This window comes from Mytilus trossulus, chromosome 5 (genome assembly GCF_036588685.1).
Source record: "Mytilus trossulus isolate FHL-02 chromosome 5, PNRI_Mtr1.1.1.hap1, whole genome shotgun sequence".
Classification (NCBI taxonomy): domain Eukaryota; kingdom Metazoa; phylum Mollusca; class Bivalvia; order Mytilida; family Mytilidae; genus Mytilus; species Mytilus trossulus.
Window position 1 is genome coordinate 19,189,775 of NC_086377.1, and position 144,179 is coordinate 19,333,953.

General features: G+C 33.0%; 6 protein-coding genes across 11 annotated transcripts in view; 2 read left to right on the forward strand and 4 right to left on the reverse strand.

The window, feature by feature from the left end:
• The first annotated feature begins 25,355 nt into the window (after positions 1–25,355).
• On the forward strand, positions 25,356–56,547 carry LOC134717701 (uncharacterized). The gene is made up of 6 exons (XM_063580194.1): positions 25,356–25,434; positions 37,032–38,142; positions 40,617–40,790; positions 43,036–44,088; positions 55,202–55,681; positions 56,540–56,547. The coding sequence occupies exons 2-6, from the start codon at positions 37,044–37,046 to the stop codon at positions 56,545–56,547; spliced, it is 2,814 nt and encodes a 937-aa protein (XP_063436264.1). The 5' UTR covers positions 25,356–25,434; positions 37,032–37,043.
• Positions 56,548–56,716: 169 nt separating this feature from the next.
• LOC134719484 (perlwapin-like protein) lies at positions 56,717–59,861 on the forward strand. Its single transcript, XM_063582471.1, has 4 exons — positions 56,717–56,891; positions 57,735–57,843; positions 58,453–58,521; positions 59,624–59,861. Exons 1-4 carry the CDS (start codon positions 56,841–56,843, stop codon positions 59,773–59,775), a joined length of 381 nt encoding a protein of 126 aa, XP_063438541.1. The 5' UTR covers positions 56,717–56,840; the 3' UTR covers positions 59,776–59,861.
• Positions 59,862–68,178: 8,317 nt separating this feature from the next.
• LOC134719485 (uncharacterized) lies at positions 68,179–82,743 on the reverse strand. Of its 3 annotated transcripts, none has more exons than XM_063582473.1 (7): positions 82,602–82,743; positions 75,863–76,240; positions 71,439–71,648; positions 70,587–70,661; positions 69,986–70,066; positions 69,305–69,421; positions 68,179–68,387 (listed from the first exon to the last, which is right to left on the reverse strand). In XM_063582473.1, the coding sequence occupies exons 2-7, from the start codon at positions 76,159–76,161 to the stop codon at positions 68,357–68,359; spliced, it is 813 nt and encodes a 270-aa protein (XP_063438543.1). In that variant the 5' UTR covers positions 76,162–76,240; positions 82,602–82,743; the 3' UTR covers positions 68,179–68,356. The 3 variants fall into 3 exon arrangements, with proteins under 3 accessions (XP_063438543.1, XP_063438544.1, XP_063438545.1); XM_063582474.1 differs by lacking the exon at positions 82,602–82,743 and adding an exon at positions 78,855–78,882; XM_063582475.1 differs by lacking the exon at positions 82,602–82,743 and adding an exon at positions 76,930–76,956.
• Positions 82,744–104,771: 22,028 nt separating this feature from the next.
• LOC134719486 (uncharacterized) lies at positions 104,772–110,733 on the reverse strand. The gene is made up of 5 exons (XM_063582476.1): positions 110,610–110,733; positions 109,192–109,339; positions 108,666–108,716; positions 107,825–107,884; positions 104,772–106,462 (listed from the first exon to the last, which is right to left on the reverse strand). The coding sequence occupies exons 1-5, from the start codon at positions 110,611–110,613 to the stop codon at positions 104,815–104,817; spliced, it is 1,911 nt and encodes a 636-aa protein (XP_063438546.1). The 5' UTR covers positions 110,614–110,733; the 3' UTR covers positions 104,772–104,814.
• Positions 110,734–126,844: 16,111 nt separating this feature from the next.
• Positions 126,845–135,153, reverse strand: LOC134717702 (uncharacterized). The gene is made up of 7 exons (XM_063580195.1): positions 135,026–135,153; positions 133,159–133,362; positions 132,315–132,459; positions 131,381–131,428; positions 129,460–130,218; positions 128,773–128,829; positions 126,845–126,890 (listed from the first exon to the last, which is right to left on the reverse strand). Exons 1-7 carry the CDS (start codon positions 135,030–135,032, stop codon positions 126,845–126,847), a joined length of 1,266 nt encoding a protein of 421 aa, XP_063436265.1. The 5' UTR covers positions 135,033–135,153.
• Positions 135,154–136,909: 1,756 nt separating this feature from the next.
• Positions 136,910–144,179, reverse strand: part of LOC134718626 (uncharacterized) — a 15,380-nt gene continuing 8,110 nt past the window's right edge. For 3 of the 4 annotated variants that reach the window (XM_063581269.1, XM_063581272.1, XM_063581271.1), the window contains 5 exons: positions 143,798–144,056; positions 143,118–143,216; positions 142,557–142,598; positions 138,785–139,105; positions 136,910–137,551 (listed from right to left, as the gene is read on the reverse strand). In XM_063581269.1, coding sequence (XP_063437339.1) covers positions 137,458–137,551; positions 138,785–139,105; positions 142,557–142,598; positions 143,118–143,216; positions 143,798–144,056 — 815 coding nt within the window. In that variant the 3' untranslated portion in view covers positions 136,910–137,457. The remainder of the gene's footprint in view (positions 137,552–138,784; positions 139,106–142,556; positions 142,599–143,117; positions 143,217–143,797; positions 144,057–144,179) is intronic. The other variant, XM_063581270.1, reaches the window with a different exon arrangement.

A 144,179-nucleotide genomic window follows, 5' to 3' on the forward strand; every position in this document is an offset into this window, starting at 1 on the left:
GACCAGACTCAAGCTGGCAGCCTCTTTTATCGGCCAATCAAGTTAGCAGCCACTTTTTTCCAGCAGCCAATTTTGACGATATGTCTAAAAAACCCAAAACCGCATGAGACTCAAACGTTCCAAAAATTGCTAAATCTTAGTTAAATAAAGTTTAACAGCGGATTTCGACAATTTCACGGCTTGTACTGCTTCTAAAATCATTTAATTACGTTTTGAATATGTATGTGAAGTTAGCTGCCGGTTTGTTATTTGATATTCGATATTCAATATACAACCGGTTGCTAGCAGTCGGTTCAACATCAAATTTAGTTGAAAATCAAAAGTATGATTTCATAGTTAACAGGAGTGAAAAATTACGTCGCAAATAGTTTTATGACCCCTTCAAGCTGTCGTAAATTCTCGTTGTCCTCGAATATAAACCCTTATATAAGTTGCATATTTGTCTTTATGTAATAAAGATTTTTATCAATAAAACGAGAGATTCAACAAAGATTTAATTCAACATATAATATATAAAACTAAAACTAAAGCCGGCCACTCTAAAAACATTCCAAAATATAAAAAGAAATATCTATGGAAAGCCAAAAAAGGAATAAATATACTGTGAAAACCTACGGGAGACTGCTCAGATGACAGTTATACCCCTGGTGTTTTAATACACCAAATGCAACGATATTATAGACTCTGTAGTATATAAAATTGGGTGTAGAGATTAACGTGACTATAAGGATCTTGGATTATGGGTATTGAAAATACATAAATGGGCAACTTTGAACCTCTGTGGTGGCCAGACGGGCCCGGATCCCAGAAAAATATTTAAGTGGGGAATAGCTTGGGTTAATACCTTTAAAATGAGCTAGGTCCGGTTCGGAACTTTGCCGTAGGGATATACCGAAGAGTACCGAATGTGTAGTTGATATGAAAAATACGTAAATGGGCAACTTTGAACCTCTGTGGTGGCCAGACAGGCCCGGATCCCGGAAAAATATTTAAGTGGGGAATAGCTTGGGTTAATACCTTTAAAATGAGCTAGGTCCGGTTCGGAACTTTGCCGTAGGGATATACCGAAGAGTACCGAATGTGTAGTTGATATGAAAAATACGTAAATGGGCAACTTTGAACCTCTGTGGTGGCCAGACGGGCCCGGATCCCAGAAAAATATTTAAGTGGGGAATAGCTTGGGTTAATACCTTTAAAATGAGCTAGGTCCGGTTCGGAACTTTGCCGTAGGGATATACCGAAGAGTACCGAATGTGTAGTTGATATGAAAAATACGTAAATGGGCAACTTTGAACCTCTGTGGTGGCCAGACGGGCCCGGATCCCAGAAAAATATTTAAGTGGGGAATAGCTTGGGTTAATACCTTTAAAATGAGCTAGGTCCGGTTCGGAACTTTGCCGTAGGGATATACCGAAGAGTACCGAATGTGTAGTTGATATGAAAAATACGTAAATGGGCAACTTTGAACCTCTGTGGTGGCCAGACGGGCCCGGATCCCAGAAAAATATTTAAGTGGGGAATAGCTTGGGTTAATACCTTTAAAATGAGCTAGGTCCGGTTCGGAACTTTGCCGTAGGGATATACCGAAGAGTACCGAATGTGTAGTTGATATGAAAAATACGTAAATGGGCAACTTTGAACCTCTGTGGTGGCCAGACGGGCCCGGATCCCAGAAAAATATTTAAGTGGGGAATAGCTTGGGTTAATACCTTTAAAATGAGCTAGGTCCGGTTCGGAACTTTGCCGTAGGGATATACCGAAGAGTACCGAATGTGTAGTTGATATGAAAAATACGTAAATGGGCAACTTTGAACCTCTGTGGTGGCCAGACGGGCCCGGATCCCAGAAAAATATTTAAGTGGGGAATAGCTTGGGTTAATACCTTTAAAATGAGCTAGGTCCGGTTCGGAACTTTGCCGTAGGGATATACCGAAGAGTACCGAATGTGTAGTTGATATGAAAAATACGTAAATGGGCAACTTTGAACCTCTGTGGTGGCCAGACGGGCCCGGATCCCAGAAAAATATTTAAGTGGGGAATAGCTTGGGTTAATACCTTTAAAATGAGCTAGGTCCGGTTCGGAACTTTGCCGTAGGGATATACCGAAGAGTACCGAATGTGTAGTTGATATGAAAAATACGTAAATGGGCAACTTTGAACCTCTGTGGTGGCCAGACGGGCCCGGATCCCAGAAAAATATTTAAGTGGGGAATAGCTTGGGTTAATACCTTTAAAATGAGCTAGGTCCGGTTCGGAACTTTGCCGTAGGGATATACCGAAGAGTACCGAATGTGTAGTTGATATGAAAAATACGTAAATGGGCAACTTTGAACCTCTGTGGTGGCCAGACGGGCCCGGATCCCAGAAAAATATTTAAGTGGGGAATAGCTTGGGTTAATACCTTTAAAATGAGCTAGGTCCGGTTCGGAACTTTGCCGTAGGGATATACCGAAGAGTACCGAATGTGTAGTTGATATGAAAAATACGTAAATGGGCAACTTTGAACCTCTGTGGTGGCCAGACGGGCCCGGATCCCAGAAAAATATTTAAGTGGGGAATAGCTTGGGTTAATACCTTTAAAATGAGCTAGGTCCGGTTCGGAACTTTGCCGTAGGGATATACCGAAGAGTACCGAATGTGTAGTTGATATGAAAAATACGTAAATGGGCAACTTTGAACCTCTGTGGTGGCCAGACGGGCCCGGATCCCAGAAAAATATTTAAGTGGGGAATAGCTTGGGTTAATACCTTTAAAATGAGCTAGGTCCGGTTCGGAACTTTGCCGTAGGGATATACCGAAGAGTACCGAATGTGTAGTTGATATGAAAAATACGTAAATGGGCAACTTTGAACCTCTGTGGTGGCCAGACGGGCCCGGATCCCAGAAAAATATTTAAGTGGGGAATAGCTTGGGTTAATACCTTTAAAATGAGCTAGGTCCGGTTCGGAACTTTGCCGTAGGGATATACCGAAGAGTACCGAATGTGTAGTTGATATGAAAAATACGTAAATGGGCAACTTTGAACCTCTGTGGTGGCCAGACGGGCCCGGATCCCAGAAAAATATTTAAGTGGGGAATAGCTTGGGTTAATACCTTTAAAATGAGCTAGGTCCGGTTCGGAACTTTGCCGTAGGGATATACCGAAGAGTACCGAATGTGTAGTTGATATGAAAAATACGTAAATGGGCAACTTTGAACCTCTGTGGTGGCCAGACGGGCCCGGATCCCAGAAAAATATTTAAGTGGGGAATAGCTTGGGTTAATACCTTTAAAATGAGCTAGGTCCGGTTCGGAACTTTGCCGTAGGGATATACCGAAGAGTACCGAATGTGTAGTTGATATGAAAAATACGTAAATGGGCAACTTTGAACCTCTGTGGTGGCCAGACGGGCCCGGATCCCAGAAAAATATTTAAGTGGGGAATAGCTTGGGTTAATACCTTTAAAATGAGCTAGGTCCGGTTCGGAACTTTGCCGTAGGGATATACCGAAGAGTACCGAATGTGTAGTTGATATGAAAAATACGTAAATGGGCAACTTTGAACCTCTGTGGTGGCCAGACGGGCCCGGATCCCAGAAAAATATTTAAGTGGGGAATAGCTTGGGTTAATACCTTTAAAATGAGCTAGGTCCGGTTCGGAACTTTGCCGTAGGGATATACCGAAGAGTACCGAATGTGTAGTTGATATGAAAAATACGTAAATGGGCAACTTTGAACCTCTGTGGTGGCCAGACGGGCCCGGATCCCAGAAAAATATTTAAGTGGGGAATAGCTTGGGTTAATACCTTTAAAATGAGCTAGGTCCGGTTCGGAACTTTGCCGTAGGGATATACCGAAGAGTACCGAATGTGTAGTTGATATGAAAAATACGTAAATGGGCAACTTTGAACCTCTGTGGTGGCCAGACGGGCCCGGATCCCAGAAAAATATTTAAGTGGGGAATAGCTTGGGTTAATACCTTTAAAATGAGCTAGGTCCGGTTCGGAACTTTGCCGTAGGGATATACCGAAGAGTACCGAATGTGTAGTTGATATGAAAAATACGTAAATGGGCAACTTTGAACCTCTGTGGTGGCCAGACGGGCCCGGATCCCAGAAAAATATTTAAGTGGGGAATAGCTTGGGTTAATACCTTTAAAATGAGCTAGGTCCGGTTCGGAACTTTGCCGTAGGGATATACCGAAGAGTACCGAATGTGTAGTTGATATGAAAAATACGTAAATGGGCAACTTTGAACCTCTGTGGTGGCCAGACGGGCCCGGATCCCAGAAAAATATTTAAGTGGGGAATAGCTTGGGTTAATACCTTTAAAATGAGCTAGGTCCGGTTCGGAACTTTGCCGTAGGGATATACCGAAGAGTACCGAATGTGTAGTTGATATGAAAAATACGTAAATGGGCAACTTTGAACCTCTGTGGTGGCCAGACGGGCCCGGATCCCAGAAAAATATTTAAGTGGGGAATAGCTTGGGTTAATACCTTTAAAATGAGCTAGGTCCGGTTCGGAACTTTGCCGTAGGGATATACCGAAGAGTACCGAATGTGTAGTTGATATGAAAAATACGTAAATGGGCAACTTTGAACCTCTGTGGTGGCCAGACGGGCCCGGATCCCAGAAAAATATTTAAGTGGGGAATAGCTTGGGTTAATACCTTTAAAATGAGCTAGGTCCGGTTCGGAACTTTGCCGTAGGGATATACCGAAGAGTACCGAATGTGTAGTTGATATGAAAAATACGTAAATGGGCAACTTTGAACCTCTGTGGTGGCCAGACGGGCCCGGATCCCAGAAAAATATTTAAGTGGGGAATAGCTTGGGTTAATACCTTTAAAATGAGCTAGGTCCGGTTCGGAACTTTGCCGTAGGGATATACCGAAGAGTACCGAATGTGTAGTTGATATGAAAAATACGTAAATGGGCAACTTTGAACCTCTGTGGTGGCCAGACGGGCCCGGATCCCAGAAAAATATTTAAGTGGGGAATAGCTTGGGTTAATACCTTTAAAATGAGCTAGGTCCGGTTCGGAACTTTGCCGTAGGGATATACCGAAGAGTACCGAATGTGTAGTTGATATGAAAAATACGTAAATGGGCAACTTTGAACCTCTGTGGTGGCCAGACGGGCCCGGATCCCAGAAAAATATTTAAGTGGGGAATAGCTTGGGTTAATACCTTTAAAATGAGCTAGGTCCGGTTCGGAACTTTGCCGTAGGGATATACCGAAGAGTACCGAATGTGTAGTTGATATGAAAAATACGTAAATGGGCAACTTTGAACCTCTGTGGTGGCCAGACGGGCCCGGATCCCAGAAAAATATTTAAGTGGGGAATAGCTTGGGTTAATACCTTTAAAATGAGCTAGGTCCGGTTCGGAACTTTGCCGTAGGGATATACCGAAGAGTACCGAATGTGTAGTTGATATGAAAAATACGTAAATGGGCAACTTTGAACCTCTGTGGTGGCCAGACGGGCCCGGATCCCAGAAAAATATTTAAGTGGGGAATAGCTTGGGTTAATACCTTTAAAATGAGCTAGGTCCGGTTCGGAACTTTGCCGTAGGGATATACCGAAGAGTACCGAATGTGTAGTTGATATGAAAAATACGTAAATGGGCAACTTTGAACCTCTGTGGTGGCCAGACGGGCCCGGATCCCAGAAAAATATTTAAGTGGGGAATAGCTTGGGTTAATACCTTTAAAATGAGCTAGGTCCGGTTCGGAACTTTGCCGTAGGGATATACCGAAGAGTACCGAATGTGTAGTTGATATGAAAAATACGTAAATGGGCAACTTTGAACCTCTGTGGTGGCCAGACGGGCCCGGATCCCAGAAAAATATTTAAGTGGGGAATAGCTTGGGTTAATACCTTTAAAATGAGCTAGGTCCGGTTCGGAACTTTGCCGTAGGGATATACCGAAGAGTACCGAATGTGTAGTTGATATGAAAAATACGTAAATGGGCAACTTTGAACCTCTGTGGTGGCCAGACGGGCCCGGATCCCAGAAAAATATTTAAGTGGGGAATAGCTTGGGTTAATACCTTTAAAATGAGCTAGGTCCGGTTCGGAACTTTGCCGTAGGGATATACCGAAGAGTACCGAATGTGTAGTTGATATGAAAAATACGTAAATGGGCAACTTTGAACCTCTGTGGTGGCCAGACGGGCCCGGATCCCAGAAAAATATTTAAGTGGGGAATAGCTTGGGTTAATACCTTTAAAATGAGCTAGGTCCGGTTCGGAACTTTGCCGTAGGGATATACCGAAGAGTACCGAATGTGTAGTTGATATGAAAAATACGTAAATGGGCAACTTTGAACCTCTGTGGTGGCCAGACGGGCCCGGATCCCAGAAAAATATTTAAGTGGGGAATAGCTTGGGTTAATACCTTTAAAATGAGCTAGGTCCGGTTCGGAACTTTGCCGTAGGGATATACCGAAGAGTACCGAATGTGTAGTTGATATGAAAAATACGTAAATGGGCAACTTTGAACCTCTGTGGTGGCCAGACGGGCCCGGATCCCAGAAAAATATTTAAGTGGGGAATAGCTTGGGTTAATACCTTTAAAATGAGCTAGGTCCGGTTCGGAACTTTGCCGTAGGGATATACCGAAGAGTACCGAATGTGTAGTTGATATGAAAAATACGTAAATGGGCAACTTTGAACCTCTGTGGTGGCCAGACGGGCCCGGATCCCAGAAAAATATTTAAGTGGGGAATAGCTTGGGTTAATACCTTTAAAATGAGCTAGGTCCGGTTCGGAACTTTGCCGTAGGGATATACCGAAGAGTACCGAATGTGTAGTTGATATGAAAAATACGTAAATGGGCAACTTTGAACCTCTGTGGTGGCCAGACGGGCCCGGATCCCAGAAAAATATTTAAGTGGGGAATAGCTTGGGTTAATACCTTTAAAATGAGCTAGGTCCGGTTCGGAACTTTGCCGTAGGGATATACCGAAGAGTACCGAATGTGTAGTTGATATGAAAAATACGTAAATGGGCAACTTTGAACCTCTGTGGTGGCCAGACGGGCCCGGATCCCAGAAAAATATTTAAGTGGGGAATAGCTTGGGTTAATACCTTTAAAATGAGCTAGGTCCGGTTCGGAACTTTGCCGTAGGGATATACCGAAGAGTACCGAATGTGTAGTTGATATGAAAAATACGTAAATGGGCAACTTTGAACCTCTGTGGTGGCCAGACGGGCCCGGATCCCAGAAAAATATTTAAGTGGGGAATAGCTTGGGTTAATACCTTTAAAATGAGCTAGGTCCGGTTCGGAACTTTGCCGTAGGGATATACCGAAGAGTACCGAATGTGTAGTTGATATGAAAAATACGTAAATGGGCAACTTTGAACCTCTGTGGTGGCCAGACGGGCCCGGATCCCAGAAAAATATTTAAGTGGGGAATAGCTTGGGTTAATACCTTTAAAATGAGCTAGGTCCGGTTCGGAACTTTGCCGTAGGGATATACCGAAGAGTACCGAATGTGTAGTTGATATGAAAAATACGTAAATGGGCAACTTTGAACCTCTGTGGTGGCCAGACGGGCCCGGATCCCAGAAAAATATTTAAGTGGGGAATAGCTTGGGTTAATACCTTTAAAATGAGCTAGGTCCGGTTCGGAACTTTGCCGTAGGGATATACCGAAGAGTACCGAATGTGTAGTTGATATGAAAAATACGTAAATGGGCAACTTTGAACCTCTGTGGTGGCCAGACGGGCCCGGATCCCAGAAAAATATTTAAGTGGGGAATAGCTTGGGTTAATACCTTTAAAATGAGCTAGGTCCGGTTCGGAACTTTGCCGTAGGGATATACCGAAGAGTACCGAATGTGTAGTTGATATGAAAAATACGTAAATGGGCAACTTTGAACCTCTGTGGTGGCCAGACGGGCCCGGATCCCAGAAAAATATTTAAGTGGGGAATAGCTTGGGTTAATACCTTTAAAATGAGCTAGGTCCGGTTCGGAACTTTGCCGTAGGGATATACCGAAGAGTACCGAATGTGTAGTTGATATGAAAAATACGTAAATGGGCAACTTTGAACCTCTGTGGTGGCCAGACGGGCCCGGATCCCAGAAAAATATTTAAGTGGGGAATAGCTTGGGTTAATACCTTTAAAATGAGCTAGGTCCGGTTCGGAACTTTGCCGTAGGGATATACCGAAGAGTACCGAATGTGTAGTTGATATGAAAAATACGTAAATGGGCAACTTTGAACCTCTGTGGTGGCCAGACGGGCCCGGATCCCAGAAAAATATTTAAGTGGGGAATAGCTTGGGTTAATACCTTTAAAATGAGCTAGGTCCGGTTCGGAACTTTGCCGTAGGGATATACCGAAGAGTACCGAATGTGTAGTTGATATGAAAAATACGTAAATGGGCAACTTTGAACCTCTGTGGTGGCCAGACGGGCCCGGATCCCAGAAAAATATTTAAGTGGGGAATAGCTTGGGTTAATACCTTTAAAATGAGCTAGGTCCGGTTCGGAACTTTGCCGTAGGGATATACCGAAGAGTACCGAATGTGTAGTTGATATGAAAAATACGTAAATGGGCAACTTTGAACCTCTGTGGTGGCCAGACGGGCCCGGATCCCAGAAAAATATTTAAGTGGGGAATAGCTTGGGTTAATACCTTTAAAATGAGCTAGGTCCGGTTCGGAACTTTGCCGTAGGGATATACCGAAGAGTACCGAATGTGTAGTTGATATGAAAAATACGTAAATGGGCAACTTTGAACCTCTGTGGTGGCCAGACGGGCCCGGATCCCAGAAAAATATTTAAGTGGGGAATAGCTTGGGTTAATACCTTTAAAATGAGCTAGGTCCGGTTCGGAACTTTGCCGTAGGGATATACCGAAGAGTACCGAATGTGTAGTTGATATGAAAAATACGTAAATGGGCAACTTTGAACCTCTGTGGTGGCCAGACGGGCCCGGATCCCAGAAAAATATTTAAGTGGGGAATAGCTTGGGTTAATACCTTTAAAATGAGCTAGGTCCGGTTCGGAACTTTGCCGTAGGGATATACCGAAGAGTACCGAATGTGTAGTTGATATGAAAAATACGTAAATGGGCAACTTTGAACCTCTGTGGTGGCCAGACGGGCCCGGATCCCAGAAAAATATTTAAGTGGGGAATAGCTTGGGTTAATACCTTTAAAATGAGCTAGGTCCGGTTCGGAACTTTGCCGTAGGGATATACCGAAGAGTACCGAATGTGTAGTTGATATGAAAAATACGTAAATGGGCAACTTTGAACCTCTGTGGTGGCCAGACGGGCCCGGATCCCAGAAAAATATTTAAGTGGGGAATAGCTTGGGTTAATACCTTTAAAATGAGCTAGGTCCGGTTCGGAACTTTGCCGTAGGGATATACCGAAGAGTACCGAATGTGTAGTTGATATGAAAAATACGTAAATGGGCAACTTTGAACCTCTGTGGTGGCCAGACGGGCCCGGATCCCAGAAAAATATTTAAGTGGGGAATAGCTTGGGTTAATACCTTTAAAATGAGCTAGGTCCGGTTCGGAACTTTGCCGTAGGGATATACCGAAGAGTACCGAATGTGTAGTTGATATGAAAAATACGTAAATGGGCAACTTTGAACCTCTGTGGTGGCCAGACGGGCCCGGATCCCAGAAAAATATTTAAGTGGGGAATAGCTTGGGTTAATACCTTTAAAATGAGCTAGGTCCGGTTCGGAACTTTGCCGTAGGGATATACCGAAGAGTACCGAATGTGTAGTTGATATGAAAAATACGTAAATGGGCAACTTTGAACCTCTGTGGTGGCCAGACGGGCCCGGATCCCAGAAAAATATTTAAGTGGGGAATAGCTTGGGTTAATACCTTTAAAATGAGCTAGGTCCGGTTCGGAACTTTGCCGTAGGGATATACCGAAGAGTACCGAATGTGTAGTTGATATGAAAAATACGTAAATGGGCAACTTTGAACCTCTGTGGTGGCCAGACGGGCCCGGATCCCAGAAAAATATTTAAGTGGGGAATAGCTTGGGTTAATACCTTTAAAATGAGCTAGGTCCGGTTCGGAACTTTGCCGTAGGGATATACCGAAGAGTACCGAATGTGTAGTTGATATGAAAAATACGTAAATGGGCAACTTTGAACCTCTGTGGTGGCCAGACGGGCCCGGATCCCAGAAAAATATTTAAGTGGGGAATAGCTTGGGTTAATACCTTTAAAATGAGCTAGGTCCGGTTCGGAACTTTGCCGTAGGGATATACCGAAGAGTACCGAATGTGTAGTTGATATGAAAAATACGTAAATGGGCAACTTTGAACCTCTGTGGTGGCCAGACGGGCCCGGATCCCAGAAAAATATTTAAGTGGGGAATAGCTTGGGTTAATACCTTTAAAATGAGCTAGGTCCGGTTCGGAACTTTGCCGTAGGGATATACCGAAGAGTACCGAATGTGTAGTTGATATGAAAAATACGTAAATGGGCAACTTTGAACCTCTGTGGTGGCCAGACGGGCCCGGATCCCAGAAAAATATTTAAGTGGGGAATAGCTTGGGTTAATACCTTTAAAATGAGCTAGGTCCGGTTCGGAACTTTGCCGTAGGGATATACCGAAGAGTACCGAATGTGTAGTTGATATGAAAAATACGTAAATGGGCAACTTTGAACCTCTGTGGTGGCCAGACGGGCCCGGATCCCAGAAAAATATTTAAGTGGGGAATAGCTTGGGTTAATACCTTTAAAATGAGCTAGGTCCGGTTCGGAACTTTGCCGTAGGGATATACCGAAGAGTACCGAATGTGTAGTTGATATGAAAAATACGTAAATGGGCAACTTTGAACCTCTGTGGTGGCCAGACGGGCCCGGATCCCAGAAAAATATTTAAGTGGGGAATAGCTTGGGTTAATACCTTTAAAATGAGCTAGGTCCGGTTCGGAACTTTGCCGTAGGGATATACCGAAGAGTACCGAATGTGTAGTTGATATGAAAAATACGTAAATGGGCAACTTTGAACCTCTGTGGTGGCCAGACGGGCCCGGATCCCAGAAAAATATTTAAGTGGGGAATAGCTTGGGTTAATACCTTTAAAATGAGCTAGGTCCGGTTCGGAACTTTGCCGTAGGGATATACCGAAGAGTACCGAATGTGTAGTTGATATGAAAAATACGTAAATGGGCAACTTTGAACCTCTGTGGTGGCCAGACGGGCCCGGATCCCAGAAAAATATTTAAGTGGGGAATAGCTTGGGTTAATACCTTTAAAATGAGCTAGGTCCGGTTCGGAACTTTGCCGTAGGGATATACCGAAGAGTACCGAATGTGTAGTTGATATGAAAAATACGTAAATGGGCAACTTTGAACCTCTGTGGTGGCCAGACGGGCCCGGATCCCAGAAAAATATTTAAGTGGGGAATAGCTTGGGTTAATACCTTTAAAATGAGCTAGGTCCGGTTCGGAACTTTGCCGTAGGGATATACCGAAGAGTACCGAATGTGTAGTTGATATGAAAAATACGTAAATGGGCAACTTTGAACCTCTGTGGTGGCCAGACGGGCCCGGATCCCAGAAAAATATTTAAGTGGGGAATAGCTTGGGTTAATACCTTTAAAATGAGCTAGGTCCGGTTCGGAACTTTGCCGTAGGGATATACCGAAGAGTACCGAATGTGTAGTTGATATGAAAAATACGTAAATGGGCAACTTTGAACCTCTGTGGTGGCCAGACGGGCCCGGATCCCAGAAAAATATTTAAGTGGGGAATAGCTTGGGTTAATACCTTTAAAATGAGCTAGGTCCGGTTCGGAACTTTGCCGTAGGGATATACCGAAGAGTACCGAATGTGTAGTTGATATGAAAAATACGTAAATGGGCAACTTTGAACCTCTGTGGTGGCCAGACGGGCCCGGATCCCAGAAAAATATTTAAGTGGGGAATAGCTTGGGTTAATACCTTTAAAATGAGCTAGGTCCGGTTCGGAACTTTGCCGTAGGGATATACCGAAGAGTACCGAATGTGTAGTTGATATGAAAAATACGTAAATGGGCAACTTTGAACCTCTGTGGTGGCCAGACGGGCCCGGATCCCAGAAAAATATTTAAGTGGGGAATAGCTTGGGTTAATACCTTTAAAATGAGCTAGGTCCGGTTCGGAACTTTGCCGTAGGGATATACCGAAGAGTACCGAATGTGTAGTTGATATGAAAAATACGTAAATGGGCAACTTTGAACCTCTGTGGTGGCCAGACGGGCCCGGATCCCAGAAAAATATTTAAGTGGGGAATAGCTTGGGTTAATACCTTTAAAATGAGCTAGGTCCGGTTCGGAACTTTGCCGTAGGGATATACCGAAGAGTACCGAATGTGTAGTTGATATGAAAAATACGTAAATGGGCAACTTTGAACCTCTGTGGTGGCCAGACGGGCCCGGATCCCAGAAAAATATTTAAGTGGGGAATAGCTTGGGTTAATACCTTTAAAATGAGCTAGGTCCGGTTCGGAACTTTGCCGTAGGGATATACCGAAGAGTACCGAATGTGTAGTTGATATGAAAAATACGTAAATGGGCAACTTTGAACCTCTGTGGTGACTAGACGGGCCCCGATCCCAGAAAAATATTTAAGTTGGGATTAGGCTGGGGCAATACCTTTGAAATGAGCTAGGTCCAGTTCGGAACTTTGCCGTAGGTATATGCCGAAAAGTACCGATTGTGTGGTTGAAATGAAAAGTACACAACTTTGAATCCTTACGATGGCCGACGTGCCCGGATCCCAAAAAAATACTTAAGCAAGGAGTAGTCCAGGTCAATACCATTGAAATGAGCTAGGTTTGGTTCGGAACATTGCCGTAGAAGAAATTTGCCGTGAAGTACCGAATGTGTTGTTAATATGCGAAGTTTGCTGAGATGCTACTTTAAACTTCAGGGTTAATATTAAACGTTACATTCTGACTGCTGTTAATTTACACTAAGTTCTGTAAGTTAATTGTATCAATACAGGATATAAAAAAAAACATAAAATGACAAAAATCCGAGTAAAACTGATGTCATACCTAGCTTATAAAACAGACTCATATTTTCATAGAACCCTTTCAAGATAATTTACAATTGATTTTTTTTTCTGTAAAGAATATTTAAGTGTATGTTGAGTTAAAGAAATAAACAAAGTTTTTAGAAAAATGATGCATTAGATTGGGTATGACAGCGAGTACTTTCCAGAATACCAAGTCAAAAAGGCACAATCATTTAAAAAAAATACAGTTCGAAACATTTCGATATTTGCAGGAATATGTACAAGAGGAACTTTTCAAAAACCACCTTGAGTTGGGTAGACTAGTCACATTTTGCATGAAAATAATATAAAGGAAACAAATATTTTCCGGAGTAGGTACTCACCAGAAAATCATTCCCAACGTCTCATAAGGGCTATGATGCCCTACAGGTATAAGTTTACTTCTTAAAACTGGTACCCTCTTGGCAAAGGATTTTGGGTTAAAAGGATAAAGTAGAAAACCAAAGGAAGTGCTGGTAAAGCTTATTGATGTCAACGCATCATGTGTGAACCCGTACAGAAGTGTTTCCTAAAAATGAATTTATACTACCAGCAAAAAAAAAACGTGAAATACCTTATACATCTAGATTAAGGAAATATGACTTCAACAAGACATAGCAAAGGAATCTGTTATTAAGGCGAAAGATGGTAGAAAATTACCACAGTGACCATTGAACCATTTTTAGGCAAGTCGAAGTGCTTTGCATATGTAGGATTAAATAGTGTCCCCCATGAAATGATGTCCCATGGACAAAATTTCACAGATAAGACCTATGAAATTTGGTCCAGGACATAATTTTATTATAAAATATTGTCCACTTCTATGTAAAAGTGTCCCCTGACAAGAGATTCTATTGTGACCTTCTTTGGACATCTTCTCATAGTGAAATCATGTCCATATTGCATAAAAGTCTTGTCTAATACCAAAAAAAAAATTTAACAAAAAATAATAAGACTAAATTGACATTTGTTTTTAAATATAATAGAAATCTATGAATTGTTTTAACATCTTTGAATTGTCCTTTTTAACAAGATCAATAATGTCACGAATAATATTCATAAATGCTTGATTGCTGTTTCTTCTTGCACATACCTTTCGGTCTTGTTTCAATTTGTCCTTATGAATTTCAAATTTTAATGTTTTCTCTTGTGGTTTTTTTTGTCAACATGTATATAATACATTTCATTGTTTTTAATTTGAAACTGCCTTCCTTCTAAATGATCTCCTATCATTATTTTCAAATTTTTGAGGGTATTGACCATCACACACATAATCATACAGCTGTTTATAATTATCACTTTCCAATTTTGTTGACATCTGTGTTGTCTTTATTTAAATTTCAATTTTGATTTAACTAATTGATTAAAACATTTCAATGATTTCTGAATTATTTCCCTTCTTTAGGGACAGAAAAAAATAGCTACACTATGAAATATTGTCCTTTGTGACATATTTTTATAAAACATCCATGAAATTATGTGCAAGTACTGAGGACAATTTTTCACTAAGGGAGACACTATTTTATAGTTTATAAATGTGATATTCTGTCCCATGAACAAAATTTCACAGACGAACTGTGAAATAATGTTCTAGAGGACACAATTTCATGGGACACTTTTTTGGCTTACACATACACTTGATTAGTAAAATGTCAGAAGCACACAAGTTAAGAAGGCATCGAGGTACAGTAGATGCTTCGAGTCGAGTTGGTAAAAACCAACCCCGTAACAGGTGAAAGTTGTTCCATTTTTTGGTCAACTGAAGTTATTTTTACTGAATCAACCAACTAAGACACTTAACTAACGTTCAAAGTTATGAAAGTATAGCATATTGCATGCGTGATTGAAGGGGGTGACTGTTAAGACATATTGTAGAATTACACCTTCATATGGATAAATTGTACCCCTAAAGGGTAAATCTTACATTCGCCTTTCAGTAAAACTAGCACAAAAGAACGCCATTATTAACGTGAGCTGTGTTATCAAGAGTACACATAAAGAGGTGAATCAGAAAAGTACACACAAAGTGCGCCAATATAAAAAAAACCACGTGAAAATGAGTTGAACCATAAGGGTTTAGTTTCCCCCATGTGTTTGAAACACATTGACCAATTTTAAAGGGTAAATACTAGAACTAGCTTTTCTATCAACGTGTTTGAGTATGATGGTGTTGAAATAAACAACAACGATTGAAAAAATAAAGAACCCGAGAAAAAATTCAAAGAACATCGAAAAGGACAGAACCCACGCAGACATGTTACTAAACAACATTACTGATAGATAAAAAAAAAGTTTATCACATTTGTTCAGAACCAAAGTGTCAACTACAATGTTAAAGTATTTTTATCGAAAGTGTAAGAAGCACTGTTTGAGAGAAGACATTTTAGACGAAAATTCATAGTACTAGTATTTTGATTAGAGGGCTGGAGTGAAAATCAAGATACCTGAAGAAGATACCTTTATAAGATATACTGTAAAAGTAAAATGCGATTTCCTTATGTTAATTATGGTGACGTTTAATGTTACTTATAACATATAGACACATGACAACCTGACAAGTCAAAAGCTCACACGAATGCTTACCAACAAAATACACCTTCAGGTTTTTTACTACCGCGTCAGGTATGATGGTGGAAATTCAAAATACAAAGAAACAAAAGTGTACCCAGGGGGTGACATGGTTATATATGTGTGGCTTGTAAGGAAGAGGAGATGAAGGACATTGCAGACTTGTACATGGATAAAAAGACCTGGTGATGACTGAAGGAGATCCCCAATGTTTTAAAGCGAGTTCACGTTGTCACATGTACGATGATGAATTAGGGGAAGGCAAAGTGTGTGATCGCGACCACTTGATCGTAAGTATCGTGATGCAGCACAGATAATTAATGTAACTTAAACTTACTTACCTATGTTTCCATTATATTTCACAACTTTACAATGTATGACGCCCACTTGTTCGTAAAGGCATCGGGGTATACTGTTTTTGAAGTGAACTGCATTCCAAATACCGATGAAGAGAACATTAGTCTTTCTAAGAAAGTTGATGGGTAAGACATTCTATTCATTGATTAGTGTATGTTTATGTTATTTTATATATTTAGCCATTTAAAGCTGAACCAATGTAAGGTATTGAAGTCTTGTTTTAGGAGCATTATGAATGAATGATAAACAAAGAGTGTGTACCCTTACGATTTCATGAAGGGTCCTCATAAGAAGAAGAAAATACAACTACCATTTGCTGACCAGTTTTACAACCGACTTAACAATGAACACATTAATTTAGTGTGGCTAACTATGATCAAGCAAAACATGTGTTAACTAGATTTAATTGTCAAACATTACAAGACTACCGTGATGTGTACTGGAAAAGAGACGTTGTGTAATTGGATGATATATTTGAAAACTAGTGTCATTTGTTTAAAAGCTTACGGGCCTTGATGTATTTCATTATTACACACACCAGGGATAGCTAACGATTCGGCGTTAAATATAAGCAAAGTTAGATCACAATTGTTACACGACCCAGACATGTTACTTCTGTTTGAATAAGCAACACGAGAGGGGACTGTGCTCAAATAAGCCATGGACATTGGTTGGCCAACAACAAATACATGAGTGAATGCGACCCTCCACAACCTTCCCAATGACTTTTTTTGGAATACGTAACTAGTAGTACTAAGTATGAGTATGTGTTGGCCATGTTAGAACCGTAGCCAACAAGGGTTTTGAATTAGTGGACGACTTTGAAGTCATTGACATGTGGAAAGAGGAGGATGAGGTTGGGTACATACTTGAATGGGATTTGGTTACTCAGTCGACCTTTACGATAAGCTTAACGATGTATAGTTTTCACATGAAAACAGAAATTAATAAGTTTAATAAGTTGGTAGCGTATTCAAATCCGACAAAGGTGTACAGTATGTTCTTTATGATAGAAATTTGAAACAGAGTTATTCAAATGGGTTGGTATTAACAAAAGTGTATCATGTGTTAAAATTTAAACAATCATGTAGGCTTGAAATTTGCATTTACCTGAATATTCACCTTATAACCATAACTACCACTCGCACCCTGTCTGTAAAAAAACATTTTTTTTTCAAACTGATGAACAAAGTTTGGAAATACCATGGTACACAAACTCAAACGGATGAATATAAAATAAGTGACTACCGAAAAACAATCGTACACATGAAGAAAACCGAACTCAAATTTGACAAGCCTGTGTATTTGGGAGCATGCATCTTAGACATTTCAAAGATTTTAATGTACGACATTCATTATGAAACCTTCGGAAACAATGTTCGACTATTGTTTACCGACACTGATAATCTAGTCTATTAAATTCAAACTGACGACTTTCTAAAGACATGGTATCTCAAATTCAAACAAGTTTGACACACTTAACTATTGTACGAACAACCTATCGTTGAATTCCAAATAACGTCAGCAAATAGTGATTGATGTGTTTGAAGATACGTTTGGTGGTCAAATGATTGCTGAGTTTGTAGGGCTTCGTGCAATATGTTTTAATATCGAATGAAAGATGGTTAAAACACAAGGAAAGCTTAAGGAAAAACCAAACAGGTCAATCGACAAAATATTCCGTGTAACCATTACCAGCCGTGTTTTATGACCTACCAAAGTTGTCATAGAAAAATGAACGTCATTCGCAGTTACCTTGAAATCGTGATGACTTAAGAAACTAACACACAAGATGACACACGTTACATTTTAAAAGATGGAATCAGAACACTGGCACATGGACATTTTCAAATTGAAAACGAATACCTAAGAGACGTATGGTGATAGAAGTAACAATGCCTGGATTTATCAAACCTCTAAAACATATTGTTATATAAGGAACAACAACATTTATCATATGTTAAAATAATATGAATGATATTGAAAGATGATTGCAATTTCGCGCCCGTTTGGAGGCTCGAAAACTTTAAATAAGTGTTACGTGTACACAACATTCTAATTCCAAAAAAGCCACTCTCAATGGGAAATTGTAGAGAACAGTTAAAACTTTTCATATTTGAGAAGTTTGTTAATGCGGGTTACCCTACTTTCCAAACCTTTTTTTCCTACCGTTATGGAACATGTAATCCATTGGACGACAACTAGCAAATAAAGTTGAGAATGAAAATGGGGAATGTGTCAAAGAAACAACAACCCGACCATAAAACTTCATTCCCTCCCTACTTAATGGTAAATTTCTTGAAATCAAGATCTGCTACAACACATGACAGACAATTTTGGATTCTATGGAAATTGAGAAATACATTACAATCCCAGTGTAACCTATTGGAGACGGATATAAAACGACTAGAGAAAGATTTAATTACAACCTTTAAAGAACTTGAGAAAAAGGTAGATGAGTTTAAGACCACTCTGCAACAAAAACTTTAGGTACATAAGATTAAAAACTTGACCCATAAAAACATTGATGCACTCTTGGAACGTCCATTGACTATGGAAGCTTAAGAGCAAAACATGGAAGATCGAGAGAGTCTGATGATCTGTGAATTATTGAAACATGCTGGTGTGAGATCAAAAACCCTAGGTGGTTCTTCACCTGGTAAAGATATAACCCAGATGTTTAAGCCTTCACCATATTGCTCGCATAGGGAAAGTAGCCTTTATGATCTTGTGCAAACTGCCAACGACTATACTTGCTAAAAGGTTTTTACTGCAAATCTGATTGTTAAATACAGGACTTAAAGGACTTAAAGTACATTTTCCATTGAATAAAGATATATTTCAAACCACCCTTGGTTCGTTTTTCTGAAGTTCTTAACAGGACCCTTTTACGTAGACTTCATTAAAATCCATGGTACGATACGTTTGGGTTTGAGTGTTCTATACGTGGGACAAAGTTAAGACTTCCTCGGTCCACCTAAGGATGTATTCCTTTTTAAACACGCTTTTCTTAAAAAGTACTTCAAACTGTATCGACTACTTTAAATTTACCCTGTTTTAATGGAAGAAGATTACCATAAAAGTTCCGTACATTTTGTGATCGTGTTTAGTTTAACTGTCATTAAAAGGAGTCATCCTAGTGGATCTATGTTTAATCGATGTGTTGAATAATCTCGTTCATCAGTATAACACCTCCAAACAATCGATGTTAGTACGCGTAGAATAAGCCAAAAGTATTTAAAAAAGATAATTTTCATTGTTCTCATCCAACATTCAAAGAAACTTGTTTTTTCTTCATTCTCGTTAGAGTACAGTTCAATGTTGTGTTTCTGACGAAACTCTTCAGCCTCTTTGCTGCAAAGTTCAGCACCTTTATCTGTTCATAGCTTTGGAACAACCCATGATGGTGAGATGAACGTTTGTAATGCAAATATGACCGTGACACATTTCTTGTTATGAGGGACCAATGCTTCCCCTAGAAATTCTGTCCTTACCAACATCACATTAAGTACATCACGGGATATCACTACGGAAAATTTTCTATCAAGACCCATCCCAATATCAAGGTATTGACCCGGTCTATTACCTGCTTAAATATTTTTTTCTGGGATCCGTGCCTGTCTGGCCACCACAGAGGTTTACAGATGCCCATATTAAGCGTATTTTGAATTATAGTTTTAATGAAAGGGTGTTTTTATAATGGCCTTGTTATATGTCCAAGGTCTGTATTAATGGTCGAGGATGTCTATAATGGCTCGAGGCATAATTACTACACATTCGGTACTTCTCGGTATATACCTACGGCAAAGTTCCGAACAGGACCTACCTCATTTCAAAGGTATCGACCCTGGCTATTCCACACTTAAATATTTTTTCTGGGATCCGGGCCCGTCTAGCCACCACAAAGGTTCAAGTCGCCCATTTACGTTGTTTCCATACCAAACACACATTCGGTACTTTTCGGCATATACCTACGGCAAAGTTCCGAACTGGACCTAGCTCATTTCAAAGGTCTTAACCCATGCTATTCCCCATTTAAATATTTTTCTGGGATCCGGGCCCGTCTAGCCACCACAGAGGTTCAAAGTCGCCCATTTACGTATTTTCCATACCAGACACACATTCGGTACTTTTCGGCATATACCTACGGCAAAGTTCCGAACTGGACCTAGCTCATTTCAACGGTATTGACCTAGGCTATTCCCCACTTTAATATTTTTCTGGGATCCGGGCCCGTCTAGCCACCACAGAGGTTCAAAGTTGCCCTTATGGCAAATTTTCATTATTAATCCCACACTCGGTACATTTCGGAATATCCCTACGGCAAAGTTCCGAACCGGACCTAGCTCATTTTAAAGGTCTTGACCCAGGCTATTCCCCACTTAAATATTTTTCTGGGATCCGGGCCCGTCTAGCCACCACAGAGGTTCAAGTCGCCCATTTACGTTGTTTCCATACCAAACACACATTCGGTACTTTTCGGCATATACCTACGGCAAAGTTCCGATCTGGACCTAGCTCATTTCAAAGGTCTTGACCCATGCTATTCCCCATTTAAATATTTTTCTGGGATCCGGGCCCGTCTAGCCACCACAGAGGTTCAAAGTCGCCCATTTACGTATTTTCCATACCAGACACACATTCGGTACTTTTCGGCATATACCTACGGCAAAGTTCCGAACTGGACCTAGCTCATTTCAAAGGTATTGACCCAGGCTATTCCCCACTTTAATATTTTTCTGGGATCCGGGCCCGTCTAGCCACCACAGAGGTTCAAAGTTGCCCTTATGGCAAATTTTCATTATTAATCCAGTACAAGCCGTGAAATTGTCGATTTCCGGTGTTAGATAGCATTTAACTAATATTTAGCGATTTTTGGAACGTTTGAGTCTCATTCAGTTTTTTGGTTTTTAGACATATCCCCAAAATTGGCTGCTGGAAAAAAGTGGCTGCTATCTTGATTGGCCGATAAAAGTGGCTGCCAGCTTGAGTCTAGTCATTTTTTTTTGTCTAAACGGTTATCAGGTATTATTTTGTTCGAAAGTCCGATAGAACACTAAACAAAAATCACTATTTTATGAAAGGGCAGGCTAGAATATGTCAGAGAATGAAGACGAGATAACCTAGAGAACACTAATAAAATTAAGATTTCTCAGCTATTTTCATTTCAAAATAAATATTTTTGATAAAGAATTACGGGGGAGGAAGTGAACAATGTGTCCTTCTTTTCTATATATAAATATTTTTCATGAATAAAAATAAAATGTGCCTTGATTATAATTGAAAATGAGTAAATGGAAAAAATACCCAACTAAAATACACTTTTATTTTAATATTGGTAATATCACTAAGCTTTTAAGTTTTGTGTGTCAAACACACCATCTCTGTAGTAATGACTCCTTACTAAGATATTTCACTTCATTCATTTTTTTTTCTGCATTTTTTTATATCGTGAATTCATAGAATTATTATATTAAAATGTAGCCTTAATTTATATTTTAAAAAAATGAATCTAAAGCCAGATATAAATCAAACATTTTTGTTTCCATCTATCCGTTTTTAGGACTTTAACAATCAACAATAACACGCCTGAAAAGTAAAATGCGTACTCGGCTGTCTGTAATCGACCATTTTTAGACACCCCAGGCTCCTAAAAAAACCAAACCGGGTGGGGGTTCATAGGTGCAAATCAAGTTTTATCTTTTCGTGTACGGTTTATGACCCCTCCTGTGGCCTGTCAATTCCGAAATGTGCAAACTGCAATAGTATCAAAACAGCACAGACAATAAATAATAGAGATATAATTTTGTACATATATCAAGGGGAAACTTCTTGCAAAGCATTATTATTAATAGTTCATTATTGTATTTAGTAGAAAGAGAATTAAATGAAAATAAAATCACTATTTTTGTAGAAAATTCACAGACCTTTAAACAGAGATTTTTGTTATGTTTAGCATGGGATCAACACAATGGTTCATTACCGACGGTAAAAAAATTCAAAATGTCTATCTACCTTGCACATTTCAGAAAATTCAGATCAGATAACGGAACTAGTTCCAGCAACATTTATAAGCAATTTAAGATTGTAACCCTCACAGTTTCCATTCACCACAAATATTCTCGTTACAACGAATCATTTTAAATACAAAAATACGTGTTGCATGCAGCCTTTTGTTTATCTATTAATATATGTATACGAATAAAGTTATGAAAGGCAGCAGGGTCATCAGGGTGAGGAGTCCATGTCATCTGAAATAAATGCTAAGCATAGATCTAGAAAGCGACATATAATCATGACATTAAAAAAAGTCTCTTCTTTTCGACTTTTTTCGAACAAATTGACACATAAAATGAATTATATAGTATTGTGGAAATTTTAACTTATTTTAGATACTATATATATTAATTGTTATCTGATATTGGACGAAAGATGTTGCCCTTTTATGTTATTATGTAATACAAGTTCAAATCATTTAAAAACACATATTAAACAGCCAAATGGATGCACAAAATCTAAAATAGGAGTCATAGATCCTGTTGGCAACAATTATCTGGCTAATTTTATTGATTTTGTAACATTTGTTTCAAATATGACCAACTTCTTATCCAAAATCACCAGCACCGTATCAGGACCCACCAGCACAATGACAGGACCCACCAGCACAGTATCAGGACATGAATAAATTGAGAAAATGCTAAATTTTAATAAATTGCAATGTTTTTTTCACAAAATTGTTTTGTCGTATGGATTGCGGCATAGAAAGCGGACTCTATGAGCATTTTTGTTTTATTTTTTCAGTTCGAGATTTTCTGAAATTGAGCATTTTTGTGTTACGCTTACTGAAACAGTTTAGAGGGTCATTTTTTTAATGGTTTATATATGAACCCCTAAGAAACGGAATTGAAAAATCTCAACTGTTTTCTTCCATTTTTTATGAGTGAAAACGTCAAAAATCATCATTTTCGTCTTTGTTTACATTTTTTCATTGATCACCAGCACCCGTCAGGACAAAATCACCAGCACAGTACGTTCTCTCGCAGGACAACCATACCCACCGTGTTATCTGTACGTTCAGCATCTGACAGGCGCACCACCAAACGGTGTATTCAGGATTAATATGCTATATACACGGGTTATAACCACAGGATTGACACTACTTTTAAAATTGTCAAATTGTTACCTATTGTAGTATTTTAATCAGTAAGATAACAATACGAATACTAAAAATATGGACTAAAAATAAGGCGTATAGGTACAGTTTTCAGTTTGTTAGCGGGCATGACGTAAAACATCGAATCAAAGAATTCAACTTTATCTATAACTAATATAGGACAATGCTGATGATAAAAAAATACTCTATTCCAGGACCTTTTGTTTTCCAAATAATTAATATTACCAATAATTGATAAGTTCCAGTTCGACGGTTTCCAACAGATATATTTGAAGGCAGAGAAAACTGTATCTTATACTCGGCACGACTATATCAGATGACAATACTAATACTAAAATAAGGCTTGCGCATAGTTATATACTTTAATTAAGTCACGGACCCGCAATATCACGGGTGTGTTCAAGTATATATTAAACATATACTTCTAAAAAGGGGTTCGATCTGCTGATATAAATCTAACTGTTTAGGCTTCACAGAGACATAAAACTGATAAAAGTTCACACCCTGTTTATTTCAGTAGTAAGGCACAACATGAATTTATGCAGTTTGACAATAGTAAATAATTATACTATATAAACTTATATGATATCTATATATAAACAGAAGGAGTCCCCAGAGGATACATAAAACTTCAAATGGTATGAGATTTATCACTCTCATAGCTAACTTGCTATATTTCCGATGAGGTGCATACACACCTGAGGTTCAATTGCACCTAAGTTTTAGGTTACGGTATATAAATGATGTGGTTGCTCCAAGGTTCAATTAAGGTATATAAATGAGGTGCGGTTGCACCAAGGTTCAGTTACACCCAAAGTCCTGTGCATCCGAGGTTCCAGTGACAGTATAAAAACGAGGTGCTGTTTCACCAAGGTTTACAATTTAGTTATATATGGTAATCTCTAATCAAGGTGCATTGCCGTAGCAATGTATATAAATTTTGCCTTATACGGTGCAGACACCGAAAATAGATGTGGTGCGCCAAATCCAAACTTGGAAGCACCGCTAAATTTGACTACCGTTATAAACGGATTAAATGCAGTAACAGAATCAGTTGATTGGTAAAATCATCTAAATAATATACATTATAATATAAAGTAAGTGAAATTCCATACTGAAGTGGTCCGTGTCCCGACAAAAATGGACATTCTGAACGACAAGTTAAAAGTGAAAGTAGACTAAAAAATACAGTATGAGAGCTATTACATGTATAAATAAGTATGCAAACAATATAGAATGAGACAATTCTATGATTCCTACAACATCAAGTCATAATTATTACATAACAAGCGTAAACTACTAATTTTGGGGGTCCCTTCAACATGTATAAACGACATGTAAACAATCAATTTCCGGTGACATTCCTGAAATGTACTTTAACATCAGATGTAAACAAACGGATAACTTACAATGGAACCAGATGGGATTTAACAGGGATGTGAATAACGAAATATTTTAATAACAATAAATAATAACAATATACATTTGAGACCATTTTAACTCATTTATGGATCATAAAAAGGACGTACAAATGATGTACATGTAATAAGGAACCAATTTCTTGCCGGCACAACACTGGTGAGTCGTATGTAGACGAAACGCGCGTCTGGCGTGCTAAAGTATCATCCTGATACCTTTGATAACTGTTATAACCTTTTAAAGCAATATTTTGTTCATTTATGAGGTACTTTTGTACATGTTATGACTTGTTTGTTTTGCATTGTACGAATTATAACTAACACACAATTTTGGACATGTTATAACCTGTACAAAACCGCAACTTGTATACGACATATATTTTATAGGAAAACTAAATGCGCCTAAGTTATAAATATTTTTTTATTATTATTATTAGGACGCTAAATGCACCTCTTTTAATAATACATGTTTATTATTAGAAAGTAAAATGCACCTTTTTTATAAATACATCTATTTCACCTTTGAGAAGCTAACTGTCTAAAATAAAGTAAACATTTCAGTATACTGTATAGACCTTTATGCACTTTAAACACACAATATCATACACATTGATATTTCTAAAAATAAATTTTAAAGTGAAATATTTCTTGAAACAAGAGAACTAATATCCTGCCAATATTTTCGTAATTTCTAGTTTAAGCAAATAATACGACAAATACTCTCAAAATGTTCCTTCAATGAATAATAATATGAAATTCTATGACCCTTATGCAGCAATTTGTTATTTAAATACCGGAAGTAAATATTCTTAACAGGAACATAAACATGATATATGACACGTCAAACGCTGACAGAAAACATGGGAATCCTGGACTCAAATTGATTCTTACTTTGTAAGAAAATAGGTAAATTTAATAAGCATGTTTTCAATTAAGATAATGCTACTTGTGTAATTTTGGATCCATACTTAGAATATTTACCAAATGGCTGTGTATTGGATCATAATCCATTGAACAGTACTAGCAAAATCGATCTATTTTTTACATTTGATAATATAGTTTAAAATAGCTTAAAGTGAAACGTACACTTTTGGTATATTTAAAGTCTCAGAAACTTTAAATAAATACATAGTTTCACACCTTAAACTCTCAAAACATAAAACTGGTACTAAATCTTTACGTCGGAATCCCCTGTGTATATTCATAAAGGGGGGGGGGGGGGGGGGGTATGGGGATTTACTTTCCTATATTCAAGGTGATAGGACGTGCCGCTGGAATAGTCACTGTTGTAAGCTTAAAAATATGTGAATAGGTCAGGAAAACTTTTAGAAATATATTACAAGGTCAATAAATTTCCTATAACTTCGTCTTTCATTATTCTTGGTATATCTGGCTGCATTTTATATACCGATTGTATCTCTTTTGACACTTTCGCATTCCACTACATGTATTTTATTCAACACCAAACAAAACCCAAACAAATGATAAAATGTAACATTTTGTACCTACGATATATATGAAAGGTATTAATTTTTGTAATTCAAATTAAATGACCCCCCCCCCCCCTTTTATGAATGTTTGTTTTCAGGGGCTTAACAATTGGTGATACTATGTACCTGATTCTAGTCATTTTCTACATTTTAAATGAATAAATTGGGTCTTTGACCGTAAATTTTACAAAATAAAATTGAGAATGGAAATGGGGAATGTGTCAAAGAAACAACAAAACGACCATAGAAAGAAACAACAGCAGAAGGTCACCAACAGGTCTTCAATGTAGCGAGAAGTTCCCGCACCCGGAGTCGTCCTTCAGCTGGCCCCTTAACAAATATATACTAGTTCAGTGATATTGAACGCAATACTTAAGACTAACAAAGGCCAGAGGCTCCTGACTTGGGACAGGCGCAAAAATGCGGCGGGGTTAAACATATTTGTGAGATCTCAACCCTCCACCTTTACCTCTAGTCAATGTAGAAAAGTAAACGAATAACGATACGCACATTAAAATTCTGTTCAAGAGAAGTCCGAGTCTGATGTCAGAAGATGTAACCAAAGAAAATAAACAAAATGACAATAATACATACATAACAAAAGACTACTAGCAGTTAACTGACATGCCAGCTCCAGAATTCAATTAAACTGACTGAAAGATTATGGTTACATCATATGAACATCAGGTACAATCCTTCCCGGTAGGGGTTTAGTATCATACCATCATGTATAAAAAAGAAGATGTGGTATGATTGCCAATGAGACAACTATCCACAAAAGACCAAAATAACACAATTAACATATATGAGGAAAACAAAACCCGTGTCATGCCAACAACTGTTTTTTGAATAAATGAGTTTAGTTCCAATGGAAAGACCCTAAAAGTGAATAAATATTAACGCGAAAATATGCAATCTTTAATGACCTGACAACAGTATCGTAACTATATCCCTTCTTAATAAGTCTCTGAGTTGAATACCGACACCTTTGTGCTTTATACAGAATAATTCCATAAAATTTTGTATGTGAAATACCTGAACGTACAAAAGTCTGCATATTGAGGTATATTAACGAATGATGTCCTTATACCGATGATAAAATTGAGTAAATGTGTTGACTAGGTTGTGCTATCGAAAACCCTGGTGTAATAACTTTTTAGTAATACATAAATTTCTCTTTAAAGTTTAAAACATTGGTACATACACGAGTGAATCGTACAAGTTGAGATATATAAACACCGTAAGATGGTGACAAGGGAACGTCACCATCTAAAAATGGATAATTAACGAGAGGAAATGAAAAATCATTTTTTTTATCATAAATTTTAGTATTCAGCTTTCCGTTAGTGATATAGATATCAAGATCGTGGAAAGGGCAGTAGTCATTGCTAGTATTAGCTTTATTTTAAGTAAGTTCAACAGGATAAATTTCTTTAATATACATACTGAAGTCGCCATTACTGAGAGCCAAAATATCATCCAAATATCTAAAAGTATTATTAAATTTGTTTATCAGATGTTGTTTCGATGGGCCTTTGCTTATTTTTGTCATAGCAATACAAAAACAGGTCTGCAATAAGTGGAGCAGAGTTAGTCCCCCTTGGAATTCCGATAACCTGACGATATACGGATTTCCCAAAGCGAACAAAAATGTTATCTAGTAAAAATTCAAGGGCATGTATAGTATCAAAGAATGTCCAATTGACATGGTTTTGTTGTTTATTGCTACTAAAACATGACCTAAAAGAGTTTGAACATATATAATCACATTCTGACGTTTTCAATGCCCATTTAATTAGGTGTGTGACTAATGTTTTCTTAATGAGAATGTGAGGCAATGTGGTATACAGGGTAGACAAATCAAAACTTTGAACAGATTCAAAATCACCAATATAAGCATGCGACAAGTTCCAACGAGTTTTTGACACTCCAACAGTAATTAATTCCATTATTTTCGAAGGCTTTATTTGAACACTTTATTATCAGGTTTTTAATTGTACCAAGTGTGCTAGTAAGGAAAATAGACAATTTAGGAACAATGGCTTGAAGATGAAATAAATCTACATTTGTAAGGTGTTTTGTGTAGCTACATAATTGGGACTTTCATTGTATGTGGCTCTGCTTGTAAAGCGGTAGCTAAAAGTTTATGTTTGTTACAGAGATCGTTATCTGAAAATGGAGTCAGTTGGAATGTTGGTGAATTGGTGATTTCTTTTTTCAGAACCTCAATGTAAAATTTACGTCAAACAATAATAATATTATTAGCAGCTTTATCGGCCGGGACAAAAACAAATTCCTTGGCTAGTTCTTTTAGTTTATGTTTGAAACGAAAAATAGGTTTATCGTGGTTATTTTTAATAGTAAAATGTATTTTAATATGTTGAATACTTATATCAACTATCTTCATTACTGAATTAAAAAAGAGTCCATAGATTTTTTGTCAGCTTTTTCCTGTTTTATTCATTCTAAATAGTAGAATGGGGCTGAATAATAATATCAATTCTCTGTAATTATCAAAACAATGTCAATACTGGCTGGCCACACTAACTTTTTAAATTTCTATAAACTTATTGTGTGTAGTCCCACTACATTACCATAAATGTTTTCAATAAAAAAAAATAACCAAAATGATGGATTGCTATGGAAATGGTATTACCTATTTTTCATACAATGGCCTCCTGAGAAAAAAACACAAAAACTGCAATTCTGACAATTTTAATGGACATAATATAGTATAATATTAACAATTCAGTGGAATATGCTGCTATTTATCTTAAACTACTGTATTTCAAGTTTCTTATATAAAAAAATATCCATAAAAATAGTTCTGCATAATTCAAAACGGCACTTTATTTATACAAATTTTGGCATTTTACTAAATCAAGAAAATTCCCTTTGGGAGCATATTATGAATAGACTTTTTTTTTACCTTTGCACACTGATTTGAAATAAAACTTATGGTAATATATGTAGATGATATATAGTTGGATTTAAACCCCAAAAAAAACTGTGGGAAATTTCAAGACCTTTATGTACATAAATCCTAAAAATGACAAAAAATCGCAAAATATGCATATTTCCATGGAAATGTTAGTTCATTTCAAATTGCAATACATTGTCTCTTGGCAAAATATTTTACTAAACAATAAAACTAATAATGATACTAAGCCACATTTTATAAAGGTTAATTAGTTTTCCGGTTTTCATTAAGAAACTGTTAAAAAAGGGGGGGGGGGTTGCAAAACTTGAAAATAGCATAATTCTCAATTTTTTTGTTTAATTAAGTTGAAAATTGAAGGAGACCTTTTTTTCAGTACTGAAACACTGTGCAAATTTTTAAATGAAAGGTTTGTCTGTTTTCCAGTTGTCATCTGGAAACTTTCAAAAAAAAGGGGGGGGGGGGGGGGGGGTTCAGATGGCATAAACTTGAAAATAGCATAAATCATAAAACTATTTGTTGGATTTAGATGAAAACTGAACTTGCTCTGTTGTTTATAGGATTAAAACACTGTGTAAAGGTTGTTACAAATTTGTTTATTGTTTCTAAAGTTATCATCTGGATTTATCAGGGACTGACAAACAAGCCAGATGTACAACCACACACAAAATAATACCTCACCAATATGTGTAGTGAAGTATTAAAATAGGTGAGGACTGAGGTGTGTACATTTCAGAATTTTAGCAAAACAAATGTATATTTCCTAATATTTTTTTAGAATCATATTGCCATCATCTTGTATGAAACTCCTATAAAATGTTATATGGGAATGTGCCAAAAATTTTGGTAAACTTTTTTAGAAAAAAAGAAAGAGTGTTAATTTTAGAAAGTTTACAAATGATAGTAATATTAAAAATTGGGTCTGGATTTTTGCATTTTCAAGTAAATATATAATATATTTATGTAAAATAACTTCAATTTAAGTTTGTATTTGTCTAAAAACATATGATCTTCTTGCTACATACCATGTTTCCTATACTTTTTTGACAAATTTCTAAGTTCAAAAGGGCATAACTTCACAAATTTAGCTGATCAAAATTTCCTTTTAACATGCATAACTACATATAGTGTCCCTGCTACATGCCAAGTTTCATAATAAAATTCAGTTCTTTAGTTTAAAAGGAGTTGCACTGATATACTTTGTGATGGACAGTGGAATATGCCAAAACAATATGTCTCTCCACCAAATTTGTGGTAGTGGGGAGACATAATATATAAATTTTGGGGTTCAGTTTTTTTTTATCTTTCAGTGCCCTTTCCCTGCCCAAAAATCATGTTAGCCTACCAGGGGAATGTTATGATCAAGGTTTTGTTTTGATGCATAGGTGTTATACAAGGTATACTGAAAATTAAAAAAATATTGGAATGTTTTTATTAAATTAAATATGAAAAATTCGAAAAATGTAAGAATGAGGTTTGCAATAACGGAAATTGGCATTGACATGTTTAGTGGCGATTTTCCTATTCAAAAAAGTTTCAATGGCATAATTAAGAGATCACATATATGTCACTGGTCAGGGATTTGCAATAATAAATACATTCATTACTTTTTGAATAATATTAAAACAAATAAGTATTTTGAAAAGACTTAGAAAATACAGATATTTCACTATAAACATCTTATTCTAAAATTATAGAGAACATTCTTTCCAAACCTTCCTTTTCCAAACAGAACATTTACTGTCTGCAGTTGCAGCTATCAAATCTGTTTCATCTATCTTCTTTTCTTTTTGCACAAGTCTTGAGAAATAGCTAGCTTCTTGTTGTGAGGTTAGATATTGCGATCTAGTGAACCTGTTTTCTCCATTTTTTAAGACATATCGCATCTCCTCTGCTACTTTTGATGGGTCCTCTTTTCTTCCAGTTGTTTTCCCAATCATGAATTTTTCATGTAAGTAAGCCTTTTGGTCTAATGTGAAAATGGTTTTTGGTTTGTTCACTTTTAATGCCCATCCTTTGTTTAGTTTGTCAGTAGCAGCACTGTTGTTGTTGTCAGATTGTTTGGTAAATGACACTCCTAAATTGCCATGTTCCAACTTCTGAGCATATGAAACATTTGTTCTATCTGCCGGGCTAAGTTTTTCTTCCTTTAGATTACAGTTACCCATGATGTGTTGATCTAGTGAGAATAAATGTTTAAAAGAACGTGTACATCCTTCCTCAGGACAAGTAAAGATTTTTGATATTGTCCGTCTCTTCTTAGGAACTGGCTCTGTAGTTGTGTGTTCATCATTACTCTCATTTTGTGCATCCTCATCATCATTATCATCCTCCTCCTCCTCATCACCATCATCATCCTCTACAAAAACATAAATAGAAAATAAGTGTTTTGTTATACTAAACAGAACATAGTTTTCATGGAAAGACATCATGCAAAATATTTAAAAAAAATCCGTCATAATATAACATAAAAGTTTTCTATATGTGACCTTGTTTACAAGTGTTGTGCCATAAAATGATTGTGAAGGTGTGAGCTTTTGCTCCATGTTGAAGGCCTAACTCTATAACAAAAAACAATAATAAAAGCACTTTTTATTTGTTTTTTTGGTCATGTATGTACAAGGATTCTGTATCATGAATTTATATGTTAAATCTTTTAAATTAATTTCACAAAGAAACACAAATTGTTACATGTACACAGTTTTTTTCAATATAATATAATTACCTCTGTCAACAATTACTGAACCCACTGTAGCAAACTTGGAATACGACCTATCATGATGAACAAAAAGCTGTATCACAGGAATTTTCTTATCAATAATGCTGTTCCATGATATCAACTTTCCTAAAATGTAAAATATAAGCAAATAAATATTTTTTTTATAAATTAATTAAAAGGGATCTAGTATGGATGCTAATGTCAATATACTGAAGTACATAGAGACTAGGTGGTCGTGTGGTCAAGCAGGACAGCTACAGTGCAGGGGATTTGGTGTCACAATATCTTCGGAGCATGGGTGCGAATACTGGCGAGGGAAGAACATTGTTTGGTTGATTTTTAGAACTGTGAATTACAACTGAATATTGTATAAAACATGAAGATTCATGTATAGAGCAACATTTTTTTTAGTTGTGAATTTATAACAGATAAATGCTGGATGGTCAAATGACATAACCCTCAGGTTTTTTTTTTATTTCTGGTAACCTGGAGTATCAAAAATAGACATTATTTCTTCCCTTTATTATCTATGCAATACGGTCTGTGGCCTTGTAACGTAGCAAAATAAATTCAGAGTAACATTAAACATATAGACAAATTTTTAAATAACTTCCTATTCCATGTTTTCAATACTATCGATTCAAACATCATTTATCGAAAACGTGATGTCAGTCCATTAATGTAGACACAACCAGCATAAGGCTGTGAGTGGGCCTACTTTATCATATCTAGCTTTAATATTTCAAATTTTGATATGAATGAAATTTTCAATGATACTTACATCATATCCACTATTAAGTCGATGAGGTCTGAGATTATACTGTTCTTAATATTGATAGCTGCTTGTGTCATCAAGGTTGTCACTGTTCATCAAACACTGCATAAAAAAATATATTTACTTATATCAGATGACATGAACTGAGGCTTTAAAAACATAAACCACAGTAAGCTTATCCATTAACAGGCTATCAGGACTATCAGGAATTTTACGTTTGTTTTTGTTCATCATATGTCATGTATGTGTTCAACCCTCATGTGCAAATTCAAAAAAAACCATTTTGATGAGTTTATTTGTACTGAAAAAATGATATAACACAATTTGCATAATGATATATATACAGTATATAGACAACTCGTCTAAACATCAACCCAACAATGTTAGATCTGTAAATTTGCTTTCGCAAATTTTTGGTTCTTCCCTCGCCGGGATTCGAACCCTTGCTACTGTGATATCGTGACACCAAATCGCCTGCACTGCAGCCGTCCCGCTAGACCACACGACCACCTGGGCTCTCAAAATAAGAGCTTTTGGTGGGCATGTGTTACCTTTCCACGTCAGTTTTAATCTAGCGGCGTACTACAGTACATGATATATAAGGCATGAAGATGTTATTGTTACAGATCAGCTATATATATATGACTAGAGGTTTTAAAGTACTGAATGAACCCACATATTCAATAATAATAATGTTAATATTCTGCCCTTGCTTATTGCACTCATATTGATTGTAATTTGTACATAGTTCAAGTTTTAAATAAAACTATGTACTGTAGAAGAAATTAATACTACATGTACTATGCACTTTAAAATAACACACATACATTTGAAGTATCATTTTTTTTCTCAATATATATTAAAAATGCTTAAGTACATGTATACTGAATGTCAATAGAAACACAACACCTACATGTACATGTATTTTGCATTGAAAAAATCACTGTCAGATCTTCTAACGCAATTCATCTGTATCTGTAATTTCTTAGTTCAAAATTGATAAACAAATTTTTGTTTAACTATAATTTAATAATCGATAAATATTTTAATATGTTTTTAATAAAAAATAAATTGGGAGAATCATTATAAACTCTTTTTGTATTCAGACTTTCATTACAGGGGTAAACTATTTTAATGTATCATGATGTTTGATATACCCCTTTATATGATATACATGACAATCGGACTGACAAAAAATTAAGCCCATTAATATATAGAGATACCATACATGTACAATTTGACTCTGAATAAAATAATAGCATGTACTATTAATTTAACTAACATTATTATTTGCCAAATTTTTAGCCAGGCTACATGAAGGGGATTGCCCACAATAAAGGGTCTTTCTTGGTCTTGTATGATTTTAAATTTTAGTTTCTTGTGTATAATTCGGAGTTTAATATGACGTCCATTATCACTGTACTATTATGCATATTTTTAGGGGCCAGCTGAAGGACACCTACGGGTGCGGGAATTCTCGCTACATTGAAGACCCATTGGTTGCCTTCGGCTGTTGTCTGCTCTATTGTCGAGTGGTTGTCGCTTTGACATATTCACCATTTCCTTTCTCAATTTTATCTTGGACATATTGCTGAAACATACAGTTCAAATTATTTTTTTTTATAAATAAAGATACATTTGTAGTATATGCAAATTAAATATATGTTTGCCCCATACGAGAAAAAATGAATTTAGGAGAAATGGATTCTTATAAATTCCTTATTAAGTTTAGAGTACACTACTGATTGTGACAAATTTAAATATTTTGAAATAAAAACCTGTCAGTTTTTACTGAACTTATTCTGCAGTACCTTTGTGGTTGACAGGTTAAGCTACATGTTTTTGAAGTGAAATTCTGTTTCTTGTTTACTTTCTTCAAACATCGGTAATATTTTGGGTAGGGGAAAGAAATGGATAAAATCATGCAATGTAAAGGTGAGGCGTTTTTCCTTCTTTGATGACTGTAGAAACTGAAAGATTTCAGCCATTTAGGCAATAGCCTGACTGTTCCTTGTAAATTTAATAATAGTTGTCTCTTATTTTGGAAATAAATGACATTTTGATATAAATTATAATGTCCAGTATTGCCTAGGAGGTGGGGTGGGATCCACTTCAATACTTTTATTTAGGGGATGCCGCTGGGGTTCTGTTACCCAACCCTGTTCATATAATTTAGAGTCTAGTAATGTCATGAATGTATACATTTTCTTATATTGGGTAAAATTTTACATTTTCCAATATTGTTTACATTTCATGTGGTGTGTAATGTAAAACGTGGAATACCAAAGGGCCAAAAGACAAAAATAGAAGATAAAAAGACGGCAATACAACGAAAAACGACCGACAAAGAGTAATGAGAGCTTTATTGCCCTAACCATATATTTTTGATAGTTTTCACCCACCTAATCACATATTTTCAACCTTAAAGTTCCAGTAGCAAGTCCTATCACCTGGTACACATGTAGTAAGTAGCCCCCCCCCCTTTTCCGAGAGTATTGATGCCCCCTTTCTTAATGCATAGCTGTGGTTCTGTAATGCCCAGTTGTCGAAAATTTTCTGTTTTGAAAAACATGGGATTTTATATTTAAATCAAATACTATTTCAGTTTGGGTTTTTTTTTTTTGGCGGGGGGGAACTTCTGCAAATTGTGTATATTGGGGGTCAGTGAAAAAGATATGTGAATTAAGTTTTTTTTATCCTACATTGAACTTTTGATGTTGTCCCCAAGTTGGTTAATAAATATAAATAACAAATTATGTGATACTAAGTTAAAAAAAAATCAGTTTTATTATTTTACTTACGAGTTCCAACTGGAACTATGATTCCTGTCCTAGCATGAATCTCTTTCACTTTTTCCAAAGATACATTTCTGTCTGCCTTTTCCCCATACCATCCTCAATAATATTTTGTTGTCTTTGTTGTGAGACGAAATTATATCAGGTATCCCACATATCTTTGATTTACAACCTGCTTTGTTTTTATTCAAAAACCTATGAAAATGTTCACTGCACACTTGAAACTTCTGTGTAATATCACTTGGCAGTAGACCGGCCTCAGTAAGAACAATGGACTGCAATTCTGATGACAAAGAAGTCAGTGGGGAATTTTCACCTACACATTCACATATCTGTGAGCTTTTAAAGCTACAGAAGGACATGGTTATTTACAGACCATAACAATTGTTTTAACCCTGACTGTTGATCACTGATATCGTCTGTAAAGTTTCTCCCATTTGTGTATACTTCCTGTGTACACCATGTGTGCTTTAGATCAGAAGAGCTCTATCAGGGGAGATAACTCTATCTTATCAATAATGAATAATGAAGATTTTCTTAATACTTTTTTAAGGACATGCTTGAATATCCCATTCAATTTACAAGTTTATTTGGTTATTTATATAATATAGATTATATTGAGGTCAGAAAGTAATTTGAAATCAGTGTGGAAAGGAATAAAAACATCTGCAGATTTTCAGGATCTATGGAAAACTGTAGATCCACTAAAATCTCTAAAATTTAGAAAACCTTGATAAATGTGCATATTGGCCTATTAAAACTTTTGAAAACATTGAATAATACTGGGAGAAAAATTTTCATAACATTAAGCAGTTTTTTTTTGGAAAATTAAGACATAAAATGTATTGAGGTCAAATTTGTTGGAATTCTGTATCATGTCATGGCCAGCTCATTTTCATATTTACAGAGAATTGATATTAAATACTACTTTTTGATAAATATTCCTAAAGTAATGAACTAGAGCAGTTCTCGGTCGGACACACACTCCATAATCCAGTATATTATAAGAGCATAAACCTGAAGCACGGGGTGGCACTCTACTGCTTCTTTTTTCTTCTTTTTCTTTAACAATACCAATTAGTTTATTCAATCATTTCCAGATATATAAATACCTAAGTAGCCCTTATCGCATACTTAGGGACACCTGTATTTTAACATTCTCGCTTGACCAGGGGAAAAAACAAATGGGTTTATAAAATAGTTTCACATACTTTTATATTTGAATGACAATCAATTTGCAACAACTGGGCCGATGCCACTGCTGGTGGAGTTTAATTCCTCGAGAGTATCACCAGCCCAGTAGTCAAAACTTCTGTGTTGACTTGAGGTATCATTGATATGTTCATAAATATAAACTAACTGTTAACAAAACTTTGAATTTTTGAAATACTAAGTCTTTTTCTACCTCAGGAATATTTAACATTAGCTGTATTTGGCAAACCTTTACGGTCCTCAATGCTCTTCAATTTCGTACTTGTTTTGGTCTTTTAACATTTTTTAGACACAGTGATTCGAACTTAAATAACTGAAATTTCGAGTACGGAATAAATATCAGGATAAAAACAATATATATAGATTGTTGGAAAATATAACATTTATTTGTACTCGGTTCAAAACAGGAAAAAAGCCAGGGAAGCCTCGCACGTTCGTCCTGTTCCTAACGCTCCTACAAATAGATATTATATTTCCCAACAATATACATGCATATATTTTATATTTATCGAAAGTTGCTAATCATACAAACCTGTACATGTATCTATATATGTTTATAAAATTGTCTTTTTAGTTAATCACAAAGATGTCGGAAAACAATGGCCATGCGTTGGTTAAGGAGTTACGACAAAGGTATTTGGAATGTGGAATATGCACAGAGGTTTACGACGAGGGTGTTCATGTCCCAAAACTACTCCCATGTCTGCACACATTTTGCATAAAATGCATTCTCACTATACACAAAGGGAATTCTTTGATGTGTCCATTATGTAATCAGATGCATAAACTTAAAAAAGGAGAACTATCAAATTTACCAAAGGACAACACAAGACGTGATTTAACAGATTTTTTACAAAAACATAAGAAAAATGATGTAGAAAAATGTGCAATATGCAGGAAAAACACACATTTATCTGTCGCATGTGAAACATGTGTTATGCGAATTTGTTCGGATTGCTTTCCAAAGCACCAGCGCATCTACCCAATGCACGATTTCATGACAGAAATGGTTCCATTTCCTAATAAAATAAAAGAAAATGATTTGTGTGACCAAACTGGCCACGATAGAGGGCGTTTACGTTTTTTTTGTAAGGATTCAAAGTGTGAAAAAGTTCTCTGTGCAACGTGTGTTATAATGGAACATAAAAATCATCCAGTAGAAGATATTGATTCAATGATTGCTGATCGAAAAAAATCTTTTCAACAGTTGCTCCACAGTGTGAGAAATAAACATATCACTGTAAAAGATCTTGAAAATAGATCAAAAAAGAGTATTCAATTTCTGAATGATCAGGCAAAAGCATACAGCAAACAAATAAACGATTCGTACGATAAAGGTGTCCAAAAGCTTCGTGAAAAAAGAAAAAGGGTTATTGACTGCTTAGAAAAGGTACACGACAGAAATGAAAAGCGTTTGAATACAACGAATGAAAAATTGACATCATTTCTTATGAATGCAAACGAATGCTGCAAAATATCAGAAGAGCTTCTGGAAAACTCTTCTAACATTTCATTTTTGACGCTTGAACGGACTGTGCGTGAACATCTGCGCAATTTTTTGATTTCTGAGATAGACCAATTAGACGTTCAAGGAAACAGTCTTTCAAATGAAATAGATGAAATTTCAAATAAATTTGAAGCTATAATAAATCACTTAGATAAAGTGGACGGAACAAAACAAGCAGGTAATATTGATTAACTTAACAAATCATTGATGGGAATTTTCTTTGATTGCGATTTTTTTCTACGTCTATGAGAACAATTTTTACGAACAGGTTTAGAAACTATATATATCCGAAATGTTAACAGAATCGGTTCTTCATATATAACCAATTCCCATGCTATTATCATTAAGACCAAGAGAGAAGACTGTCTGTAATGTTTTAATCCAATTTAATTCAATTATTATCCGTGATCGTTTAAACTTTGAATTAAATTCACCAGGCTGCTTATTTACTACTTCTAAAAGTTGACCTGTCAAATATTTAATAGGATAATAGGATGAATGTGGCTCTTAAGATGTTGATAAATGATACTTTTGAATTTACTGTGTCCTACGATACAAATGTTCTTGCGTGCGTTAAGATAAATATCGTCCAGTTTTACCTACGTACTGTATACCGTTTCCCGGTTTGTTTCATGTGAATAAAAATATAATATTGTTTGTTTTTCAAGTAATATCAGTTTTAAAATTTAAACAAAATGTGCGACCATTAAACGTGGACCTTACCGTATTGTTTGTGGAAGGACGGGGACATGTAAGTCATTTTTTGGCATGACACTTATCGATAGATGAGAAACTGGAATAACTGGGGACAGGCTCAAAATTCCGGCGGGGTAAAACATATTGATGATATCTCAACCCTCCCCCTATATCTCTAGTCAATGTAGAAAAGTAAACGCATAACAATACGCACATTAAAATTCAGTTCAAGAGAAGCCAGAGTACAATGTCAGAAGATGTAACAAAAGAAAATAAATAAAATGACAATACATACATAACAACAGACTACCAGCAGGTAACTGACATGCCAGCTCTAGACCTCAATGTCTTCATCATATGAATATCAGGCACAACTTCTCCTGTTAGGGGTTTAGTATCATTCTATCATAAGATATATGAGAAGAACATATTCCTTGTCATGCCAACAACTTTTTTTTAAATAAATGTGTTTAGTTCCGATGCAAAGACCCTATAAGTTAATTAATGTTAAAGTCAAATATGCAATCTTAAATGACCTGACAACAGTATCGTAACTATATCCCTTCTTACTAAGTCTGTTTAAAGGTTTTGTAAGCTATATATTGAGGTGAATACTGACATGTTTGTGCTTTGTAAAGAGTATTACCATAACAGATTGGATGTGAAATACCTGAACGTATAAGATGTCTGCATGTTGAGTTATATTTACGAATTATGTCCTTATACCGATGATAAAATTTAGTAAATGTTTTGACTAGTTTGTGATATCTAAAACCCTGGTGTAACAACTTTTCACTTATACATACATTTCTCTCGCTAAAATCTAATACGGTGTTACATACACGAGCGCATCGTACAAGTTGAGATAGATAAACACCATGCAATGTATAATTAACGATAGGAAATGAAATCATCACTTTTATCATATTTTTTAGTATTCCGTTAATGATTTAGATATCAAGATCGAGGAAAGGGCAGGGGTCATTGTAAGTATTTGCTTTATTCAAAGTAAGCATCAGGATAGATTTCTTCAGTATACATACTGAAGTCGCCATTATTGAGAACAAATATATCATCCAAATATCTAAAAGTATTGTTATTTTTTTGTATCAAATGTTGTTTCGATGGGTCTTGCTAATTTGAGTCATAAATTGTAACTCATAACATTACAAAAACATGTCTGCATAAGTGGTGCATAGTAAGTTCCCATTGGAATACCAATAGTTTGACGATATACGGAATCTTCAAAGCGAACAAGAATGTTATCAATTAAATATCCAAGCGCATATATAGTATCAAAGCATGTCCAATTGACATATAATTCTTTTGTTTATTGCTACTAAAAAATGAACTAAAGAGTTTGAACATATGTACTGGCATTCTGACTGTTAAAATGCCCAGTTAATAAGGAATTAGGGATGTGAAGTTTTTCTAAATAGGAATATATGGCAAAGTGGTATATAGGGTAGAAAAATCAAAACCTTGAACAGATTCAAAATTACCTTTGTGTGTATGCAATTCATCAAGTACTTGTTGACACTCCAAAAGTAATTAATTGCACATGCATATAAATGTTTATAAATTTATACAATATTTATACGTACATGTATATCTGTGTACTGTTATGTCCAATTGGCCCATCAGTTTTCTTCACCATTGCAGCATTGCATTATTAATTTTTACTGTTTTGTCGATTGTATTTTTCTAAATTAACTTTTTACTTTCGTATCCGTAGTGTATTATTTCAGTACTCAAAATTTTAGAGGACATAATTCTAAATATTTTTTTTTCTTCTGTTTATACATACGTTCATGTCACTAACATTTCTACTAAGACAGGGAAATATAATGGACTTATACCGAGCAAAATGAAAAAAAATATTCTGGACCTTAGTTGATAATTACTATTATGTTTGTATCTCTTTTAACTTATATAAAAACTAAATATTTGTATTAGCTATAATGCAGGTGGCTAGATTTTTACCATATGCCAGCATAGCGAATATCCAGAAGATTGGACGATTTCTATACCAGTGTCTTAAACTGATAATTATTTCACTGATCCTACTAGGAATAGTAGGTCCATTCTTTGCTGCGAAAACACCAATGCATGAAATTGATTCAGGATATGGTATGTTGTATTTAACACGTATGGAACATGGATAAAACACTCGTTTACCCATTATTACCAGGCTAGTGTTACAAAAGTCTCAGTGAAACTTTTATCTTTAGTCGTCGTCATTAATAAACTTAGAAATAAGAATAGACTAACTAAAAATATACAAGATCACAAGTATTATATTTTGTGGTTGGCTGGATAATAATAATGATCACTTGAATATACTTGATTATCCATACCTTATTTAAGGAGTATAATTCAAACTACTGTATTTGATGAAAGTCATGCTTGCCAATGTGACAAATTACCAAATCATGAACCAAATTCGATAATGAGAATATTCAAGATCACAATAGTTATCAAAGGTACCTGGATTATAATTTTAATACGCCAGACGCGCGTTTCGTCTACATAAGACTCATCAGTGACGCTCAGATAAAAAAAGTTATAAAGCCAAACAAGTGCAAGGTTGAAGATAAATAAACTCATCATAGATATCAGGACTAGATTTTGTATATACGCTAGACGCGCGTTTCGTCTACAAAGAACTCATCAGTGACGCTCGAATCCAAAAAAACATGTTAAAAAGGCCAAATATAGTACGACATTTGAAGAGCTTTGAGGTTTAAAAGTCTTAAACGTTTTGCCAAATTCAGCTAAGGTGATCTATGCCTGAGGTAACAAAAAAAAGCGTTGAGGACCCAAAATTTCCAAGATATGGTTCCAAATACGGCTTAGGTAATCTTTTTCTGGAATATTCAAATATTCAAAGTTTTGTAACAGGAAATTTATAAAAATGACCATATGATTGATATTCATGTCAACACCGAAGTACTGATTACTGTGCTGGTGATACCCTTGGGGACAAACGGCACAGACGGCCTTCAGTATTCAGCAAAATCCATATAAAATAGTAAGCCCGAAATGAAGTACATGTATATCAAACAGACGGCCTATTGTTTACTACATGTACAAGATTGGAAAAACAAATATAACAAGTTCCTGACTTTGAACAGGCACATAAGAAATGTTACGGTGACAGGTTTATTTTAACGCTAATCGCTACTCCTTATATTGCGTATCAGCCTTAACATATGGTAGCATGATTATCATTTGTCATAAAATTCAGGATATCTAATACTATAAGGAGATTTTATAGCTAACGAGTCCTTATATTTACATTATATTAAAGATACATACATTTGTAGTTGAAAATTCTTTTAAAAAGTAACATCATAAAAATACTGAGAAAATCAAGTTGGAAAGTCCCTTCCCTAATCCCATTTTAACATTTATTCACATACAGAACAAAATGTTTGCTAGCCCCTCTCTGAGATTAAGGTAAGACTCTGGCCCGAATCACCTAATTCTCAAATAAATCGGAATATTTGAGGACCCTCAAATTGGTACGGAAAAGACTCTGGTTGATTGTCCCAATATTTTATCATTATAGAGAGATATTATTATTCGGTTTTCATTTAGTTTTTAAAAAAGTTAAAATTGCTTCCAAAAGGTTCCAATTAAAATGTTTCACTACAGCATTTGGAATAAGTTTAAAGCTTCTGGAATAAACAAGTCGCTGCGGTGTTCATTATTTGAGATGTGCTTATTTGTATCGTCGTTGTGTTTGTGTAAGGGAGTGTAACACCTAATTCACGTATTTGTCCTCAGGGGTGGAGTGAAATATATTTGTTTGAACTTTTTAAAAACTTACTCGGAAAAGTCCTCAAACTACTTGATTTTCATAGTTTATCATTAATGTGTTTACTAATTGATGTTATTTGGTTATTAAACATTATATACCTCTATTAGTATAAGACGCAATACAGATCGTATGTTTGTATAAACCTACCCGAATAAAGATATGTAAAGTTTAAACATTTTAACAATGTTTATTGTTATCCTTGTTGGAATTTTAATGTTGTCACAATTTTCGGTTTAGATTTGACAAAAATACCTCTATTTTTTTCTGCCAAGCCCATGTTTGTTTGGGTTTCGATTTTTTTTATGAATATTTAGCACAATTAATAGCATATTCACAACCGCTTTGAATGCATGAACATTTTAGGCTCATGTGAAGTTTATCATACATTTTAAAATTCGCGATCTTTTTAAAATACAACTAGCATATAATAATTTCAATACTTTCTGTATTAAAATCTAGCTGTATGCACTTAAATGTTTCACCCTAAATTTCGTCTATTTGTTATGTTGATTTCAATTTTGAAATATTAGATTAATAAATGTACGTGCTTAGTTCCAGGTTTACATTTTGATATAGAAGGCAACAATCCATATATGTTTCCATGTAACACGGCTGACAACAAAACAGTGTCGACAAGGATGAGTGAAAGCGGTATGATTTGCAGACAGTCTCAACACAGCAATAGACGGATTTATGGAGAAAAAGGATTCAGTAGAAGGAAAGAATATCACTTGGATATTATACTTTTAATTGAAACTAAAATCAATAAAAAGAAAAAAGAAAAAAACATTCATTTTGAGAGAAGAGACGTAAATGATATCATATTTGAATTTGGTATAACAACTAAAAAGGACGATAGTTCATTATACTTGTATGAGAGGAAACATAATTCATGGGTAATAACAGGATATGCATGCAAAAACGATGTGGGAATTTGTTTGCGAACTAATGAAAAACAACTATTTTCCGAAAAATCAATATTTAAGAGCAGGAAAAATAAAAGCTTCAAAGAAGCTTCTTTTACAGTTAAAATTGAACTACAGAAACGTAGGTGTGAAATATTGTCAAATGATGTCCCTCTGCATACCTTCAAAAACGTATCCAATGAGTTTTTTGTGTGGCCTGTATATGGAATTTATGATGACAAGAAATATATTTCGATTACAATAACATCTGCAGGTCAGCTGTTTGACAAGTCAACACTCTTCCCTAATGTTCCTTTATTTATATCCGGAGAAAAAACAATATTTGCTAACCGAAATTCAACACCTGGTACAAAAACAGCACTGTTTAATGAGTTCCAAAGATTTGTTTCGATTAAACCCTTAGATAACTTTCATCGTTATGAAAACATAATTCACATACTGGATATAGCAATTCCTGAATTTATAAATTTACCAAATAATACTGTACTTCTAGAAATTGGATTCATGATAGAGACTCCTAACAAGGATACTGTGATCATTGAAACAAAGATTCTCATCACTAATAGCTTCACGTATTACACAAGCGTGTTCGGTTTAAAGAAGTCAGTGGCTTACTGCATAGGAGATTCGTTAAACAAATTGAAAGTATGCAGTCTGGCAGGATGGTTTTCCGGTTTGCGTAAACTAAGTTTAATACTTAATTTCGACACATTAAGTTCGTCTATAATATTCTCATTGTTCAATGAAATGCCTTTAACTTTCATGATCTTATCTAAAGAACCTTGGGTCACGATGCCACGACTTTTAATCAGAAGGAAGTGCGAATTGAGTGAACCTGGTATTATTATTTCTATTCGTGCTCCTAGTGTATTGGATCATCTCTTGCATAGTAAAAAAAAGTTGTAACTGATATGTATTTAGAAATTTCCATTTTTAGTCTTTTTTACATAAGAATCGTAAGTCAAATTAGTTCCGCCAGAAAAGATTGCGTCGCGAAATTATAATAATAATAATAATTATACTTAATTGAACACCAAGATTGAAGATTGCAAGTGGTAGATTAAACAACGATCTTATCACCTTTATGAATGTTTTATGAAAACAGTAATCAATTAGATTGCCTCTTGATTTTATGGATGTGACGCTGGTCAAGCAGCTAGCAATAATATACAACGTATATAAAAAAAATAACCTTTGACACAACAATATAACCAATATTGAATAATTTAAATTAAAAGCCAATATCTCGTAAGACCAAAGAAATGTTCACCAACTGATTTCATATTGATAAAAGGTTCTGTATCTCAGACTTCATATATTGCATAAAATATAGTTCAGTAGACCTATTCACAAAAAAAACTTATGCGTAAAAATCTTACGATTAAAATATTTAGTTGAATTGTTTAGGAATATTTTAGACCTACGATTCATCTTATTCTTAAGATTTGTTGTGAAACGGGCTACAGGATATTATGTAAGTTGTTATAAATAAGTGGTGTGTTTATTGTAGTGATTTGAAAACATATATAAATAAATGTAACACAAATACAACTTTTGTCATGGTCAATATTGAATCTAGCCCATTGGATATATTTGTCAGACATTTGAAAAATATTGTTAGTTAATACAGAATCACGCACTGCATGTAAATATTATATATCTCAAAAAAAATCAAAACTAATATGAATGTTCAAATACAATGTTCTTGTATGTTTATAATTACTGCATCAATACTAAAATGTGGTTTAAGGTAAAGAAAAATCAAAACGGAAACTCCCTTCACAAATAGGAAAATCAAAAGCTCAAACATATCAAACGAATAGAAATCAAATGTCATATTCCTGCTTTCAAACAGGCAGTTCCTTGTGTAGAAAATCGTGGATTTAATCGGGTTTTATTGCTAGCTAAACCTCTTAATTGTGTGTCAGTCTATTAATATTCCATTGTACTGACAACAATGTATATACAAAACAAAAGTACATAATTCATTTACTAGTAGTAAAAATGTAAAAGTTGGGATTCAGTCGTGAATAATTCATTAAATTCAAACAAACAGGTGTGTCAATAAAGAAAAAAAACCATTCAGACATTCTACAGACTAAGCCCATTGACAATACACTAAAACAATAACTATGGCATAATTACAAAATGAATGAATGATTGATTCCGAGCCACAACAAAATGATATCCTAGTAACCAAAAGTGGACTTTAAAATAAAACTTAAACATATACCAACAGAAATGAAAAAAAAACTTCCAAGGGGCACTACCTACGAGACATAGAAGAATTATAAAATATCATTTTTTTTGTTTAATCATTAATGAAAACGATAGTTTAATTGATAATGTCTTGATTAAAATACACACGAAACGAAGCTACAAACTAGCGAGCCCATGCCCTGTAAATAATTGTAAATTATTGTTTGTTTTAAACTTTTTTAATATGGATTGATTTTTATACGGTTTGGTTGTATGTAGGTATAACGTCGTCGTCGTCGTCGTCTCCAGCGTTGTCCGAAGACGGATGCTTTCCGGATAATAACTGTAGTGTAAGTGAATGAAAATCGATAAAATTTTAACACAAGATTTGTTTAGGAATTAGAGGCAAAAAGGGCACAAATAAGCGTTTTTCTTGGTTTCTTCACAAAAACTGTAGTATATTAAGTAAATAGAAATCTAAGAAATTTAACCACAAGAAGAAGATAACGGTTGATTTTTTAGATTTTTTGTCTCAACAGTTTAAGGCAGGTGACTTATCTATCTAGTATAATATCTTTTAATGGCTTACTACACGACAAAAAAGGTAGTATTGGTTGTGTCCACTTCTGGGGTATACATTGTTTGAGGCAACTTGAATTTATCACATGGCTTTCAAGCACTGATTTTGCGTAAAGTTCTTAAATCAACTGAAAAGTGCGAATCTTGTTTGCATACTCAGTGTTGTAGGCCATAGGGTTTACGGTCTGCTCGTGTACACTACCCAATCATGATGGTCATCAATGTTGAAGTCATAAAATGAGAGGTTTGGCTACACAATGCTCCATGTTCTACCCCTCATTGTTCTTGAAATGTTCAGTACCATGTCAGGAATTCGGCAGTTGTTATCAAATAGATCGTTTCTATGAGTGTTGGCGTTTGGTTTTGTTGCATTTTAGTGTTCCTGATGTTTCCTAGTTTTCCTTTGTGACTCTGACTTGTATTCTTCTCTCAATCGATTTACGACTTCTCAACACGAGTATACTGCTGTTGCATTTAATTGCTCTTAGAAATAATCCTAGTGTGAAATATGTAAAAGCATTGTACTCGAAAATGAATATAGGTCTAATTTTTCGTACAAAATTTATTTAAAATTTTATTTTGTATTTTGACATGCATTTGCGTTAGCAAAGTAATTTAGTTTAATTTATTGACGGACATTTAACAAATTGATTTCAATTGTCAACTAAAAAGCAATACTATATCTTAGCCTAAAATTAAGTACTTACTGTCTTTCATTGAATAAATATGTTAATAAGGATAATAGATCGGGGTAAGTTTTACTTATATATTACTTTTTTACATACTCTCTCCTAAAACAAATGCTTGAAGCGGACATTTGACACGTATAACTGTATCAGCTAAAAATTTAAATAATATACGAGGCTGATAAATCTATAATACTAAAATTACGAGGTCCAATTTGTCAGCCGTCATCACGTAAAAACGACGAATCAAAGAATTCAACTTTATATATAACTTATATAGTACAAATATGTAGATTAAAAATTACACCACTCCAGGCCCTTTTGTTTTCCACGTAATTAATATTGCCAATAACTAAGAAGTTCCGGGTCGAGTCCGATACCGATACAAATAGTATATTCATCTGTTACCTATTACCTTATCTGTATGTTCCGCATTTGACAGGCGCACCACCAAACGGTGTATTCAGGATATGCAAATACACGGGTCATAATCACAAGGTTGACACTACTAATTTGTCAAATTGTTACCTATTGTAGTATTTTAATCAGTAAGACTTTATAAGATAACAATACGAATACTAAAAATAAGGCGTATAGGGACAGTTTTCAATTTGTTAGCGGGCATGACGTAAAACATCGTATCAAAGAATTCAACTTTATTTATAACTAATATAGGACAATGCTGTTGATTAAAAAAATACTCCATACCAGAAACTTTTGTTTTCCAAATAATTAATATTACCAATAATTGATAAGTTCCAGTTAGACGGGTTCAAACAGAAAGATTTGAAAGCAGAGAAAACTGTGATAACTATCTTATAATCGGCATGACTTTATCAGATGACAATACTAATACAAAAATAAGTCTTGCGCATAGTTATATACTTTAATTCAGTCACGGACCCGCGAAATCACGGGTGTGTTCTAGTAGTATATATGGATACATCTGTTGTAGGGTTGTCACTGACTCAGACGTACTTATGAATATAATTGTTTTCTGTGACTGTATCTTACATTAATTGGTAGGATCCTTTACTATAGATGATTTAGCTGATCTGTAACAATAACATCTTCATGCCTTATATATCATGTACTGTAGTACGCCGCTAGATTAAAACTGACGTGGAAAGGTAACACATGCCCACCGAAAGCTCTTTTTTGAGAGCCCAGGTGGTCGTGTGGTCTAGCGGGACGGCTGCAGTGCAGGCGATTTGGTGTCACGATATCACAGTAGCATGGGTTCGAATCCCGGCGAGGGAAGAACCAAAAATTTGCGAAAGCAAATTTACAGATCTAACATTGTTGGGTTGATGTTTAGAAACTCGTCTAAACATCAACCCAAAAATGTTAGATCTGTAAATTTGCTTTCGCAAATAATATATATATATAAATACGTCTGAGTCAGTGACAACCCTACAACTGATTTATCCATCGGCTCACCAGCAGTAATGGTGATACAAGGATGTGTACATTATGTATATACAAATGGTCTATACAGCAACCCAACAATGTTAGATCTGTAAAAATTAATTTGCTTTCGCAAATATTTTGTTTTTCGTTCGCCGGGATTCGAGCTCATGCTACTGAGATATCGTGACACCAAATCGAATTAAAGGTTCCCTGAATATATAGATATATATAAAACACACGACCACCGAAACCTTTATTATTGTAGAGCACAAATGGTCGTGTGGTCTAGCGGGACGGCTGCAGTGCAGGCGATTTGGTGTCACGATATCACAGTAGCATGAGTTCGAATCCCGGCGAGGGAAGAACAAAAAATTTGCAAAAGCAAATTTACGGATCTAACATTGTTGGGTTGATGTTTAGACGAGTTGTATTTACATTATGTACACATCCATGTATCACTATCATTGATGGCGATCCTATAAATAAATCAATTGTAGAGTTGTCACTGACTCATACGTACTTATATATATATATATATATATATATATATATATAACAAGCCAAAAAGGGTACAACATCACCATTAAATAACTATAAAATTAACAAATATTAGATATTTCGGATAACAGATATCCTTCTTCAATAATAGCACGATGTCAAATGAATGATGTCAATATATTTAAACTGAGATACTTTTTCTAAATCTTGAATTTATACAATTTAAGCGAACACCACAGACGCTGATACAATTTTAAAATTTCCAAACATGTCTACTAAATAAAACCAAACCATAAACTATCGAAATAGTGATGTTGGTTCTCATTTTCTCGGAATGTAGCATGCATTCCTTTTCTGTAGAGTTCCACACAAATTATTTTTTTCTCCCAAAACTGGAAACAAAAACTAAAAAACTAAAAAAATCCATAGCTCCCCCCCCCCCCCCATGAAAATCAGATGGTTGATGCCTTACTGCAATCTAAATACCACATATGTCTGGCATGATATTTCTCTCCTTTTTCTGTTACGATTTAATAACAGTTAGTTAATTGGTATTGTTATCATTTTTGTCGAGCCTTAGTCGAAAAAGCGAGACATAACGATCATACATTCCGTCGGCGTCGGCGGGGTCCATAAATATTCACTCTGTGGTTAAAGTTTTTGAAATTTTAATAACTTTCTTAAACTGTACAGGATTTCTTCCAAACTTATTTATGACCATTAGATAGTATCATAAAGTAAATTTTGTAAAAATAAAATTCTATATTTTCTGTAAGTTTCCTATGAATGGACTTTTTCTGCCGGGAAACATTACATTCACTCTATGGTTAAAGTTTTTTAAATTTTAATAACTTTCTTAAACTATCCTGGATTTGTACCAAACTTGGACAGAAGCTTGTTTTTGATCATAAGATAGTATCCAGAAGTAAATCTTGAAAAAAAATAAGTCCATTTTTTCATGTTTTACTTTTGAATGGATTTAGATTTTCTGCCAGGAAACAACCCATTCACTCTGTGGTTAAAGTTTTCAAAATTTTAAAAACTTTCTTATACTATATTTTTTTTTGTACCAAACTTAGACAGATGCTTGTTTATGATCAAAAGCTAGTATCTAGATGTACATTTTGTTAAGTCTGTGCCCGAGAGTCTGTGTATCTACATTTTACTTATAAATGGACTTAGCTTTTCTTCCAGTTAACATTACATACAATCTGCAGTTAAAGTTTTTTTTACCTTTATTAGATTCATTAACTATCCTGGACGGAAGCTTCTTATTTACAATCAAAAGATAGTATCAAGAGGAATATTTTCATTGATTTGTTTCCTCTTTTTTGTTGAGCCTGCAATTAACAGCCAAAGTAGGCGAGACACTGGGTTCCGCGGAACCCTTACAAAATTACACACTCAAAAGTGATAATGATGTTTGACGCTCAGTTTTATTTGAATGGATGCAGCCTGCATTAGCGGATCTGGTATGCGGGTAGAGGGAGTTTTGGTGGTTGAAACCCTATTTTTCCGATTTTTTTTATATTGTGGACGTTTCATGGTGTTCCGTGGTTTGGTTCCCCTTTTTGCAGAAAGGCGGGATCCGCACTTGGTCTGAAAGCGTCAATGATAGTATGATGATCCGATCATTCATCTGATTTTTTATAGTTTGGTCTTATGCTGTGCTGTGCTAGTTTTGGAGAGAAATGAGCACACACAGACATTTTTAACCCTGCCAAATTCTTTAAGTCAAGAGTCGTTGGTTCATGTCTGTCATATATGTTTTTGGTAAATTGTTTTATTATGAATTAGGCCGTCAGTTAAGTTCGAAATGTATTGATTCTTATGTTTCATGTTGGGACCTTTTATAGCCGACTATAATTGCATCTCCTTATTTTAATATTGAAGATATAAATGTGGTTTGATAAACCAACTGTTTCGTTCATTTGTCGGATGCTATAGTTGGGAATATTGAAAAGTTTCTTAATCGTGACATTGATATAAAACTGGAGGCTCTTTACGCTCACCTTGGTCTATGTGAATATTAAACAAAAGAAGCAGATGGATTCATGAAAAAATTGTGTTTTGGTGGTGGTGATATGTATGTACATCTTACTTTACTGAACATTCTTGCTGCTTACAATTATCACTTTCTATAATGAACTTGGCCCAGTAGTTTCTGTGGAAAATGTTACCGATAGTAAAAATTTACAAATTTTATGAAAATTGTTAAAAATTGGCGATAAAGGACAATAACTCCTTAGGGGGTCAATTGACCATTTTGGTCATGTTTGACTTATTTGTAAATCTTACTTTGCTGAACATTTTTGCTGTTTACAGTTTAACTCTATCTATAATAATATTCAAGATAATAACCAAAAATAGCAAAATGTTCTTAAAATTACAAATTCAGGGACAGCAACCCAACAACAGGTTCTCTGATTCATCTGAAAAGAAGGACCAAGTGAGCTTTTCTCATCACTTGGCGTCCGGCGTCCGTCGTCGTCCGTCGTCGTTAACTTTTAGAAAAATCTTCTCCTCTGAAACTACTGGGCCAAATGAAACCACACTTGGCCACAATCATCATTGGGGTATCTAGTTTAAAAAATGTGTGGCGTGACCCGCCAAACAAAACAAGATGGCTGCCATGGCTAAAAATAGAACATAGGGGTAAAATGCAGTTTTTGGCTTATAACTCAAAAACCAAAGCATTTAGAGCAAATCTGACATGGGGTAATATTGTTTATCAGGTCAAGATCTATCTGCTCTAAAATTTTCAGATGAATCAGACAACCAGTTGTTGGGTTGCTGCCCCTGAATTGGTAATTTTAGGGAAATTTTGCTGTTTTTGGTTATTATCTTGAATATTATTATAGATAGAGAGAAACTGTAAACAGCAATAATGTTCAGCAAAGTAAGATTTACAAATAAGTCATCAGGACCAAAATGGTCAGTTGACCCCTTTAGAAGTTATTGCCCTTTAAAGTCAATTTTTAACCATTTTTCGTAAATTTTATATATCTTTTACAAAAATCTTCTTATCTGAAACTGTTGGGCCAACTTAATCCAAACTTGGCCACAATCATCTTTGGGGTATCTAGTTTAAAAAATGTGTGGCGTGACCCGCCAAACCAACCAAGATGGCCGCCATGGCTAAAAATAGAACATAGGGGTAAAACGCAGTTTTTAGCTTATAACTCAAAAACCAAAGCATTTAGAGCAAATCTGTTAAAGGTTAAATTCTTCATCAGGTCAAGTCCTATCTGCCCTGAAATTTTCAGATGAATCAGAGAACTGGTTGTTGGGTTGCTGTCCCTGAATTGGTAATTTTAAGAGAATTTTGTTGTTTTTGGTTATTATCTTGAATATTATTATAGATAGAGTTAATCTGTAAACAGCAAAAATGTTCAGCATAGTAAGATTTACAAATAAGTCAACATGACCAAAATGGTCAATTGACCCCCTAAGGAGTTATTTTCCTTTACAGTCAATTTTTAACAATTTTCATAAAACTTGTAGATTTTTACTACCGGTTACATTTTCCACAGAAACTACTGGACCAAGTTTATTATAGATAGTGATAATTGTAAGCAGCAAGAATGTTCAGTAAAGTAAGATGTACAAACATATCACCATCACCAAAAACATAATTTTGTCATGAATCCATCTGCTTCCTATGTTTAATATTCACATAGACCAAGGTGAGCGACACAGGCTCTTTAGAGTCTCTAGTTTATATCTATTGTACACATTTTGTTTTTGTCTCTGATATAGTCACAATAAAAGGGTTCCTTGATAGAATCTTAATTGTCAAAATAACTGGTTATATGCTTATTTTCACTTCAAATACCATATATGTATATAATAGGACAGCAATAAACAACCAATGCAATGGATTGTTTATTCTCATAAAACCATGCAAGTACAAAGGTTACAGAGAAGTTGAAAAATAATATACATATAAAACAAATTATGCATTTAAAATGCATAAAATTCAAAAATTTCGGATGAGATAACATATTAAAGAATATATATATAGATTTTGATAGTCAAGTGTAATAGTTAAAATTGTATAAAGAAATACTTCCTATAAGTATAGGTATGGTATATAAATTATGGTTGTTAAGAAGGAGTGAGCTTACTATTAATACATCTTATAAAATTGCAGAGATTTCTAAGTGTCTTTGGTTTTTTTAATTAAACAGTTTGTTTAATGCAATAGTGTTATGTCTTGGTATTAGTTCATTTGGGATGAATCTTCTTCTTTCATCTTGTAAAGCCGGGCAAACAAAAATATAGTGGTATTCGTCTCCGATATCACTTTTCGTACATATTGAACATTTTCTATCGCTTTTGTCAATGTTATACCATCTCCCCTTTTCTATTGGCAGTGAATGATTCGATGTTCGGAATTTACAAAGTGTATATATATCTCGGTCATTTATGATGTTGAAATAATTCTCAAATTCAAAATGTTCCTTAAAGAGCCTATACGTAATGCATTTTGATGTGCTCTGGATAGCTGAATTCCAACTTTGTTTAAACTGGTCAATTAATCTTAGTTTGATACTTTTTGGTAACCATTTGGTGAGGTCTGTATTTTGCACATAAAATAAATTTGAAAATCCGGCATTGTCCAATATATTTTTAATGTTCTTTATCCATAAAATATCATCATTGTGTGTGTGATATCGGGAATATACAAATTTGTATAAGATTGATGATAACTTATTTTCATCTATAAGCAGCCTGCACCAATATGTTATCATTCGACATTTAATGCTTATTTCCAATGGGTATCGCCCAGTTTCACCGTACACAATCATGCTTAGGGTAGATCTCTTGAGGTGTAGTAAATACTTTAAAAATTTAAGATGAACTTGTTCAATAATGTCATTTTTTCCAAATCCTTATACTTCACATCCGTATAGAAGAATTGGTTTCACCAGTTTGTCAAATAACTCTAATTGGCATTCAATTGATAAATTACACTGCCTTCCTTTTTTAATAATGTTGTACATAGCTTTTGTTGCTTTTTCTGATAGTATTTTCTTTGCTGTGTTGAAGGATCCGGATCTTGTTAACAATAGTCCAAGGTAGTTACATTCTTTCACTATTTCAATTTCAATGCATATACAATGAATTTAATAAATTTGGCCAAGCAATCAGTCTACAGGAAAGCTCCGAGTGAGTGTACAGGAAGGCTCCGAGTGATATTACAGTAAACTTGCGAGCGATTGTACAGTCAATAAAAATATCCGACATGGAGAAAATGAATATATTAAGATTTCTACTGAGACAATGGCTTTGAAACTTTCAGACAGGTAAGACTATATATCAGAAAAGGTACATGTGAAAATTCAGGTAGCAAACATTGATTTTTCGATGTTTATTTGACATTTTTGATCGCTGTTGTGTGACAATTTTGATCGTTTAACACGGAGCTCCACCATTCTAAGGAAAACGCTTTGATGCATATTATTAACTTTTGAAGCAGAAACGTTATATAGTAACATAAGAGTTCGTCAAAGTTTCCATCAAGCAACTTGTTATTTTGCGAATGTCGGAGCACCGCTTGACAGTCTCCCGAATGACCAAATTATTAGAAAACCGTACAGTTCCGTTCCCACACTGTGAATATACAAGAAACACCATCAAACGTACAGTTTAAATATTTGTTGCATATATATAAAAAGATTATTTGTTTAACTTTGAAGGTAAAAACTATGAAAATTAATACTAGGTTTTATATTACGAACATTTTTTTAATATGTCATTCAGGTTTAGGATGATTGTGGAATTTCCATTTTTTAAACTAAACATATTATTTATTTAATATGGAATTGTTGTTTCAACTACCGGATAAAGAACTAAGTCGAAAAGCCCGATGTCTATCTAATCTTTATTGCGATATTTGCTAATTATCTGAATATGTCAAAATTAACAATTAAAAGGATAATTAAAAGGAGCAAATGAATGAATCGATTGCAGCTTCTGCAAATAGAGCACTTGGCCTTGTTATAGCCAAGTGCAAAATTTTAGGTGGTGTTACTCATAATGTCTTTTTAAAATTATATGAGAGTTTGGTGCTTCCAATTGTTGAATATGGTGCTGGTATTTGGGGTTGCAAAAATTTTTCTTTTATAAATGCCATCCATAATAGAGCTTGCAGATTTTTTCTTGGAGTGGGTAAATATACTCCAAATACTGCAGTTGCAGGGGATATGGGGTGGATACCTTTCTTTCAAAAACAATGGCAATGCTTAATTCGACTATGGTGCTGTTTGAACAATATGAGTTCTGAGCGTTTAAACAGAAAAATTTTCATATGGGCAGACATTATGAGTAAAAAACATAAGTGTATAAAAAATTGGAATTTTTATGTAAGGAAAACGTTTTCTGAGTATAATGCAGAACATTTGTGTATCATTACAGATTATGTTGATAGTACCTCAGTTGTCAATACTGCTATGTCTAAAATGTTTAGTAAATATGTCGAACAGTGGCAAGGCAATTTACAATCAGAGAAAGCTTTATCTGGTAAAGGGGGTAACAAACTTCGCACATATAATTTGTTTAAGAACAGTTTTGAAACGGAAACTTATTGTAAAATTCCAAAGCCATTTTCGCAAAGGAGTTCTTTTGCCAAATTTCGATGTGGTGTAGCACCACTAAGAATAGAAACGGGGAGATTTGAAAAATTAATTTTAAAAGATCGAGTATGTGATAATTGTACGAATGTTTTAGAAGATGAAGCCCATGTTATTTTATCGTGTCCTTTGTATGATGATTTTAGAAAAACATTATTTGATGAAGCAACACATTTTAATAGTGAGTTTATGTCTTATGATGATAAACAGAAATTAGTGTTTTTATTTACAGATAATAATATGATTCGTAGCTGTGCCAAAGCCTGTAATCTTATTTTAAATAGACGTAGAAATGTTTTATACTGTAAATAATGTTAATGTCAATATGTTTTATAATAGATGCATTCTTTATATAATTTTTAATGTTATAGTCTCTTATAATTCTGTACAGAATGGCTCTCTTTTTATATTTATATATTTTTACATTTAATGTAATGTTGTATTATATATTATTGAGAGATGAGACTTAAATAAAATATTGAATTGAATTGAATGGTTATTTATTTTAAATTGCAACAAAATAATGATTGAGGGGAACTACATGTATGCGTAAAAGAATATTTAACCCCGCCACAATATTTATGTATGTGCCTGTCCCAAGTCAGGAGCCTGTAAATTCAGTGGTTGTCGCTTGTTTATGTGGTACATATTTGTTTTTTGTTGATTTTTTTACTTAAATGAGGCCGTTAGTTTTCTCGTTTGAATTGTTTTACATTGTCCTATCGGGGCATTTTATAGCTGACTACGCGGTATGGACTTTGTTCATTGTTGAAGGCCGTACGGTGACCTACAGTTGTTAATGTTTGTATCATTTTGGTCTTTTGTGGATAGTTGTGTCATTGGCAATCATACCACATCTTTTTTTTTATATATTGATGTTTTCTGTGATACACGTTAATATTGTTAAAAATGAGAAGATATTGAATAGATATACAATGTCAATGATTACAAAATAACAAACAAAACATAACGAATATATAGGTTGATTCGGTACATTGGGTTTAACATTCCTGCGTGATAATTCACATTGCACAGCCCAAATAATATATTAGTGTAAACAATTTTGTTTATAATTACTTTTATTGACAATAATAACATAAACATAACAATATATATATGACAGTTTATTAGGATTGGAAAACAAGTAGATTTTTACTTTTACTTTAACAACCTTTTTGAACCATAAATTAGACCGGACCTTTATCCTGTAATTGATTGTTTTGTTTTCTCCATCATTATTCTGACGTGTTTTTTTGCAATGACGAACATTTATAATTGCAATATAAACGTGTCCTCATATGGTCAACTGTCGTTCGGTGTAGATTTCAATCGGTTTAGTTCACGAGGTGTGCTTATCTTGAATCAAACAAAGATAAGGTGAAACTACGTTCATCATTTCAGACCAGAATTATTTAAGAATAGCAATGGAAGTTGTTCAAATCCTATGTGTATTGAGTGTGATTGCCTTCTCAACCGTAAGTATACAATATAACTGAACATTTATATTGAAGGGGTCAGCTGAAGCAAGACTCCGGGTGCGGGATCTCCTTGCCATTATGAAGACCATTTAGTAATTTAATTAATTATTTATTGATGAATAAACGGTAGACATGCATTTTGCAAGAACAGGCACTGTATATTGTACATAAACAGCATTTTAAAGCAATACTGAACGGATCGTCAAAATTTGGAAATCTCTTTTTACTAGAGCAACCCCGCAATACAATTAATGAAATTGCGGCATGTAGACTTTATACCTAGGACTGGTCGCTCCGAGTCAGAATGTGACCGGGTAGGTTGACATGTCGACTCCTTTGTTAGTCTTGTATTATTTTAATTTTAGTTTCTTGTGTACAATTTGGAAATTAGTATGGCGTTCATTAGCACTGAACTAGTATATATTTGTTTAAGGGCCAGTTGAAGGACGCCTCTGGATGCGGGAATTTCTTGCTACATTGAAGACCTGTTGGTGACCTTCTGCTGTTGTTTTTTTCTTTGGTCGGGTTGTTGTCTCTTTGACACATTCCCCATTTCCATTCTCAATTTTATATAATGTCCCGCGACCTATTTGAAAAAAAGAAGATACAGTATATAAGATTTATAATTGATATGAGACATGATAACGCTACGTTATCGACAAGAACGGTCAAGTTAAAAAATTGGGATCGACATATCACAATAATATTTTCTTGTCATGATATGTATGTACTTTTTGCCACTAGAAGTTAAACACAGATTAGTTTTCTATTATGATCGTGCGGTATTCAGAGAACTAAAATCCAAAGTGTATTTACTTATTGCAAACATATCTATCTTAGGCTTTTAAACTAGCAAGTACAGACACCTGCCCAAATACCGACGGGATCGTTGGAATATGTGTATTTGACCCATCTAGGAACTGTATTAATCAAGACCAGTGTCCATCCGGTATGTTTTGTATATTTTTTAATTACATATTGAAATATATTGTTTATTAAATACTGCTTCCACTGCTTGACTAGTAGAATAAAGAATAGAAACGGGGAATTATTAGGCCAAATAAAAAAAGATGTGATTCCTTTTACCCTACCCTCCTTATTTTTAAGCTAAAAAAAGCATACCCTTACTTTTTTTTGGGGGGAGGGGGGTGATCATTTTTCATTAAGCACTGTTGAAGTCAGAATGTCCCTAACATAGACTCAATGTAAAAATTGATAAAATATTCGAGTTTACTATTTAGGTAAAAAGTGAACATGATAATTGATGATTATTTAGACATTTAAGCAATGGAGAGAGATCGGAAAATTCTGGTTCCAAAACATTTGACGATATGATCCATTTATCATATAATTATAATCTAACCAGAAACTAACGAAGCACCCGTTCTCGAAGTTTTTCGCTGACAATGTCAAAGTCTCACACCTTTCAGTAAGATTACAACAACTTTTAGGGTTGAATTGAGTGATCATTTACTCCGATAGCAGTTTTTTTTTCATCCCATTTGCACTTTTTTCATAATAAAGTGAATTTACACGACAATTTGTATTCTATTTTCAGGATATAAATGTTGTCCGTATGGATGTGGTTCACAATGCTTAGCTGTTACTGTTAATTTCCAGCATCTTGGTACGTTTAATATTTACTCGCAAAGTTGGTAGTTTCAGAATCTACTGCATCCTGGGTAATATATTCAAAAGCGTACACCAAAGCGTTTTGATTGGTTTAAAACGTTATAAACAATGGAAAATCAACCAATGACGTAACGTTATTTTCACTTTAGGGTACGAACAATGAAATTACACATGATGCTTTAGTTTCTGAAACGGCCAATTCTATATGTTAGTTGAGTTCTATTTAGTTTCTTGTAAATTGTATTGCCTGTATTGTATATCAGCATTCGGCAATTCTCGGTAGAACCCGCTACTCTCCTTGATGAGGGTACGGAATCGGCCGAGTTGAGACGAATGGTATATCAGCTGTGGAGTTTTCATCAGACAGTATGAGTTTTGAAAATAAACATAACAACGGTAGTACTGCTGATTTTAAATTTATTATGAAAATGCTGAATGCTCATGCTCTCCTAATTCTGCACCAATTTCAATATATCTTTCGACAAAAACTATTCCATGTATGAATATTATCGATTTGGTTGTTTACCTTTGAACGCATCTGATCTCGCAATCTCTCATTAGCTAATTTTAGCATATATTTAATGCGTGTCTGTTAATTTAACGCATCAATGTAACTACATGTATAACGGAATTTGATGAGACTGTCATTAAAGTGAGAGGGTTAGCGCTATAGAACCAGGTTTAATCCACCATTTTCTACATTTGAAAATGCCTGTACCGTCAGGAATATGACAGTTTTGTCCATTTGTTTTTTGATTTTGCCATGTGATTATGGACTTTCCGAATTGATTTTCCTCTAAGTTCAGTGTTTTTGTGATTTCACTTTCTTCATTCATTGATGGTTAAAGTATTATTAGGTAATCCAGTTTTCAATTTACATAATTGTTGTGGCCAATAGTATTACGCACGTTCGTCTGTCTGTCCGGTAATATGTAACAATCTGAAGATGTAGCCAATGAATGATATATCCACAAAAATTCAAAGAAAGTGAATGTTGTCCAGAAAAAAGTACGACAATAACGTAATCATGCATAATTTGTTGATAGCTTGAAGTAATAGTCGGCAAGTTATAATATTCATTTTCTATTGTTTTATAGGGTCCTGCGATGCCCATATGACAGGCACATTGGGGGCTAAATCATGTGGACACGATCAAGCATGTCAGGTCAACGAGAAATGTTGCAGTGGTCATTGTGTTGCTGTTCGGAAGTTCTCTGTAAACGTTCTGAACCCAATTACGAATCAGTAATAAAAGACCAGCAGCTTTGTCATGTGACTGTTATATAAAAATTCTATACAATTAATTGTGCAAACATCTATATTATAAAAATATTATCAAGAATAAATGTAGTTAACAAAAGTTTTTTACGACGAATATTTATCTATAAAATTGAGAATGGCAATGGGGAATGTGTCAAAGAGACAACAACCCGACCATAGAGCAGACAATTATAGCCGAAGGTCATCGATGTCTTTTCAATGCAGCGAGGGACCCCCGCATCCGGAGCCGTCCTTCAGGTGGCTCCTGAACAAATGTGTATTATTGTATACTAGTTCAGTGATAATGAACGTTATACTAAACTCCGAATTATACACAAGAAATTAAATTTAAAAACATACAAGACTAACAAAGGCAAGAGGCTCTTTCTTGGGGAAAGGCGCAATAATGCGGCGGGGTTAATCATATTTTTTTATATCAACCCTCCCTCCTGCCAATGTAGAAAAAACAATACACACAGTAAAACTCAGTTTAAGAGAAGTCCGAGTCCTATGTCAGAATAGGTAACAAAAGAAAATAAAATCATACCAGTCCTGTCTAAAATATTTATTTTTAAGCAATGCACCTTTAAAAATGAAACTGAAAGGATTCTTTGGAGAATATGGTGCTTAAAATTGTTTACTCTGGTTTTAAATTCATAACAGGAGATTGAGTATTAGTTATCAACATTTACTTATTAAGTGTTTTCCTATACGAACATTTCTGTTCAAGAACAATAAAAAAATATGTTGTATGATTGCCAATGAGACGACTTTCAACACAGAGACCAAATGACAAATAAATTATAGATTAGCTTGATGCCTTCCACAATGACTAAAGCAAAAATGCTCTATAAGGCCCCGAAATAAGAAATACAGAACAATACATAACAGAGAATGAACGCCCAATTTTAAATACAAAGACAACGAACGAAAAACGAATATGTTACACAGCAACATAAGACAACCACTGAACTACATGCTACTTTATTGTGACATGCACTTCGTTTAAAGGCGGGATTAACCGTAAACGAGTTTATTGGCAAAAAAGCCTCCCACGAACCTGAGACAGTGACGTAAAGGCAAAACATAAGAACAAACTATGCAAAATTATAGACTCCTGACTTAGGCCAACCATATATAAAATGTTGCGGGATTAGTTTTATTTGAAAGCAGTCCCCCGTCACCTGGCTCGAGGGGCCAACCAAGCTTTCCTCATCACTTGGCGTCCTTCGTCGTTAACTTTTACAAAAAAATTCTTCTCTAAAACTACTTGTCCAAATTTAACTAAACATGGCCAAAATCATTAGTGGGGTATCAGGTTTGAAAATTGTGTCCGGTGACCCAGCCAACAAACCAAGATGACCGCCATGGCTAAAAATATAGCATGGGGGTAAAATGCAGTTTTTGGGTTTTAACTCAAAAACTAAGGCATTAAGAGCAAATCTGACATGGGGTTAAATTGTTTATTAGGTCAGGATATATCTTCCCTGAAATTTTCAGATGAATCAAACAACCTGTTCTTAGTTTGCTGCCCCTGAATTGGTAATGTTAAGGAAATGTATTATTATAGATAGAGATAAGCTTTAAAGAGCAAATATGTTTAACAAAGTAAGATTGAGAAATAAGTCAACAAGACTAAAATGGTCAGTTGACCCCTGTAGGAGTTATTGCCATTTATAGTCAATTTTTAACAATTTTTCGTAAATCTTAGTTATCTTTTACAAATATTCTCCTCTGTAACTAATGAGCCAAAATAAACAAAACTTGGCCATAATCATCATTGGGGTATTTAGTTCAAAAAATGTGTCCGGTGACCATGCCAACCAACCAAGATTACAGTCATGACCAAACATAGAAGATAGGGGTAAAATGCAGTGTTTGGCTTATAACTCAAAAACCAAAGCATTAAGAGCAAATCTGACAGGGTGTGAAATTGTTTTTAAAATTTTCAGATGAATTGGACAACTGGTTGTTAGGCGGATGCCCCTAAATTGGTAATTTTAAGGAAAATTTGCCGTTTTTTTGTTATTGTCTTGAATATTATTATAGGTAGAGATAATCTTTTTAAAAGCAGCAATCATTTAGAGTAAAGAAAGACCTAAAAATAAGTCAACGTTACCAAAATGTTCAATTGACTCCCTAAGGAGTTATTGTCCTTTATAGTTCATTTTTAACAATTTTCATAAAATTTGTAAATTTTCCCATTGAAACTACTTGGCCAATCATTATAGAAAGAGATAATTGTAAGCAGCAACAATGTTCAGTAAAGTAGGATCTACAAACAAACTAATCACCAAAACACAATTTTGTAATGAATCCATCTGTGTCATTTGTTGAATATTCACATAGACCAAGGTTAGAGACACAGGCTCTATTGGCCTCTAGTTTTCTTTCCTAGATATGTGACAGTAAAACATAAACAGACTGAAAAAAGACTTAACTCTTCAGAAGGATAAAAATAAATTACACCTAAAAGAAACATAGAGGAGAGTACTCGCCTAAGTGTGACGACCTCAAGGCTGTGTTGGATGTAAAATTACGCAGTCACGTCCTGTCATAATGTAGACGTTAAGTCCAACGCTTGTTGTTAAGAAAGCGCCAAGTTCTCTGCACTTCATAAACCTTAGCAGCAACTTTTGGACGGCTATGTATGGGACCTGTTGCAATGCAAAATTTTCTGTACAATCCAATCTATTTTCATTTTTAAGTTACAGTCCAAATATCCACGACTTTTATCCCGGACCTATATTACATGGCATATTTATTGTTTATATTGCTGTTGGTCTCTTCCTGAACATGCATTAATTTTCTCATTTGGCTTTAAGCGAATGAAAATCTATCAGACATTCAATCCCTCCTTTACTTTTTGTAGCAATGACATAAGTTGTAGTTTCAGTTTATTTGACCTGTGATCATCTGCCGTGTCATTTTGTTGATAAAAACGAAGACAGCATACATTATTTGTTTTTTGTTTATATAGAATCTCAGGTATTCACCACTTATGCTTACTTATTTTTTTTTAAATGGCTAAGTTGTAATATATTTCTTTTCTTAAATATGAAAAGAGAACAAAATTGTTATGTTTCAAAATTGAGTTGTCGTTCGTGTACCGAAAGTATCCGACATATTGACATGGAATAGAGTACACATATTATTAAACACACTCAGGGTGTTATTGTTTATTTTACTTTATTATCTACTAAGTATGCTTATATGTTTACTCTCAGATATATACTTAGGGTGGGTTTTTTTGTATGAGGATAATAATGTAAATACCCTTCCACGTCCGATCTCTGTGTTTTAAGATGTCGTTCTGCCTTTTTACCGATCTGATTTTTATTCTATGTTCTTATGTTGTAAAGTAGCACCATACTCCCAGGTTAGGTGGAAGGTTGGCGCCTTCAATTTAGTTTAACCCGACACATTTATGTAAGTGCCTGTCCGACATCAGGAGTGTGTATTCAATGCCAGAGGCGGATTTAGTCGTTATTTTTATTTTCTCGCTTGAATTAACTTACATTTGTCATTTCGTTGGCTTTCATGCGGACTTTCATTGTTGAAAGCCATACGGTGACATATAGTTATTACTAGTAACTTTTATGATAATTAGTTTCTGTTAGAAAGCAACCACAACACATCTTATTTTTTATATTAGTACAGGATTACTAGTTTTGCAAAGGCATCGGTCATTTTATAAGTGAGATGTTGTCTCAAAAGTTCCTGGGTTGGAAATGACTGGATACGCTCCTGCTGTTACCTTGAACCGAGGTCATTTCCTTTTTTCTCTAGTTTTTTACAATGAAATTATCAGATAAAGTACAAAATCTATAATAAAATAGAGAGTATGAAAATTGGAAATATGTCAAAGAGACAACTACCTGACCGAAGAGCAGAAAACAGCCGCAGGCCACCAATGGGTCTTAAATACAGCGAGAAAATCCCGCAACCGTAGGCGTGCCTCATTGCAGCCGGCTCCTTAACAAAACATGTACTAGTTCGGTGAAAATGAATGTCATATTAAAACCCGAAATATTTAAAAGAAACTAAAAGTAATTGTCAATTTACATTCTACATAATAATATTGTGCTTATTTTCTTACATGTATTTCGTTTTGATTAAAGATTTTACCAAATTTAAGCAATGATACGCAACCATTTAAGGTTTATGACCCTTTCTGTAGCCATTTTTTTGTTTGAAATTGGTATGGACGAATACTGTTAAATGTTATGCAGTACAAGCTAATGTTTATTTGTCACATAGTACATATGTTTTTGTTCAATTTCTGTATTGTAACTTTGATATTCGTTAACCTAGATCCATGAAACTAAATCAATACATTTTCTTACAAATCAACGCTTGTACTGCATTATATGTTACCGTATTCGTTCATATCAATTTAAACAAATCAAGTCATCTCGCAACCTCCAGATTTTATGGGAAATTTAGTGTTCAGCCCAAAAACCATCTTGTCCAAATCATAAAAATTTAAAGTGTATTTACAATTTTCAAAGTGTCACCGTGAGTGTGTATATGTTAAGCATGTTTAAATGAAGAAATGTTCCCATATTTAAGAACTTCATTCATTATAGGTTGAAAAATAAAGTCCTTTATAGCTTGTTGTTCGGTGTGAGCTAAGGCTCCGTGTTGAAGGCCGTACATTGACCTATGATGTTTACTTTTTTTTTAATTTGTTATTTGGATTGAGAGTTGTCTCATTGGCACTCACACTTCATCTATCTATATCAATTTATAGATCTTTATAAAATGTCCTATATTTTGACTTGAGAGGAACCTTAGTCCAGTTATTCAACTCGAGCACGGCGTTGTTGCCCTTTGATTTCTAGTATTTGGCGTTTAACGAATTCGAATACAAAAGTTTTATTTTGCTTCGGTTCACATTTGAAAATATAAACATATTAAGCTTTTGAGAGCGTGTTACCAGATACAAATAAGATTTACACACAATAGAAAGCAGTACAGGAAGATAGTTATCAAAGGTACCAGGATTATAATTTAGTACGCCAGACGCGCGTTTCGTCTACATAAGACTCATCAGTGACGCTCATATCAAAATAGTTATAACCCAAACAAATACAAAGTTGACTCTGAGAGCATTGAGGATCCAAAATTCCATTAAGATATATAAGCAGCAATTGACCGTTTCAGAATCTAAAGAATCATGGGTAATTTCATTGTTCGTACCCCAAAATAAAAATTACGTCACGTCATTGGTTAAATTTCCATTGTTTATGACATTTTTAACCAACCAGGACGTTTTGGTGTGCACTTTTGAAAATATTACCAAGGATTCATTAGATTCTGAAACGGCCAAATAATTATTTTTAATGACAGAGGGGGGCAGAGGGCCGCTCCCCTTTATTCTATGAAAAAATGGTTGATTATATAGGGAATCACTGAAGCATGATCGTAGCGGGCTCCACTCTTAGACTGTCAGTGGGCCTTCACTGATGAAAATTTCTTGATCCGCCACTGAATGCATTAATTAATAGAAAACAGTCATATTGAAATACATTCAAAGCATTTCTAAACTACACAAATAAGGGGAGGTGTTTCTTATGAAAAAAATGTTAAGGTACGCAAATAAATCATTAACCACGTGACAGAATTGTACTATAATTGACAAATGGCATTGTGCTTACATTATCCCGACCGTGCAAGGGCTGTATAGCCAATCAAGGTCGTTAAAAATGTGTTGTCTTATATTATCCATCTATAGGGTGTTTGTATTCCCCTCCCCCACTTTGGTATTTGTTTACTATAATATCTACACTTAAGTGGGTGACTTTTCTTGATATGGTTCATCTGTGTTTTTCGATTTTTATGATTAAATCTTTGGTTTTCCTCTGAGTCATTTCTGGGGCCCTTTGTATCTTGCTGTTTTGGTGTGAGCCCAAGTTCTTCAACTTGAATTGAGAGTTGTCTCATTAGCACTCATACCACTTCTTCCTATATCTATATAGAACACGAATTTCAAGGATTGACAGCAAGCCCCAAATTTGTGTAAGTTATTTATCTCCATATCTTACCACATGTTAAGAAAACAAGTCACGTCCGCAGATCGGTATCCATAGAAAAACTAAAAAAAATAGACATAACATGCCATCAGAAATCACTGATGACATTCATTACTTCAGATTGAGACACTCTTATTATATAAAACCTAATTAGATTTGCAAATAATATCAAGTTTTTGTGATTTCTGACAGTCGTATCGAAATCAATAAAAATATAGATTGATAGATATACTAGTTGTACTTTTTAAATAAAAAGTTTGTTTAACGAATTTTTAGATGTTTTATTACGGAAGCGTATTAGCGCCACACATTTTATTTTTTATTTTTCTTCCTATGTTTGCGTTATAACGCAAACCTTTGCGTTATAACGCAAACCTTTGCGATATAACGCAAACCTTTGCGTTATAACGCAAACCTTTGCGATATAACGCAAACCTTTGCGATATAACGCAAACCTTTGCGTTATAACGCAAACCTTTGCGATATAACGCAAACCTTTGCGATATAACGCAAACCTTTGCGTTATAACGCAAACCTTTGCGATATAAAGCAAACATTTGTTTTATCTTATTTCTTATTTAAGATTCAAAGGAAACAGTAGTTATTAATGGAGGAGGCTGGATATAATAAAATGTATCACCTTTGTAGTAATTGCAAAGTAAACTACTTGAATAATTAGATCATTACGGTCTTCAACACGGAGCATTGGCTCACACTAAACAACAAACTATAAGGTCCCCAAAAACGATATCCAAGTTACTACTAGTATATATATTACAAAGAAAATTGAGTAAATTGAGGTTATACCTAAGAAAAAAATCAACCCTGCTAATATAGCTATAACCGAATATAAATATACTTCCAAAGTAAGCTCTCGTTTGAGAACTGTGTAAAGTAGTTTACATTCAAACAAGCTACCCTTTGGCAATAAATGTATAGAATAAAGATGTTTCATTAATAAAATTATGTTCTCTCTATTCAAATTGCTACCCAAGCATCTTAAAAATACTTCATTATATTGAAATGAAAATTCAATGACTTTCTATCAAAGAATCTTGATCATATTTTGAGATTTAAAAAAAATGTTTCCTTATTAATAATTCATTTTAAAGCAGAAAGATCATTTTGTCTATTTGACTTGGAGGTTTCACAATTGTATGACATTATTTTTGATCTTTCAATTTTAATATGACTATATACTATATCTATTTTCTTGTTAAATTATATACTTTTCTGATGCACAAATCAGTCTTAATTTATGTATAATTGCACTTCAATTATTCCATTATTCCTATGCATATTTATTATAATGATTTGGCCTTGTATGTATGTTTCTTTTTTTATCTACTAGTAAATCACATCCGAAATGAATGACAGACGGACATATATACAAAACTTAATGAATAATTGAATAAAGATGTTTGCGTTATAACGCAAAGGTTTGCGTTATATCGCAAAGGTTTGCGTTATAACGCAAAGGTTTGCGTTATAACGCAAACATAGGAAGAAAAATAAAAAAAAAAATGTGTGGCGCTAATACGCTTCCGTATTTTATATATGGATGTTTTAAAAATATTTTGGCCACGAGCATCACTGAAGAGACATGTATTGTCGAAATCCGCATCTGGTGCAAGAAAATTGGTACCGTTAATTTTATTATATATTAATGATGTCGGAGATTAAAAAAAAAGGATACATTTAAAGCGCAGAGAAGTGAGGGAATGATCAGCGTTATATATCACTTTAATATCACAGAATATAAAAAAAATGAGGGTATGATCCATATGGACAGAAATTTTGCTATGAAAAATGCCACTAACGAACCTCTCAAAGTGCTGTCACAATAATGCTTAACATACAGAGCGTGCGACTATCTACAAGAAGCATCGATCGCATTTAACATATAAAAAAGAAGATGTGGTATGATTGCCAATAAGACAACTATCCACAAAAGACCAAAATGACACAAACATTAACAATTATGGGTCACCGTACGGCCTTCAACAATGAGCAAAGCCCATATCGCATATAGTCAGCTATAAAAGGCCCCGATAAGAAAATGTAAAACAATTCAAACGAGAAGACTAACGGCCTTATTTATGTAAAAAAAAAAATGAACGAAAAACAAATATGTAACACATAAACAAACGACAACCACTGATTTACAGGGTCCTGACTTGGGTCAGGCACATACATAAATCACGTGGCGGGGTTAAACATGTTAGCGGTTCTACGCGCTGGCGAGGCTAGCTTCCTACACACCCAGCACGATCAAACAAACGCCCCACTTTTGCATTACAAGGCAAAAGTGACCATTTTTATATTCCTTAGTCATCTTTAAGTAAGAAACTACAATCTATATGTAAAATTATTTTATTATAAAACAATAATTCAAGTTTGAAATGATTTCTCTGATGATATGTACAATGTAAACTATATTCATATAAAAGTTTAATACATTAGCACTTATAGTCTGTTTGTAGTTATTGAACACAAGTAATTTCATAGATCCGATTTCTCAGCACTTCTAGCTTTTCACATCCGATAAGACTGTACTTTCTTTGACCTGCAAAAAAAGGGAATAAAATATAAAAGATCTCTGTGTCAAATTGTTAAAAGCAAAATACACGTATTTGACCCCAGAGTTTTTTTTATAACTTGATCTTATTATATATAATGCTTTTGTGTTTCATTTTCTCGTCAACTCAGTCTCCCCTGCGTTTACTTCATTTTCTATTGTTATTTTTGTTGGCCTGTCTTTAATTAATGTTGATGGTTTGATATGGTCTATCCAATATTTCGGGGAATTTTTTATTTTTTATCTTTCTTATAAATTAGTATATTAAAAGGTAATGGTTTTTTTCAAAATCATCCTTTTAATTTCTTTGAATGTGTGCGTCATTTAGTAAATATACTTTAGAAAATAACTTATAAATGACAACGGTATAAAAGGTGTCTTTGAAATCTTGTGTCATGGACAAGTTTATACATAAATTAGGCCGTTAGTTTTCTCGTTTGAATTATTTTGCATTGTCATATCGGGGCCACTTATAGCTGACTATGCGCTATGGACTTTGCTCATTGTTGAAGGCCGTACGGTGACCTATAATTGTTAGTTTTTGTGTCATTTTGGTCTCTGTTGGAGATTTGTCTCATTGGCAATCATACCACATATTTTTTTTTGTTATATAAGTCCAAAAGAAAAAGATAGGACAAGCAAGCAGAATTGGGTCGTTATATTCCTCTGCTCAATGAGACATACATTGCTAGTTAGTACACAAGTCAAATTCGGAGAGGAACTGAATTATTCGTGTTTAACAGGTAATTGTTCGGTGTAAGCCAAGGCTCCGTGTTGAAGGCCGTACTTTAACCTATAATGGTTTACTTTTTTAATTGTTATTTGGATGGAGAGTTGTCTCATAGGCACTCACACCACAACTTCCTATATCTAATAACACAACACCAATGATGAGAATAACTTACCCTGAATGTACTCTCGCGAGAGATGGATTATGTGGAATTTGTTTATAAGCTGAGAAGTCAGGAACATTGCTTGGAACATTTCTGTCTTCAGAAGGATGTGACAATGAGGCTAACGACCTAGAAAAAATATAAATTCGCATTATTTTATGTCCTGAGTCTTTTTGTAAATTCAATCGTAAAATCGTGTCTTGATAATAATGCGAACTATATTGTTCTTATCTCTGGCGAACTCTTATTTGTTTAAAACAGATACAAATGTAAGTTAGTTGACCGAATGGGTACAATTGAAACAGAGCATGCCACTATGTCAAAGCAGCATGGTTCTTAAACATGTGGAGGGAAGAACAAGCCTTTGGTGACGCAAATTTGCAGAGTAAATTAATACTGTTTGGTTTTTTTTAAGAAAAATATTTTTTTTTCATAAAATTTAGATTTTAGCTGATCTGTTTGGTGTCAAAATTATTGACACTGTAATTTTAAACGATAACTTTTTAAATGAACAATTGACATTGTCTAGACAATAAAACCACGAAACTTATATTTTTTTGACGGCCAATTTCAAACCACAGGAAGAAGGCATCACTCTTAATACAAAGCTTAACGAATATAATACAGAATATGCAAATGACCTATCTATAAACGTGCAAAAATCTTAATTATTTTTATTTTTTGATTACCTACCCTGAGGGTGTGACCTGTAAAGGGTCAAATTCCTCGTCCCACCGGCCTCGATATACATCGTCTAATTTTAAAGGTTCCAATCTAAAAAAGAAAAAGTAATTTATAATTCCTGACAGAATCGATAACTTATAAAACTATTAAAATTAGTCATCAATGTGCATGTGAAAAAATATATTGAATTGAGTGATTGATTGCTTTTTTTACTCATAAAATGGCAAATTCTGCACGTATATTCAGATTGAGAGAAAATATAAAAATTAATCAATATTTAAAATAGGTCAAGATATGAACCAAATGTTTGACATCAACCATGAAAATAACACGATTGGTAAGTGGTAAACTGTTTCAGTTTGGTTTATTCCATTACGGTTTTGGTGATGACCTAGGCTCAAATGAAAGTTAACATTACATGTTTTATTTAGCTTTGTGAAGGTCATTTTAGAAACGTGTCTTCGTACAATGGATGTTGTCATCATTCAAATTGTATGTTATTCTTTGAACTTCAGTATATATGTTGCATGCACAGTGAACTTATGGTACTAAAATGTACAATTTGAACTATCACAAATACACATAAAGAAATGCATAGATTTATACTTACGATTTATTGTTTAAAATATACGTTGGATCTTCATTGATATACTTTAGATAGGATGATGCATTGCTTTGCAATGACCTAAAATACAAAAATATTTATATAAAGTAAAACACAAAAATACTGAACTCAGAGGAAAATCAATTCGGAAAGACCATAATCACATGGCAAAATCAAATTACAAAACGCACCAAAAACGAATGGACAAGAACTGTCATATTCCTGACTTGGTACAGGCATTTTCAAATGTAGAAAATGGTGGATTAAACCTGGTTCTATAGCGCTAACCCTCTCACTTTAATGACAGTCTCGTCAAATTCCGTTATATTTACATTGATGCGTTAAATATACAGACACAATAAATAAAAAAAGTCAAAATATGGGTACATCTGCAATCATCGTATATCAATTTGAAAAGGAACATTAACACAAGGTACATTTTTAAGATTATTACTTTTACCATGTAAGAATTCAAAACTTACATATTACCTATTTTTATCAAATAGGAAAATATATAACAATAGAAACAGTATTTATAAAAATCACTTTTCCGAATGAAATTAATTGCGTGAATTTTAATAGGAACAAGCAGCCCGGATGTGCCGACACGGATAAGCGTATCTTGCTATATGTATGTTGCATCATCGCTATGAGAATCAAACTCAATGGAATTTGGTATTTATAACAGATTCGTTTATAACATTCAGCTCAACTATTATAGTATAAACGGTACCATTGTGCTGCACCAGAAGCGCATTTGGACAATCAATGTCTCGAAACCAAAATATTGAAAAAAATAAATGTATCAGAAACTCTAGGCTGTCAACTTAAGAATATAATTTTTCTTATAATTCTTACCTATTATCGGCGATATACAACGGAAGTGACGACGTCGATCCTCGGAAGTTGTAGTTTGATAATGGACGGGACATATTTTTACTTTCTGATGTGTAGTATGTACTTCTAGTGTTATTACTTGAGGAATCTGACCAATCAAGTTGGCTGTTAGATGACCAGGATGAAGACTGTGATGAACTGGATGATGATAAACCTTTGTATGGCAATTGTCTGAAATAAAAGGTTAGATATGTAAGTTCATAGTACATACAAATAACCTTGGAAATGTATGTGATGACAGTGGCGGATCAAGGAAGGGGTCAGTGGTTGAATCCCTCATAATTGACGACCAATGCTTTTAATTTGTACACCAGCCCCTCTACATAAGACTCGTCAGTTGGAAAACATATGTATGTGCAGTTGGAAAACATCAAATACAAAAGTTGCAAGTGAAACTAAGTGGTTGTTAATAATATTTTCAATATTTAAGTAAATTCCATATTAGTTACTAGTAGTATACATATATTGTTTTGGACCTCAGTATTAAAATAGTGTTTTCCTAGGTGTATTACTACAGTAACTGTAACAATTGTAAATAGGATAAAAGCTTTGGCCCTCCCTCAACTTTGTTTGTATTATTTCTTTACTTTTATCTTCTTATTTTCTACCAATGAGATGCATTAATACTTTTGTTTCATATTTCATTTTTTCAAATTATATACTTTTTAATGGTGAGAATATTCCACTGATTTTTTACACTGTTTTTTTTTTATTTTTCAAGGATAAAAGTCAAAGATATATATTTTATGACAACCCTTTGGCTACTACACATTCGATTAAATTATTGAATTATTAAAACAGCCAGTAGCATTTTTATAGATAAGATCTTTCATTCATGTAAACAATTTTAATAAACAATTACAAAAGCATTAAAAATATGTTTGACATCAAGAAAACAAAACAAACAAAAATGTTACCACAAGAAAATCACACTATTTTACGGCATAAGCACAATATTTGTTTAAATATCCCGAATCTGGGATTTGATTTTACCCCCTTTTTTTCATAAAAAAAACCAAACAAATAGTGCCATACTGCAAATACCATTTTGTGAAATTGTTGAATTAAACAGCTTTAATAGACTATCCCTCAATTATTTATAAGCTAAATAGTTGTGGTGTTTAATAAAGAAAAGTTGAGTTATTGACAATCGAAATTTTAATAGACCGAAGTTAAAAACAGTTTACTATCCTTTAACGTTAATAAAATCATGTTAATTTTGTTGTCCTTGCACTCTTTAATACCCACAGGACGTACCATTTTGCATCTAGTCGAGAAATTAATTTTTAGGGATCGCCCAAATCCCCTCTCATATGAACTGAACACGATCGTTCCAAATCTAGGCCCCTGGTTGGTTTTTCCTATAAGTCATATGACATGTATTTTATGCATATAAAGAACGAGAACAATTTGACAATTAGAAAAATGTAAAGCAAAGGATATGTTGGAGCAATTTAAGACACACAATCGCTACACGTATATTGAAACCCCAACTTTTGATTGTTGTTATTCATATTTAATTTATTGTGAGGACTTCAACACAGGGCAAAAACTTTCACCTCCCTGTAAGTTCAAAAAGGTCTCTAACCTCTTTTTGTGCGGATTTTTTTCTTCATGTCGATCATGGTATAGCTTGACGTTAAGCACAGAGCAATGAATCATTTATAGTAATATTGCAGTCGGTAAAATATTAAACAGAATGAATTTAAAAATTTGAAAAATGTATTTTTTTCGCATTTATCTTTATTTCATGAATGCGAGATGTCACATCGTTCCCATTGATTAATCATATTCTTAAGGAATTTAAGATTTCGTTTTTAATTAGAATAATTTTGAATTAAAATTCCAAATCATTTGTTTAATAAATTATTGGTATGCGTTTTCAAATGTCATCATATTAAAGATGACACCGACATAATGTGACTGTCAGATACCATTAGATAAATTATCAATCAATCAATCAACACCAGATGCGCCCAAAATCATGAATTAAAAATTAGAAAGTTCAATCCCAAAGAGACATCTAGATAGCTTACTACCGGCCTTTAACAATATGCAAGTGGTCCGAGACCACAATTGTCGTCGTCCCTTGATTTAGTCCCTAGTGTTGACAGTGGGTTACTTGCCATTAATTTGTATACCCCTTTCAAATTTATTTCTCCATGTTTAATGCCTCAAATTGCAAGTAGGGGTGGTTGTGGGGGGGGGGGGGGGGGGGGTGGGGTGAAATTACTCTGTAAAAAAATTTTGGGTTCAGAATTTTAAAGGAAAGTAGTGATTTGGTCCAGCTGAAAAAGCTTAATAATTAGCACTTCGGAAGCTGTCAAAAGATTTCAAGACGCCCTTAACATAAAATTGTCCATATTTTGAGTAAGAGCCGATGAAGTTTTCTATAATTTTTATATAATTTGTCCCAAAAGTAGTACAACACACTGAAAATTTCTTTGAGAAAGCGCAGGTGGGAATTTTTTATTGTCATTTATGTTCTTAAAGAAATGGACTACGAAATAATTGTGGTCTCGGACCAAGTGTCCATATGTGCGGTTATAAATAGTTCCCAATCTTTCAAAATTGTGAAAAGAGACCGAAAGAACAAAAGGGTAAAATAACAATTAGTTTTTTTAAAAGAGACTGACAGAAAAATCTGCAAAACACTACAAAGAAAACACAGGAATGAGCAAAATGGTTGATATAGCAAGTACTCAAAAGGGTTAGCAGATTGTGCTCGACATGTGGCACTCGTCGTGTTGCTCCTTGTAAGACTTAATTAAACAGAAACGACAGAAGTTCTGCCATCTCCACCAATTTGTCCAAATGACAGTAACATTATGATTTAACATCATAAAACCTCTGATAAGAATTCTGGCTATGGACAAGCTTTAAACGCACGCTATATCCCAATTTAGTCAGACTGTCAAACTAGTATCTGACAAACAATTAATACGAATGGAGAGAATTCCTCGAAAAGAATGCATACTAAAAAAGCAACAAAATAAAACCATGAGTTTATTTACAACCACTGGGTTGATGCCACTGCTGGTGAAGATTTATTTCCCCGAGGGTATCACAAGCCCAGTAGTCAGCACTTTTTGTGCTGACATGAGTTATCATTGATATTGTTACATTTATAAATTAACTGTTAACCAAATTTTGAATTTTTGAAATACTAACTTAAATGCTTTTCTACCTCAGGCATATATTACCTTAGCTGTATTTGGCAACACTTTTGGAAATATTGGGTCTCAATGCTCTTCAACTTTGTACTTTATTTGGCTTTTTTTTTTTAAACTTTTTGGGATTCGAGCGTCACTGATGAGTCTTTTGTAGATGAAACGCGCGTCTGGCGTATATATAAAATTTAGTCCTGGTATCTATGATGAGTTTATTTTCTCTGTTATTTTTGGGATACGATGTTTTAACAAACAAAACAAATGACACATAGTGAGGTAACTAATAAGAATTTACATACTTTTTAAAGAAAAAATACATTTTAAAAAAGGTCAGCGAATATTGTACTACATGTACCTACTTTTTTACAAGGTACTAAACCAAATTGACCAAGATGTCATAATGGAACTTGTGCGTGCACAATTGATTCCTATATTATATAAATATCCTAATGTTACCAAGATTTAAGGGCGTAGTTGCATAATCGTCATGATTGACAATACACTACATTTTCCTATTATTTATTGAGATAATGACAACCAACTGACTATTTACGTACAATATTAATCATTCAAAATTATGGAATGTTTCACAAAAAGCAATTTTTTAAACATGTTTAATGGCTTTTCTCCAGAATTAATTGAAAATCATAGTAATTAGTTTTTCTGTTCAAAGGCCAGAATTCGATCCTTTTTTGTTATATTTTGCCATTATTCTGCATTTTTGGCAAATCCATTATGTTTTTTTCTCCTCTAATGTTTAACAATTTTCACTTTTTTTAATTTGCTTGCAAATATATTCTATAGAGCTTTTTTGTCTGCTGAATGCAGAATGAGTCTTTTATATTTACTGATGAAAACAGATTCATATGTGTTGACGAATAAACTGTTTACTTAAAATTATCTGATTTTGTTTGTTAAATAATTATATTCGATTTAAAATTACACTTTTTTTTTATGTGTTATTAACGTTAATATATGTTGTATATTAACAAAATGTGAAACGAATTATTTCCAATAGAATGATTCTAATACCCATGTAAAACAATAGAAAACAATGTTTTATTTTAATGTTTAATAGTTCTAAATTAAGGTTCAACTAAATAAAAAAAACGTTTTAGCATTTTTGTAAGGGGAAAAGCCCGAGGATTCCGTTAAGATTCACCCCATAAAAAGGTTAATATAAAGCTGTACGATAAAAGTGCAGATTGTACTTACCCATATCGTTTTTCTTTGCTAACTACTTGTTCTGTATAATTACACTCCGTTTGTATCACTTTGTTTTGTTTACGAATCATTGGCATACAGATTCTAAGAATGACAGCAATAATTGATAGAAACGCTACAGTCGCACATGCCCCTATAATAACTAGTTCTTGGATTGACAACTCAGTTTTTATCATTAAATCATCTTGACCGGTCACTGTTCCGTTTAAAATCCCATTATGGATGTTCGATTCATTCAAGCGTGTCTCTGATGGTGATTCTGTTAGCAAAACAATGTTGTTCGTTCCCATTTTGAACTTTATGTTGTAAATGTATGTTTTTATCAGTGTAATTGGTATTTATTCATGCAATAACATTCCAGAAAGGCACCTGTAAGAGCAGAGATATATAACAATTAACAAACACGCTAAAAACAGAAAATTGGTGAATAAATTAGCCATCAATATTTACTTGTTTATAAAGTCAATGAAGTGGATGATTTATTTATGGCTTGCATACAATAAACACATGAATAACGGAACCGATATGGTGTACATGCTAACGGTCAACACAATACAATGTATTTATTAAGGAATAAGAATAACTATTTTACAGTGGCAAATATTTCAGGTATTTTTATGACATCGCCATGGACGATATGAATAAAAGGTGCCACAAAACGTTCTTTACTCATGTTACAGTGGCGGATCTAAAAATGTTCATAAGTGGGGACCCACTGGCTGCCATACATCATGTTCTACTTGCACTGACTACAGAAAATTTAATGAATATGCTGAGTGTTCGATAAAAAAGCATAAATATTTTTATTCAACTTCAATAAGGGCAGTTGCGGCAAGTTAAACCTTCATAAATCTAGAAAATTATGTAATCCTGAATATGCATTACATAGTTGCCCCTGAATACAAAGCAAACAACAATCAATCCAATTTTATGGTTTCTAAACGAGTTATAGATGCCACACTTTTGTATATAACTGTAAGATGACATTTAAAAGTGTTCGTTGGGTTTCTGACTCGTTGACGTATATCCAACATCCCCTTATATTCATAATTTAGTACCTTATAACTTGACAGGAAATGATTAAAGGTCTAACTAATATGATCGGCGAGACCAAATCCACATTATATACAATTACACTATAGATATATCATTTTAATATTTTTATCTATAAAAGGCGTTTAAAAGAACAATTTGTGACTTGTAAGAAATAACATTTTTATGTAAAACGTTGTGTTAGACTGACATGTTTTTAACATAATTAAGTCGTTTACCTGTACATTCAGGTACAATTTATTGGATCAAAATAAACTGACGTATCCTATGATGCATGAGTTATTATTTGAACATATATAAACTGCATATCTATTATCAGAAAAAAGTGGAAATAATAATTTTGTTACATGACGTTATTATGATTTTAAAAAGTTAGGAATAAAAATTATAATTTTTTTTAAAGTATTGTTTATTTCTCTGCATGTTCAAGTACAATTTATTGGATCAAGATAAATTGACGTATAATATGATGCATGGGATGTTATTTTAGAGTGTAACTGCATAACTGTTATCAGAACAACATGCAAAAGTTATTAATTGACCTGACGTAACTATATCATTTTCAAAATTTTTGAATAAAATTTTAATAATTATTCATTTCCTTGATGAAGTTATTGTTTTAAAAAAATGAGGAATTGAATAAACAATAAGAGATTCGAATTCAACATTTTAAATGCCCCTGATGCAGATGAAGTCTAAGATAGACAAACATCTATAAAACTAAGTTCGAAGTATAACTTATGTACAAAAAGCACATTTCTCTAGCTGAGGTTATTTTACAATGACATGGCAAAATATTGAAAACGACCAAAAGCTAACCAACAGTTTAAATAACACAACATAAAAAACATAAAAATAGATAGATAGTCTTACTGCATGTACGAAATATCGTTGATCACAAATTCCCGTAGTTCAATAAAGTATAATTTGGAGACAATTGAAATTAAATTGCTGATTCCTCTAAAGTTTTCCCTATCAATCACCAATCTAATCCATCTTTGTTACAGGCAAGTACCGCATGTGTACTTAGCAGTTTAATTGATTTAGTTTAGTTGAAAGTTTAAAAAGAGTAATGTACGATTTTAGTTTTCTTTAACTTTTTGACAAATGATAACATATTACACAGGGTTCATCAACTTTTTGAAAATTACGACTTATAAAACATAACAGGTGTACATGCTATAATTCGTCAACATAAATAAGATAGGGCGGTGATTGATTAACTAAAAATGAGGACGTTAAATGTTTGAACAAGAAGACACTGTAACACAATATCGTTTTATAGGTTTTGATTTCAATTCAATTCTGTTTAACTTTGTACAAGTATGTATAGTATGCATTACTATACAATTTACAATTTGGGACTCCATTAGCTCTGTATATAGAATGTACTAGTTGTCGTTCTTGGATAAAAGTGTTACAAGGTGTCTTGGAATCCTATAAAGCTAGTTATTTGTGCCAATTCAAACATTTGTCGCCAATAACTTTCTATTCCATTTACCCTTTGATTTACTAAAAGCACGCATTTACATGTATGGAACTTAATTTAAAAAAATGTTTTTAATGACAAGCATATTCACAGATAGTACAATTTCAATGATTTATATTTTTATTGCCTTGATGTTCAGTGGCAAATATGTCATGCTCTCCCGAGAAGGACAGTGTCAAGTATGACACCTTGATACTTTGATAACCAATTCCAATGTTCCAAGACCGGCACTTTTCTTCATTACAAAGTTTTCAACAATCTTAAAGTTTTCAGACCTGTTAAAATGTTTATATATGTTGATGTTAACGTATGTTTCCAAACAAGTAAAATGTAGTACAGGCCTAGGCTAACTGAATGTATAACCAAAGATGATTGGGCTGTTATTAATCTTAACTACAAAAAAGTTTCTTAACAAACTGGCGAAAAACATTATATTCCTACCTCTATGCTCTAACCTAGTAGACCGGATACTAAATTGAAATCCCTAAGTACAGTTAATTTATAAGTTAAGAGAAGTGAATTAATTTCCGGGAAATAAAAAAAAAGTTGTAGGTGTTAATTTAAAGTACAATATGTTGCTTTACCTCAATCAATAAAAATTTACAACAATTCATTGTTTGACATATAGACGTAACGAATGCTGATATTTCGTTTTGACAGTATCAATTCATACAGGTTTTTTTATAATTGAATGCGGTTACAACCAAATCATTTTTCTTGATAATTTACATAAAGGGATCGGTCATAGTGTGTACTCCATTCTAGTATTGTTTTATACTACAACTGGAATTTTTATATCACTTTAACGAATAGTTAATGACAAAAAAACTGACCACAAAATAATGACATCTCTAGACACTCCGTTCATGTTGATGATCAACTTATTGTCAATGATTTTTTTGTAATCATTAGTATACATGTACCTGCACATTTAAGAATGAAACTGAAAGGTAGAGTAGTATTGTTTTATATGACTGATGTGTACGATGATTTTTTGGGGTTTTTTTTTCGTGTCCGTATTCCTTCATGTGTTTAGTATTTTTTTTTATATTTGATTCTGTTTAGCTCATTATTCTTTATTGTTTGTATAATGTATATTTTTTTCTGGTCTTTAATTTTTTTGTCCTTTTTACCCTTTCTTCTTTTTAGTGCCTATCTTTGTAATACCTAAACAACCACTCGTCTCCTTGATCAAAAACAAACTACACTTATTGTGAGCATAGTTAACAAATTAAAACTGTCCTAAGACTTGCATAGTCTCTCTGTGACATTGTCTATGTGCACTGATACTGCGTTGGAAAGTTGATCTTTCATTAAATCCATTTTCAGGGAAAACTCGAAATCCAAGCTTTGCTGTTGAAACTCCAACTTTTTTTAATCTAAATATACGCTATACATGCTTTTTGTCATTAAGATATAAATCTCATTTTTAATGATTCCACTGGTTAACGATTTGTTGGGGAAAAACAACAAAAACAGCCAAATAAACGAGTAAATTAGCAAAATAATTGTAAACTCAACTGCAAGGTAGTACAGTTGAATCAAGTTAGATGTCGGGCTATTCCCGATAATTGATTACTGATTTTGATGGAGTTCATGTAGGATGGTTTGACAGTAAAGATGTGCGGTTTATTTTAGTTTTGACTTGTCTTGATAGTCCAATCTTAGGTAAGATCATATCATGTTGGAGAATATTTTAGCTCGAAACTTTGCATAAAAAAAGGATAACAGGATTTGCAATAATACTGATACTGCATAGTTGTAAAACAGACCACACCAATTTAAATAACACCGTACTTTTACAACAACCAGACATATGAAGATGGGGTCCTACATTTCATTTCTGTTTTTAAAATTATGTATTTTTTCTCTAATTTCTTAAAAATTTTGGCATATTTCTCTTTTTTTTAATAATAAGCGCATTGTTATTCTCAATTCTCTTTTTTTGGTAAATTTTTTGTTGATGTGGCCCAGTATTCTCTAGTTTGTAAAACTCATTCAGACCTTCGTAAACACAAATAAAACAAGGAACAAAGTATGATCCATATAGCCCGAATAGATTTAGGTACATTTATAGCGATAAGGTGTATTGTTTTTCCTTATAGAAATTTCTTCTTAATTCCGATATAGAATACAAGAAGGAAATTCATTTCATACTTTGACAATTGTCATATTACTGTGGAATGTATTTAACACATCTTCATATACAGACATATTTCGACATTGCTATATTGAGCCCTCGTTATTTATTAATGATAGACTTGTTTACATAATTGTATGTACAGAATATACATTTTATGACCATGTTAGTTGACATTAATAAAGACAACACGTAACAATATTATAATCATAGTAATAATTTATGTCTGAAACGGTGACATAAAAATCTATAGGTTATATACCATGAATAAAGTTACGGTAATACTATGCTACTACATCCAAATTAATAACGTTAAGATATCATTTACCTACAGAGACCAATTGAATAATGTAAACTTTTTAAGGTACTATTATACAACGGTTATCAAATTTAAAAAGTTGAGATACTTTTATCATACAGAAACCACACGAATAAAGTTAAGATACACTACAAAAAACCAATTACCCTATAAAAAACCAACATGACCAAATGAATAAAGTTAAGATACTATTACCAAACAGAAACCAAATTCATATTAACGTTAAGGTACTTGTATTTTACACAAACCAAATGAATAAAGTTCATGTTATATTGGGATATATCTAGTCAGGAAGCAAGTTAGGTCACACTTGTTTGATTTTTTCTCAAGAAGTTTTAAATTAAAGCCACTTTAGCGCATTACCAGTCAAAAAGCTAGTAGTGTTTCACTTTGTTCAATTCACTATTATTTTTGTTTAAGTTAATCCCCTGTAATGTCTTACTAGCTAGTAAACCAATAATGTTTCCTTAGTTTGCAAGTCCCTTGTAGTGTATTGCTACCCCATAATTCAGTGCTGATGCACCTGCATACATTGTATTAAGATTTGAAGCATTTTGAGAAACACAATTAGTTCTGAGCCTTTTTTAACAACGCATGTTCCTAAGCAAATTGTATCGTCTGTTTTTTAGAATAATGCTTATATATATATATTAGCATATAATTTTGAATGTTTTTACATTTCCATACATTTAGTTCTTATTATATTTTTACCAGAGACAATATGCAATGTTTTATAATACGATCCGTTTTTTCTAAAATAACTTGAACCTTTTGAACTTCATCTTGGTCCTTGCTATTGTTGATGGTTTTCAGATATCTGGTTTGAAGTGTTTTTGCACTTGCACGATAGTTTGGCATTAGTTAGATCAATTCCCACGAATCATTATTGGTTTTATTTCTAATACATGAATTTCAATCAAGTTTTTAAATATAGAATTTTAGAATTTTTCACTTTCCTTCTTTATGGTTTACAATTGTTTATGATGTTACCAAAAGAAGCCAACGCCTTGCTTAATTTCTCTTATATACATTGAGAATATGTAAAGTTCTAATTTAATATTAATATATAAACAGCACGTATGAAACATGTCCATGAAGATAGCAGTTAATTCAAATAAAGTTTCCCCTGTTTAGAAATAAAATACCACAATATTTCTTAGTGGCTTTTAAGCATCAATCAAAATCGAAAACTGACTATACAATGGGCCTTGAGTTTTGTTGAAGGCATGAATGTGACCAAAAATTCATAACATTTACATGATGTTTTCTCTGGTTGATAGTTATATTATTGACAAGAATATTTATAGACATTTTGTATTATTTTTTTTTCAATTTGTATGTTGTTGAAGTGTATACAAAAACAATATAAAGTTCACAAACTGAAATCTGAATATCTTCCAATATAACAGACACCAAACGAAAACTAAATGAAATTAAAAAAAAATCATGTGCAATTATGTACGAAAAATAGTTTAAGAAATATGGTTAGGTTGTTTTGTTTAAAATTTTCAAAATATCCAAAACAGAAAAAAACAATTCGTCAAGAAAAAAAAGGAAACATTTGTCGCTGAATTTTTCGCCCTGTTCTTGTATGCAAAATATATACAAAACTATTTACATACAAACATTATCTGGTAATTATCATTACATGCATCCATTAACTTCTAATTATCTTTATATACTAGCATTAACGTCTAATTATCTAATTAGGTGTTAAATAATTTATTACCTGTTATTTCAAAGTAAGTCTATATTCCGTTATGTAATCTCTCGAATAACTTATTGACAATTTAGACACTGTAATTTAAATTAAATATTGATGACATCACGAGCAGTTCCAGTCCGTCACAAACCACAATACGACATATTCCCGCCCTACAAAGCCTTGGAATTTCGTGGGAGGCATTTCAGACTGAGGTTGTCACTATTACACGGAAACATTATTTATTGTCTGATTGAGAGGCGATTAATGTCATCGATAATTTATGAATAAGAAATATATAATAGAAAACAATACAATCTAGGGTTATTTCAGGTAAATATGAAGAATTGTTACGGCCAAAATGATTAAAAATAGAAATACTTTTTGGCTGGAATGATTTGTGAGTTCAAGGCATGTAGACTGGACAATAGGTGATACAAGAATGTCTGGATAAGAATTAACTGATTAGATAATTATATATTGTTAGATTTTGAAATGTAAAAGTTGCAAATACAAAAATCATTTTGAAATTGTGTCTATCACTCCAATAGTCTACGGTTTTTTAAGGATGCTCTGAGGCAGCAGTTTGCAATTGATAAAGACTGGTTATCTGCCATTTAACTGTTTGGTTCCGACAGCCTGATGATAAGCAGACAGTTAGGATAGCTCTAGCTCAGATACCCATGTGTTGCAATTCAGAGAACCCTGCTACGATTGGTTACCATAAAGCTGAGCAAAGTCATTGTTATACCCTTATAAATATGTTTTCTTTTGTTTTTGTTTGTAAGTCAGAAGATCCCTTAACTTTGAATCATTATAATTTTTCATATATTTCATGCCAATTCTAGCTCTCCCTTTAAAATAGAATTACTATATATAATTGGCCTTGTTTTGTCTTAAAAATAAAGAAGTCACAATCAATAAAGATGTTAATTAAGTCATGTCATATAAATTTTAAAAAAAATGATACATGTTTAGTATACTTGTAGTATAAATTCAAAAACTAGGATGAAACTTTAAAACATACCTTTAGAATAGTATTATAATGTCACTTCACTAAATAACACACATAGAAATACAGAGACTTTATGATACTCATTCATCTTGGAGTCACGTGACTTGTATGAATATAAATCTAAGTTCTTTACTTTCAATAAGAAGTCTTATATATTTATGTGTGTTTAAATCTTCGCTTAAATAAATTGAGCTGGCAAAGCAGATTCCGAGGGGATAGATTGAATGGGTGGACGCAACATTAACCTCAATGTATGCACGTATTGTTAGCCTCTGTAAACTGCCAGCCCTTAGTCTGACTCCAGGATTGTGACCATCAATCGCACAGTTATCCGAAAGATGATCATTTGAATGGCTTTAATTAGAATTAAACCGATGACATACTATGAGGAAGACAGTGTGCTAAATATCATTTGAATGGCTTTAAGAAGATTAAACCGATGACATACTATGTGAAAGACAGTGTGCTAAAGATCATTTGAATGGCTTTAAGAAGAATTTAACCGATGACATACTATTAGGAAGACAGTGTGCTAAAGATCATTTGAATGGCTTTAAGAAGAATTTAACCGATGACATACTATTAGGAAGACAGTGTGCTAAAGATCATTTGAATCGCTTAAAGAAGAATTAAATCGATGGCATACTATGGGGAAGACAATGTGCTAAAAATCATTTGAAAGGCTTTAGGAAGAATTTAAAAAAATTAAAACTATGAGGAAAGACAGTGTGCTAAAGAAAGTAATTTTACTCTGCGATATCAATGTGTTAGTCCAAAGTCAGAAACGTCGTCAATGATTGTTTTTAGTTGTATTTAAATGTTATTTTAAATTTTATTAGGGAATTTATTGTTGCATTCCCCTGTTTTCAATGATTTATTCACAAATATGAAATGTTCATACTCTTGGATATGTATGTAGGATTGTTATCCTATTTAGATGGGTGTTGAAGTGACTTCTGTTTTTTATATTATTGGGTTGCTTCCTTATTTCAGGCTAGTTTAAACATGTTTTATTTGCAAAAGTAGCAAAAAGTATTTTACGCAAGTAATAGCAAAATAAGTAACGTACTCTTCTTATACAAACATAAACACAACAATAATGATAATGTTGAAAACAAAAATGATTGTTAGTAATACAAAGAAATAAAAAAAAAAAAGGAAAAAAACAACATATTACGTTACCATGAAATATCAGGAGAGACTGGACTGGATTAAAATGTATATGCTCTGAATCTTTGTGTAATTATGAAAAAGGATGAAAGTCCTAACATATCTATATTTTGCTGAAATGTTAGGTCATCAACATAAGCTATTGAAACCTTTATTGATATTGCATACATCTCTGTTTTTCAAGGAAAATTTGGAATTAGATATCATTTGATATTAGCAAAACCAAGATATATATCATGTGTACAAAATATAATTTCGTACAAATGGTTTTCGTTCAAGGCATCAGTATTTTTTCACCAGGTGATACTAAGTTTATCTTCATTAGCTATCCAATCCTTTTAGCAATTAAGGCAACAGGAGAATACTGTTGTTCGAAAGTTATAAATTGATTGAGATAAAAACAAATCCAGGTTCCAAACTAACACTTAGGGAAACACATCATCTATAAGAGTAAAACAACGAAACAAAAAGACAAACGACAATGCAACACACAAAGAAACGAACCATAAGATAACAACTTCCATTGTCCTGACTTAGTACAAGACAAGTTAGGAAAATAAAATAGTAGTTGGATACTCTAATAGTGAACTTCTTCGAAACGTTCAATTTCTTTTTGAGGCTCGCAAGCTATTAAATAATGTTACTTACAAAATATACATGCAAGTGTTGATATAATGACATTTAAGTACAAACTTTTAAAAATTAAATAATTCTTCCAATAAAGACCAAAAAAAAAACGTTTCGCGTGTCATCTGTAACAAGAAATCATTTTCAGCATTCGCAATTGGCCGTTTCATAATCTAATGCATCCTGGGTAATATTTTTAAAAGCGTACACCAAAGCGTTTTGATTGGTTTAAAACGTTATAAACAATAGAAATTTAACCAATGACGTAACGGTTTTTTTTTCACTTTGGGGTACGAACAATGGAAGTGCCCATGATGCTGTAGATTCTGAATAAGAAAGTCTAAAAGTAATAATATCATCAGAAATACTAATTTTGTTGTAACTTTAATTGTTGAGTTAATTTTGATGGAGCCACAAAACAAGTGCATCGATTTCCTAATTAATATTGAACGTCATTAATTGTGCGCGCACACTCGAATGATATGAAATTTCAATTATGTAAATTAAACATGATTCTATGGTTTTATTTAAATTAAATTAGGAATGTCTTTGACGTATTCAAAGCGTTATGTTTTTATTTGCAAGACTTAAAAATACGCAAAAATAAAAATCCGTATAAAGGCACCAATCATACGCTGGTAGTGAATTTTTTTTTTGCATGTTTTAATTCGCTCGCAAGTCATCAATAATGATAAATAATGTTATTTACAAAATTTACATGCAAGTGTTATTGACATTTAAATACATGTACAAACGTTGACAAATGTATATTATTCTTCCGATAAAGGTCAACATTCAGTGATTCTGTATGTCTATATTACTTTAAGATTACTGCGATATAAGGGATTGTACGTAGGTGGTCCCACGTAGTACCATTCAACAATTGCCTCTGATTAACAGACCTCTTTTTGAGTATAGGAAAAGCTAAACATTTAAAAATGATCTAAAGTCAATAATGATCTATTTCTTATACTGTATTTTTTATCCTGACCCCTTCTATGGCTTTACTAAGTGTTCTTATAATTTCTTTAATAGGTCCGGGACACAGTTATCGTCCTTCTTTCGTTGTCTACGAATTTAGTCCCTAATGCGGACAGTGTTTTACATTTGATTCATACACCTTTCAATTTTATTTCCTTATATTTTATGCATAGTATAGTCATATGGAATGGAAATTACATGTCTAAACAGTTTATACATTTTGTAGTAATTTTATGTTAAGATAAATTAGTGATCTGGTCCAGTTTAAGTTTGAAAAGGTCATAAATTAGGATGTTGTGTCCCTAAATAAATACGCTACACTTTAAAAATATTTTTTGGATCGAGCACGTGCTAGTTTTTGTTAAAAGAATTTTGTTGTTTTCTGTTATAGATAAATTCACTACATCATAACTGTTTTCTCGGACCTATATATGTTTCATGTCTATCTTGTTATATACGCCTTTGTTTGTCGTGCTGTTCAATAGGCCTATAGTTTTTATAAGAATTCTTCGCCTGTTTTATAAATTGTTTATATATATTCCGTTACTGTGACTCTTAATTCAAGGTTATGACTTTCGGCCTCATTTTATCATTATATATGTCTATCTGATGAGTTAATAGTTATCAAAAGTACCAGGATTATAATTTCATACGCCAGACGCGCGTTTCGTCTACATAAGACTCATCAGTGACGCTCAGATCAAAATAGTGAAAAAGCCAAAACATATACAAAGTTGAAGAGCATTGAGGACCAAAAATTCCAAAAAGTTGTGCCAAATACGGCTAAGGTAATCTAAGCCTTTTTCAACTGTTTTTCAACTGTTTTTATAGTTCGTTCTTATGTTGTACTGTTATACCACTGTCCCAGGTTAAGGGGAGGGTTGGGATCCCGCTAACATGTTTAACCCCGCCACATTATTTATGAATGTGCCTGTCCCAAGTCAGGAGCCTGTAATTCAGTGGCTGTCGTTTGTTTTTGTGTTACATATTTGTTTTTCGTTCATTTTTTTACGTAAATAAGGCCGTTAGTTTTCTCGCTTGAATTGTTTTACATTATCTTATCGGGGCCTTTTATAGCTGACTATATGCGATATGGGCTTTGCTCATTGTTGACGGCCGTACGGTGACATATAATTGTTAATGTTTGTGTCATTTTGGTCTTTTGTGAATAGTTGTCTCATTGGCAATCATACCATATCTTCTTTTTTATAAAGTCGAAAAGGTCACAAAATATAAATGAGACGCCAGTTCGAAAAAAAAGCATGTAGGATTTGATGACACTGGATCAACATATTAAAGTTTACCTGCTGCTTTATAAGTCTTGTTTGAACTATATTGCATTTTTAATGTGGCATATACTATTTTGGCAGCAACCATTTGATTTTTATTGGGGCTAGAATGAATATTTTTGTCCTCTTTTTTTTTACTTGTTATCTCTGTCCTGCCTATTTATTTTCCCCACTAATTAGTCCTGCCCTTTTTTAATTAGTTTATCCTGATTTTTTTTCATAAATTGTCATCCTGGTTTTTTTTTTTGCAAAGTTGCTCATCCAGGCATTTGCTTTTAATCAAAACTCTTGTTCCTCCTTTTCCTAAAGAGCAAATGGTAGCTCCCTGAGAAGATAAATCAATATTGATATTGAATTATAAACGTCAACTCCTCAATCTATATTCAAGCCTGAAATTTCTCTAACTATTTGATCATTGACATTTTTTCTTTGAACATTCTGACTTTTAAAAACCTGATAACGTTAGTTTGAGATATAACGACCGTCAATCGCAGAGTTGTCCAAATGAGGATCATTTGAAAGGCTTTCAGAATAAATCAATATCATATCAGAAAAAAATCTGACTACAAAAAAAGCCTATTTAACCCTGCAATATAAGTATGCCTGTCCGAAGTCAAAAACACTGTCAGTGGTTGTCTTTTGTTATATACATATAATTATGTTATTTTTCATTTGGTTATTCGGTGTTGTATGCAGCTCATAGAAAGCCTCATTATTTAATCATAAACTTTCAAGACTCGAGGATATGCAGTGGTTGGTATCATATATAGACACGTGTTGAAAGCGGCACGTTGTTTCCTATATATCTTTTACATCTTATAAACAATAAGCTAAACTCATACAATAATTCTTCCAATAAAGGTAAAACATCGTACAGTGGCTGTATGTCTATATGATTGTAAGGAATGCTGTAACATTAGGAGGCTCTGTAAGGTCTCAATTTCCAATTGCTTCAGATTACCAGACTGCTTTTTAAAAAGCTATACAGTTATCTTGATCTAACGTCGTAAAGGTCACAAGTTCTTTCAAATGAGACGCTGTTTTGTAAGATTACTCTTCAAACCCAATACAAATAGATGTCGAATGTAGGATCTTATCACACTGAAGCGACTGTATGCCTGTCCGAAGTCAGAAACATTGTCAGTTATTGTCTTTTGTAATACTAGTATACATATATGTTATTTTTCATTTCATTTGATTATTCGGTGTTGTATGCAGCTCGTAGAGAGCCTCATTGATAATCATAAACTTTGAAGACTCGAGGATATGCAGTGGTTGGTATCATATGTAGATAAACTCATTATAGATACCAGGACTTAATTTTATATATACCCCAGACGCGCGTTTCGTCTACAAAAGACTCATCAGTGACGTTCGAATCCAAAAAAGTTTAAAAAAGCCAAATTAAGTACAAAGTTGAAGAGCATTGCGAATCAAAATTCCTAAAAGTGTTGCCAAATACAGCCAAGGTAATCTATGCCTGAGGTAGAAAAGCCTTAGTATTTCAAAAAATTCAAAACTTTGTAAACAGTTAATTTATAAATATAACAATATAGACATGTGTTGAAAGCGGCACGCTGTTTCCTATATCTCTTTTACATCTTATAAATAATAAGATAAACTCATACCGTATAGTCAACTAAAGAAAGCCCGAAAATAAAAAAATATAAATATAAAACAAATCAATCTAGAAAACTAACGGCCAGATTTATCAACAAGATAATGAAGGAAAAATAAAATACAGCAACTAAAGACAACCACTAAGTTAAAGGCTCCTGACTTGGGACAGGTACATATAGAAAATGGCGGGGTTAAACTTGTTTGAAGACGCATACAATCACGTTTACCTTGAACAGTGGTGTTATAGGACAACACAAGAGCAAATCACACAAATCATTTTAAAATAAGCTCATCATAGATACCAGGACTAAATTTTGTATATACGCCAGACGCGCATTTCGTCTACAAAAGACTCACCAGTGACGCTCGAATCCCAAAAAGTTAAAAAAGCCAAATGAAGTACGAAGTTGAAGAGCATTGAGGACCAAAATTCCTTAACGTTTTGCCAAATACAGCTAAGGTAATCTAAGGCGTAACTGATAGGACTTATATTAAGCAGAAAGGCATCTAACAAGGCTTCATTTGCAATATCTGGAAGTTACTATACTGTTAGTTTAAGTTACGTTTCGTGTGGCATGCATCTACAAGAAAATTCATCATCAAGGAACTCATTGCATTTGGAATGTCTTAAAGTAATAACAAAATCAGAAATTCTAATGTTGTAACTTTGTTCGAAAGGTTCATTTTGATTTGATGAAGCCACAAAGAGTGCATCGATTTTATCATTAATGTCAAACGTCATAAATTGTGCACACACACGTCACAAAAATGAATTTAGATTATGTAAATTTAATATAATTATACGGTTTTATTCTAAATCGATTAGGGTTGTATTTGACGAATTGAAAGCGTTATGGATTTTTTGAAAGACGCAGATAAACATCCGCAATATGGCAGACGTTGATAGTAAACTAATTTGAAACTTTCAATTTCTTCTTGATGCTCGCAAGCCATTATATAATGTTATTTACATAATGTGCATGCTAGTGTAAATATATTGACATTTGAGTACAAAATTTGAAAAATTTAATAATCCTCCAATAAAGATTAAACATCGTACAGTGACTGTATGTCTTTATGATTTTAAGGAATGCTGTAAATTTTAGGAGGCTATGCAAGGTCTCAATTTCCAATTGCTTCAGTTTACCATACCGCTTTTTGATAAGCATTACAGTTTATCTTGATCTTACGTCGTAAAAGTGACAAATCCTTTCAAATGAGACGCTGTTTTGTAAGATTACTCTTCAAAGCCAATACAAATAAATGTAGAATGTAGGATATAATCACACTGGAGCGACACATCAAACAACTTGAGTTTAAACAAATTTTATGAATGAAAAATTACAAGAATACAGTGTTACTATTTTACATGAGGTTCAAATATGGGATTCGGAAACAAGTTTGGAAAAACTTATATAAATCCGTATCCCAAAACATGAAACTCTATATCTTGCTTTGTTAGTCTTGCCTTTTCTTTTTTAACAATGTTGCATTTTTAATGTTGCATTTAATATTTAAAAAGACACATAAATATAAATATCGAATTATAAACGTCAACTCCTCCATCTAAATGTAAGCCTGATTTTTTTATAATTATAAAATCATTAATATTTTTTCTTTGAACATTCTGACTTTTAAAACTCTGATCACGTTAGTTTGACATCCTGTTAAACGTAGGGCACCACGCCTTATGGTGTATATTTCATACAAAATACATTATTAATCATAACAAATAAAGGTTAAGATAAATATATTTGATTATGATTCATCAAACTAATTGATATATATTGTGTTGTCAAAAATAACACGCCCGTGTAAAAATAGATATACAGATATCTTGATTTACGCTAATTTTATAATTTGTTCAAAATCACATATAATTGTTTTTTAAGCGCACCACGTTTTTCTATGTATCTCTTTAAACTTTTGCTTTTTGGATATGTAAATAACCCTCTCTCTCTCTCTCTCTCTCTCTCTCTCTCTCTCTCTCTCTCTCTCTCTCTCTCTCTCTCTCTCTCTCTCTCTCTCTTCATGCGTGTATATTCTTTCGTTTGGTGTTGCTTGTTCAAATATTTATTTGCTTTTATGCGCCAAACACACACTGATGATTTATCTCTTCAATTTGAAATGTGATCCGGGAAATTTACCTTCAGTGAAACCTATAAAAATCAGGTTGGAGTGAAGAAAACGTTTAGTATAGTCAAAACAAAGTAAGGGCATGCTAGAACAATCAAGACAGCATCCACTTTTTGCCAAAAAGCAGCCAATTTTTATGATACGTTTACAAATAAAACAAGAATGTGTCTATAGTACACGGATGCCGCATATGCACTATCATTTTCTATATTCATTGTACCATGAAAATGGGTTAAAATATCCAAATCGGCATTAAAATGAAAAAGATAAAGAACATGTGCACCAAGTTGAGTGTTGATTGGACTTAAACTTCATCATAACTTCCTCGACCAAAATCTTTAACCTCAAGCGGAACAGACGGACGGACTGACTAAAAGACCAGAAACACAATGCCAATAAATGGGACATAAAAAAATTACGTATTATACAGAACGTTCCTAGAATCTCAATATCTTAGTTAATTCCAAACATTTATTTTTTCTTCATACGGAATGAAAGATTTTTCTTTTTGCGATCTATATTTGGGTATTTCACAGATAACCAAGTAAACCTTCCTATTGATATTACCAAAATCATAAATTGGAGTCTTTACCGATTAAATTTGAATGAGAACTAACATAATAAACATGTGGTTAATTTACTGGTGAGTGGGCCATATGAAAACAAGTATAGGACATAATTAAAAAGTTTTAGTATGTTTTCCTAGTAATTAAAAGTTTTTTAAAAAACAAATCAAGCTGACAGGTTTTCTGTCTTTTAAAGGATAGTAGTCTCTTTAATAAAGTTCTAAAGTTATTTGTTTTATACTGCAGAAAAAAATATGCTCCTTTTTGAAATCTATAAATGCAACAGTAGTATACCGCTGTTCGAAAGTCATAAATCGATAGAGAGAAAACAATTCCTAGTTACAAACTGAAAACGAGGGAAAAACATCAACTGTAAGAGAAAAAAAAACGACAAAACACAAACAATAAAGTGTCTATGTTGAAACATTTTGTTTGAAAGACAACTCAAATAAACTTTTCAGCCATTTTTTCACCATCGTGTACTTTTAACAAAATGAATTTACTTACTTAGAATGTGTATTTTGACAGATATATAACATGTGATTGACTGTTGTTGTACTTTTAAGAAAACATTTATATTAAACAAAAATGGTTATTGTATCCATAAATTTTTTTATGTGTAGTAAAAAAAAAAGAAAACTTGACATTCATTTTTGTAATTCAGTAGTAAAACAGTTAACGATGTGTTTAAACTTGTTTATGTTTACATGAAACACGTTTTGTATTAAAATTTCCTTTTTGCCATTTATTTGTTTCTAACGAAATTTAAGTGTTAACTTGATTTTGATGACACTTTAGGTGTGTTTTTTTCACAGATGATTCAGCCCCCTTACACACTAAAAGGAAATTTTTGAAAAGTTTCAGTGGTTTTTCTAGTAATTAAAAGTCTTAAAAACAAATCAAGCCTTTATGTAGTGACAGATTCTCCGTCGTTTAAACGATATCATTTTTTTTTAGAAATTTTCTAAGCAACTATTTTCACACGGAAAGAAGCATTTTTCTTTTTGAAATCTTCATTTAACATATGTACCTTCCAGTCGATATACAATACTTGGCGCCTTGACCGTTTCGTTTTTAGAGAAAATCAACATGAAAATTTCAGCTTAATTTTCAACATTGTATATGTTTAATAAATCTACTTAGAATATATTTTTTTATGTCTTTTACTTTGCCTGAGCTTTTAAAAAAGTAATATCAAACGATAGTTTTTATTTTATCCTTTTGTATGTAAAAAAACAATTAACAAAAACTAAATGCACTGTTTTGAATAAATCTGTAGTCAAGTATAACAAAAAAAACTATTCCATGCAACGTTTTGTAAACCCCTGGTCGTGTTTTCGTTAACAAGTTTTGATTACGCTAATCTGTGCTATTTATTTGTTTCTATAACGTAAAATTAAATGTTTATATTATTTTAATTACACTTCAATTCTGGTTAATGTATTTACACAAGATTCAACCGCTTTAAAACAATGAAATAAAATTCTTAAAAATATTTGTCTATTTTTATAGTTATTTAAAAAATGCTTTATTGAAGTGAAAACTTCTATGTCGTTTAAATTATACACTATCATTGATAAACAACAGCTATTCCGTTCTGCAGCGCAGGTGTCATTTTTACAGATCAATGCATATTATTAAACAAGAAAACACCTCTAAATTATGTTTGTGACTGTCCCAATTCAGGAGCCTGTAGTTTAGTGGCTGTCATTTATTGCCGTATAACAATATTTTTTTTCCGTTTATTATTTTGCACAAAAACCTTAATTTTGTTGGTTGAATTGTAATATATTTGTCATGTCTGAATGTTTTGTAAAGCTTGCTACGAGATTATTCAGGTTTTTGTTTCACAAAGACTTATAATGTGAGTATCACACTTACTTGATACAGTTGCTTTGAGTCTAGCACTCGCGAATGTGATCCAATGGAATTATCTCTTTGTAAACCATTGCAAAATAGATTGGAATAAGTTAGCGAAAAGTTTATTTAGGAGAGAAGATTATTTAAAATGTATATTAAGACAATTCACCGATGACCACAAACATCTAGTCATTATAGTCAGAAATAAACACATTTCGCTAGGTCATTTCGAAATAAATTTAACGTGAACTTTTTTGCTCAATTTTCACTATTTTGCATGATAAGTATCTGCCCCGATTGAATTTGTGTAAAATTATAACGTCTGTAGTCGTTCTGGACCTTTATTAAGAAATTGATGATATCAAACAATTTATAAACTTTTAAATTGACAAAAGTATTTTACTTTCAATTTTGTATGTCATCAAATATAAAATAAATCTTAAACTAAATATGTATTTTTGGAATCTGCAGTTAAGCAGATTCATATAATCTGAATTAAGTATGAAAACATTTCCAAGTAAACGTTTGTACACTCCTGTTCGTGTTTTCTTAGAAAAAAAGTTGTTTGCTAATGTTTGGTGTGTGTTATTAATTTGTTTTCCGCGCACATTTTATATATTTTTTCCTTATTTTAATGACACTTCAAGTGTGGTTAACTTATAAATGATTCAGCCACCTAAAACAATAAACTGACATGTTTTAATAACTTTGGTATGTTTTTCTCATAATTAAAAAAAATACTTTAAAATTAAAATTAACGGTATCAATTTTCTTGCGCATGACGACAATACATGTCTCTTCAGTGATGCTCGTGTTGAAACACAGTTGTAAATAAAAAAAGAAAAATCACAAAAATATTGAACTCCGAGGAAAATTAAAAAAGGAAAGTTCGTCATCAAATGGCTAAATCAAAAGTTCAAACACATCAAACACATCAAACGAATGGTTAACAACTGTCATATTCCTGAGTTGGTACAGCCATTTCCGTTTGTAAAAATGTTGGATTAAACATAGTGTTATAGCTAGCTGAAGCTCTCACTATTATGATACATGTAGTCGCATCAAATTCAATTATATTGACAACGATGTTGTTCGGATCGATTACAGTTTAGTATACAAATGCTGTTGAGGCATTTGTATGACATACTCTTTAATGACAGAAATGTTCCATATTTGATATTGCACTGGGATATAGACTTTTTTTTATGAAAAAAATCAGGTTATTTCCTTACAAATACAAGTCATACAATTTTAGCCATGGCGTTGTCAGTTTATTTTCGATTTATGAGTTTGACTGTCCCTCTGGTCTTTTTTATCCCTCTTATAGCAACTTGTTAAATGTGTGCACTTATCAGATGGCATTTGTCAAAAATGTCATCTTTTTATATTCTAAACCTACCTATTTTTTATTTCATTTCTCATGAATGATAAATTTACGTACAAAAGAGGATTATTTCCTCTTAAACTGTATTATTTATATTTTCTTTTATTGTTATATGTAAACCATAACCGCATGCGAATGATTAATTTACATGTTATATGGGAATAGTTATTGATGTAATGCTATTTTAATTTTAAATGTGCATTTTCTGCGATATTCCTGGATTACCCTTACCATTGGTATTCATATTGAGGTTTATAAATGTGTTCACAATTAGACTGACACGAAGTTTTAAGTCATTGATCAATATTATGTAATCAATCCAGTTATGATTGACATGAGGAGTTCCTTCATTTCTGTATTCTTCTTTTTAAGGCTTTTACCTCTCTTGTTATGCCTATAAATCTCATTATTGACCTTTGTGCATTCTTAATTATTCAACTCTATTTTGCTCTCTCCTTAATAATTTACTACATTTTTTCTGCACATTTTGTCAATCATTATGTTTATAATTAACCCCACCAGGACCCTCTAACATGTCAGAATAAGATTTGGTTCTATTGCAGAACACATTAACGCTTACAGAATATTTTAAAAAGTAAAAATGTGCCTATTCATATACATTAACTAGTGCACACAAGATAGTAGATCGATTATCAAATAGATATTGACGCTAAGTAAAAAATCGACAGTATGCTCAGTAACAACTGCCTCTGTAAGAGAAAGAGAGACACGGAGAGAGCTAATGAGAGAAATAACAGAAAGAAAAAAAAACTGCAAGTAACAACTGTCTCTTTGAGAAAGAGAGATTGGAAAAACAACTGCCATATTCCTGGCAGGTACTTGGTATAGGCATCTTTCGATGAACATTAATGTCAAATGCAGCAGTTGTCCGTTTTATCGGACATTGTTACAATGGCGTCCATGAAAGCGAACAAACCAGACTTGACAATATGTAATATTTTTAGACTTTCGTCATTTCGTGTCTATCTAAGAACGGTCACAAAGTTTTACACTAAATTTCAACAATGATTTTAATAGGTCTTGAAATTGTTGTTAATCACGGAACAAGTTGAATACACATATGCATTGAATATGTTAGATCAGCTAACAGCAATTGCAATCTCGTACTGAAAATACCCAAGTATGTTATTTTTGAAGATGTCGAAAAATACTAAATTTGCGTCAATGAATAAATAGCCATAGTATCCACAGAAATTTTTCAATATCGAATTATGGATAACGTGATCATCTCTAGGCTGGCAATTTTCACTATACCTGAGAGAGTTTTCAGGACAAATAATTAATTTAGCAATCTGGTATTATTAAATTTTTGTTGACGCTTTTATCAAATTAATTTATATGTTTGATTTTTTTGGCTGCTGGATCCAATTAACCTATTACGCCTAATCAGATTGCAAAATTTTGTCGATAAAACAAAATTATTAATCTGGAAGGTTAAGCAAGCTGCTAAACGAAGTTTAACCATGTTAACCCACCAGTTTCTCCCGAAAAATATATGTACTAATACCGGAATATGTAAATGGTCTTTTACTCGTTCTGTTGATTGATAACTTCAAATCGTTTAATTATTTGACTCCCCTTCTTTAACTTTCTTTCGCTTGTTTTTTTTTTGTAATTCTATTTTCAGACACTGTTCTCTCGGTTCACTATGAACCTTTCAGAATTTTAATTACCATTTACGGCATCATTTTTATTGCACTAAATACGCATTTCGAAATGTTTGTTCCGTGATACTCGAGGCCAAAATTAAAAGAAATCAAAAACGTTTTCAAAGAACGAACGTATATTCAAAAAGGACAACCGGTGCAAAATAATAAATATCAAATTACCGGAACAATATATTAACATAATTAAATTGATTTGTGAGGTATTTCAGTACTCGATAAACCAATTCCAAAATATCGCTAAACCACAATTAACTTGAATGTCAATTCCGACATTAATTCTGACATTTCAAATATTTTTGGAATAAAAACAACCATTCGCAGACATAATTCTTTTATTACTGAAAAAAGCAGGAAGTTGATGCATTTGATTAATAACAATATTGGAACCAATTTAGCTGCAATAACATTAACGGTACCAATTTTCCTGCACCAGATTCGCATTTCGACAATACCTGTCTCTTCAGTGATGCTCGTAGCGAAAATATTTGAAATCCAAAGCTTAAATAAAAGATGAAGAGCTATAATCCAAAAGGTCCAAAAAATTTAGCCAAATCCGTGAAAGAAATCAGAGCTTTGCATGGGGAAGATACATTCCTTAATTTATAATATTTTCTAACAATTTGTAACAACTAATTTGAATAACATAAAAAAGTCCGTATTTTCATGCCAGTACATATGTACTGGCTACTGGGCTGGTGATACCCTCGGGGACTTATAGTCAACCAGCAGAGGCATCGACATATGCACCCTTTGGACAATAAATATATGTTAAGTGATGCTTGCGATCAAAAAATGTGAAATAAAACAAAACCTTATACTAATGTTCAAACAAACGCATTAAACCAGAAAGACCTAACGTATTGTCAAGTTCGACTAATTAAAGTAATAAAGATTTGTCTTTCTTTAGCCAAGTAATATGGTTTTCATAACACTTTAAGTATTATAACCCGAGTAGCGCATCAGTTTCGGAAGCATTATTTTGAGATACATTTCAAATTCATGTTAGTAAGGCATGCAATTTTAATTTGTTTTATGATTCTTCCTTTTATTTTCGTTTTATTATGGCATATAATTATTCTTTCCATATAAGTTTGGATACGTTGCATATCGATAAATTTCAATTGGTCTTATAGTCAAATTATTTCGAAAATATTACAACTTGGGACGAAGTTTCTTGTGTCTTTGTCTGATAGAAGAATAATAAGGCATGGAAGACGACATTAAAGAAACAAGTTCTGAAACATGAAAACTTCTGTTTGGCACTTGTTTGTGCGATGTTTGATTTTTAATACTCTCATCTTTTACGTTTGTTTGTTCAGCGTTGTTGCTACCTTCTTCAAAATACCCCTCAAGGACATCATAATCATTATGATCAGTGATGAGTTTTGAAAAGTTTATATTATAATCTGTCAGTTGAATGTATTTCTGTCGGCAGTATGAATTATACCAATATTGATTAAACTTAATCGGACCTGTTGACCCATGTGACTGACTTTGAAGTATTTTTATCCATATTCTGTCCAAGTCCTTTTCTGAGAACTTAGTTGTTTCTTGTGTCTGACCGCTAGATGCAGATATATTTTGTTCCATTTTTAATGACGAACGCGGTCCATTTATGATTGTCGAATTTTCAATTTGAGACATCTTTGTATTTGCAAATTGTCCGACAAATTCGCTGAACAATAACAATATTGGATCCAATTTAGCTGCAACAAATGCACCCTTTTGACAATAAATATATGTTAAGTGATGCTTGCGATCAAAATATGTCAAATAAAGCAATACCTTATATCAATGTTTAAGCAGGTATATTAAACCAAAAAGAACATCAAGTATAGATAAATGCGACCGGTGTTGGTATAAAGATTTGTCTCTCTTTAGCCAAGTAATACGGTTTTCATAACACCGTAAGTATTATAACCCGAGTAGCGCATCACTTTCGGAAACATTATTTTGAGATACAATTCCTGTTAATAAGGCATGCATTTGGAATTGTTTTAGGATTCTTCCTTTTATTTTCGTTTTATTATGGACATAATTATTCTTTCCGTATAAGTTTCGATACTTTGCATATCGATAAATTTCAATTGGTCTTATAAATAAATTATTCAGAAAATATTTACAACTTAGGACGAAGTCCCTTGTTTCTTTGTCTGATAGTAGAGGAATAAGGCATGGGAGACCCCATTAAGGAAATAAATCCAGTAACTTGAGAACTTCTGTTTGGCACTTGTTTTGGCAATGTTTGATTTAAAAGACTCTCATCTGTTACGTTTGTTTGTTCAGCGTTGCTGCTACCTTCTTCAAAATACCCCTCAAGGACATCATAATCATTATCATCAGCGATAAGTTTTGAAAAGTTTGTTGCATTATCAGCTAGTGGAATGGTTTTCTGTCGGCAGTGTGAGTTATACCAATATTGATCAAACTTATTCGAAGCTTTTAAGCCATGTTGTCGAGTTTGATGTATTTTTATCCATATTCTGTTCCAGTCCTTTTCTGAGAACTTAGTTGTTTCTTGTGTCTGGCCGCTAGATACAGATATATTTTTTCCCATTTTTAATGATGAACGCGGTCCATTTATGATTGTCGATTTTTCAATTTGAGACAACGACATCTTTTTAATTGCAAATTGTCCGACATATTCGCTGAACCAGTTTGATTTATATTTATCAATAGAGGACGACAAATTTGCGTTCGTCTCAATATATTGCATTTGATCTTCATGCACGCTAGTGTGTAACAGAAGAGGTTGATGTGTTGTGATATGCTGTTTTATAGTTTCATTTACTCCGTTTTCGTCAATTTTAACATTCATTTCCGCTTTTTGATTTTGTTTCACGATAGGTATCGAATAAATGTATGGGTCATAACAATATGAGTATTCTTCGCCCGGTGGGAAAATGTATGGATTTATATTGACCTCATATCGTGCCATGTATGGGTCTTCTTTTTTAAATCGGGAATAGTATTCCATCCGTTCATATTCCCTTTTTTGTTTGTAATATTTCGAGCCAAACTCTGATGAAACTGAATAGGGTGATTGCATGTTAATTTCTGTTACTGTTTGTTCAGGCTTCTTTTCATATTGTGTTTCTTCCAGCATTGCATGAGTACTAGTATAATGTATATCTATGGTAGACGTTTGTGTAGATTGACATGCAAATTGAAAATTACGCGTATACTGAGTCTCGTTTTGAAAAGTAGAGTTTGAATTCTTTTCATGATGAATGTTGTCTGTAATTGATATTGAATATTCATTGAAAGAAATTTCACGGGTCTGTGTGAATTTATCCTCGAGATGATATTCATAAGCGGAGTGTTCCATCTCACGTGTTGGGAACTCAAGAATTTGTTCTACATTGATATGCTGATCACCTATTTTCACAATTCTGACGGTCGACTGATGGCGACTCGGTTCGGTACATAATGGATTCAGAGCTAATTTTGGACAATTGCTTGAATCATCGGTTTTACTTCTCCATCGCCATAATAAACAGTCTGTCATAATTTTTATTACTACCAAAGCAAGTATGAAAACAGCAACAACGCTTCCGACAACGATTTTCATGTTGTTCGAATCTGTAAAATAAAAATTAAATACAAGAAAATGTGTTATACAAAGATATTGGTGTGATATTGTCCTAAACCGTCGTTATTCATTTAAACACAAAAAAGTACGAAGCATAGCACAAATATCTGAATTTCAGTCTATAAAAATTGAATAAATTAGTACTGAAAATTTTGTGAAATATACATATCTAATGATCGGTAGATGATTGAATTTGATTCCGGTCAACATTATCTTTATTAATAAGCGAGATAGTATTTCAATTGTTGCTTTAAATCCCGATTATAGTACACGTCTTGTTTATTTTCTTTTGATCTCCATTACTTTAGGATATAGTATAATTGCTATTTTACGAAATGTTTCCATAATCTTACTGACTGATAGTTTCCATTCTCAGCATAGTAGAGTAATATGACAAATTGTCGCTAGAAACTAAAGGATCAAGTGATCGTTGCCAACGAAATTAACACCGGAGTCATATGTAAAATAGCGATTAACAGATTACCATTGATCATCTCAACTTGTTTTCTTTTTATCATTCTCGCCGAAACAATTTTAAACCAGAAAATCTAACGCTAATCTATATATTTAGGGTTTCGAACATATGTTATAGTATATAATATGCACCCAAAAAAAACACACATAAAATATATAGTTCGTGCATTCCATATCAGACGTCAGTTGCTATATAACACTTAATTTGTTTACATATTTAAAGCTTAAATTTTTGTTTACAAATATTTTTATGTCTATATATTTTTGAAATTTACTTACGTCAACGAACGATTAGAACGTGATATAATTGTTTAATGATTGTTTTACTTTATTTGAGGTGACTTATAGGTCCATTGGTCCGGGTGTATTACTATTTATCATATATTATATGTCTATAACCTGTACATAATTTACACATGTCACTATAATAAATAATGTACTTACTTACTTACATAAAATTTTCAGAATTTATTCTTCTAAAAAGTTACTGTAAATTTAGAATTTATCGCGAGATATTTACTTTTGCAAAAAATGCGACGGAGTTGAAAACGCAATAATTTAAACTCGCATTTTGAAATAATTTATATAACTTGTCGTTTCGTTAAAATTAAAATCGCATTTATGAATACACGCAATAATTTATGAATGCACAGTAGACAAAAATGCGTAACACTTATATCATTTGTCGTTTTCACTCACCCATCGTCTTTTGAGAAATATCACTTCGAAGTTTTCTTCGTTTAAAAATAGCTTTTTATTTCCGTTTGAAAGATAAACGCGTGTTATTTAAATTTTGAAATACAAACTTCTTAATTACATGATAAGTGAATTTAAATGTTAATATAACTTCCTATTATAAAAAAAAACAACACATATCAGCATCATGTAATATACAGTTGTAATCAAATATAACCTTTCTTATTACATGTGACGAACGAACTGTTTTGAAACAGTATCTAGAACGGCCCTGTGACCTTCAGAACGGTCTCTAACAAAATGTGTTCCATCCTATACATGTTTATAACGATTCTTCCCTTGAACCGTTCTTAACTTGAACATTCCCCTAGAAGACCTTAGCTTTAACAAACTTTTCTGACAGATGTGGAGAGAGATTGAAACTGATCAGGACTGTATTTACAACCATACATGTAACTGACATTTTTATAATTTTAAAACGTGTTAAAAGGTTAATTTTCAACAATATATTTTATTAAACCATACATCTTTTTTTGAAATTATGATTCATTTATTTGATAAACAAAGTTTTTGCGCATAATAGTTTCTAATATAATTTCCTGCACAATAGACTAATTTATTATATTATTGTTTCAAGGTTAATATTTGCATTCTTTTGATAAAAAAAGGTTCAGAACATGATACAGACATGTATTATTTTATTTAAAACATATACTAGTAGTTGCTAACGTCTATTTCTAACATACAAAGGCTTTTCTACCTCAGACATAGATTACCTTAGCTGTATTTAGCAAAACATTTAGGAATTTTGGTCCTAAATGCTCTTCAACTTTGTACTGTATTTGGCCTTTAATTTTTTTTTTGGATTCGAGTGTCACTGATGAGTCTTTTGTAGACGAAACGCGCGTCTGGCGTATATACAGAATTGAATCCTGGTATCTATGATGAGTTTATTTATATAAAAGGTTCAGAACATGATACCGACATGTATTATTGACTTTAAACATATACTTGTAGTTGCTAACATCTCTTTCTTCTGAACTATGATAATAGATGTCAATTATTCTGATTGGTTCTCAATTCTCTTCAACTTCGTACTTTTTTGGGCCTTGTTAACTTGTTTTTTATTGTAACTTCACTGACCCCTGATGAGTCTTTTGTATACGAAACGCGCAGCAGGCGCAATTAAAAAAAATATTACTGGTATGCATGATCAGTCTCTAATCATACCAGATATAAATGTCATATGCATCGTCATTATGCAATGTAAATTTCGCGGAAGTGTTCGAAACCACATTTTGGAAATCTACATGCGTTAAAAGTTATCAAAGGTACCAGGATAACAATTTAGTACGCAAGACGCACTTTTCGTCTACAGAAACGTTCATCAAAATATTTATAAAGCCAAACAAGTACAAAGCTGAAGAGCATTGAGGATCCAAAATTTCAAAAAGTTGTACAAAATACGGTTAAGGAAATCTATGCCTGGGATAAGAAACTCCTTAGTTGTTAAAACAAATCAAAATTTTATAAACAGGAAATTTATAAAAATGATCACATCATTGATATTAATGTCAACACCGAAGTGTTGACTACTGGGCTGGTGTTACCCTCGGGAACGAAACGTCCACCAGCAGTGGCATCGACCCAGTGTTGTTAAAAGTTATCAAAGGTTAAAAAGTGAAAGAACAACAAGCCAAACATACCATAAAAGGTAGCCCTCAATATATACGTTTTTTTTTGTAGCCCTAGCACTTTATAAAATTTAGTGCCTGATTTAAAATGATCCAGGCATCAGGACAAAATCCACCAGTAACATCATGACAGTACGAAAAAAAACACTTGTTTTCAAGATTCTAATAGAATAGGGGAGATGCGTTCTATTCAGTAACATTTTTGAACATGAAACGAAACTAATATATAGTTTAAAATTTGATTTTAAAACTCAGTGAAAAATAGCAGAAAAAGGAATTGTCTTAGGACGTGAAATTTATCAAAGTATCGATTTACCCTCACAAAAACAATAATACTTAATATTGAACCGTTAAAACATTTTTCAGATCAATTGCATATTGAAATAATGATAAACACATCTAATATACTAGCTTATGATTTAATATGGAAGGCTTTTAATTTTTCTTTAATATTCAGAGATGCTTGATCCATCAAGGGCCAATATTGTCTCGATGAAGACTCATTATTATCATATCAATAAAACATATTTTATTCAACCAGTAGTAATTCATCAAGAGTTTTCTCTCTTTAACTGGATTTTGATTTGTTTGATTAGCTTAAAAATCAAATTGCTGTTTGGCATGCACCCGATTTTTATAAACTACTGTTCCAGGAATTTACTATGGCATAAAATGTTATAAGTTATAACGTCACAAAAAAACACCTGCTGATTGATAATGTCCTATACGCCAATTGACCATGGTCAACATTTGTAACTCATTCATAAAACAACTCTAAATTGGGGATTTTTTATGTTTAGAAACTTAAGGTATTTGAAGCGTACTGCCATATCATATTAAAACAAACACTAGATACGGATTAATGTTTTAGTCTTAGATGCATGATTTATTTATTAGTTGTTAGTGGCTTTGAACTAGCTTTCAGATAATTATAAGTACTCTCAGATATGTTCCTTGTGTCTTTAAATTTTGTGTCGGGATGTATAAGTACCCGGCCACGTCCACTTGTATTTTTGTTCATCTGACGAGTTAATCCCTTTTCAACTGATTTGTATAGTTCGTTATTATTTTGTACTGTTATACCACTGTCCCAGATTAGGGGAAGGGTTGGGATCCTGCTAACATGTTTAACCACCGCCACATTATTTATGTTTGTGCCAGTCCCAAGTCAGGAGCCTGTATATTCAGTGGTTGTCGTTTGTTTATGTGTTACGTATTTGTTTCCCGTTCATTTTTTTTACATAAATAAGGCCGTAAGTTTTCTCGTCTGAATTGGTTTACATTGTCTTATCGGGGCTTTTTATAGCTGACAATGTATGTGTCATTTTGGTCTTTTGTGGATAGTTGTCTCATTGGCAATCATACCAGATCTTCTTTTTGTAAACTATTGTATTTATATCGGACATATATGACTTTAATGTAAAAATTCTAATACATGTACATGAAAACTAGCTAGGATACATTGTAGAACGATGAAGTTCGTCTGGTCTCATAGGTACATCATTAGGTAAAATATCTACAACTTGTGGCTGAAGTCTCTGGTTTCTGTGCATCATAGTATCAGCATCTGGTCTGTAAGAACCCATATGAGAAATAATCCCAGAAAACCGGGTGCTTCCGCTGTTCGGCTGGCTCTGCGATGATTGATTTAACAGTCCTCCAATCTTAACGTTTGTTTGTTCCGAGTGGTCACTTACATCTTTTAGATATCTCTGAAGAACACCAGTCTCGTTTTCACCAGAGTAGTTATTTGATTCATTTGTATCGTAATCGGCTGGTGGAATTTCTTGCACATTAGTGTCATATCGTACTTGTTTTAAGAAGTCAGGTGGTACTTCTAACTTAATAGACCCATTAGATCCATGTTGACGAGTTTGGTGTCTTGTATTCCATATCCTATGCAAGTCCTTTTCTGAAATAAGAGCTTTCCCATGTTTCATACCGCTAGATTTTGATTTGTTTTGCCCATTTTGGGCTGATGATCGAGGTCCGCCATTGGCTTTTGATTGATTCTTTGCATTCATCCGTGAGAGAGAAATCTCATTATTTGAAAACTGTCCGAAATAATCTTTGTACTTGTTAGATTTGTATACATCAACAGCGGAGGATTTTGTCACATTCGTTTCAACCTTTTGAGTATTATCTTCTCGCACTATAGTTTGTACGGAAGGAGGTTGCTGTATAACGATATACTTTTCAATAATTTTTGTTTTTTCTACTTTTTCTCTACGTTTCTTCACAGGTTTTTCCGATTCCGAAGACGCTATTGAATACTCATCCGGGTCGTAATAATATGGATATGCTTCGTCTGTTGGGTACATAAAAGGCATCATATCAGCCGGATAAGGTTCCATGTAAGGATATTCCTGATGTGGGCCGTGATAGTAATCCATCCATTGTTCATATTGGTTTTCGTGATGATAATTATCTGATGCTTTTATACGGTCTGAATCTGATGGATATGAAACTGAATATTGTGTTTGAGTGTTTGTTGTTGTCACTGTTGATTCTGGTTTCTTTTCAGGTTGTGGTTCTTCTTGTATTGTTTGAGTAGACTGAACTTCTATGGGAACAGTTTGTGTGAATTGAGATTCAGATTGAAAAGTCTGAGTAGCCTGAGTTTCCGCTTGGAAAGTTTGTGTACATGAACTTGAACTGATAACTCTATTTTGAACATGTTCAATAATCGTTACAGGATTATTCTCAACTACGGCTGTTATTGAATATTCATTAGAAACATTAGAAGGAATATCTCGTGTTTGTGTAGACATATCCACTTGATAAGATGAATCTTCAGAACTAGCATCTATTTCACTTGTTGGGTATGCTATAGTCTGTTCTATGTTATCTCGCTCATCACTTGGCTGTACAAGTGGACCTTCCGGTTGATAGAGAAGTTTTTCAGCATTCAATGGATTAACAGTGTAGTATTCGACCGCTAATGGTTTACCATCTCCTACTTCATAGTACCGTACTGAGGATATACCATTCTGTTTGGTATGAACTGGTTTTGAGGCAAGATAATCCAGACTATTTTGGCTGAGTTGTCTACTTTGTAATGTTGTAGAAACTGTTTGCTCTTCAACAAAACGAGTACTAGAAATAAAAATAAAACATTAACATGACCATCAATAATAGCTTCACATACAGTAATTAAACATGCAGTTGATCGAAAATGAATGAATTGTGTATATATCATATACCATTTACACGTCATCGTCGTGTTTAGAATGAAATGAAGCATTTGGTTAATTCATTTTCTTAAATGCCCTGCGGGAAGTTTCAATTACAATCTATTATATACAAATTAGTTATGATTACAAGGCTGACGATAATGTCTCCGGGAACGAAATCTCCACCAGCAGTGGCATTCACCCATTGACCGTAAATAAACTCAGCATGGATACCAAGTTTAAGAATGTGTGAACTAGACTATAACTGATATAATGTCAGGTTACTTCTCCGTGTGTGCTTTCAAAGGTACGCATAACTGCAAGTGCAATGTGTTTGTTTCGTGGACATAACGTTACATTATATAACTATAAACGAAACAATGATTGTTTACTGTCATGTTGTGGTAAATGTGCCGTTTACGACTGTCATACAATTGAGCGTTTTAGCTAGCTATAAAACCAGGTTTAATCCACCATTTTCTACATGAGAAAATGCCTCAACCAAGTTAGGAATCTGACAGTTTTTATCGATTCGTTTGATGTTATCTTGCTAATTGATTACGTACTTTACGTCGGAGTTCGGTATTTGTTTTTAATTTTACTTTTCATTACGAAATTTGATCAAGGGTTGAAAGTTGGAGAATTATTTCCATTAATTATCATCAGATTCAATTTTCAAATGATGAAGCCATATTTTCTTTTTATCTATTTCTAAATGTATAATACACATGTTCTGTTATATAGAATCTTAATTAAATGTTATTACAAATTGTTATACAGCAAACATCTCCACCGTCCGATTTTGTCTAGACATGGGAGGTAAGATATTCTATGTTGGAACTGTATTCAATAATTTTAATCAAAACCAGAACAGAAAAAATAATGGAAAAAAGAATAAATCATTTTTTTTCAAAAGGATGTGTTGCAAATGATCAAAGTCTTGATATAATTATTTTTAAGACCGTACGGTGACTTATAAATGGTTATTTCTGTGTCATTTGGTCTCTTTCATAACATTGTCTTATTTGCACCCATTTCTTTAGTTATTCTTTATTTTTCTATGTTGTGTCATGTGTACTATTGTTTTTCTATTTGTCTTTTTCATTTTTAGCCATGGCGTTGTCAGTTTGTTTTAGATTTATGAGTTTGACTGTCCCTTTGGTATCGTTCGCCCCTCTTCTTTCACATCTACTTTTGTATATCTACTTAATATATAGTACTATCTTATTCACATCGACACTTGAACACATCCCTTTAGATTCATTTAAACATAAAGCATTCATACCGCTTTGCTGGATTCGCTTTCAGGGAATTCAGGTAACGAAACAGTCTGTACTTTCTTTGCCTAAAAGGAATAAGATCCCGACGATTATAATTCAATGACATCGAATATGTAAGCTGTGTTTAAATTGAAATATTAATGCATAACTACAATATTAACGTCTGAATTTTGGTTTCATTAACCGGAAGGGATCGGTTGCAATCACATTCCAATTTATTTCATATATAGCTCATAGATTTATTGTTATATCTAAAGAACATCAATGTGTAAACGTTGATAGGCGATGGAGCGCCTTAAGTCAATGTTCAATTCTTTTATATTTAATTGAAAACAACAGTGCAATTACAACTATTCATTGACGAGTGAAGGTTAGGCTGTAGTCAATTAACAATTTTTTTATATTGAATTTAAAACAACCGTATGTATTTCTTTGATAAGCAATGGAGCGATTTAAGTCAATTTAGATTTTTTTAATAATTAATTGAATTGGTTATTTGCCTAAAGGTTTAATGTGGTACAAACCTTATTGTATGTCGGTTTTTTTGAAGAATTATTTTGTTTATGTTTGTTCTAAAGTTCTGTTGATTTCGGGGTCTTCAACGATAACACAACGGTTTTTATTATTTTTTTTAATGACTTTCATTATTACAGGTGGAATATTACATATATAATTTAAGTTTTGAAAGACAGAGTTACATTAAAAGTAAGTGTTATAACAAGGTAGATAGAGCAAGACTAAACCAAATTAAGTATCGAACATAGTTTGCATGATATTGTACATGCCTTTCTATGATATATATTCATATCATGTGAACCCCTAGCTTCCCTTCCGAAAATAACTTACTTTTTAGCAGGAATAACTTTCTGTGCTTTAAGATATCCTTTAATATTTGTACTGAAAGAAATGCATATTTTAATTACAAAAAAGTGTCATATTCATAAATGAATGGAGCCAAATATGTGCGTACAATGAACATTTTTTTTCGTAATATGCAATATTTTGAAAATAATTATCAATATGTATCATTCTTTTGAGTGTTAGTTTAACTTGACAAAATTTTAGGATGAAGATGAACAAGTTCAAAGTTTTAATTCATATATGTTTAGGAAATTAGTGTCTATATAGTAGAACATGAAATCGAAACTTTGTTCAATCAAAACGATAAAAAGATGTGTTTGAAACGGTTGTTGTTTATGACAAAAACAGCTTTATTCCAACATCTTCTACATAATGATATGTCTGTACCAAGTTTGAAAAAAGACAATTGTTTTCTATTTGTTTGATGTGTTTGAGCTTTTGACTTTGTCATATGAGAAGGGAGTGTCCTTTTTAAATTTTCCTTGTCAATTTTTCTATTTATCCTTTATACCTGCCATTAACATCCATTCTGTTGTTGGCTCTCGCTTTTCTAATTTTCCGTCGTCGTAGACAAAATTCTGCCACAATTATTATAATTATCAAAGCTATTACAAAAACACCAACAAGGCAGCCAATCAAGATGTTTATAGCGTGTGAATCTGGAAAAAAAAACCAAGAGATTTTGTTTTAAAAAAACAGGCATATGAAAAGATTCTTGTACTTATATTTTCCTGTGTTTTGTGTAGAACTGCAGTGAATTTGATTCAAAATTTCTCAATATGATAAATTATCCTGATATTTCTATATTTAAGTTGGTTTTTATACTTCTTATATAATGACATGGCTCATTCATATTCTTTCCTCCTTGATTGAGTTGAGATGAATTTAAAAGTATGATACAGTTGTTAGTTAGTCGGAAGTCGTATATCTACTTCGGCACACTAGTCAGTGATACATGCCACACAAACATTGTGGAATGATGATATTTGTATTTCGCTGTTGCATGTGATACAGGGTTTGTTAACTCTTTTGGTGAACCTGTGAATACTAATGGATTTTGCAGGGGGTTTGTGTTGCTGTCTGTTTTGTTTTAAATGTTGTGAATTTTACAATTTTGGTTGGCTTTCAATCGTTTGTTTTGTTTTTCAAATGCATAGTTAGTTTATTTTATGGCATATGCATATAGCGTATACTTTTATCTTTCAAGCAATTAGCAAGTTTAGTACCAGATATAACACTTTTAGTGATACAAATGTATATCAATTAACATCTATGGTGTCAAACCGCGCTTTGAATGTAAATTTTAAGTATTTTCTACACGTGCCACATGATTGCATGTCTATGTAATATTTTTGAAGAAAAGCAGTGATTATCCAAATCATGAAAAATTGCTGTCTTTTATTGGATTTTCTTTGTTTTCCTTTGAATATGTATTATACAACTCACAATATACCAAATATGAGATGATCGATATCTAATAGAACTGTAGCTATATATTCGCTAGAGTGCTTAAAATACATTTCAAAGTATTGCATATGTTGTTTCAAACATCATGCGGTCGTTTTATGGTTTCAGATGTTACCAATCTATAAATAGTACAAAATAAAACCGGACTTTTTTCTCAAGGTAAGGGATCTTTATAACTAACTAATAAAATCCCTCGAGAATGGGAAAACTAATTAGGTTACAATGCTTCATTGGGTTGCAGTCTAACATAGAGATCCGATAATTTGGAAAACAATACAAAAATTGTTATCGTGAGTTGTGTTAAAAATATTTTAAAGAATAAATATGCAACCATTTGATGTTTATGATTATTGAACATATGCCACATAGCCGTTTTTTCACAATATGTAACGAGTACAAAACACATTCATTATCTTGAATATAATTAGAAAATATAACTAGAAAAGGAAAAATGTAACTCACCCATCTTCTATCGAAAAGTATCACTGCGAAATGTTCATCATCTTAAAGAAAAATATATATTTCCGATTTGGAAACAAGGCGTAAAATTTATATGTAATAGAAAATATATCTTGCGTATCTGGGCGGAAACGTCGTCAGAAAGTGAATTTAAATTATTATATTGCATCCATTTAATAAAAAAATATATAAACTCCCCAGCAACATGTTACATATTTACAAACATATCAATGATAATGTTTATATTGTGAACACACAAAGGTTAATTCATGTTAATGTTTTATAAATAACATACACCTTTTACATATATAATTCATCCTTTTGATGGAAATGGTTGCTGCACATAATTACTTTCCGACTGAGTAAATATTTTAATATTATTTTCCTGCTCATTAGATTATTGATTTTTGGCTGGTTGATTGCATGTTTTGTGTTAGTTTCAGATCCAAGATAAGGAACGACAATACAAGACATCGATAAAAATAATTATATGAACTTTGAAATATTTTTTTTAATTGGTGTTAATAACCAACTTTTGAAACACGAAAGTGAATGAAACAATTTAATAAACAAAGTTTGATCAACAATACTCTAAAAAAGCATGAAAGGAAGACTTTATAAATTATTACGGGCGTGTAAACATCTGAACGATTTGCATTCCAGCATCACTGGCATTTATCACGTGACAGTTGAGCATCTACTTATCTTTACTTTTGCTTTGATACATGTATGTGTTAACATTACTCATAGTGATATGGTCTTCCTCAGTCAAGTAAAAGAGAGTTTATGACGTCAAAAGCCTACATCATTTGTGTTGCCTAGAAAAAATCCGATAAATAGATTATCACATTGTTGTCGCTTTTGAATAAGAATCACACTCTTGTTTGAAATCATCTTTAATAGTTGTACGATTCTATGCTTTTCTTTCATATTTGTCTTGTTGGGGCTTTTTTTTTTTGGGGGGGGGGGGGGGGGCTTACTATCAGGTATACGGATTGTTAATTGTTGAAGGCCACACGATGACCAAGAGTTTTTAATTTCTATGACACAAGTCTCATGCCGAGTATTGTCTTATATCTTCTTCCCATGTTAATATTCGAAAAGAATGTATTTTTTTTACATAAATAAGGCCGTTAGTTTTCTCGTTTGAATTGTTTTACATTTTCATATCGGGGCCTTTTATAGCTGACTATGAAGTATGGGCTTGGCTCTTTGTTAAAGGCCGTACTGTGACCAATAGTTGTTAATGTCTGCGTAATTTTGGTATCTTGTTGACAGTTGTCTCATTGACAATAATACCACATCTTCTTATGTTTATAGTCCTTATATATAGAAATGTTAAGAATATAGCTTTGTTCAAAACTCCAGAGAAGTTCAGATTAATGATCAAAACCTGATTTTTTTCAGAATTCAAATATTCAGTGTCGAACGCTACGGATATGACATCTTTGAAACGCATATATCACTTTATATATGCATGATAATATGCCAAGAACAAACGCATATATTACAAAATGTCAATACCATATTTCAATGACCGTGGAGTAACTTTTAGATTTCGATATATGTGCTTCATCATTATTTTAAAACACGCCCAAAGCAAACATCGAACTAGATAAATTTAGGACAATTGAAGAATAAAAATTATGTTTTGGTAATTTATAGATCTTCAGAGAACCTTTGCCCAGATCATTATATTATCTGATTTTTTTAAACGTATGTGCATATATCCTTTAAGCAAGTTTGTTTTGTGTCAGTGTTTTCGTTATCTATATGCGTGGGCGTGGGTGTGTGTATGTCTTTATTATTATTTTCTAATTTGAAATGTAAGTATTTTATTAGTTTTTCTCACACTGATTTCTAAGATTGAAACTTTTTTTTTTTACTTTTTCAACATTTGTATGGATGTAATCGCATTCAGGCTAACTGTTATAACCTTCAGTCGAGCGATAAAAGTAAGATAAATGTATATCTATAAATCAAACTCGTTTTAAGTATTTTCGAAAATTAAAACACTTTAGATTTCTTTAGTTTTTTTAATGACCCAAGTGCAAATAAATACAAATAAATATATTTACATGGATACTGTTTCATAATTTGAATATTATCCACAAAAATAACGTGAAAAACCATGAAATTTTTGTGGCAAAACTAGCAATTGCATTAAAACTTTATTCCTAACTTCTTTTGAAGTAAATTAATAGTATACAAATTTTTTAATGAATTTCAGCTCCGGGTTTCCGAAAAGTGCAATGCCCTTTAATATTTGTTTTGAAGGTCGCTATTTCTGAAGACATTGACATTCATTTGTATTTAAGGTAAATTACGTATATCTTCAATTTATTTTTTTCAACTCATATACCACAATATGTTGAGGTAACAAACACTGAAAACTTAATCTTTTTAGCCTCTACAATATATATTAAAAATTTCTTGCTTTTCATCAGTAATAAAGCATCGACGATTATTTCCTTTTTCAATTTACAATAAATTGTAAAACTGATATTTACTATAAAATGGTCGAGTTAATATTTGAGATAATTAAAGTGGTATCAGTCGTAACCTCAGTTATTGCCTTATAGTATTTCTCACAACTTTTAATGCTCTTAAAAATATATTTTAGAAATAATTCAAGCTCCGATGAAGTAACTCTAATATAATAAATATAATAGGACAAATACTGCAATTGTTTTAGACCGAAACACTCTAGGTGAAGGCAAATAATTGCCATTCCCGTAAATAAATGCATTGTTACATTGATGTAAAATAACGGAGCGAACTAAAGTAGTGACATGCTTAAACTATTTACAATAAGGTATTTAGATAAGTTTGGATGTGTTTAAATGATAATTTTATCAAAACCTGACTTATAACATATTTTATTATCGTGTGTTTACGTTTCCTCCTTAATTTAATAATTTTATAATCGTGCATTTTATCGGTTTATTTATGAAATTCTTACGTTATCATTCCACGACGTCGTGTAGCTCATTCATAAAATAGGCATATGACGTGAGAGTAATATCGCAACTGGTAAAACAATATATTCATATTTTACCATGGGTGTGTACTCAAAGTATTGGAAGAACGTCATATTAGAATAGTAGTTATAAGTCAAGATATGAAACTAAATGGATGTATATGTATTATCCCTTATTTTAAGTTTAGATTCTTAAGTAAGTTGGCCTTCCAACTGGTGGGATTCGATCAGCACGCTACTTATAAGTCTTGTGTAAATAAAGCGGGCGTCTGGCGTACCGAATTCTAAACCTGTTATATGTAATTTTGTTGAAAAATGGTATGATATTTTATTCTTTATGGTGTGTTTCAAAGACCTGTACATCACATACTTTGCAAGTTTAACAAAATGGCATTGAGTTGCTGGTAGATATATTATAGATATGTGGCAAATCAATATAGTTGATTTCAAGATTTAAGGTTATTACTTCGTGAATAATTTAAATTTTAAATCCGGTTTTAATAGTTACAAAATTGTTTTCGTGAAATGTGATTCAATATATTTATAATTCGATAGAATATATCGTATATGTATAGTAGTATATATAGGACATTATTGTAATAACGGAACTAGCGAATAATGAATATTAATATGGGTACTTCATACATGTTTTCAGTATCACATGATATAGAGACTTCTGTTCACCAGACTTTACAACTATGAAATAAAGTGCAATAGTATTCCTACTTAATAACCGTATTACGTACTTTATATTTGTAATTAAACGATCATACTTTCCTTAGTTTTACTCTCGAGTAGAGCTTTGATGCATAGGGTTTTGGACACAGGCTTTCTACACTTCTATCTATACTTAAATTGTAGTTTAACCGAGTTAACTCGGTTTGGTTGATTAATACCCACAAAAACAAGGATGACTTATATCCAGGCCTATGCTTTTTTAACTACCAAATATGTGTACGATTTTTGTAAAAGGCTTAAATGTAGTTAGTTGTAAAACCAGAACTAATCCACCATTTTCTACATAAGGAAATGTCTGTTCCAAGTCAGGAGTTTGACAGTTGTTTTGCGTACGTTTAATGTGTCTGAGCCTCTGATTGTGCCATATGATAAGGCACTTTTCGTTTTAAAATTTCCCGGTAATTTTGTTTCGTTGGTTTTTTTTTAAATTTTTGTGTTCAAATGATATAAAGTTTACTGTTCTCACCTTTTTTCAAAAAACATGATAATTTTTTATGGTATTATTATTTTATAGTACAAAGTTCGAACAATGAAGTTATATCACAATCAACGAAAAATGAAAACCAAGAACAGTAACTTATTATATCTGTCTCTTGGTTAAAAATTGTTAAAGTTTATCCTTTGCATTAAAGAAAACGTCAGCATATTTGTGTGTGTTGATTATCCTTTCTCTAGTTGTGCTATTAGGCGTTACAATCAACTAAACGCCATATTCAATACACCATTCACAACTGTATGACTGTAATAGATAAGAATGCTATTAACTTTTTAATTATAATGTAGTTTGCAAAGTATAATATATACTGTCGGATAAACTTAAAACCTACCTAAGGATTATAATTAACATTATACAATTAAAAATTGTTTTGGTTTCTTGCAACATTAGTCACTAGGTATTATTATTTTTAAAGACAAATTAATCATCTACTGAATTAAGATCGTATTAAGTCAGGTCGTATATATAACAAGTTCACTTATTATAGAAATTGGACCAGAAATCAATTGGAATGCAAGTTACCAACCAAATGTCATCGTACGACCTTACAGCTTGCAATAATTAAAAAAAAAGCCTAAATGATACTTAGACCTGTTAACGCCAGACACGTAATTTATCTCTAAAAGACTCATCAGTGATGCTCGTATGAAAAAAGTTAAAAGGCCAAAATATAGAACAATACTGAAGAGGATCACTAAACTGAAAAAAAATCACTTGGGAAAATAAAGCTAAGATAATCTTTTCCTCGAGGTAAATGGATTGAGTATTTCCAATAAGTTTTTTAATCGGTAAATTTATAGATAAGACTCTGACAATTGTAATTTATGTCAACATAGAAGTCCTGACTACTGGAATAAAACTATCTTAAATCTCAATGTGCTAATATCCTGTTTAATTACAAACCGTTTTGCATATATACAGGAAAAAGCACTTTACAATAAATATATAGTTTAATTCCACTGTTACAAATTCTCAAACATCTTCAAAGTTCCAATTCATTTCACTTGGCTGACTGCTAATTACGTTTAGTGATTTTAAATTAAATGTTATAAATTATTCAAAGTATTGCTTCAAACAATTTCAATTAACCAATTTGGAATTTTATTTTGGGTTAAATAGTTCATGCAAAATCAATACATCACAAATTGTACAATGTGATTTTATATTTCGACACTTCATTCCCATTCAAACATCTCATTCTTAGATTGATGAGATACGAAGGTCCTTCATAATTGTTGTTTATAAATGTTTACAAGGTTAAAGAACATTTTTTAGCATCCCAAATGTTACCCGGGTTTGTTTTTGCTGAATAAAATTATGACTACTGAGCAGAAGTGTGAACTGATGTTACCTTAATTTCTGTAATTGAAGCTAGCAGTATTATAAATAGAAGAACAAGTTCTCATGTAATCTTAAAATGTTCATATTTATCTATGTCTATATATATTTATATTTACAAAGCGTAGCAAACTTGTGTGAATTCTCGTTGTAGGTCAAAGTTGTGAAAATATTGTATGGTAGTTATTTCTATATTTAATATATATATGTTTACACTAGAATCTTTAATTCAAGCGAAGTGTTATTCAATTAGTGAATAATAAGGGTAATTCATGCACAACCCTTTTCATACATTGAAAGCATGTCCTTGAACTATGTCATCAATGTTATGAGAAAAATAGTTCAACTGTGGATTGATATATGCACTATACTGAATGTAATACTGAAAATAGTCTTTGGCTCAAAGGATGATTTTGAAAAGAGATTAACTTATATATACCCAAACTCTCCAAATTTTTCACAACTTTTTTTATTTCTACAGTTTCTGTTTACATTTATCAATGTTATTTAAAAACACGAAGTATCAATTTCAGGATTTTTGCTTAAATTATTTAAGAAATGGCCATTGTCAATGAGTCAATAACGAGATAAAAAGGTAATAAAGTAAATGATTTAACGTTGCAGCAACTGGTTAGGTCTTCTATTCAGTATTTCAAATATTACTTGTCCTAACATAAAAATGAAATATCTAATAATCTAGCAGCGAATGTGTCATGTTTGTGAGAAGAGCAAATAGTTTGAGCAAGAAACTTCTTTTTTTCTAACTGTATTTGTATTTACCTTCACATGAGTCAGATAACCAATTGATTGCTTTACAAAATATATTGCATTTGTTAACGTGCATTGGGATTTTAACTTAAGGACTGGTATTAGACCATTCATTTGTTTTTGCACATGAGTACTTTATGTACATTTCAAAAATTAAATGCTAATGGTTAGAAATTGTTACAGTTGTATACACATTTCAAGTATATAAAGCAACTCGTAGAATTGGTCATTTTACTACTTTCCATTTATTCTCATCTATTAATTTTTTTATGCTCACAAATGCAACGATCGCATTTTTTTTAAAATAAACTTTTAACCTAAATCTGAATTAGCAAGTTATGACATAATTACTCAAATCATGATCTGCACATCCATAGGTGGCCTGTTGCAAGGCAAAATGTCTGTCCCTAACCAATATACCCTCATTTTCCAGTGGCGGTTCAAATTTCACCAACCATCATCCGGCATGGCCCCTATTAAAAGACCTACCTATTGTATTTATTGTTAACTTGTTCTCGTTCTGAACATGCATGAAATATCTGCCACATGACGTTAAGCACCGAACAATCAATCAATTTATAAATATACACGTCTTACTGTTTATGATCATGAGTTGCATCAACATATTGTTTTGCATAATAATCATGTGAAGATACATTCGTGAATAATTTGATTTTGGATGTAACGCTTCTTTTGATTGGCTGACGTCGTTTCGTTTATCAGCCCATATATATATAATTGAGTAGTGTGACCGTGACGTCATAAACGTTTTTTCGTGGTTTACTCCGGTTTAAAATGGAATTTAGAATTAAATTAAAAGAAATAACTGTAATATTGTATCTGTCTATTCGACATAAGATAAAAAAATGTGGTGCACACTTTAAAATACCCCTCTATGTGGGTTTTTCCGGATGCACCATATTTTCTATGTTATTTCTTCATAGACAGAAAAAATATTCGATCGCTTCGAATAAGTGAGTAAAGCTTTCAAGGATGTATATGTTAGCGGCAATAAGTGAAATTCAGGCAATAAATTAATGCCTAGGTTTTAGCTTATAGCCTAGGATTTAAGCCTAATAAAATTGTGAAGGGAAATCGGGAATGTGTCAAAACGACATCAACCCGACAAAAGAGCAGACAACAGCCTAATTAATACATAGTTTTAACTTATTGCCGCTACAATATTACAAAGATATCAACGTTTATACAAAGCTCGTTGTGGTTTTGTATTGAAACTGAGGAGTGCGACATCAAATGATCTTTCCGCAGACACCTTATTTTGAATTTATATTATTTTGAAAAAGATTTAGTTAGGTCGATAATTTGTTCTCACTAAGGTCTTTTTATTTTTAAAGAATATGATAGGAATATCTTCAAACCAGACAAACTTGATTCTTAAAGTGCTTTCATCACTTTTTGGCTCTTTTGAAAACATGCTTGAACATTATATAATATGTTCAGTTTAAGCTATTTGATATTTTAGAGTCAGGTTTTTACGATATACCTCTGAGGTTTAGATATTGACAAATGAAAAGAAAAATGATGCAGATGTGTTTATACACAAACAAACAGCTATATGGAAAATGAGGGTGATATTCACTGCAAATTGTTAGTGATACTTAGAATGTTGAACTGGAAAAAATTACTACAAAAACCACGTTAGTTATCAGGACTATTGTATAAATTATAGTATTCATTACATATGATATATGTTCATAGTTAATTTTATTATTTGGCACAACTTTTTTGGAAAGTTGGGTCCTCAATGCTCTTCAACTTTGTATTTATTTGGCTTTTTAACTATTTTGATCTGAGCGTCACTGATGAGTCTTATGTAGACGAAACGCGCGTCTGGCGTATAAAATTATAATCCTGGTACTTTTGATAACTATTATTATATATATTTGTATATGATATTTGCATTTTCATTTGAATATATATTACTGTAAACATATTTATTAAAGAACTTGTTATATTAATAACTACAAGGGTAAAGACATTAATACGAAATATACAAAATCGTCAATAATTGGGACTAGGAAACAAGAGCAGTGCTTTTATATAAATCTGTCTCCATAAATTCGAAAATAAAATTACAAGCTATGAATACATGCTGAATAAATATTCAATTCCACTTTATATGTCTGAGATTTTTTCTTGTCAATTTGATCTTGAACTTGACCTTGTAGCACTTTTGTATCAGTTTAAATTCATTCATCTCTCTTTTCCGTCAACATAATTTCATCTATCTATGACAACTAATCCTAGCATCATACAGTGTCACATAAAGATATACAATAAACTTTGATCAATTTAAATCACCGACCCAGGTAGTACAAATAACTGATTATAACCCAATACGATCACTGAAGCATTTTGATTAGTAAAATTGTGTTGACAAACTGTCTAGGGAAATTTGACATTAGGTGTATTTGGATTATGGTCAAAACTGTTTCATTTCCTTCATCTGCTTCAACTGTTTTGATGAAGTTGAATCCAGAAAAGCGGTAAAGATGCATACATTTTATGAAGATAAGTTATTTTGCTACTGGTACAATATAAGTTGAAAACAAAAATAAAGCAGGTATATTCTAGTAATAATCCATTGAAGTCCTATAATTCACAAAAAATCAATGTCATAGCATTACACATTTGTTTATGTAGTATACAAACTCTCATAATTTTTTCCTCAATCAATTTAAAAGTTTGTTTGAACTGTCTTATGTTAAAACTTTCTTAACAGGATACAGAATGGTAAATGAGTCAATGGATAAACCGTGCTGGTAACTGGTCATGTGTTATATTGATAATATAATTGCAGAACAATTATTCAACAATGAATAAGTAGAATTGTATTATCAGTACATTCATTAACCTATAACAGTATGTTCAAATATCATTATGGTTTTGTTATTTTCTTATGTCGTTTAATCTTATTTAATTTACATTCTCTAATTAAACAGAAGACAGAAGAGAGTATAGTACAAGCAAATTTCATTATGGCCATATATCTTTGATGTCCAAGAAAAAAAGTGTCCATCTGTTGTGAAGATATGGAGTATTAGATAAATAAACTGATCATAGACACCAACATTCATATTTGGTTCTTAAAAGGAGAGTTTTGTTTATCATAAAAACTTCCATTAACGCCCGAATAAAAAAAGAGATCAATAAAGATACCGCCGACCCACCCATTTGTTGCCATAATTCATATAACTTTTATGCTCTCTGATCTCTGAGATGCAAACAATTAATGAGAGTATCTAACAGCGCTCTGATTAATTTAACACACCCTCGCCTCTTTGTTAACATGTTCGGTTCTTGCTGAGTAATGAGTGAAAGTTATTGAGTGTGTTTTCTCTTTGTGTAAATATTTTAAAATCTAAAGCATCAATAACCAAATATTTTGTCATTTGAACCTGAACATTTTTCATTCATGTCGTAACTGTTTTCTGGTATTCAACTTGTTAATTTATTCATATGTTTTGTAGTATATTACTATTGGTAGGGAATTAATATAAATTTGATTGTCGTATAATTTAAAATAGATTTGTATATTAGTATAGTATAAGAACGGGTTAAAACTGTATATGGAGACCAAAGTATTTGGCAATCACATAGTATATATTACGTAAAATAGAAAGTTACCACAACTAATGATGTATGAGATATTTAGGTTGTTGCACCTTAACTTGTTGACGCGGAAATGAGTTCACTTCCGTTAAAGCTTAAATCTACTTCGTTTTACGGGAAATTACGGAAAGTAATATAACAAAATATCAAACTCCAAAGACAATTCAAAACACACAGTCTTTAATCATATGGTAAAATGGAGTCTTTTATTAAATGGCAAAATCGAAAACACAAATATATCAAACGAATAAAAGTCAACTGTCATTGTCATTGTTAGTGACATCATAAGTGAACTAATTCTAATACATTGTTCCTTCATAAGTTGAGAAAATCATTTTAAAGTATAACATAATTTACAAAAAGTCCTACCTCAACTGCAATATAACGGATCTTCCTGAATTTGATTTGAGGGTGTGTATTACCTTATCAATACATAGCTTATATTATTGCTCAAAGTGTCTACTGATAGATATATCTTCACTTCAAACTATTGGCTGATGTTTGAATACATCATTCTGGTCATCTTTACGTCTAAATTTAAGCTAAAAAATAGTTTCCCTATTAAGTGAGACCTATACTTTTGGATACTTCGGTTTGCCTCTTTTAAGTGACAATGTGTTTCTATTAAAGTAATAAAAAGGTCAAATTATTTGTGACCATTGAGAAAGAAAAGAAAAAATATAAGCAGAGACAATTATCAGTGTTTCGAGAAGGCGGAGATGTTCGCATTATAAACATAAACAATAATATGTCACAAGTACCCGAATGCCCCACCCGCACTATCATTTTCTGTGTTCAGTGGACCGTGAAAATGTAAGGAAATCTCTAATTTGACATTAAAGTTAAAACGATCACATCATAGGGAACATGTATACTAAGTTAAAAAAAAAATTGAATTCAACTTCGTCAAAAACTACCTCGACCAAATATTTAAACATGGACCAAAAAGTTTAACCTGTAGTGGGACAGACGAATGGACGAACAAACAGACAAACGAACGGACGAACAAACAGACAAACGAACGGACGAACGAACGGACAAACAGAAGAACGAACAAAAGGACGAACAAACGGACAGACGAAGACATAATGACCACAAAGGGGTCATAGAAAAACAAAAACCAAATCAACATTAACTCAAAATTGAATTTATTTTATGACATGGATACTTCTATATTTGTTTTGGTATACATTGCTCTAATGACAATAGCTCTACAGTCATAAGAAAAATGAACAAAACACTTCGTCATTCCAGGACTATAGCAAATATATTAATACTATAATTAAACGTATCGATTATATTATCGTATAGGGTGGATGTAAAAGCGTTGATCCTGTTCCCGCTTTATAAAAAATGTGCTTCGATCAGTACTTTTACACTTCAACAAAATTACGAAGAGAGTGTTTTGTTCCTAAAAATTAAAATGGAATTGGTAAATGTTTGATACTACCTCCAAACGGTTTTTACTCATGTACACCGAAGGGGAAAACAGTAATTGGTGTTTCTAATGAGGTGGCATCCGTCGCGAGTATCGAGAAATAATTGCGCATTACGTAATTGTTTATAGATTTTACATACGATGTTAATTATTTACAAAACGTTAATAAGACCGTTAGTTAGCACAGAAATGTTTGTTCTGTGCTCTGTGTTTTTGTACATTTAAGGTAGATACATGGTATACTGCCATCTTGGATTGTACAATCACAGAAAAAACGGTCTACGTATTTGCCTTAATCTGTAAATTTGTAGACAGATTTGTAATTTAAAGGTTAGACTGTTTATAATATAAGAAAAACTTGGTAATATGTTGTATAATTCAAAATATTTTAACAAATATCATTTTTTTTGGTTTTAGAATCATTTCTTTTAAATATGCCATTTAAGGGAAGATAACTCTTTTAGTAAAAAAAAATATACTGGACTGATAGGGAATTTTTTTCTTTTACTTGTATTACAATGTTAATTCAACTGATCGGTCGGAGCTTGCGTTTTAATATGCATGAGGACAGTCGATTTGAAAATGTGTGTGATTGCGATGATTGTCGTTATAGTTATTACTGATTTCTAATCACCTATCAGCGACCTCAAAGGAATTTACAAAAGAATGACTGGACAATGCATTGATGATTGTATTCTAAAACACCTATCTATAGATGGACTAGTTTATTATGAGCGAACTAGATAAACTCCGCCCAGGCAAGTGAAATAAATTGAGTAATAGCAAGAAAACAAGTTCGGTGACACCATTTTTTATTTTTATTTTCTTAAAATATATATCAAAACCAATCTTTTCACAATTTATTTTAAAATTCTATCTCATTGATATTTTCTTATGCACACACATGTGTTTTCCTTGAACAAACTAACCAAATTTTGGCAATTTTCAACGAATCATAGCTTGAACAAAATAGCACGGTTATTCATACTTTTTATTATATTTTTGAAAAGAACATAGTAAAATCTTCATTTTGGCTAAGTATAAGAAAATTCTGTCTAAAAATATATTTACTTATGATCACCTTAACTCAAATTAAGTTATATGTGGCAGAGTAACTATTCATATGATAATCCTTACATTTTTATGCATAACGGTAATATGCAATTTTCTGTATTTTAGAAAAGAAAAAACTAAAATGTATATCCTCTTATCATTGTGATAGGAATCATCTACACAATGATAAGTCTCTTTTAAGTCAGAAATATGATAGTTGTTATCCATTCGTTGAATGTGTTTGAGCTTTTGATTTTACCACTTGATTATGGACTTTCCGTTTAGATTTTCCTTGGAGTTCGGTAATTTTGTCATTTTACTCTTAATCTTGTTTTTTGATAATGGCACATTGCCAACTTTGCTATCATCGTTACATTCCTACTAACATGATGTACTTGTAAGAATACTTGTCTGAAATAATTTTTCCCTCGCATATCAATTAACTGCTTACGTCAACTTTATTTGAACTTCGTCGGATAGTTGTCGTCTCATTGGCAATCATACCAAATTTTCTTATTGTCATATACTCTCAGCGCTAAACAATGTAGAATATAAACAAATGATTTAGGATGTCACAAGTATATTTTTTATGCCCGCAAAAATGGGGTTTACCCCCAAAACACATTCAGCATTGCATAGGTTTGAAAAAAAGAACCAATTGAGTGAACGTTTTCGATGACATCTTTTTAAATCTAAGTTTGAACAATAAGGGTTACTATCAACCTGCAATGAATAACAATGAATACTTCAGTTTGCTACCTTTATTTACTTATTCATATGACTCCCCTATTTTTGGGGAACTTTGTTTTATTTCCACTTCTTTTCGACGTGAAGAAAAAAACACTTCGTCAGAGAAGTAGTAAAATATTGGAGAACTGTCTTGATTATATTCCTTTTTTATTTTAATAGCTGTTTTACTAGTCAGAATAACAATTCTAATTTAAAAAAAGGAAGGTTTTTTATCATTATAAATGTTTGCTTTTTATTGGTTTAAATATAGCTTCTCATTTATTTATTTTTCTCTTAAATTTAAACTGAGTTTTTTTGGGGATTTTTTCAAATTTAATTATAACAACATATATTTTCATCTTTTAAGATTGATGATATTCTGATTATTTACAACAGTTGTTTCTAAAATGCATGTCTACAATTATCTGCTGACCAGTGTTGTTTTCATATATACATTGTATACCTTCTAAATGCAGTTTGAGATACAACCAAACCAACCAATCAACCAAATAATTAGTTCTATCAATAAACACAGATACACTCTCGTACACTATATGTTATATAGATTCAAACCGGTTCCAACCAGAAATCTAGACGAAATTTTCTCATCACCGTTCCGCACTTATTCAAAACATATCTTAAATATATGCATAGTAAATTTTGTTACTTACTTATGAAATAGTAATTTATTGGAACCACCCTTTTCTGCATATATTACCGAGCCCAAATCTATATCATTTAAAATAGTTAATACAGGTTTTGTAATATCAAAGTCATGATGATTAAATATTTTATAATCATGTGAAAAACTGCAATTTTCTGTCATCAATGAAACGTGAACAGTTTAAAAATGATTGATCGCGTTTAATTTGTTCAAATTTAAAATCAAGTCGGTTAATATTCAAACTAATTTATTAAATCATCATAGAATTCAGTTACCTGTAAAAATGTTGGTGTTGATAAATGTGTATATGAGCATATAGAAGGACATATTCATTAAAATAATGTAAACTCATTTTCAAAGACTAAGGAAAATATAAATTACTATTTAGAAGAAATTTGAAATTTATAATGGTTCTTTTTTTTCTTGGCGATCAGAGACCCACCATTTCTCTTTTGTTGATGGGGGGGATTGATGGTTTTTTTTTCTCTCTCTCGGGGAAACAGGGTTCATGAATTCAATTAAAAGAACAAGGGAGTAGAACAAAATTTACCTGATGCTTAAACGTTTTTCTGAAAATCATCTTGAAATTATGTTTTCCTAAATTATTAGAAGCAAATACTGTTTTGTTTTCAAACGAAAAGGGCGTTTCCATAACAGGTTATTAAAATTATATCATAATATAATCGATCTAGCTCTGTTTGATGACCACTTTTGACGTTAATTCCCAAGTTAAGATTCATGATATGCGGATGTGAAGATAGTCTGAATACACTATGAGTTATATAATAAAAATATATCGTTGATAATTGTTTGATTGAACTTTTTTGTAATCTTGATTGCCAATATTTCTAAGTAAGACATTAAGTATAAGGTTGTTCGAGATATTCTAGTAAGTGGTCAATCGTAAAAGTCAGAGAGTTCGTAGTACATGAATGTGTCATATAAAACTCAAAGATTTTTCCTGCCGATTATTGCTTCATTCTACAACGAGTGCACAGATTATATATATGGAAGTGTTGGACGACCTTGACTGGCTTTTCATCCCTCACACGGACGGGAAATTGCACAGTTTGAGGATGTGCATCTAATATTTGTACTAAATTTGATATATTTTCCAGACCTCCTGTGTATGGAATATTGTAATTGTTGTCATTGTCATAGAGGCTCATGTCTAGCTCCACTCGCCATTCTTCATACCGTTCAATCTTTGAAATTTGGCAAAAAATGTTGTTTCCATTTTTTTACTCTCTGTCATGTTTGTTGGTATTATTGCCTAGAATATAAGAAATTGGTGTGCCTTCTTTACAAATGAAAAATTATGTTGGTATGTATTTATGTCCATCACTTATTTGCTTAAAGCAACGGTAATAATTTACAAATGTTGGTGGTTTACAAAACTTTCAATTGCTCGAAATACTATAAAAGTATCATTTCCCTCGATGAAAAGATTACCTTAGCTGTGTCTAGGAAACCCTTTTGAAATTTGGGTTATGAATGCTTTTCAACTTTACGCATTAATCCGTATAACTTGTTTTATTCTCTAACCACTGGTGAGTCTTTTGTAGATTATAAGCATGATATCTTTGATGCGTTTTGAGTTTCCATACAAATGATATGGCTGATCACCTAAATGTAATATATTGGGTAACTTGATGCCGTTTAACACAAATGAATTCCCTGTTATGTGTAAAAAGGACAATAAAACAAAAAGCACAAAATCCACATGTCAATTTTGTCTCGAGTATGATCCAATTTCAGTCTTTGTACATGCATATACATAATCTATTAGTAGATAATTTATTAAACGGATAGTAATGAATATAAAACTAACGTTGAAACATTGGTATATAAAGTTGATGACGCATTCGAAGTTTCATCCATGAATGATATTGAACAAGTGGTGGTTCAAATTTACCTTCGATATTCAAAAAACAATTTTCTAAGGGACTTCAATATAAAGCAAAGACGACACAGAAAATAACAGTAGCGACATAATATTCTATAAAAATGAAAGGTAGTGCAATACATGTAAGTTGAACTGGATCAACATGTGTAATGTTTTTACAAATATAATCAATCAAAAATAAATATGTTATTACATGCATGATGAGGAAACAAATTAATTAACCAATACATAGTTTTTTGTAATATCATGGGATATGAATTAAGTTATACAAATAGTTTGACACTCAAATGTTAATAAAGCCTGGTATCTTTGATGAATTTTCAATGGACGGTTTAGACAGATACAAAGCTTTACATATAAGTGTACCCTGAATACGTTTACTTTCTAAGGAACAGCACCATGAAAGCAATGCAATGAGGAACACCCAACACAGCTTTACAACTCAATGAATTCAGTATGATATGACATTAAACAGAACTTGGAAATTATAACGCATTAGAATTTTGAATTAAAAACAGCATCAAATCCAAAGTTGTTATCCCTGAAAATAGAGAAAAACATAATAGATTTATATAGTACAGAAACCTGTTTTCGTATGTATAAAAAAGAAGTAAGTATTTCAAGGTGAAGTTTACATATTTGCATTCAAGAATAAACTGAAAATATGGAATACAAAAACTTTTTTAGAGTTGATCGGAATAGATTTATGAGGTTAAAGGATCTTTAACTCTTTCATTAAGCAGCTGAAAATGTCTGGAGAAAGAAAGAAAATTGTGACAGCATAAAGAACAAGTTTTTGCAGTCAAAATGTTATCCTAATGTGTTATGAAGAAAACTGGATTTTATTTTGAATTCAGATTTTTTTTTCAAAAAATCTTCATTGCATATTTATGACGTTCACGTTGGAATTGTTTAGCGAAACAGATTTTGAGTCTTACGACGTTACGGTTTAGTATTTTAGAAGGACTCAGTTATTTATGTGAATCGTTTGTCATGTGATGGTCTGCTAAACTTTTTAAAAACTGCGTAGATGAAAATATAAAAGTTCGTTTGCTAATATTTCTAAAAAGTATTATGTTATCGAAGAATCAGATGTATGTAGCCATTGTATAAAAATTACATCATCAGATTCATAGAGAAAGGAATAAGGTACGTTATAATTCGCCGTTTTAGAATCTAATGCATCCTGGGTAATATTTTCAAAAGCATACACCAAAGCGTTTTGATTGGTTTAAAACGGTATAAACAATGGAAATTCAACCAATGACGTAACGTTAGTTTCACTTTGGTGTACGAACAATGAAATTACCCATGATGCTTTAGATTCTGAAACGGCCAATAGAAACTTCATATTTCGTTACAAACTTACACTGGTCTCCAGAGAAACGGGTCTCTATTGTGCAGAAGAGCTCTTCTGAAAAAAAATGACTTTTTACCAAACATTTTCGTTTAAAGTATGTATCACATGCATTCCTACTATGTTTTTTTTCGTCATTATCTAATGTACTTTGTGTTTATATTTATATTGGGAGAGGACGTCTCTAATGTTGTTATAACTTGTGTCCAATCCCTTTTGCTACTTTTGCAAATAAATTATGTTTAAACTAAACCAAACATCTGTTTTTAGATAAACGTCAGGACCGCCATACTGTACTCAATGAATCGTGCTTCAGTCAATTGATTGTAAACAGGATGGGATTGTGCTACATGTACATGGAGGTTTCCATTTTTTTCTATATAAATTTTGTACATTGCAATTTCGAATATCAAAAGGAAGAATGAATTCTGAAGATTTGTAATTATCTTCTTTTGTATATCGTTATAGGAATTATAAACATGTTGCAATCATTTCTCACATTCTTATCCGATTGCTACCCTATCCAACCTAATTTGAATACCGATTGTATAAAAACAAAGCACTAATTTGAGTTGGTTGACCGTTATGGAATAACCGTTTCACAAATGATATCGGATATGTTCCTTACGTCGTAACTACAATCCCCTTCCCTTTCATGAATGTGACCTACCGAATTAAGACTATTTACCGGATCTGATATTACATAAGCAACACGACGGGTGCCACATGTGGAGCTGGATTTGCATACCCTTCCGGAACACCTGAGATCAACCCTAGTTTTTGGTGGGGTTCGTATTGGTTATTCTTTGGTTTTCTATGTTGTATCGTATGTACTATTGTTTGTCTGTTTGTCTTTTACATTTTTAGCCAGGATGTTGTCAATTTGTTTTAGATTTATGAGTGTGACTGTCCCTTTGGTATCTTTCGTCCCTCTTTTGAATCAGTTTCGTCTAACTTTCATGGAATACTCTTTGACCAAATATAAATTTTAAAAAGGCACACGGAAACAATAAAGTACACAAAAATTAAGATTGAAAAATATTTTATAAAATAACTAATAACTAACTTGTTGAATTCTGTTAAACTCTTCACGTCATCTCGCATGGGCCAGTTACCCTGGTAACTGAAAGGACACAATCGTGATTATAGCTATTTCTTTATAAAACAGTATTGAACAAAATGTTAAATGTTTAGATGCATTCATATGATTGTGTAAATTTCTTTAGTTTTGTCCAGCAAGTTCTGATATTTGTATCTACAGATAGCCTCTACTCTTGTATTTGAATACATTGTACTATATTTTTGTATGTTAGATTAAAGAGAAGAATGGACAGATTTCACCTTCGATATAACAAACATAGTGCTTATATTATTGTACAAAATGTATATGTCAAGGGAGGGAGAAGAATGGACAGATTTCACCTTCGATATAATAAACATAGTGCTGATATTATTGTACGAAAATGTATATGTCAAGGGAGGGAGAAGAATTGAAAGATTTCGCCGTCGATGTTACACACGTTAATGTAACATTTCTTCCATTTCTTTTGTGCTGTATATTATATTTATTTGTTTTCCATGATGTGTTAGTTTGTACTGTTGTTTGTCGTCTGCTTGGTTTCCATTTTGTTTTGTGTTTTTGTTTTTTTGGCATTGTTAGTTTGTATCGACTTATGAGTTTGGATATCCCTTTACAATTTTTCATCTTTCCTTTTATGATATATCTTTCGTTTTTATAACATACAGTACTTACACGCCTTTCGGTTTCTCGTTTGGATTCTTCGAATCATTCGGTTTTTCCGAGCCATTTTGTGACGATTTCAGAAGGGTCGATTTATCTGATGATACATCATGAACGAAAGGTCTGACGTTTCTCCGTGGAACAGAGTCGTCGCTGAATCTTCGTTTCTCTTCCGTTTGATCGTCATTCGATCTTGATTTCAAATATCTAGACGGAATGCGCACTTCAACAAAAACATCATCGTCATTATTATTACCCCGTCTAACTGCTTGTGTCGAAATGACCTTTCGATTGTCCCATCCATTTCGACTCATGTCTGTTGCTGAAAAAGTACGACGATCATCTGAGTCTGTATCATTTTTCACTCTGTCTGAAATTTCTCTCTGAAAGGAGTATCTGTTTGAAATTGGATGAACAAATTGTGAATAGCTATTGTCAACATCGCTAATCATTGATCCTTGACGATATTCAACCGGATTTTGTCTTCTTTCACTTTTGAAGGGAGCACTATACAGCGGGTCGGACGTTTTACTAGACGAAAGATTCTCCGTTCGGGATTCTGGTTTTTTTTCTGAATCTATTTCTGGTTTTCCGATGAAATAGTCATTACCATCCCAAATCGATTTACCAGTATGGATGCCCGGTTCAGAATCCGGATTTCTGAATGGGAATTCTCTTTTTCCAATCATAAAAGAATGGGTCATTGCTGGCCATGCAGCAGCATAGGATGGAGGTTTATATTGTGTTTCACCAATCATTTCTCCTGGATTTCTGAAGTAAAACAAAGTAATATTATACTTTACGTTACACAGCCTAATTTTAATTGATTAGTACAAGGAAGATATTTTTCCCAATGCTTAGCGGAAGAATTTGTAATTCTACCATCTCGAGCAGATCAATAAAAATTCACTGTTGTTACAACTCTTATTATGGTATCTTTGTACATTAAGTTTTTTTTTAAATGTTACAGGACTTTAATTCAAGTTCCAAATGAAAATACATTTAGTATAATAAATCAATTAACACATATATGAGCGGTTGAAAAAGCAGATCGTTACACCAGAGAAAACAAAATGAACAGAGCTTATAAGTAATCAGGTTGTTGTTTTCCAAGAAAAAAGTAGCACAATGATACAGAACCTACAAGTATAATTATACTTATTGCCAAAACTGTATCCATGGACACAGTTATCGTCCTTTGGTTTTCGTTGTTTAGGAATATAGTCCCTAGTGTAAACAGTGTATAACTTGCATGTTTTATTTGACACACTTTCCCAATTTATTTCTTGATATTAAATGCATGAAATATTAAGCAAGTGGATGTAATAACATTTAAAAAAATATGGGTGCTGAATCTCTATGTTAAGAAGTGATTTGTTCCAGTTCAAAAAGGTCATAATTTATCAAGGCTGTAGCTGTCAAACTGAATTTTACATCTCCTTAACACAGAATGGTCAATATTTTGAGTTAGAGCTAGTAGAATTTTCTATAATTTTGTTATTATTTGTCTCACTGTGGCACTCTACACTGTAAAATATTTTCCAGACAGAGCAGGTGCAAAATTTTACTTTGAATTTATTGTCTAAAAGAAATGCACTACGAAATAACTGTGTTCTCGGGCCATCTGTACAATTCAGTTTTTTTTTTATCAGAAATAAATAGATGTACAAGATGTGGTATGTCGGCCAAGGAGACAATTCTCCATCCAAATAACAAACAAGTAAGTTTAAAATTATTCTTTGCTTCGTGTTATGATAATAATAGTCAATGCAGTTAAATGTTATTTTCTTCAGTATCTACACATATTCCAAGTGTTTCGATAAAATGATAAATACTTCTTTGTCAATAATGAAAATAAAAGAATAAAAATAAAAACGTTTTGGCTTTGAAATATTGATTCTTGATAGTAATTATGTTTAAAAGTAAAACTTACTGTCCTTTCGGAGTGTTTTCATCTTGCAGCTGATCGTAAAATTTCTGTCTGAAAATGAATTTGATAAATAATTTGCAAATACAACGTATTGGTCCAATTTGAGAAACATGTGGACGTCAATAATACAGCCACCAACAACATTAGAATTTCAATACTTCAACCAACGATATTCTACAACATAGCTAAACATTTTATAATCGTTTTATCATTATTGAAAAACTTGTGCAAATTATAACGGTAAGCAGATCCTTAATGCATTGTTGTCCGGTAAAGGAGTGATACCTTTAAAAACTAAGGTTAATATACCCTCAGACACGCATAGCCTACACTGTATTCGACACACACTTCTAATGATGTTATACCCTCAGACACATATAGCCTACACTATTCGACACACACTTCTAATGATCTTATACCTTAGGCACAGATCACAAAAGTGTCACAGAACTTTTCTGTCCCGAATTCATGTATTTAGTTTTGATGTTATATTTGTTATTTGCATCGGATTTTGTCTAATGCTTAGTTTTTGCGTGTGTTACATTTTAATGTTGTGTCGTCATTTTCTTGTATTTAATGCGTTTCTGTCATTTTCTTGTATTTAATGCGTTTCTGTCATTTTCTTGTATTTAATGCGTTTCTGTCATTTTCTTGTATTTAATGCGTTTCTGTCATTTTCTTGTATTTAATGCGTTTCCGTCGGTTTTGGTTTATGACCCGGATTTTTTTTGTCTATCGATTTATGAATATCGGTATACTACTGTTGCCTTTATTTATAGCCTACACTGTATTCTAAACACACTTCTAATGATCTTTAGCATTTGATTTGGCCTCGTTTTGATTCGAGCAACGTTGTGAATATTCAGCAAACAAACAAAAAACGTCAGGCGATTATAAGTTTGGAGTCTTTTATAAGTTTTTATATCAACATACTTACTGATCAGATTTGGCTTTTCTTGATTTCCTTTGCATACAGCATGCTATTAGGATGATGATAAATAGAACCAGAGCCACGCCCCCTGCCACGGCTCCTATTAAAATCTTCGTTCCTGTAGACAACCCATCAGATGTCGAGTTTGCTTCTGAAAATAAAAATTTCAGGGACTGAATTTTCGGCTCTCCCTTGACACCATTGCGAGTATGGTCTTGAGGAAACGATGATAGTCCGTCGGAAGGGGACGATAAATGGCGGACCCATGTTAAGGGAGAGCCATATCTCTTGCACGTTAAAGACGCCCTTGTAGATTTCGAAAAAGAGCAGGCAAATGCCGCTACAAGGCAGCACTCGCACCCGCAAAGTGGAAAGGGATTAATATAAGTTGCAAAACTTGTTTCCCAATCCACTATAAATAAATATGTTTAAACTAAAATAAAAAGAGCGTAAAATATGAGTGGCTGGATGCGGGCTCTTCGATTCTTTTTTCCTTCATTTTGGATGTATTTTGTTATCTATTCATTGCATCTTTTGGCCATTCTTCTTTGTATTTTAGCACCCCAATATTCTCTATTCTTTATTTGATTGGACTTTAAATCTCTTTTATCTATTTTGGGCTATTTTTTCTGTATCAATTACTCATAGTGTCTATTGTACAACCCTCTCCTAACCCATCGTCATTTAACTTACAAGCAATAGAGATGTTAGAAATGAAATGTGTTTCTATTCTTCTCTATTTTTAAAAGATGAAATAACTTGAGGAATTTGAAATTGGAATTTGTTAGTGCTTGTTCTTTTGTCACATTGATAAAAACAATTTCATATTCCATGTAGATGGTGTACTCACTACAATATGGTTTGTCTGCAAAATCCCATGATCCTCCAGCTTGACATGTGACTGAACTCTGACCAACAAGGGTATAGTCCTCTAAACAGGAGAGGTTAACTGATGTTCCTGTTGTTCTGGTGTATGTGGATAGCCGTAGGTCACCTTTGTTCGATGTAGTGGTCACATCACTGTTAGAGTCCAAATTGTTGAGTTTCGGACAATCTAAAGAAACAAATAAAAAGATAATTGAGATCGTAGACTTTACGCATGTCATATATGTTTTTTCGTAACTTTTATGTTATAAATAAGGCCGTATGTTCAACTTGTTTCACATCGGGACCTTTTATAGCTGAATTATGAATAGACGGTGTGGGATATTTTTATTAAATAAATAAGTAAGTAAGATGGCATATAAATTGGCTTTGTCTATATATTTTGGTTTTTGAACTCTCTACTGGTCAATTGCAGTTTATTATTGACAATTATACCACATCTCTTCATTTTTACACAGAAACCACAGATAAAAAGTTTTACAAAATTAAGATGCCTTTAACATGTTGGCCTTCCTTAAAAGGTTTTTTTTTATGAAAAAAAAATTTAATTGTCACTCTTCGTCTCAGAAATACAATCGATGATTGTGTTTTACTTTCTTTTAGTATTTCTATAAAACACATGCTTGATAGTGGTCATGTCACGGAATAGAAGTTCCTTCATAACATAAGTTCCAAAAGGAAAGAATATTCTGGAATATTATTTCCACAGGAATAAATATTACAGTTAATGTTCCTAACGGAATAAATGGTATAGAATATTTGTTCCAACAGGTACAGGTATTATGACAATGTTTATAATAAAGTTTCCATTGGAACTTCTGTTAGGTGGAACAAATATACGTTGACAGTCAATACTCAATCAGTGACATTTGAATTTCGCTATTTTTATATATAAAACGTCGGTACCGATTTAAAAAAAAAACAAGTTTTTTCTTTATCAATGTTGTTTAGAAACTATTTTGAAATTTTCAAATGTCAATAAATATTTGGTGAAAATATGAAAATGACAGAAACACTGGTTTTCTAATATGTTACTTTTAGTGTTTCTATGTATATTTAAATGTTCTTGCTGTTTTTGCTTAGTTTTGAATGCTGAGCATTCCTTGGATAGTTTTAGAGTCCTCTCATTTGTCTTACCTCATAATGTGTATATAATTTCGAATTGACAATGGAAATGGTGAATATGTCAATGAGACACAACCCGATCAAAGAGTAAAAAATATCTATCCCCCTTATTGTTTATTATAGATGCTGATAACTGTCTTGGTAATCTTACCGGCTATCTGTATCCTCCTTTTGACTACTATATATGTGTATCCCCCTTATTGCCTATATTTTCATGTACCCCATTTTTTGTTTACTACTAATATATAGTTTGCTGGTATTGTCTTGATACCACTTACCTACCTTTTGTATTATCTTTTTTCTACGTGTAACCCCCTTATTGTCTATATATTTTGCATCCCCCTTTTTGTCTATATTTCCTGCCCCCCCCCCTTTCTGATTACTACTATGTAGATGGTAAAATTAATAAAAAAAAAATACCTATTATCTGTATTTTCCATGTGCATTTGCGATTTGTCTAAAATAGTTTTTGTATTTCCCTTTTTATCTTTATCTTACGTACCCCCTTTTTTCTACTACTACCATATAGGTGATGAGATTATCTCGATAACACTAACCTGCCATTTGTATTCTTTTAGTCTACTATATGTGGTGTATCCCCTTTATTGTATACATTTTTGCATCCCCCTTATGTTCTATATTTTTCTTAACCTCCCCCCTTTTTTCTAATACCATATAGGTGATGAGATAGTCTTGAATACACTTACCTGCCATCTCGATATATTGCAATCCTGTGATAGATGTTTGATATCGATCGTTTAAACGGTTATAACCTCACCTAGGTTTTCATTCAAATTTCTCAATTTTACAATCAATCATTTCCGCTAATATTACCAATATATAAATTCAACGTCAGAAGAATTAATGACCCAAACATCAATATGTTGCAAAGTAAAGGTGAATGCTGATAAAAGCCTTGGTGCGTCTCAGAACCAACGCCCAGATAAATATTTATTACTTATTTATTTTGAAAGTCAGTCATAGCAGCTACCAAATTAAATTTTAATATTTGTATATAATACTTTTGGGCGTAGTACTAGAATTTGAAATATTTTATATTTATTTATACTTTAGTCGACAAGTTATGTGAAAAGCTGCAATTTATGTCAACAATTACATAAACAATTTCTATTTCATTTGAAACGTAAATTCACTTTGAAACGTGAATGACTTTACATTGTACTATACAACAAATAGTTTACAAATCTCATGAAATTATAATTGATCTTTTATGTATTATATTCAATAAAATTAATCCTCTCTCTACGGAATAATTTGCTTTAAAATATTGTTTAGGAGGATGATGGTGAAAAAGTTTCTCTGGTGTTTATTTCTTACTGTGTCCATGAACCCTTTACCTATTGGTCTTATGTATTTCTGGTGTTACTTTCAGACTGTGTCCATAACCCTTGACCTATTGGTCTTATGTGTTTCTGGTGTTACTTTTAGACTGTGTTCGTAACCCCTGACCTATTGGTCTAATGTGTTTCTTATGTTACTTTCATCCTTTATCAATGACCCCTTGACCTATTGGTCTAGTGTGTTTCTTGTGTTCTTTTCAGACTGTGCCTGTAAATATTGGCCTATTGCTTTTGTTTTCGTTTTATTAATTTCTTTATCAAAAATAAAAAAAGATGGTAAATGTTTGCTATAGAGACAAATATCAACCAAGGGACAAGGGTGTTATCAACTATCGAACATTGTATGAACTTCCACAATGAGCAAAATGTAGTCGTATAATAAGCTATAAAAACACTGGATTGACAGATTGTGAAACAATCAAAATGGAGAAAAAAATAGCATTAAGCCTAATAAATGCCAAACAATAACGCCGTTAGGTCTTAAAAAATAAGCAAAACCGATCCGTCAGTTATAATAGACCCTAAATTGTCAATCATAAAACAATTCAAACGAGAAAACTAACGACCTTATTTATGTACAAAATATTTAACGAAAGTCAAACTATGATATATATACACCAACAAACCACAAGCACTAAAGGGTCTGACAAATATATCAGCTTGTTTTCAAGTCATTTCGGGGTCTTTTATGAGTTTTGTCAATTGTTGAAGGCTGGCCTGCGACCTATAAATTGGTCTCTGGTGGAAAGTTGTATCACTTCTGCTTTTTAGACGTATGTAAAAAAAAATCGGAAATCATTAAGAGATGACAATAAGTATCAAACCAGAACAAAATATGGCAAAATTTATAGAAAAAAAGAAAAAAATCATAAATAGAAGAAACTCTCAGATACATTGTACTACTTTTTTTGAAGTTGTAAATTGATATTAGGGGGAATGACAACTGAATGTGTTTTCTCTGCGTTAAGGTGTCAATAGGCAAATACAAAATACTGCATGCAAATTTGTTAGCACTTTATTTGTGTATCACATTTCAATATTAAATGGGAAATTTCTGGAAAGTATAAAATTAAACATATCAAATCTATTTCATATACTATACAAGAAATAAAAAATTACTACTAAGCAACACTTATCTCTTTTACCAGGTTCTTTAAAAGGTAACCGTTTCTATTGGTTAGCTATAGTCGTCACATGGTACGAGTTTGCTAATTGCTTAAACAGTTAAATTTAAACATGACTTTTGTAGTAAATTGTCACATAGTACGGCTTTGTATGTTGCTTGAGTTTCTGCTGGTTAATAATGTATTGCCCTACAGATGTTCTCCAGTTTTAGCTTAATTAAAATCACTGTGAAAATACTACTGACAATTTGTTTCCTCCCTTGGTTAGGTCAAAAATGAAATAGAGCATTACATTTGCTTTTCCTTCATGTGCAGAAGTCGTATCTTTTGCATTTGATATCGCTACTTTTATCACAAACAAATTCCATTTTTTTTATAACTTAAGTAACACCTTTAAGTTGTTGGTTGGAAAACAGATGTCATTAAAATCGATTTAAATATGCTTCATATATATATATATGCATGGTTACCCTTGTTTCGTTTTATTTAAAACAATACCAAATTTCGGAACATGTACGTCTGAACAAAAATAATCAAATGTAACAAAATATTAACTACAATATTTCAAAAGTATAAATTGTATAAATCAGATACAAAGTAAGAGCAACGTCTCAAATCAAGCAGCAAGCAATAAAGAGTCTCTAGTCACTAATCTCAAAAAGAGGTTTGTTTCGAGTCGTCTCCCTTTATCCTTTGGTAAGTATAGTAGACTCTTTTGAAATTATCTCGGTCAGCAATGCTGCTATCCCTGTAACATGTATATTATAAAAGTATTAGTATAATGCATTTATATGTGAAACCAATGTTTTCTTTTATAAAATTGCAGATAGTTTGATAAATTTACCTGAAATCGGCCCTATTTTCTAGTGGTGTTCATGTTGGGCATTCTTTGGTTTTCTATGTTGGTTAAATTTCTGTACTACTAATTTTTCTGTTCGTATTTTTTTTTAATCAGGTCAGTTTATTTTGAATTTCGACGTATGAGTTTAAATGTACCTTTACTATCTTTCGCCTCTGTTGTTTTTGTTTGTTTGTCGTAAGAAATATACATACCAATACTAAGAGCACTTGAGATCGTCTCTATTTTCAGGCGATGTTGATTTGATTGCCTTTGGTTGTCGAATTTCGTTTTAGGCAGCAACCATTTGATTTTCTGGGGGGGGGGGGGGGGGGGGGGGGGGGGGGGGAGGGCTATGATTTATTTTTCTACGCAAACTTTTTTTTCCGCCTTCGGCGAAAAACAATCTATTTTTTTGTTTTTTGGCGACAAGATGAAAACAATTTTTTTCTTTCAATTTTAGCATTACATATAGTGGCAGCTAAGGGTGAAACAAACATTTTTTTTTCTCAGGGTCAAAAACAAGTTATTTTTTCTCCAAAAACTAGAAACAAACTTTTGTTCTCCAAAAAAAAACATAGCCCCCCCCCCCCCCCCCCCAGAAAATCAAATGGTTGCTGCCTTATGCCATGCCGTTGTCAGTTTTACCGTAATTAGTTGTTTTAAAACTTATATTAGATAGCTGTACAGCTTAGTAATGTTGTCTACATGTGCAATGTTAAAAACATACTAAAATGGCACAGCTACGTACACCTAATCGCTGTTTATTCCATTCTGGATAAGTTCTAAAATTACACAACTTTTTCATCCAGTTGAAGCTATCTAGGACCCTGTTTAAACAATTCACCATACATGATACTTTTTAATGAGACCTGTTTAAACTACCGTAAATACTTCAAACAAAATATTTTTTTCTTCAATTTTAATTACGAAAAAAGTGGATCATACTATATCAAAGTTTCTTGATGATCACTTTCTAAAGTTTTTTCTCCCTCAGCTCACTACTGATGACCTCCGTTTTTCGGCTGGTGACCCAAACAGGAAGTTGTATAAATAACTGTTTTTCTAGGAATGGGCTAAATAGCGATAAGGTGTATTAACAGATAGATTCCGAATATCGATGATAAGACATTTTCTACTTACCCTCGAATATCTCTTTCGTAAATATATTCAGTTTCCGGTAGCGTCATTCTTGTGGTATCCATGGTGATATGTCTGGAGATTTCGTATTCAGCAATAAGTTCTTCGCCTCCTCCTCCACTTCCGTCCATCCTTTGCACAGACGCATATCTACCGCCATCAGTTCCCATACCACCGGATCCGGATTCCTCGTACATTTCCCGCCTCATTTCCATTTCCGACATCTGTTTGCCCATGTTGACGTCATGCACGTCATTACCTCCTTCCCAGCCTCCATCTCGCGTGAGTTCACGTAATCTTGTTTCTACTTCATCATCCGGAACACTGAAAACAAAATTAAGAAGTTAAACTGGACATAGATCACCTTCTACTAAATCGTCAGGAACACTGAAAACAAAATAAAAAATCAAACTAGTCTGAGAGACAATTCATTTCCTACTTCATCGTTTGAAACACTGAATATTTATAATAGAACATTTAAGCTGGACAGTTTCTATTTCATCGACTGGAACTCTGTTAAAACAAAATTTATTTTAACTGTACACCAGAAGTCGATCAGATTATCTAAATCGTACACAAAATTATGATTCTGCAACAATCACTACATTATTATTGATTAAAGATATGAAATATTCGAAGAACCATCCTTGACGCTTTGGTTATCAATCAAAAGGCTAGTTCTGTCAAATACGCTTTCTTAACTTCGACGCTTTCTTAAGTTCGATAAAACAAAATAATATCTTATACATTTAAGATTTAATATAGTCTTGTCAACAATCCGAAACAACGGAGAACTTTACTTAAAAAAATAGTTTATTCAATTCAATTCAATATTTTATTGCAAAGAGCACAATAGAGGCGTGATCCAAATACAGAAAATTATAATATTAAAACAACATATAAATGACATGAAGATTCATGTAACAATTGAAGTCATGAGACAATTCTATGTATACAAATACATTATAAACTGATATTGATACCATAGACTTATATTTCAGTATTATTGTAGATTTTCATATATTTACTTAAAACACACAATATAAGATATTTATATATATATATAGCTGATCTGTAACAATAACATCTTCATGCCTTATATAGCATGTACTGTAGTACGCCGCTAGATTAAAACTGACGTGGAAAGGTAACACATGCCTACCGTAAGCTCTTTTTTTTAGAGCCCAGGTGGTCGTGTGGTCTAGCGGGACGGCTGCAGTGCAGGCGATTTGGTGTCACGATATCACAGTAGCATGGGTTCGAATCCCGGCTAGGGAAGAACCAAAAATTTGCGAAAGCAAATTTACAGATCTAACATTGTTGGGTTGATGTTTAGACGAGTTGTATATACATTATGTACACAGCCATGTATCACCATCATTGATGGCGATCCGATGGATACATCTGTTGTAGGGTTGTCACTGACTCAGACGTACTTATGAATATAATTATTTTCTGTGACTGTATCTTACATTAATTTGTAGGATCCTTTACTATAGATAATTTAGCTGATCTGTAACAATAACATCTTCATGACTTATATATCATGTACTGTAGTACGCCGCTAGATTAAAACTGACGTGGAAAGGTAACACATGCCCACCGAAAGCTCTTTTTTTGAGAGCCCAGGTGGTCGTGTGGTCTAGCGGGACGGCTGCAGTGCAGGCGATTTGGTGTCACGATATCACAGTAGCATGGGTTTGAATCCCGGCGAGGGAAGAACCAAAAATTTGCGAAAGCAAATTTACAGATCTTACATTGTTGGGTTGATGTTTAGACGAGTTGTATATATTTAGTCGTTGACTATTTATTCAGTCATTTTTTTTATATATATATATATATATATATAAAATGACTGAATAAATAGTCAACGATAAATCTTACGGGGCGATGGATCATATAAACATGATGCAGTACACTACATAATATAATATATAACAAGTCTAATTTGAATTGACATGATTCATTTTTCATCGTGCAATTACCGAAGAAGGATATCTGTTATCCGAAATATCTAACATATTGTTCGTTTTATTGTGTTTTTGGTGATGTTGTATTCTTTTAGACTTGTTATATATATATATATATATATATATATATACATAAGTACGTCTGAGTCAGTGACAACCCTACAACAGATGTATCCATCGGATCGCCATCAATGATGGTGATACATGGCTGTGTACATAATGTATATACAACTCGTCTAAACATCAACCCAACAATGTTAGATCTGTAAATTTGCTTTCGCAAATTTTTGGTTCTTCCCTCGCCGGGATTCGAACCCATGCTACTGTATATATATGTATATGCACAAACTACTGTAAAAGATTATTATCTGATGAAACGGTATGGTGGTCTCTCAAATCAAGAGCTTCTTCAATATACATACAAATAGATTTTAATTCCTTTTCAGTCATAGGATTTAACATTTTGGTAAAATTTACATCCAAATTATTTGAATTAATATCATTAATTTTATATTTAGATCTAATTGTGTTATATTGCAGACATTCAATCAAGGAATGAATCTCATTTTCAATTTTTTCTGTGCAAAATTTACAAAATCTCTTATTAGATGGTATTTTTGGTCTTGCATACCTCCCAGTTTCTATTGCTAATGAGTATGCACTTATTCTTAATTTAGTGAGTTTTTTTCTAAGGTATTTAGGAATATTAAAATTTAAATATTCTTGTTGTTTAATAAATTTAGTATAAATTTTACTAAAAAATAAAAGTTTACCACAGTTTCCATCTTTATCTTAGAAAGTTAAAAAAAAAATATTTTTGTAGAAATCTTCTAGTTTCTGTTTGAAATTACTATTACAATGCTTGTTAAAGGGTATTACAATATATTTCATTAATTCAGATAGTTTATAAGACCATGAATTTTCTCTATTTGTGAGAGTTTTGGCCACTTCAAAAGCAGCCTTGAGAATGTCATGCGGACCACCAGACTGTTCACCAATATCACTGAGACGCTCATAATATTTAAACATAAGTTGATAACATTTAATGCTAATGGGTAAAGTGCCCAATTCACACCGCACTGCTAGATTGGAAGACTTTCCATGAACCCCAAGTATGTTTTTAAATATGGAGTTTTGTGTTTTTTCTAATTTACTTTTGTCTAATGCTTCAAAGTTTGGTTTGAATTCTGATATCCATACTTCTGATCCATAAGTTAAAATAGGAGTTATCATTGAATTAAAAAGCTGGAGCCAAGTCTTAACAGACAAATTTTCTCTATATGGTAGTTTTGACTTCAATGCAAAATATGCTTTTTTAGCTTTATCTGAGAGGCTTGACACTGTGTTTATAGAGAAAACAATCTGTACTTTGTAACAAATAAACTAGGAATATTATAACTTGTATCTGCTGTTGCTCTGGATAGTAAACCCGAAAATGATAGGAAATAACAAATAGAAGTTATTTCTAGTATATGCATGTCCGTATCAAAAGTAAATTTTTCACAAACATACTAAAACCGAGGAAAATTCAAAACGGAAGATCAAAAACTTGAACACATCAAACGAATGGACAATAACTGTCTTATTCCTGACTATGAACAGACATTTTCTTATGAAGAAAATGGGAGATTTAAACTGGTTTTGTAACTACATTTAGCTAAACCTCTCGCTTGTATGACAGCGCATAAAATTCCATTATTTTGACAACGATGTGTAAACGAAACAAACCGGCATGTCTAAAATACGGGTAAGCAGTCAACATTGTGTTATAATATAAATCACTATAACCAAAAATGTATACATACCCTCGTAGAGTTTCTAGCCATACTCGAGGAAGTTTCATGTCCCTACAAAATCATAAAAAATATATTTTCAAGATTTGTAAGACCTTTTCACTATTTTCATATCTTCCGAATTGATTTTAATTCATTTGCAAAAGTAGCCATTCATTAAAATTATATTCATATAATATTTGAAAATCATTCTTTATTATATCTAGATAGTACACAAAGGGAAGTAACTCTAACTTAAATTATAGACGAAACCTCGTTATCTGAATGCCATTCCTGAATGGCTTGAAACATAGTTTCTATCTAATGAAATTTTACACTATTTGCTTATTACTTTTATACATGTAGATACATGTACAGAAATTTACAAATGAAAACAACATGTTGTTTTGATTTAATAGTTTACACTCCAGGCTAAATTATAAAGCATGTATACGTGTGTTTAATGTTAGCTAAAAAAGAAGACGGTAGAAATTTACATTGTAAAATCAAAGTCAGTTGGGAAAAAAAATATCGAAAGAAAATCTTATTAGCATTTAAATTGTATTATTGAATTCTTATTCTTAATACACTTACACTTCATACAAGTTGTCATGGTCAAATCGGTCCAGTTTGTCCCAATTCTTATCCCAAGAACGATAACTCCCAATAGATTCTACGTCTGTACTTCGTCCACTGAAATTGAAATATTCTCCACTGAATATTAAAATAGCGACTGAAGCAAGCAAATGTGGACTACTTTCTCTGCATATCAGACAAATAACGAAACTAAAAGCAGGACGAAGCGACATGAAACGACGAAAATTCAAACAGGAACATATTAATACATGTACATCTCTAATTAGATTTTTAATAAATGGTGCCGTTTGTTCAAATGATTTAATGATTTCTGAGTTTGGTTTTGGATCTCAGTTACAGCACTGAAATATCAAATGATCGTATATTAAAAGTCTTAAGGTGGTACCCAACACTTTCACTAAAATTAATTTGGCTCGTTTAATTTCGAAAATTTTTGTCAAAGTAAATTTAACAAAAATTTACAAAATTCCAAAACAATTTGAACCAACCGTTTTGTCAGAAAAAATATACAAGTTAGTTTGACAAACACCAGTTTTGATCATTGAGAAGCTTAATATTCCTTTTCAGTACAACACAACATAATAATATGTTTAGCTGACTTTACAGAGTTATCTCCCTGTAGTGTAAGGTACAACCTTAAAAGCGATAAAGCATTTAGTTAGATTTAAACGACAAACCTGTTAACAAACCTTGAAAATTCATGGATATTTTTTCTCTTTTGTGTCCCTGCTGCTGCTGCAGCGGCAGCAGCCTTCTTTTTCCCGCCTCCTCCACAACAAGCGAATGGCAGAGGACACAAACAACACAAGAGCGGAAGTGCTAGGAAGAGAAATGTTGCGAGTCCAGCTAACACGCCAGCTAACACCGCTGTTTCATCGTCAGTCATACCAGTTATAGCAGATGTTGACGTCTGTCCTTTGACTACTTCAGCATACCCTGAAATGTTATGTTTCTCGTTAAGCTTGAAATCTTTATTTTTGGCCTTACGTTGGAATAAAAGGACAGAGATATTGTCCAGTAAACTATAAAAAAAAATGGATTCAGAATTATGATAGCATC

Bases quoted from the DNA above. Each gene is read 5' to 3' on its own strand.
- LOC134717701 (XM_063580194.1), top strand. From the start codon at position 37,044: ATGTCGGAAAACAATGGCCATGCGTTGGTTAAGGAGTTACGACAAAGG. The intron at 40,791-43,035 runs GTATGTTGTATT...GTACGTGCTTAG, and splicing joins TGAAATTGATTCAGGATATG to TTCCAGGTTTACATTTTGAT. The intron at 44,089-55,201 runs GTAAACTAAGTT...GTATCATTACAG, and splicing joins AGGATGGTTTTCCGGTTTGC to ATTATGTTGATAGTACCTCA.
- LOC134719484 (XM_063582471.1), top strand. From the start codon at position 56,841: ATGGAAGTTGTTCAAATCCTATGTGTATTGAGTGTGATTGCCTTCTCA. The intron at 56,892-57,734 runs GTAAGTATACAA...TATCTATCTTAG, and splicing joins GTGTGATTGCCTTCTCAACC to GCTTTTAAACTAGCAAGTAC. The intron at 58,522-59,623 runs GTACGTTTAATA...ATTGTTTTATAG, and splicing joins TGTTAATTTCCAGCATCTTG to GGTCCTGCGATGCCCATATG.
- LOC134719485 (XM_063582473.1), bottom strand. From the start codon at position 76,161: ATGGGAACGAACAACATTGTTTTGCTAACAGAATCACCATCAGAGACA. The intron at 71,649-75,862 runs GTAAGTACAATC...CTTTTATTTCAG, and splicing joins AGCAAAGAAAAACGATATGG to ACAATTGCCATACAAAGGTT. The intron at 68,388-69,304 runs GTAAGTTATTCT...CTTTTTTTGCAG, and splicing joins CTCGCGAGAGTACATTCAGG to GTCAAAGAAAGTACAGTCTT.
- LOC134719486 (XM_063582476.1), bottom strand. The intron at 107,885-108,665 runs GTAAGTTATTTT...TATTCCTTTTAG, and splicing joins AAAGTTATTCCTGCTAAAAA to GCAAAGAAAGTACAGACTGT. The intron at 106,463-107,824 runs GTATGAATGCTT...TTTTATTTCTAG, and splicing joins AAAGCGAATCCAGCAAAGCG to TACTCGTTTTGTTGAAGAGC.
- LOC134717702 (XM_063580195.1), bottom strand. The intron at 132,460-133,158 runs GTGAGTACACCA...TTTTATTTTCAG, and splicing joins TGCAGACAAACCATATTGTA to AAGCAAACTCGACATCTGAT. The intron at 130,219-131,380 runs GTAAGTTTTACT...GTTTTACTTCAG, and splicing joins GAAAACACTCCGAAAGGACA to AAATCCAGGAGAAATGATTG.